Below are 138,802 nucleotides of genomic sequence, written 5' to 3'. Positions count from 1 at the left end.
GGGGGGGGCGGTGGGGACGTGGCACCGCCCCCGAGGTGGCGGCCCGACGGCGCGGCTGGTCGCGGACGCCCGGGCAGCGCTGGAAGCGAGCCCGGCTCTCTGCCAGCCTCACGGAGCTCTCCGTTGCTTCCCCCTGGGCCTGGGCGGCAGGGCCCGGGTGCGATGTGCGGCCGCCGGTGCTGCGGGCAGCGGTCCCGTGTCCTCTCGGGCCCGCGTCGGCGCTGCCTCAGCAGAGCCCGGCTCGCTTGCGGAGGTCGGCGATTACGGGCTCTGCCGCTGTCCTACCGCCGTCTAACCCGAGAGCTGCTCGGGGCTGGTCGGGAACACGCGGCGCGGGTCCGCCCGCGACGGCGTAGCCGGGCCAGGGCAGGGTGTGGGGGCGCTCGGGGGCACTTGGGCTAATCGGGAACGGGGCTAGTCCGGGCTGGGCTGAGCCCTGCCCTGCCTCGGGTGGAGGGCGTCAGACCATGGAATCTTCATTGGAAATCAGAGAGCAACACAGTAACTGTCTTCCTGCCTGCCGAGCATGTGTCTAACACTCAGACAAACACCAGGGAAATAATCTTCAAGTGCGGTTGTGTTACACACTGCCCGCATTTTGCCGGGCCAGTGCGGCAGCTGGAAGCATTGCAGAGCAGGGGGCCTCACTCGGTGCAGAGGCTTGGGTATCGAGAAGATACTCTTTAGCATAAAGCAGCATATCATTACTCCTGTAGCAGAAGTGACATGCGGGCTGATCCAAGGAGGATCTCTGCAGAAGGCTGTATGAAATAACCGCATCTCTCAGCCGAGCGCTTCCTGAGTAAATGTGGATTTTGGGCAACTTCATTTGCTTGCATACCTGGGCTTCCAGAGCTGAAAGGGAGATGATTTATCTGTCAGTTGCTGTATCTTGCTCTGTTGCAAGAAAACATTCTAGATGGTCAGAAAGACTTTAAGATGGATCCCTGCATGGAGTGGCACACAGATCCGATTGTGCTTACACAGAAGTGGAATCTTAGAGCATATTTAAAATAACAGTACTCCGAGACATCCATATTGTCGTTGTTACCGTTACTTGTTATTCATTTACTGCATCCACTGTAAAACTGCAGACATGCACCACTGACAGTCGGGACAAAGATCTTGACTTGGGACTCTAAATAAGCTATTATCCTAAATGCTTCAAAAGCTAATTCAGGGTGTAGAAGGAAAGTGTCTGAAGGAATAGAAGAGTCTTACTGGAAGGGTACTGAGCTGAAAGCCAAGGCTGCTGCACTTGGCTGCACGGTGTCAAGATACTTGTCACCTGTGAGACTGATTTAGTTGGGAAAAAATCAAACCAAACACTACCAACTCCATCCTCTTCTGATTCCTCAAACAGACCCTGGGGTAGCTGCCTGGGAACGTCTCTGCACAGGACTGTGAGCGTGGGAGGAGCAGCTACCCAGATGATGAGGAAATGGCTGAAGGATGCACCTCCTGTTTGGGATGGATATCACGTTTGCAGTAGGCGGTAATGGGTTGGGGGCAGATATGACTTTGGATCATTGCTGTGCTGCAGTCAGGAGTATTGGAATCTTGGCTCTCGCTTGATGAGGCACTTTATTTGATTAAAGTTTCCCTTTTAATCAGAGATATGGTCATTTCCCGTCTCTAAAATGGAATCTGGCTCTGGGGGTCATGTCTGGATAATAAAAGCACTGGTTCTCTTGTCTCATGGGAGTTGATATTGAATTTATTACCATCAAGAGAAAGCAGAATTATACTTGTAAAATGTTGCATAATAAATTTAGCTTCCTTAGTAAATCAAATCAGCAGATACCCTTATCTGCAAGAGATGCGTCATCGCTACGTGAGCTTCTTTGACTAGACAGAACTAATGGGGAGAAAATGTACCTTCAAGTGTGGTCAAAGTTGATGGACCCACAGTAAATTAAAGTTAAAAAAAAGTCTCCCTGGTGTTTGGCTTAGAAATTTATAATTATATTTGGGAAGGGACTTTAAGGTGAGATGAGATGACTTTTAAAATTTTGTGCTTTTATCCCAAAGCCCAGAGATGTGACAATTATTTAGTCTGAGAGGAAGAATGCGGAGGAGGTGATGTACTTCATTTGTCCTCCAGTGCAGAGCATGTGGATTTGGAAAACCACTGTTAATGTCAAGGAGATAGAGAAGATTTTGGATCTGTGTAAAGAACAGAGTTTACTGCACCAGGGCTTTTACCACTTTCTTTGTTGTAGAGGCTGTAGATGAAGGAAAAGTAGCTCAGGATGACTGCTTGGCAATAAAAATGCAATTTATTATTGAATCCAAAAAAGCCCATGGCCCAGGAAGAGAAATTATACTTAGGATCTTCAAGACTTCAGAAAAATATTCTAGAGAATATATAACACATATGAGTATACAAACCTTCATGTATGATGATGATATCAGTTTAGGTTGAATGTGAGGATAAAGTGAGGTTTAGTATGACCAGTTGATCACATTTCTAACACTCAGTTTAAAAAGGAAGACCTACCTACACTGGGAATTTTGGAAAAGTGAGAGAGGTTTCTCTCCAAACATCAAAATAAACATATGAGTAGTTAAAAAGATAAAATTACTTGTGTACAGTCTGCTCTTTCTTGTCCTGGTACCTACTGAATTGATAGTCCTTGTGCTTTGAAATGACAGTTGTTTTTGATGCTCTATCAGGGTGATTTTACAAAGAGAGAGAGAGAGAGAGGGAGAGAAGCTGGGATGCAGTCTGCTGTCAGGAATGGAACTGAGTTAATTGAGCATCCTTAGGAGCCTTTCTTTCACAAGAGAAAAAGTTTTTGCTATGAGGTATCCAAACACAGTGAATCAGAGAGTTAGAGTTCCACAGGTCTGCAACATATTAATACTCTTAATAGCCTAAGTACTTAATGTCTGCAATAGAGAGTCTTGCCCCCTTAAGGATATGGCAATACTTTTTAGCACTTAGGACTAAACTAACTATGTGTTTCTTTTTTGATTAAAAACCTGCTAATCTGATTCTCCAAATAGGAGAGGCTCACCTAGTTTGACAGGTATGTTACAATCTTTAGAAGTGTGGTAGAGGAAGAGGGAAGAGATAGAAGGTAAGGTCAATTTTCAGCAACTTAATTTCAAATACATTTTTGTGCAGAAAATGGTCAGGCTGTTAAATGGCAGCCAGTAAGTTATTGTCATGAATGTAATTATTGAGAAAACAACTCATTATTTTGGTATTTTGCATTATCCATTAACATACTCCTGTATGTCAGTAGTAGCTGAGGTTTCTGCTCTTCCTGTTGGGCTCTAAAACCTTTGTTGCCAAGGCAGATGGAGACACAGCACAGTCAGAAGCACATGAAGGCACGCAGAGGAGCTTTGGAGAGCAGAGGAAAGGGGGAGTCCTGCCAGTGGCGGGCAGACCCCGTGGCTGCTGGTGCCATGAGGTGGCACTGGGCAGGGGCATGCCAGGCAAGGCTTGGTGCCCTCTGCTGCTCCTGCTTTGGGTTCCAGCTGGGCTGGTTGGCAGTCCTGGCTGGACAAGCCTTAGCCCCTCCAGCCAGTGGTAGTTTTGGCATTAGCAGGATTAGCCACCAGGCGCAGCCTTCTGCGGGGACTGTGTGTCTTGTAACTCTCTGTCAAAACTTCATGTGTGCAACAGGTGTAATGTGGGATGGGGACTGGACATGAAAATGTGCCCTTCCATTTCTGTAAAATCTTTGTTCAATAAGCAAATCTGGTTTTTATAAATGGTTGTCATACTTTGAGGAATGATAAAATGACCAGGGTGGGTTTTTTAAACTAATTTTACACCCATACTTCATGCTGCTTCACTCTATGGAAATAATGCTTAGAGAGAGAGGAAAAATAGATGTGAAAAATAAGGGAAAAAGCTGTTCAAGGATTTGTGTCTAAGCTTATGTCAGCTCTAGCAATAGTTGGTGTTCTTGATAGTTGTAATATACAATTTTTCAGTTAAAGAGAGCTAGTAAATGATGGTGTGTCTTCCAACTCTAAAAGTACAGGACATTCTCTATGATGAAGTCGTGTTTGAACACATAAATAGCTCAGTGAATGGAATTTCCACTTTCCCTCTTGGAGAATACTTATCTGTCCAATAAAATTCAGGGCTTGAGTAGTCTCCTGACATTAAGTTTGAAATTTCTTTTCCTGTTTTGTTCACACTAAGCCTATGTCTACTGTGTGCATCACCTCAAACCACATTTTTCTCTTCTTTATATCCTTCAAACATTTGCTATGTTCGTTCCAGACTACATGAGCATGACAACTGGTGTCCATCTTTGAGATGCAAGAAGCAGCTATAAAATCTGGGAAGATGCTGTTCCTCCCAAGGACTGCTTCTCTTCCTAGTCCTTGAACACCATTTTTGTCCATCATGTCTTTTTCTGCTCTTTTGCAGAAGCCTGTCAAAATGTTCTCCAACCAACCACAAAAGTATGTTTTTTTCCCCAAAGTTATCCTGGTTTTCATCTTTTCAGTTGTAAAAATACAGAATTTATCCTTGCTCCAAGACTCCTCAAGTTCATATATGCACTCATTTCTGATCCAATTTTGCGGGGAACAGGAGCTGAAAGAATGTTTGATGCTCCTGATTCTTAATGTGCTTCTCCACTAGCTACTCATCTCTGCTCACCGTTTGGGGCTTTGCTGCAGTCCAAATCAAATTCCTCATTGCTTAATAGCCTCTCAGAACTGTGACAGCAGGAAACACATCTTCCACATGCTCACAAATAGTTTCTGTGGCTTTAAGAGTGGTGTCAGATTGGCAATCTAGTTTGCTGACAGTTCAAATGTGCGTTTCCATCATGCTGGACATTCTCCTCATGCTGACTACAGAAGAAAGATATTTCAAAAAACCTGTCAGATATTTTGGGTTGATAATCTGCAAAGACATTCATTTGTCCAAAGCAGAATGAATTGAATATGAATGTTTTACTTAAATGGGGAGGCAAATATCTTGGCAAATAATTAAATATATGTTGGCAAGATATATTGTAAGTGGCATATCCCTGTGACAGGATACGTCAGTCAGCGTGTATCTTCTAACTATTTAAGTAAAATTTCTTTGTCAAGAAAAGCTCAGGCATCTGGCAATTTTGTAATGCCTTTCTACAAAATTATTGCCAAGGAGAAAATTGTAAGTATGAGCTAGGCATTGGTGTCTGGAGACAGACAACATAAAGTTGTAGTGGATCCTACTTTTCCATGTGACCTAAGGAAATCAGAAAAGGTAAACGTAGATAATTACTCATGTACATCTATATCTAATGCATCTAAATATCTAAACCTTAGATATTTACTCATATGCATATATTATATGTTAGGTTTGTGGCAGTGTTTGCCACCAGCCTTGCCCATCTCTTCCCAGTGCACTGTTTAGTTCATGAGAAGTTATGTTTCTATGGCTTTCATTCTCTGCATTAACATTTTGAATAGCTGTGGCATTTCAAAGCATTGAAAACTGCTTGTAAACAAGGGGAGAAAATGCTCCTTTCTACAGCAGAGATAAAACCAGTGGAGACTGAAGCCACCTTGTAGGTCCTTAAGGGTGTGTGGGATTAGTATTCACACAAATTTAGGAAGGGAAATCAGATGTGCATCATGCCTCCTACCTCATTACAAGACTGATTCTTAGCCTGCTAACCTGAGGCTGGTCTTGGGATGGCGTGACCTGGTGTCATTGCGAAGCTGCAGTTGGAGTGAATGCTTGAAATTGGTTGTCACTAGAGGCACAAGAGTGAAGGTGCTGATTTTGTGGTGCTTTTTGTCGTTTGGAGTGTCTGCTGAAGTCTCTGTTGCCACTGCAGCTTCAGAGCAGTATATGGTCCACATGGCCCTTGTCAGCTGGGGGCTCTTCTTTACAAGATATAAAGGGCAGTGGCTCCCGCTGGTGCTTTTAGATCTATCAAAGCAGCCTTTGGTATTTTTGAATAAAGTTGAATAATAATCTGTCCTAAATAATACATTAGACTTTTTTTTTTCTCTTTGTTCACAAACCATCTGAAGGTACTTGTACAGTTGTCTCTTATTTTGTTTGAAAATACTGTAAGTTGCTCTCAGCGTGAAGGTTGTTCTCAGAGAACTTGCTGCAAGTATGAGGTGCCCAACATTAGAAATCTGGACTGCACTGAATGGCTCTCAGGAGCGGAGCACCTCCTGTTGCTTCCCTGCTTGGACTGGAAGCACATGGAATTAGTGTTAGTTTCCCCTCTCTTTCCTGGTGTCTCATCCTGAGCATGTCTATGCCCCCCAAACTGAGAAGAATAGACCATAAGTGGAATAAACTTCAGGAGAAGTCAGCCCATGTAGTAAATTTGTGTTTAGAAATTGTACTGAAAGCTCTCTGGAGGATTTGAAAATCCAAGGAGATGAAGTCCATTTGCTGCTAACCAAGGCAGGACCAGCTGGGTAGCAGGAGGAGTACCTGGGAGAAACTGAGAGCGGAGAGAGCTCCTGCTCTGAGCCTTCTTGCTGGTGGGAAAATGCATGGGATTTGCTGTTAAGATGTGATGGGACTGGTGATCCTAAAGAATGCTTGGTTATGTAGGTTAGATTCAGAATCAGAATTTCAGTTTCCTTAAGCAGTTTGGCACAGTGGATGTGTGGGAGGTTTTGTTTTGTTGTTGTTGTTTTTTTTTGTTTATTTCTTTGGGTTTTTTTGTCCCAGAAACACAAAATTACAGGGCAAGTTTTCTTTGACATTCAGTTAGATGGTGGCACCTGCAGATGAACTTAATTCTTTTTTAATGTACCCAATTGTTTTAATTGTGATCACGGCAACAGAATGAAATGTACTTTGGTTCTGTGGGATATCCTATTTTTTTCCCCAAAGTTTTGCAAATTTTTATTGGTACTGTTGAGAACTCTGTTTTTCAACTCACAGTATATGAGCATTATGTATTCTGTGCTTTTCATGACCTAAACTGTATGTATGGAACAGAAGGCTGTTCTGTGCAGGTTTCTGTACTATGTGCACATCCCTGGAGTAAAAGGGAAATGCAGGGAACATGCAGCAATGAGCTAAAGGATGTTGAACATACACTGTGAAGGAAACTGATTCTAATTGAAGACAAATGAGGTTGCATTTGAAGGGAACCCTTTACCTCCTGACAAAATTTTAGGAATTCAATAGGCTCCAGTAATTTCCGAACAGTGAACTTTTAAAGAGATTTTGCACTTCCTTGATTGCTGCTATATTTAAAGAAGATGGCACTTGAGAATTGAGAGCAGGATGCGGTGACCTTGCCTTACCTATAACGCCAGTGGAAGCCACTATTCTTGGAGCACTGTAATTCTGCTCTCACTGGGAGGCTGCCTTTGATTTCAAGGCAAAAGGCTGGAGCTCCCATATGGGAGACTGCTGTCCTGCATCTCTCACTGAGCATGCATTAACTGGAGAGCAGGCATCTGATTAACATCCCTAGTGCTGTCATAAATCAATCTGTGTATGCTTAAACAAGTTACATCAGCCTAATGGGAAAAGATGTGGTGAGACAATTAAAAGAATTAACCCAGAGCAGGGGGGTCGATAGCGTGGAATAATCTGTTGCTGGAGTGTGATGACCAGGCGCTGTGGTAGTTCTGGCAGCCAGTCCCTGCAGGAATTGAGCCCCAGTCTCTCTCATGGGAAGGCTGATGCATTTGCAGAGGATCTGGCAATGGGGCTCTGGGGTTTCCAAATGCTTGAAGGCTGATGAGGTTTAATTCTTTTTATTATTAACTTTTATTGCTCTGAGGTGGAAAGCAGCTGTGTGTGAACGAGTTCACTAGTGTGTGTGTAAATAAGCCAGCTCAGAGCCTTCCTGCCAGTGGAATCAGAGCATAAGCAATAGGGTACAGTCAATTTTAGTGATTTAATACTGTCTAGGTAAGCTTTTCTTCTTACTGACTCAAGAAGGTTGTCTAGGAATACTGTTCTTATGCTTTAGTGAGTTGCCTAAATTGAGCTGTGCAAATGGCTGCCAATGGAAACCAGAAACTCAGATTTCTTATTAGATTTAGTACAGCGGTCATTATGGTGAATTTGATTACAAAAAAGGCAGGGGAGGGTTGCTAAAAAAAGAAATGGTTTTTTTTCCTTTACTTCTCCCCACCTTGTGAAAAGTCAAATTGACAATGCATATCTATCAGTCTTACAGCCTTAGAGCATGCATTGCAAGCTCCTATTCAAGTTCAAGGCAGTTGCACAGAGGTCGTTGAAAAATGAGCCTCTGTCTTGCCCAGCTAGTGTTCAGTACCCGAATCCAGTTCAGCCACGCGCCTGTGTGAGTTAATGGAAGCCTCTGGTTCTCCATTTCCTTTGAATCTGTTTGTGGTTTCCCCAGAAGATTTCTGTGGGGCTACTTGTGCCTGGAAAACACAGTCAGTATAATGCACCCAGGACCAACATAAATCTCCTCCTTTCCTGCCAGTTCAATGCAAAGAAAGTCAAACTGTGCTGAAACTCACAAAGTTGTGAGAGTCTCTTTCACACAGGTGTGTTTCAGAGAAAGGCAAGAGAGTCAAGAAGAAATTGAGAGCTGGTGGAAAGGGGCACTCACAACATTGTGTTTGTGTACTTGACCCTCTTTTTTTTTTGCTGCAGCTTTGTTACTGTCTTCAGGCAGAGAAAGCTCTGCTTGCAAAGAGTTTTCTTTTCAGCTTATCCCCAAGCAGCAACAGTGAAGTGTTACTGGGACCATAAGGACATCATGGAGTTCAAGGAGTTCTTTGGAGGTGGGGGAAAACTCCACCATGTATCTCAGAGCACGTGATGTTGACACTGTGAGTCCACCAGACCACCAAAGCTTGAAGAGTGAAGCTAAAATGCTGGTTGTGTCTCCAAGAAATTAAGTTATTGGCTGTCCAACCCTTTGCTTGCTAAGTGTGTCCCTTGGCTCAAGGTGCATCGGGTAGTGCTGGGACTGCATTACTGCTGCTGCTGCATTACAGCAAAGCTAGCAGTGAGCAGCTGATGGTGCAGTGTCCTCCATTTCCAGAGGGCCGTGGCAATGGTTGGTTGAGGGAGCTGCTCCCCCTGCTCATGTATGCATGACTCAATTTTTGTGTGTGTTGTGCTTAGATATGTTTTTGGTGGACATGCTGAAGAGGGTCAGGAGCAAAGAAAGGCTCTTGCTGACTCAGGAGACCAGCAGCATGGAAAGGCTATTGAGAGATGCAAAAGAAATGCTGACCCTAGTTGCTCTGCTTTCTGCTTCCAGTTTTGAAGCATCCTGGCAGTGAGGTAACATGCAAGATAAACTTTGTGACCATTTTTCAGGGTACCAGTTGCATATATGATGGATCTCAGCTGGGAAACCCTACCAGGACAGGGCAGGGGTAAGGGTTAGTGCAAACCTGGCTTTGACCCTCCCCTAGCAGCTATCCAGATGCGTCTTCTAGCACAATGCCTTTAGCAATCATCGAACTTTTGACCCCAGTCTCTGAAGTAATGCCAAGTATGTTTAGCACACACACAAATGAAGTGGAAATCATTATTGGCTTGCTCATGACCTGCTGAAAAATGGTTCCCCTCCAGGGGCTCTGCTTGCATTTCCCTCAGTCTCTTGTAGCACTCAATCTTTCAGCAGTTTCATGTGCTACAAACTGAGCATCGCTGTGCTTTTGCTTGGATCGACCTGCCCTTGTCTGTTCACTCCAAACCCTTTCCCACCTTAGGTTTTCTGAGGCAGCAGTAACAGGGCTCGCACCTAAGCACTCCCAAGAACACACACCACGTTTATATTGTTATGTCCAGGTGTGACTCAGGACCACATCTAGCTCATGTCATGCTGGGAGCTGGTCTCAGCCTGTCCTCTCTGTCCTTCAACTACCAAGCCCCAGGAAGAGGAAATGCAGATCTACAGGCTGTCAAGAGGCTCTGCTGATCCAGATGACTGGCAGTCCAAATGGCAAGGTTTCTTCCAACCCTGAGTTTTATTTCTCTGCTTTCCCTCTGCATGCATATATTCATTTTGTCTGGGCTGCCATAAGTGTTGACAAAGCTGATCTCTTCTTTAAATGTCCATAATTGGAGCCCCTTCTCTTCAAAACAAATAGATCTCCAAATACTCAGAAACCTCTGTATTATTTATCTGAAATACAGGAATAAAAATACATTATTTTTATCTTTATTTCTTTTCTAAACAAAGCTGCACATAAAGTTTGAGATAAGGTCAAAGCTCATTGAGAGAATTGCTACTTATTCTGTGTAGATACAGAGTGATTCCAACAACTGGATTGTTCCTTGTAAGAGTCTCCTTTTGCGTTTGCATGCAAATGATCACAGAAGGAAGGAAATCCCAGTATTCACCTTGTCACCTTATCCTGCACTACAGTTGTAATATCCTGAATAGTTGATCCTTCCATTCTGCAATTTTGGATGGCTGTTGGGTTTTTTTGGTTTTTGTTTTTTTTGTTGGTTTTTTTTTCCCTTTTTGTACTATTTTAGTAAATGTCATTTTCTTCTGCCAAATGTGTTCTTTTTGGTGGGCTGGGGGTAAACTAGAATAAATAAGACAAGGCTTCACTGAAAGGAGTAATGACCAACTAGTTAAAAATAGTAAATGAAACAGCCATGTTGAGCTGTCTTAGTAAAAAAAAAAAAAAAAAAAAAAAAAAAAAGTAAATTTTTATTTGTTTCTAGTTTCTTTTCTGTCAGTATACCAGAGCTGTGTTGAGACAGCTACTGTTCCTGGCAGAGTACTATGTGTTTGCATGGTGTTAGTATGACTGATTGACAGCTAGCCCTGTGACAGCAAAGCCCTCTCCTTCAAAGAGATGACAGGACTGCAACATGATGAGGGGATATGGCAGACCAAGGGGAGCAGGGCCCTGGCTCTTCTGTTCCTTCTCTGCTGTTTCCTGCAGTCCACTTGGAAATCCGCTGTGCCGAGGGGCAGCTTGGAGCCAGGCAACCTGTGCGTGTCCCCAGTGCTGCTCCCTGGCCCCGCTGCTCACTGTGCGTGCAGCGCAGGGTGGGGGCTGCTCTGGCACGGCTGCACATTTACCGGCTGCTCCCAGCATCCCTTGAACCTCGACTTTTTCGTGTCACGGGGCAGCTCTTCTGCAGCCGTGACAGACAGGTGGTGGTGCAGCCAGAGCAGTGGTGGCCCCAGGGTGTGCCACCGTTCCGCAGTGCGTGTCACCCGCGGACTGAGGGGAGCGGTGCGGATCTAGAGCAGTGCGGGAGGGAATCGAGCTCCTGCTCCACTGAACCACGTGCAGGAAACTCGGGGCTCTGAGGCTCTCTTTGGTGTCAATGTGCAGGTGTGCGTGTGTGGATTTTTCTTCCCGAGACTACAACCACGTGAGGGATGCTTTCGATGGGCACCCAGCTGCACTGGGCAGCTTTCCCTTGCACTCCGGCAGGGCTCCGCTCTCTGCACCAGGTCCTGACAGGACTTTGTCTACAGTAAAACCTGGCAAGCTGCTGCCTGGGCCATCCATAGAGGCGCGTCCCTGAAGCTATACAGAAACATTGTAGGAGAGGCAAGGTGGCAGCGCGGCCTTCAGAATTGCTGGAAACCAACCCGGGATTCAGCCACACCCCCAGTTTCTATAGTGGGACCTTTTTCATTAGAGATGATGTGAGTAAGGGATAAGGATCATGGGTACCCGTTCCTTTGAAATTCTCTTGAACTTTTGAGATTCTGCTCCACTGGTCCACATGAGAGTATTGCACATATTGTACACACGAAGGGGTGTGGAGTCCTTCTGAGTTCTGTGGTCTTCAAAAAGGCCAGGGCAGTTGTGCCAAGGGTTGGTTGCACGAGCGGGAAGAGACATGAGGGAAGAAATAAAGTATTTTTGCTGCTAGTGTAACACGAATTAATTATTGGCTACGTTGCTCTAACTCCAGGGAGTTTATGCGAGTGGTAGCCTAAATTTCAGATTTACGCTGCGTGAAGTGCCCAGGACCCTTCCCTGCTCGGCTCTGGCAGGCAGCAGTTCAGGACACTGGGAGCAAATTTGTGGCCATTCAATGCCACCTTCTGGTTGTAAATGTAACAGCAGAGCTGCTCCTAATGGGTTTATTGCTGCCTTTGATAAACTGGGATAACAAATACCTAACTTCTTTGGTGGCTTTCCTGGATATTTTTATTTTAACGCCTTTTTCTACTGAATAACATGAAAATTTTCCCTTGGATTACTGTTTGTATTAATAAAAAATATAATAAAGATAAGAACAAAAATATTAAATTGTGATCTGCTGCTGACTTTAGAGAGTCAAGGTTCTGGAAAAGGGCTCGCCAGCCTCGCTACAGAAAAACCTGCCACAGCCATTTCTGTGTGTCAGTAGCAAAAGCCCGATTTTCAGTAGCTGGCAAATGTTTGTCCTCTGGACAAATCATTTAATGATATATTGCTACTAGAGGGCTTTTTCTTTTTTTTTTTTTCTTTTTTTTTTTTTATTTAAATGGCCTTTCTACTCAGCATACAAGAACTCTTTCCTTACAAAAAGAAAAGAATTTGGTTACTGTGAAAGCATGTGATAAATAAAGGATTTTCATGAGCTTCTCTTACTATGCATTAGTCCTATGTGTAAACTTTTCACTGGCTGCAGTTAAAGTCAGTAAATATTATGAGTAGACTCGAATTGATATGACGGGGTTAGAAGAAATGACCTGTTTAGGATGAAAACTGCTCCTCTGTGGTTACATTTGGGTGATGGGGGACAGATCTCCGTGGTGAGACTCTGCAGGCTGTTTGCTCGTGGCTGTTTCCCCAGTAGGGGGTGCAAAGGTAGCGTGTGTTTTGGGGGGAAAAAAGCCCTTTTCTTCTTCAGCTCAGCCCTGCATCCCTTTATCTAGTGCCTAGCCTTTAGGGAAGTTTTTAACCGCAAAGGAGAAAGAGAGCACAGAAGAAGCGAGTGTAAGCAGCCCGAGAAGCATTGTTTGATAGAATCTAATTTCACTTTGCACATATCCCAGTTGCTACAGGAGATGCAGCCTGGCAGGGAATGGGGTTCCCTCTATTTACTGTAATTCATTTCTATTTTCTAGACAGTATTTTTATTGTTACTGACAACAGAGAATTTCTGCATGTCTCCTTTTTTTTGTGGGAAAAAATATTTTATTTTCATGTTTGAGCTGTGGAACAACTTCTGATTTTTCATTCCTTTCACAAAGATCTGATGCCACCTTTTGCATGTAAAAAACAGGTTTTTGTGAAGTGAGAAGGAACTTAGTTATTGGGGCATACCGAGAAATGAATTCCACCTTCAGGATGACAGAGTGCACTTATTTAATATTTACTCTTGTTTCTTAGATGGTTTGATATAAAAACTTAATTCTCTGTTGCTTACCACTATAAACCCTGATTTGCTGCTTTAGCATGTGTTGTTCTTGGCTGATGTACGCTGACACTGAATTCTGCACAGAAACATCAACTGTCTGATTTGATAGCTCTGAGACTCTGATGGCAGTTGTATATGTTTAGAAAGTTTGGTAATAAATGTTATATATTTTCACTAGATTATGGGTAGGCTAATGGCATGTATTTAGTGGTAGAACTATTTGAAAGGAATTAAGAAGTACAAGGCAGTGTTTTTGACCTAAAAAGTAAAACATTACTTGACAAATGTTGGTATCTTCATACTTGACAGAACATTTAGCAATTTCTTCCTCACTTAGGAACCACCTTAAAGTTATTGGCTTCAACAGGAATTTTGTAGGAGGAAGTCCTAGGTTTGTACTCTCTAAACACTTCATGAGGATCCTGATAAAAGCTTCCTCTCTTCAAGGATGTGTACACTGTGGTTTATGATCAGTGGGTCAAATATTAATTCACTTGTGACATTGTCTTTTGGGCTTTTTTTATTTCTTTCTATTGTAACTCCAGTAATACATGAAGATTATGTCAGTGAAGATGGGTCACAATGTAAGAGATTAACATTGTTCAAATTATCTGTTTGGGGAACAGCGAACAAAAATAAAAATCTTAAAAATATAGGAAACAAATTTTTTCCTGGCATAGGTATTTTCTGTTAAGGTTAGCCTGCTCAGATGCTTGGGTATCACCATCAGCTATCTTTATTTGTTCTCAGTTTGTCAAATCCAGATTTCAGAGCAAAATCCACAGCATTTATGCAAGAGCACAAAGCAAATGGAAGCTGCTGTCTGGGCTGCTTAGAGTCGATTAAGCTGCAGTGAGGTGTGTGCTGCCAGTGGCCATCGGCCTGGAGAGACCAGATAATGAATGTCCCTCTGACTTGTCACAGTCAGCTCTGTCTGGATGTCTAAAATAAATCACAAGCTGACCCATGGCCGGGCTCCTTAGACAAGGTGCTCAATACAGGAGCCAGCCAGGCCAGTAGAGGTTTCCATTATTTTGTAACTACAGCCTGAATGCACCTCTGTGTCTTTGCCTTCTTCCAAGGAATATCTTCTGTGTTTTTAGGCACCCCTTTGGTTCTGGTCTTACTTATCCAACCTTCCTTTTCATGATGGGTGCTGAGAGAGGACACCCTGGTTTCTGCAGGAAATCATATAGTCCACTTCCAATTAAACATCCAACAGAAACAGCCCATGTTTCTACTAAAGCTTCAGCAAAGACTGAAGGAAATGGAATCTGTCCCCTGTTGGGAGAACATCAAAGCAATTTCTGAAACTGAAGATACAGTTATCACAGAGTGCTCTGGCTTTCCCTTCTCATTGCTCGGCTTTCTGCCACTTTGTACTGTCAGTGTGGGACTGATGAGCTACATTCAGCAGCTCTCTTCCAAGTAATATTACTTTTTGAGAGGAGGCACAGCACTGAATGACCTTCAATTTCCCAGCTGAGAATCCAAGTATCTAGTCAGCAAATACTCGGTATGGTGTGTTTGGAGATGACCTTGTGACATGCCTTTGAGCTGGCAGTGGTGAAAGAAGAGAGGCGATTTCTGCACTTGACCCAGCAGAGGGCATGAATTGGCTCCCGGGATTCATGCCCGATCCAAGCACGCGTGGAAAGGACAACTCATTGTTCATGCATCGCTGTAATTTCTGCCACTGATAAGACACACCGGGGCGTGTATTTTGGGGGTTGTCACACTTCTTGGGTGATTAAAGTCCGCGGGTAACCAGAGGTATGTGATAATCACTCAGAAATCCACTGCCGGGTGGATCTTTAAGGAGATCGTGCCATTTCCTTCCGTAGTTTTGGATGCTGCAGCAGAAGTCAGATGCTGCCATTGCTGTGAGGAGGTGGGATGCCCAGAAAAGTGGACAGCCCTGCCCAGAGCATGGCTTCAACTACCCAGGAGTGAAGGTGGCTTTTGTGAAGAGCTGGGCTGGCCACGTCATGCTGCATTTGCTCCTCCTGCCTCTCAGATCTGCAGTGGCTGTCAGGCTGAGCTAACGTGATTATCCCCAAAATGAGATTACCCAAAGGTGATTTTTTTTCTTTTCTTGCTGTGACAGGTGATGGGAACTGACTCTTCACCTTCGAAGTCACACTGACAGAATAGGGTTTTCTTCAGGAAACTAAAGATGGGAACCATAATTGTGATTATGTATCCCTTCCCATCTCATTTTCTTATCTCTGTATCTTGGATCACAAACACTCTGCTCTGAGCAGAGTTTTGAGTGCAGTGGGACAGTCACCAGGGATCTGTGATTGTGAGACCAGCCCTGGCTCCTAGCTCTGTGGGGGCACGTGCCGGTAGAGATGTTTGATGGGACAGGGAGCACCAGTCCCCTTGAAGGAGTTTTTTTGGGGTTTTTGTCTCTAATTTTGAAGCAATGTTTGTACCAGTGTTGGTAAGGATATATCAGTGTCAGAATAGCAGCCTGAGACAATGCTCATTTTTAAAATGAACATGATGTGAATTTATTGATCATTTAAAACAGCAGTGGCAATGCCTACAAGAGGGCCTGTGAAGAAGTTATGGAAGAATACCTAGACTTGGTCCTGTGTTGTCTGCAGGGCTGCCGTGTGGTGGGTAGATGAGCCTGCAGTGCACATCAGAAGGTCATGTGCAAGGAATTAGGCAAAGTAAATCTAATTATTACTCTTGCAAAGACTGCTTACTGTCCCTTGATTAACTTTTTCCATCATATGCTGAAACAACATGAGTTGTCTGACTCGTTGGGGGGGTCAGTTTGATTTTGCACTGATTTGATTTTTGATGTGGCATGCTTAATTACTATAAAAAGGTATGGAAGACTTTGAAAAGGAAAATAGTATGATACAGATATATTTGGTGACAGATCAACATATCTTAGTGTTTTGTAAGAGATCAACATTATTTTTTTCTACAGGAAAATGGCACAAAGACTTCTACCATACAGTGACACAGAATATTACACCTGCTCAATAAATCAGGTAATCTGTGATCAGAGCCAGTCTCTGTACATTGCAGAATGCCCTTAAAACTGTCTTTCAGTAGCCAGTTGTCCTTTTGCCTCAGTGCTTAATGATAGCCACACAGAACTACCTGTGGCAACTTTTGAGGTTCCCTGTAATTCACATAGAATCTTTTAAACAGCTGTGTGAATCACAGAATCAGCTAGGTTGAAAAAGATCTTTGAGATCATCAAGTCAAAACCCTTGAGAGCATAGGGGAAGGAGCTACCCAGCTGGGCCTCTCTTTTTAACTAGTCACATTCCCCACCAGCCCCTTTCCTCAGGGAGAAAGAGGAATTTGTATTTTCTGCTTCAGAGGATGAAATTAATTTTGTAAAGTGCAGGATGTTCAGGGCTTGCCTGAGGTCTCCTCACAGGCTGTGCCTCTGGTAAGGTGGCCTGTGGAAAAGCTCAGCTGTGGGAAACAGTCTGATGGTAATGAATGAGCCACAAATCTGCCTGTGTGACTGCTGGGGACACATCATCCCATTTTCAGTGTCTGTCAGCGTAAGTTTTGCCCCAATTTCTTGTCTGTTTCCCTTTCAAACAGTCATTCCACAAATGACTCTATGGAAAAGCTAGATTAAAAAGTCACATAAGCTGCTTTAGCAGCCATTAGTTTAAATACACTCAGCAGTGTAAACATTCATATGCCAAATCAATTCAGTAAATGGGAACAGGTCACTGTATTAAATGGACTGGAGTGTACTCAGCAGATCCCCTCAGCAAGAGATGCAGGGACTGTTCTCTCTCTCCAACACTTTATTCTTACTAGAAACAGTTTATTGAAGAAATTATTTTATCATTACTTGGAAGTAATGACAGGAGAGGTCCCTAAGAGGTTTAATATATCTCCAGGACGGGGAGGATGGTGCATGCTAGGGAATGCAGGTAGTCTTGAGTTAGAAACAGCCAAGGGGGTACAATTCCCTGTCTTTGGCTCCCATCCCTAAATGCATGTGCTTCTGGAGTGAGAGACAGCCTGGAAAACTAACAGCAATACAAACTGCCAATGCTTTTCTCTTCCAGGGATGCCATGGTAGGAGAAAAGGGCTTTTCTCTTGGCATACTTGGCCAGTGCTGCTTGGACAGTTGCACTAAAGAAACATTGAGGGTCTCAAACAGTGGCATGGGCATCAGATGCCCTGCAGTCATTGAGATAAATATCTGCCTCTGCTGTGCCTTGTGGGTACTTGTCCCAAATCCTTTCACCAAGTGTGGTAAACCTGTCCTGGTAGGCTGTGGGAAGGGGCTTTCTAACACCTTGGGCAGGTTACATCTGAGTATGTACCCTGGCATGCTCTGTGCACATGCTGGGTGAACAGAGGCTTTGTGATTCTCCTTGTGTAACAAGAGAGAAATAATATGGTAGGAATGTTGACTTTTCAGAAACAGCAGAACCAAGAAATGCCTGGTGATTTTTTTTTCCCTGGCTGTGAGATTGTCACAGGCTGAGCAGATCAAATGGCCACACATCCTTTAGCCTCTGCCATATATCTCCTGCCTGAAGAGGCTGTGAGCCCCTGGCAGAACCTGGCAGGTCCTTGCAGAAGTTAAACAAGTTACTCACATACTTGTACATGATTATATACTTATATATGAGGAGTACTCAGTAGTCCTCAACACACAGACCTGTTGTTTCATTACAAATAAAATCAATGTGATATGAGTTTGATTTCAATGCTGTCTTGAGGGGAAGGTGATGAAAAATCTAATGTGAAATTGATTCATCCCTATCCATGCCATGATAAAAAAAAAGGAGAAGAAAATCCAGTGCTCTTGTCAAGGGACTGCAGAACTGGGGACATTAGGAAGTGCCTGGGCATTGGCTAAGCCTAAAATCTTAGTTTAGTATTGAAGAAATATTTTTCTCATTACACTTCCAGTTTTGAAGTTTTTTATGACAGGAAAAAAATTAACTAAGAAAAACAGGATTGACTGAGGTTTCCTTGGGTCCCACTAAAACTGCTGCAGTGATGGGAAATGTCATTAGGCAATCTCAGGTGTGCACCAGTTGTGCATCTTTGCTGGCTGTGGGCATAGGAAGGGGTGACTTGGCATAGGGCCACTTATTTTGCCCCTCTGGTGGGACTTTGCCATTTCAGTGTACTCTGGTCATGGTAACACGGGTATGAATGAAGAGAATTTGATGAGTGAGGAAGAAGAGTTTTAATTTGCACACTAGTTGTGATCAGTGTTGTTATTCCTATGTCCCCCACCAATGCTAGTGCAGGCAGTGAACTGGGATAAACTACTACTGAGTTTTCCTCAGAGGCTGCAGTACCAGGGAAGCACAGTACAGAGCCAGCCCTGAGCAGTGTTACACTGCACAGCCTGAGGGCATCACTGGTGTCACCGCTGTGCTTTGGTCACCACAGCACCCCTCTGGCTCAGCTGCTGCAGCAAGTGATTGCTGTGACTGTCACTGTCACACACGGAGTGCATGTATTGTTGTCCTAACCTGGGATATGTGTCTAAGATATGCCAACTCTTCACTGTTGCAGGCCATGGCCCCACTTGCATAATAACATTAATCTCTTCCAATTTCAAAGATTGGGCTTTCTTATGTTATGATGAGGTCTTGGTTTTTATTTGTTTTTAAGAATAAAGAGGAGAGTAAAACCTTTACAGCCTCCTCATCTGGATTGATTGTTATTTCAGGCTATAACTATGTCCCATAGTACCATTGCAGAGCCTAAGAAGATTTAACTAACCTGTTTCATCCACCTCATTTCATGAGGAAATGAGAGCTTAGGTAATTGCTGAACTTGCTAATCACTTCAAAAGTACCGGTGAGCAAGTTTTAAGAATTCTGCAGAATGAAAGTAATCAGAAAGATTTTATTCCAAAGGGCCAAGTGTATGAAAGCCAGGTAACTTCTTGTGTAACCTGCTTGGGCTGTTTGTCCATCACCTACTGTAGGGAGTTTGGTCCCGAGTGAAAGAAATTGCTGAAGTCAAGAGCTGAATAGGTTTGCAAATGTGATATAGCGAAACTGAATAAATTTCTGCTCTACATATGTGATTCTACCACTGTGTCGTTGTTTTTCACCTCTGTATCCCCCCTGCTCTCTGTGGTGCTGCTTCTCCCCTCATGTCTCAGTGACACCAAGTGCTCCTCAGGCAGTGATACTCCTGCTGTGGTCCATGAGGTGCTCAGTCTAGCCTCAGGAGGCTCAAAATAAATACCTGGAATTTATATTTCCTCCAGATATGTTCTATATTGGGTGCTATGGTATTGCTCCTTGGTTCTGTAGCCAGGGGTAGTTGAAAGAGTTTTGTTTACTCTTTAACTATACAACTTTTCCAGAAAACAAAAGAAATTTGATGCTTCTTAAGGAAAAACACTCTGCGCAGCATGAGGGTACCATGGGCTCTGGAGTTCCTGCCTGCAGCCAGTTTGATTCTTTTGATGTAGAACCCCAGTTCCATTTTATCAATGTGTTTGTTTATTTTGCTGGGATTTCATAGCTTTTTAAACAGAAGCTCACCACATGTTTTGGTAGTGGCTGTGACAGTACACACGAACATTTCCTGATTCATTATTTCTCCTTTAACCAGCTCTGTCTATCCTCTCATTCTAGTCTGTATTTAACAGATGAGTGTGTCTCAATAATGAACATTTGAGAATGTCACAATCTGTGTATGTGGCAGTCCTCCAAGTGAAGGAGGAAAACTCTGGGAAGAGTTCCTGGGTACTCATTTTACAGCTCAGCATTAGGCATCTGTTTAATTGTTCCTAACAAGCTGAAGCAAAATGGACAGGCAGACACAATCAGAATATTTTTAAATTTACATCTCTTTGATGTTTCCCATGCCAGGGTAGGGTTTGGCAGTCATTCTGTCTCTGGAGTATGAAAAAAATGCCAGGCTTGCTGAGGGTGGGCTTCCCTTGTGCCTATGTGGTGTTTGAAAAGGGCAAAAGTGAGAAGTGGAGAAACTTGCAGCCTTATGAAATCAGTATTAAGTTTTGAGAGGAACCTGTAAATTTAATGGTGTTGCACCTCAAGGTTGTTTACTTCAGGATGATTTGGTTATTGGGATTCATTGGCTCTTATGCTCCTCAGGCAAACTAGCTGGTGAAAAAACAGAGCTGGTCAGAATAAGTGCTGTTGCAGAGGCAGAAATAGAACATACAGGCTAACGAGTAAGTATGTAACCTACAAATGTCCACGGTAAAATGCATGGAGTGATCTGTCCCTGGCAGCTGTAAAGCTGGCTGTGGTCAGCAGGAGCTGGGACCCACTCCCTGGGACCCCTCAGGGATATCCCTCTCTGAGTGTGGGAGACCTCCTGAAGCCCCTGCTTTGGTTCTGAGGACTTATTTCTTCCTGCAGCAATTGCCAAGCAAGAGGCAGGGTTCTCTGCAGTTGTTTTACTGAAGTCATTCTTGTTGTAGATTTTGAGCCTGTTTGAGCTCTTCTCGCTACTGACTTACAATGGTGGTCCTCCCCTCATCAGGGGATGTATCACTTCTCCTTGTGAAGGTCTCATGATGCCTACAAAGGGTAGTCTTGGAAAAACTAGTGTGATTTGATTCACAGAAATGCCTCCATATTCAGTGTTAATGATTTGTAACTATAGCCGGGATAAAGGAGCTGCAGGAGCAGCCCCAATTTCTTGTTGTGCTTTTAGGGATGGCTGTTTGTAGGGGTGAGTACTGTGACCAACATACTCGTGTGGCAGACTAATGGCTCACAAGTGCCACGTTTTCAAAAAGCTGTTGACAATTCACCCCTCTTGTGGTCATCTGCTAATATGCACTGAACAGCTTACTTTTTTTTTTAAAGTGTGGGTATATTTCTACCTCTTTCAAGCTTTCTTTGGGGCACGGTTTGTTTCTGCTTTTTTTAAACTGACTGTTCCTGCATGGTTAACTGGAGTCAACTTGAGGTTAAAGTTAATTTAAACTGGATGCTATATTTAGCATTTATGGTGCTAAAAGGATTATAGGAAAATAGATACTACATAAGTGGCCATAATCTTCTCACTGCTTGTGTTACTTGAGTGGCAGAGAACGGGGTGCCAATCTGAGATTAAAATCTAATTTTAGGGAGTTAACAAGAGTCACATTGAAGCAAAAAAGTACAGAGGGATTAAATTTTGTGGACTTAATTTTTTAAATTGGGCCTCTGACCTGCTTAAAACCTTGCAATCACAGCTTTAACCAAAGCCTATGATTCTAAATGATGTACTATTTCCATACACCAATTTAATAAAATCAAACCAGACATTTCAGTTATACCCTTGATGGAACAGTCAGAATACATTTTCAGAGGTCAGTTTTTTCCACTGCCTGAAGTTTGGCAAGCCAGCTCTTTGCCATTATTTTTGATTGCTGGAGGCGGTAGTTAGCCAGCTCCCCATCTGTATTTTTTTCCTCCATGAGAGTGACAAGAAAGCCCAGCCTGGGATGTGAGGAACCAGTGCAGATTGCAGCTCTGCAGCTCCAGTACTGCCCCTTGGTCACAGTATAGCCATCTTGCCGGAAAAGATCTCCCAGTTAATTTTTTTTTCCTTCACCTGGAATAAACAAAAAAGAAGAAGTAGACTAGTGCCAAGTAATGTTGTTTGCAGGCATGGCCTTATGGCTCTGGCAGGAGGGTGGGCTACTTCTGAAAAGAGACACAAAAAATTGTAAACCATAGAATTCCCATCACTGTGTTATAGATGAACCAGCTTCTCTGAGTTAAATTACCATGCAACTGAGAAAGGACTGGCTGCTAGCACCCAGGCACTGCAGGAGCCTGGTGACTTGGTGAGATATCATGCACAGCACTGGCTTACTGGGGGTTATTCTGCATTCTTCCAGTCATATTTAATGGCTACCAGCAGGAGGAGGAACGGATCTTGCATTCTGACTGCAACCGAAACCTAAGCAAAATTGGCATCCAGAGAATATCTGAACTGGGCTCCCTTTTATTCCTGCTTGTCTGCAGGCTTTTAAATAACAATTAAACCCTCTTAATGGGATTTGTGTACCATATGGCACCTTTCTCACAGGATGACACTTTCTTGTTGTTATCCTGTCATTTGTCCATATTTACAAATAGTTTTCAGCCAGAAAAACAACAGGCACCATTTGAAGACACCCAAGGAGAGAACACCATCCCTTTGCATAATTATTTGTAAATCTTTGTCTGAGACATTGTGTTCTCTTGTGGTGGTAAATCAGTGGAGTAGATTTCAATGGTGTCCTGGTTTAACCCCAGCTGGCAACTAAGCCCCACACAGCTGCTCACTCACTCCCGCTGCAGTGGGATGGGGAGGAACTGGAAAAGTGAGAGAATCGTGGGTGGAGATAAAGACAGTTTAATAGGTAAAACAAAAGCCATGTCTGTAAGCAGAGCAAAACAAGGAATTCATTCCCCACATCCCATGGGCAGGCAGGTGTTCAGCCATCCCCAGGAGAGCTGAGCTTCCTCACATGTAACAGTTACTTGGGAAGAAAAATGCCATTGCTCTGAATGTCCCCCTCTTCCTTCTTCTCCCAGCTTCATATATTGAGCATGATGTTATACGGTCTGGAATATCCCTTAGGTCAGCTGGTGCCAGCTGTCCTGGTTGTGTCCTCTCCCAACTCCTTGTTCATCCCCAGCCTCCTCACTGGTGGGGTGGGGTGAGGAGCAGAAAAGGTCTTGGCTCTTTAATCAGTGTAAGCAGTGTAAATGCTGATCAGCCATAAGGAAAACATCCCTGTGTTATAAACACTGAATCCAAAACATTGCTGTATACCAGCTGCTATGAAGAAAATTAATTCTAACCCAGCCAAAAACAGAACAAGTGGCAAGCTCAGGCCTTGGAAATGTCATAGTGAAAAGAAGTTAATAAATGCTCAATGTAAGCATAGACTGTTGGGTGATAGGATTCTGACATGCCTCTAGTCTAGAATTCCTTAGTTTTGTTTGTAAAACTCTCATTTTTTCTGGTAATGAATTCTGAGCAAAAGTAATTGCAAAAGGACACCAATTTTATCATTTGGTCCATGTAATAAAAGACACACGAAGGTATTTCTTGTCTTACTGAGGCTTGCAATGCTTGCTTCTCTTTTAATTTCCTCCTAATCCTATTTCAAAGCACTGAGGTTCAGCCAGCAGTAGTTACACAGCTGTTTGGTGGTAGATGGAGCCTTTAATTATGGGCAGTGCCATGGGATTAATGTTTCTAATTTCAGCTGCTGAATGGGTTTCCACTGGAGTCAAGATCCATTTTTTTTCACTGATGCTTCAGGTTGAAACTCATTGCTGCTTCATGTGTTGTATTTATAAGTATGGCTGCTATATACATTTGATTCCAAATGCCATCTTTATGTAATTGTGTCAGAGGTGCTGATACTCTGCTCTCCCCACCTGTCTATCCCACAGCAGGTGTATCTGTCTCCTGCAATGCCCTCCAGTGTGCAGTTTCCCCTGAAGAATCCTGCCTCTGAATAAGCACCTGGTGCCTTCTAAATTTTTAGACCACTGAGGTTGGCTAGCATGACTCCCTTCAGCAAGCACACTGGGATGAGATCTGACCATATCTCTGATGTGCTCCACTTTCCAAGTGCTCTGTGGATGAGTTTGGAGAAAGCAGTGGAACGTTTCAAAATAGTTTTGGCCTTAATGGGAAAGCATTCATAGCTTCACAAGGGTTGATCACTCTTTGCTGCTACCCAAGAAGATTTTACACTTGGTTTGCATCCTTAGGAATGGATTATGATCTCTCAAACATCTGCTATCAAAACCTTACCTGATTGTCTATGTCACAACAGGACATAAGGTTACCCCTTCTCCCTGACCATGAGGTCAGTGTGTCTCCACGATGCTAACCCTGCATCCTTGCCTGTCATAACCCCTGTAGCATCATTTGATCCTTCATGGAAGCATTGCAAGGACGTTGATTACAGTGTAGGCAGTCCTGTTTCACCAAGGACTGAGGAAATAAACTTAGGGGAACTAAGGAGTCAGAGCTTACTGAGCCAGGAATGACAACCTGGGCTGAAACTAGGCCAAATGTGTATCTTCAGAGGTATCTGTCTTTGTCTAAAAGGTTGCAAGTGATGGTGGTTTCACTAGTTCCCCTGATAAGCTGTTTCTGTCTTTTGTTGTCTTACTTAATTGCTGGGAAATTTCCTCTTATTTCAAGGTTGAATTTTTCTGACTTTGACTTTTATTCATTGAGTCTTTGTCAGTCAGATTGGAAAGCTCCTCACGTATGTCTTCCTCAAGAGCAATTACCTACACAGTGTGATGAAGGTATGTCTGTGCTTTCTCTCAGTGAGCTGAATATGCTGAGCTTCTTACCCATCCCGTCAGAAGGCACAGGGTTTTTTTTAAAGCCAGAGAATTCATTTGTGACACTCACTTGAACTCTGTCCAATGACTTCAAATCCTCTTAAAATGCAGACACTAGGACAGGATTCTGTAACGTACTAAGGGTCTTGGCAATGCTGCCAAATGATGCTGAAATCCTTCATTATTTCTGCTTCATATTATTCTCCCCCACCCATATTCACGAATCTCATTAGTCCTTTTTGCAACAGCATTGCCCAGACAGCTTACATTGAGGCGATTATCTATAATGACCCCTAAATCCTTTTCTGAGCTCTGTTTTTCAAAGCAAAGTCTTCTATCATGTAAATATAAGCAACTGCCATTCTTGGATCTCAAACACTTGATCTTACCAAAATACATTTTTGCAGGTTACAACCACTTACCCTGAAGGCTCATGTACCCATCTATCTCTTAGTTACTACCCCACGTGGTTTTATGTCACCTAAACAGGAGACTATAACATAGAGAAGCAAAACCAAAAAGTCAATCAAGAAAAAGTCTCTGGTTTAAAAATGTCCCCATTCAGTGGTATCTGTCTATGATCTGCATTTCAAGATCTGCCAGTAGCCTAGTATTCAGTTCATAGAACATGTTATGTGGTAATTCCATAAAAGGTATAATTAGCTGTATTTTACTTTACAAGTATGCTGGAGAAACTCAAGTTTTCACTAGGAACACATGAGTCTTTGCATTTTGTCCTGGAAACAAATATCATGATCTAAATTTCTTTACATCTAGTCAAGTCAAGTAATTTCCAAATTGTTCTCATTCAGTTGGCAAAACCAGGTCCAGCCATTAATTAAAAATTATTATTCCTAATTGGTAGTACAAGCATGTGATTCTAGGAAGGTCTTTTCTGGCTTAAATGATTCAATGATGCTGAGTTGCCTAGTCCCAGATTTTGAATCCTTGCTGAAAACAGGCTGCAGTGAAGTGACTCAATGTGCTGACAAAGGATATGAAACAAAAATCCCCCCCTCTTTTCAGATTTATAGTCTGTTTAAGGTGTTTTTCCTTACTTTCTGTGTGGATTCCACTTCTGGGGAGAGCTTATGTACCAAACTCAGGCTTGGAGACCATCCTCCTGGAGCTGATATATCACACACTGATGCCAAGTATCTCAGTATGTAGATTCTTTGTAGATAAAGGGCTAACAGTAAATCAGCCCACTGTCCTGTGTCCATTAAGATTTTTTGTTTGTTATCTATTTCAAGAAAGTTGAAACTTTCCCAGTAAAGGAAAGGCTTGAAAGTCCTCTGGGAAATGCAGCATTTAATCCATATATCAGAGGCACCATTCCGTGTGATATCTAGGACATGCTGCCACTCAATGACCTGCTGAGACAGAAGCATAACTGCAGAGTGCTGATCAGCTTCAAAGTTTGAACTGACTCAGGTTCAGTAGTGAAAGAGCTGACAAACATTGCCACCACTGCACTGGGTTTGCTTTCCTTCTATTTGTTTGATGGCATTTTCCCTGCCCCATCTGTACTTAATAGCATCCTTAAGCTGTTGTTTCTACAATTGATTTCAGCACAATGGTCTCTCATACAATGTGATATAATTTGCTTGGAAAACTGCTTATCTTTGAATGGTGGGTCAGCTTATTGATAGAGAAATCAAGAATGTTGCTGTAGCACCTCATGGTGTAGTTAAGTGGAAGAAATCTTGGGGAAGTGGACACGAATCAATGAACACCAAGAAAAAAAATCTGTTTTCTCATTGTTCACCAGGAAAATTAAAAGAGTGGCTTCTCCAGCAATTATAGCCTTCAACTGTTGCCTGTCAAAATATGCTTTGTTTTCACTGTCAAGAACTAAAGCACATTGAAAATTTAGCACTCTTGCTGTAGCACTTGCAAGTTTTTTCTCTGCTTCCACTTACATAATAATCTTTGCTGTTTTTATATCACAGAACCATAGAATGGCCTGATTTGGTTTGGAAGAAATCTTAAAGATCATCTAGTTCCAAGCCCTCTGCCTTAAGCAATGACACCTTTAACTAGACCAGGTTATTCAGAACCCCATCCAACCTGGCCTATATGTAAGTTAACTATTGCTGTCACCATTTCAGTCCTTTCTTTAAAAATAAGATATATATGCTTGTAGGATGCAGATGTTTGTCTTCCTAGAGTCACATTCTTGTACTACAATAATTAGAAACAATTATTTTTAAAACTTGACTTTTGATAGCACTGTGAAAAATATTAGCTCTTGCTTTGTAGTGGCACAATTATTTTTCCAATTCCCAAGAACAAATTGTTAGTAAAGAAAGCACATTTTCTACCATTAGAAACCTACTGAACTAGGTATTGTCTTCTGAAACATATTTCTAAACAGTGTTTAATTAATTTGCATTAATTTGAGACCTGGGTTAATTAAAATTAGATTCCTTTAAAACAGGTAATTGAATTTGCACCCGAAATACTTCTCAATACTAAATTGACATTTAGGTGCAAAATATTAATTGTCTTGACCACTTCTATGGGTCAGAGTCTCAAGGGAGGTAGCAGCTCTCTGCAGCTCCCTTTGTGTCACCTCTCTGGCACTGTTAAGGGGTGCTATCCCTAAACAAGGAGCCCTGTGCTTGTCTCCTGCTTCTTCTGAAACAAGGAAAACTGGTACCCAGCACAGCCCATTTCCACAGCACTACCTCTCCTCTTCTGACAGTTTTGTGGCCTGATGCTCTGTTCCAAACAAAACCTTCTTTGGAAAATTTCATACATGGCTAACACTGGAAGAAATTACAGTCTGTGTAAATCCAAGGGTCTCAGAGTGCTAAAAACCCAATTTTTAAATCTTACATGTACAATTTCAATTGTATTAATAATCATTCAGACTTGCATCTCATTGAGAAGCATTTTTGTGCTTCGCAGTGCTGTTATTGGATCCTTTTGTCTTTTAATGATATACACAAAAGATTAAATTAGTAAACTTCCAAACAACACCTAATATAGATGTGTAGGCATGTGTGTTCACCATTTGAAAATTCTTATTATTTTACATAGTATTAATGCACCAGGTCCATCCTCCCTTTTTCTCTGAGGCAAGTGGAATGCCTCTTTTCATAACAAAAAGGCTTCTGAGTGTTTACTGTGCTAGCCTGGCCAGGGTAGCTCATATAGACCATTGACTGTAATCCTCTGATGAACAATCTTGAGTGTGGACATGTATGAAAAGGCAGATGGTACCAAATAGTTTTGCAGTTTAGCTCCAATGGGCAAACTCTCACTGTCATAGGCTGAGGTGTGAGCCTCTACTCTGTGATCCTCACAGGTGAAACATGAACAGAAATTTAAGTGAGACATAACAGGAAGGATGAGTACTTGTGACTAACACTTGCCATTCATCATATTATAAGGATCTTACGTTACACTTTTTGTATTTGTATCCCACCTTGTTGAACCAAACCAATCATTAGCACTTGGGCTCATCTTTAAGAAATTGGCAGTCCATTTTTTCCTCTGTGATGACAAAACCAGCTCACTGCACTGTTTTACAGTAATGCAATTCAAAGAGGCGTGATGATAGACTGGGAAAGTGCAGATTCCTCCTCTGACCCTGTTGCTGAATTGTTGTGTAATGCTCCCATCAGCTGTACTGGAGTTCTGGGAAAAACACATCAGAGTGTGTGTGAAGCACGTGAAGAACGTGCACTGCAGAAAAACCTGACTCCCTTTTACTGAACTGTGGGGTGTTTCTAAGTGTGGGCAGTGTGGGAAAGCTGAGTCAGCAAGATCTGGATTTTCCAGTGTTCTTGAGGACACAGTAACTTCGTTTGGAGTTGTGGGTGTTTAATAACCTTGAAAATAGAACTGCAAGAGATGCTATGTAAGGTGTGAGGCATTTATGTCTGCTGAAAGAAAACCTGAAGAAATTATGCTTTGTATCTAGAGATAAGGAGGAAAAATTGCCTTCTGATTTTTCTTTGAAAGTCTGTTTTTCATCAGTGTGTCAAAACACAAATGAGCAGAATTGGTTTGCCTGTAAGAAGGATAGTAGGGTGGTTAAGTGATATCGGATATAATACTGCAGATCACTGGGTGTTAAGAGTGGTTGGATGCTGAATCAAGTAATTGAACCCTGAGGAGAGCCACACCTTCCTCTTCTGTTTTGGTTGTCTTCAAAACCTTCCCAACAAAGAGCTGCAGTGGCTAATGTGATGTAACCTGAGGTGTCATTTAATTATTTTTAACAGTGGGCATGCTGTTGTTGTAGTCACTCTCATCTTTAGTGACAGGACAGGTACTAATCACTGGTGTTCCTATTGGCTGTAGTGGCATAAGCTGAGTCTCCATTTTTTTGTTCTTACAGTTTGCTTTAGAGAACAGGTGGAATACTACGTGTATAGGAGTGTCTTACACCCCTGGATAACCCCCTGGCCTGTACTTTGGTTAGGGTAATGTAAATCCTGTTTCTAGCCACCTGGGATTCTCTAGAGTGCAAAAACATTATGGGATTTTGTATGCTTCAGTGTAAACTACTCAAGATAACACCTTGTTGTGACAGGTGTTATCAGGATGGTAACAGATACCCATTGGCAAGACCCGGACAACCAACAGCACCACAGGGAACTGGGCCAGCACATTGTGGTGAAGGCTGACTATGCTAAGGATAAGCTGTATAATTAACTGGATGTGTTGGGCTTCTTGATGCACTTCAGTTTGCTTTCAGACATTTTCCTGAAGCACAGCACACTTGTTTAGGGTACTGCTAGATCTTGGTGACCAGTCCCTGAAAACTCTCATGTTTAATTGCATGTCTTTCTTTCTTTTTTTTTTTTTTTTTTTTTTTTTGTGGCGAGAGTGAGAGAATCCACGATCCAATTAATGAGCCACGAGCAGCCTCAGTTCCTCCACTCTTTGGCAGAAAGTCAGCAACCAAAGCTATGAACTAAAATTTGAACAGTTTGTTCAAATGCTTTGTTTCTCTCTCTCCACTCAGTAAGGAGCTTTTGTAACTTGTATGAAGGAGCCCTCAGGCTGGGACAGCTACGGGCCTGACTGGATGAGAAGCATTTGTTGAAAATATTTAGGGTGGAGATAAATGACAGGAGAAAGGATTCAGGTTTTATGTACATCTTTAGGTTTGGAGGTGCACAGTGAAACCAGGTGGGATTTCTGACCAGATGGGAGCAACAGTGCACAGGAAACCATCTGTGGTGAGGTGTCTCTCTCTTGGGTGGGACAGGCTGTTCTCATCTCACTGTAGTGCACTGTACTGCATCTGCTTATTCCCAAGCTTAAAGTACTATGCTGGGCTATATGAACATGTCCTGTGTTCTTCACAGTCCATCTGTAAGTTTTGCACCATCCCTAGGTCTGAAAGTTTTCAGTGACCTTGTTACCTTGCATTTCTTCAGTGGGGCTGTAGAGGACAGCTTTGGTTGCTGCTCGGGACAGAGGCCCCATTCGTCTCAAGGCTTGAATACAATTTACCAACATTATGCTAAGTCATGATATTCAGCTTTACCCATCACTAGTTTTCAGTAATCAATATGAAAAAGAATGCATAAACCTAAGCAGAGGCACATTTAGATTTGTAGCTGTTCAACAGAATGAAGAAACAGCTCTGCTGCTTTCTACTCCCATATTAGAAAGTTTGTAGTAAGAGCAAGTCAAACATCTCTGCAAATGGTCTAAGAGCCAAAGCCTGAGGCTTCTGCTGCATGTTTTCTTTAAGCCAAGGGGACTCAGTCCCTAACCAGATGTCTTTAGCTGTTATTTATTACATTATTACAGTCTTTTTGTGTAAGTCATAATGTGTTTCAGTAGGCAGATGTGATGAACATTCCTCAAACTATGAACTTCAGACAATTCACATCTCAAATTAATTTTGCTGTATGTCCCATTGTTCTTGTGCTACTGGGAGCAGCAAACAATCATTCTGTCTCTCATCCCCTGAATCCCTGGTTCAATAATCCCTGGTTCTCTGTTCTCCTCACCAGCCACCTCTTCTGAGCCAACACTCTCCTTCATTTCCTCCCTACTGCATTCAAGCTTCTGCCTGTGTTTGATCATCTCTGTGGCGCTTTTCTAGTTTATCCTCTCTGAGTTGGAATGACCCAAACTATGCACCCTATTCACTAAGTCTGAATTACTGGTTTTCAAATGGTGTGACTGTGTGTCCTCTTTTGTTACCAATTCCTTTTTTAGTGTTTTTTAGCATTCTGCTGGGATTTGTCAGTGTGACCCCGCTGACAAGTCAGCTGGTGATTGCAAGACCTACTCAGGCCTCTTCCCTGAGAAACAGATAATTGCACGTTCAGAGCCTGTCACTGTAGATACATAGTTAAAGGTAATTTTGTGCCCAGACACATTCTTTTGCACTTATCAGTGCAAACATTTTGTCATCTGCTCACTTTATATTATGTGTACCTAAGATGTAAGTCTTAGCTGCCAGCTTTAGATGTCATTATTCTGCATAATTTTGTCATGGCATTATTCAGTGCTCTGTCAGGTAGTTTGTGACCAGATTGAGCCTCACAAAGTCCCAAAGCACATCTCTGAATGGGATCCTGCTGGTTGACTGCTGACAAAATGACATTTATTCCCTATCTCTAGACATGAGAGTAATGTCCCTTCTACCCACCGACTGTTTAGCTTTCAGGATTGTACCATCTACCCTTTTGTAACCCATAAACAACTGGTTTCCCTTTAAGTATGTTGGAAGGCATCAAAAGGATGGATCAATTTTTTCCTTGGTTAGTTTCAAAAACCCTTTCACTGTCAATGCTTGGAAATGAACCATATGACCCCTGTAAGTATCAATTAGGTTTGCTTTTTTTGTACACACTATCTCTCCTAATCTGTGTTGTGCACGTATTTTTTTACAAATGGGCAATTCTGAGACGCATCTTGTAATACCAGACAACATCAACTGACAGTTTTTCATTCCATGAGCAATATGAGCAACATGAGCAAATACAAGTGTTTAAAACGGACATTTCTGGTAGTTTAAAATACATATGAATTCTGATAATTATGAAAGTGACTTTTTAATTGCTCAGACTCTTTAATCACAACTGATTCAGTGATTGCTTTCCCTTACGTAGACCATAGGGGAATTTAATGGAAGATGTGAAGTTAATTTTTATTCTTATGACATTTTTTGAACAGAATCTGACTCATACCTCCCTTTAGTTCTCGCTCAATGTTCAACAAAAAGATGAATGTTTATGATGGACTATAAGCTTTTGATTGTCCTGCTAGGCAGCAGCTGCAAAATCTGATGTAGTTTAGTGTGTGACAAAGCTGAATGTCACCCAGTGATTCATTTGAATGGGAGCCAAGCTAATATTCCTTACTGGGGAAATATGCTCACTAAAATGTTTTTATGGAACTAGGATGTCAGATTCATGATAGAAATTTGGAAACTCCTGTTCTGGGTGCATTGAAAATGAGTTGTTCAGATGAACAAGCTATTTATACAGACGTGGTTAATACTGGCTACTGGTTTAATCTTTTAGTAATCCAGACATTACCATATGGACAACCTGCACAGATTGATCTGATGAGGCCTCACTGGATAAATGAATATCCTACTTCAGTTAATTTGCTGAGCTTTATGATAGCTTTTATGAGGAGAAAATAAATGCTTTCCAGCATATATTTTATTCGCAGTGACATATAAAATGAGACTGATGACAATCAACATGGATTTAAGGCAGCTTGTTTGACAAGCAGCTCATGATGGTTTGGACAGTTATCTGGAGGGCTTTCTTTCCATCCTTCATTGTGTGTAGCCAATGCACAGCCTTTCCAATGTGGAACCACCTTTGCACATACATATCAGAGAATGCACTCAGTTTTCTCTTGAATTTTGCTTTCAGCGATGTACTCACAGTAATTTTGTTTAATGCCATAATGGATTATTTAGTTTTGTTATCAACCTCTGCTTTCTCAATCTTCTGTCCTGTGAGGAACTGCCATATTCCTCCTCTGTAGTTCTCATTTCCCAGGGCATATACAAAGGCATCCACTGTTGGCACAGTCTTGGCAATAAGGGCAGGAATCTGTCATGAGACACAATATTTATTACTAGGAAAACACACCGAGAAGCCAATGGGCTGATTTCAGCCTATGTTCAGTTTCCCTTTACCAAAAAAAAGCCTGTTTCCAATGGCATTAGCTTGCTACTCCCAGAGAGAGGAGAAGTTAAAGCAGTTTGGCTGGTTGCAAGTCCTACTCAGGAAATTACAGTCTCCAGGAGGAAGAATTTTGGTTGGCATTGCCTGAAACAGGGATAGTTCAGTTGAGAGTGAATACAAACACTTAGGAGGAGTGGAAGGTGTGCCATGGACACCTTTGGACCGATGGATGAAGAGGCTGATGTTGCTAACACATTTAATGTGGGATACTGATTACAGTAATGCATTTGGTGACCTGAAACTGGGCTGATTTTGGGGCACTGAATGAAAGCTGAAAGGTTTGATGGGATATTACTGAGTCCCAATAGTGGTTTTGGAGCCAAGACTCATAAAAGAAAGGGGAAAAATGAGGCAGGATAACCTTAGGAGTGATTAATTACAGCTTCCTTGAGGAGAGAGAAGTATTAGAAATATGAATGAGACAAACAGTTTCTTTATAACTGTAAATTCTGAGCTGGTGCCACAAAATGCTCCTACATGGCATAGAACAGTACAGGCTACAGACCCCTGACTAAGTGCTGAAGAAAAATATCCCGACTTCCTACATTTTTGCTTGATCAAAGCAGTAATGCAATGCCTGTTATATCACTGTGCTTACCTGTTTTCACTAAAAAATGGTAGATGAACAGAATGCTTTGAGGAAAAGGACTACTTCTTACATATGTTTTTACAGGTAAACCCAGTTATCAGTAAACTGGCATTGTTCATAGAGACAGAGAGAGGAGAGTAAGGAGAATGCCATCGTTTGGGTTCTGAGGTGGCACTGACGTACCATGCGGTATTTTGGTGGAATGAACATCACATTTTCCACTGCTGCATAGGAGCACAGGAGGCAATAGGGACCCCAGCAAATGACCAGCGTCTTCAATGGTAAACCAGTATTAAACTGAAAAACAAGAGCAATAGGTTTCTTTTTGTTTCACAATCACATGCTACAACAAATGGGTGGGAGAGGTCCTGTGAGACCGTGGTTTGTGTTCAGCAGCAGGAGAGGATCAGCCAACAGGATATGGGATAGCACAGTGCAGCAGCACCAAGGCCTTGATCCTGGGCATGGGTGGGGAGTGGCAGAGGTGGCAAAACACCTTAGGGTATATCAGACAAATCAGTGTGTGCTAGATATAGAAGCCGTGGCCAGTAATTGCTGCTGAGAGGAGAGAGCAATGTGAAAATCGAAAAGCAGATTAAAAGGAATGATATTTTGCTGACTTCTTAGATGGTCTCGCAGACAAACTGTGTGAAGCCACTGCTATGGTGGTGCAACAGATGCATGCAGTAGCTGTGTTGTGGTAGTAAGATTCCTCTGTCCTTCATGCTAGGGCCCTATCCATGGTGTTCATGGCCAGCTGTTCCCAAGTATCTTACAAATATTAATGACTAAGGAAGTGATAATTTTATCCTTAAATTTTCTGTATTGTAACTTGTCTGCACAGCTACAGAATATCGTGAGGAAGAAATCACATTCTAGTGCATTTAAACTCTCTGGAAAAAAGTAATAAACATAATAATGAACACTAAGATTTGTTCAATAAATATATAGAGGGCACATGTATTTATTCCAGTCAGCTACAAACAAGTCTGCCTGGCTGTCTCTGTCGATATAACATTTCTCTTGAGAACTGACTGTCTTTACTGAGTGCATGGGTCAGGCTGTGACCACCAGCCATGTGTAGTGCCCCAGACTGTATGGCCTGCACCTCAGCAAACAACTCATATAATCACCACATTACATTCCCATAAACCTGCCACACCAGAACCATTCCTTTGTTTCCAGCTCATAAAGATTTCTGAATTTCCTCAGCCAAGTGTAAACACAGTGTGTACGGGAAGGCCCTTCTCCCCCATGGGGTGCCTGCGTGTTTCCTTGCAGAGCTGCAGTTCTGTCTGACTTCCTCAACCATAAACCAAAGACCTGTAGCAAAGCAGGAACTAGCAATCCTTCCAGAGATAAATTTCTCTGGATAAATATTGATATGCTATTGGCAAATATTCTGTAAGCTCTGTGTTTGTTTTTTGAGGAGAGTTGGACCAGTGTTGATGGAAGGGAATCTTCAGGATGACTGGTCCAACTCCCTCTTTGATGGGGAATCAGCACTAGGTCAGGGCACATGTGGCCATCTGGTAAAATGCTGACATTTCCAAGGATGGTGTTTCCATGAACTTTCTGAATGGCCTCATCCTGTGTTGCTCTACCCTCCTACTTAAGTAGCACTGGGGGGTTAGCACAGAAGGAGCTGAGTCAAAGTCTTTGTGAAAGAAATTGGGTTTTTTTAAGGACTTTGTCTCTACTGGATGCAGGCGATTGCAGGGGCTGAGGGAGCTTTCTTACCTTAAAGTGCCCAGTTTTCCTGAACTTTTGGTGTATGGACTGATAAGCCGTCATCATGATGAAGCCTGGGATCATGAAATTGAAAGTGGACAGAGCAAAAAGGAATGTGACATAGTTTCTGGAAAAGGTGAGGAGGGAAAGAAAAAAGAGGGTGTTAATTTCTCTTGAGTGCATCCCTGTAAACTTGCTGTAAGTATATACCAAACTGTATTTTTAAATTGGTAAAACCAGTTTTGTCAATGTGCAGCATTTGCTGATGGCCAGTTAAGCCATGCTGTTGTGTGCGGGATGGATTGTGTCGAAAATCACAACAGCTGTTTGTATTCTAAACTCAAACACCCCTACGTGGACATCTGTGCTGGACTGCATAAAGCCAAAAGCATTCTGAAAGAGTTTCAAGCCCTAAACCCAGAAGAGATGCAGTGTATAGATGAGTGAGGGAGTTTCAGAAAGCTGAGCACCCTCCTTTCCCACAGAGGAAGCTGACTTTAGCTGTTCCACATGCCACCATGCAAGTCCAGGCAGCCTTGGGTGATGCCTGGCTTGTCCCAGCTGCTGGGCAGGGACATCTCCCCCAGCAACAGTGGTGGGCACAGCTGGGGGTTTTGTGTGCCACCAAGACCATCCTAGGGGATGACAGCCTCCACTCTGCTCCTGTGGGAGCTGGCCCTGGCCCTCACCTGTCCCCTTTGCTGTAGTCCAGGGTGCAGCAGGTTCGGAGGGGTTCGTAGTTGTATTCTCCCCACCCCAGTAAGGGCATTATGGACCAGAAGGCAGCAAACAGCCATGCAAACACCATCATGGAGGCAGCCGTGCTCCACTGCAGCCTGCTCCCTGTGGAAGAGAAAAGACGCTCTCCATGCCCCGAACAAAACCACTGGAAACAGCTGTCAGGCCCTTGGGCCTCAGGCAGAAACAAGCAGGTGTCTGTGTTTTGTATCCTGAAGCTGACCCAAGTCTGGAGGAATCAGTCTTGCATAAAATATGAAGGAAGCTTTTAGGAAACAGCGAACTGTACTTCCCTTTTGTGTGTTTTACTGGGACAAACGCTGTATTGCTGCTCGGTTTTGCACCACGTTGGAGATACAGCTGCTGTTATGAACATTATATTCTTGTGTTTTGGGAATGTGTTTAAGGACACAGATGAGGCAGAGAGTAGAATGAACAGGGTGATGCAATAAATAGCGTTTGAAGAAACAGAGTCCCATTGCAGAGTGTGGGTCAGATCAGAAACGTGACTCTGCACACACTCCCCAGCCCCTGCCTACTTCCTTCCTGCCTGGCCAGGAGTGCAGGGCATGTGGGGATATCTAATACACCCTTTTCTAAAATTACTGGTCATCAATATACATGTGTGTATATATATATACAACCTGACAACAGAGCTTGTTCTAAAACTACTGCTGGACAAGTAATTTTTCCCCTAAGATCATCACTTATCCTCGGAAATGTGAAGCTCAGCATTAGTAATTTTTTTTCTAATTTTATAATAAAGTGTTCCCTTGTGCCCATCTCATCCAGTTCCATCAAATACCATAGGAATGAAATGAAATGAAAGATTGGAAACTTCAGAAGACACAGGAAGTATTTATTCATGGAGAAGGCAGTCAGGATTCCTTGCTGCTGCAGGATGTTGTGCTAGTCTCGCTGCTTGCATGTAAAAAGATCTGGATAATTTTGTTACAGACCCACGTCTGTCATCCTGGCTGTGCTGAGCAGCCCATGACGCCAGCAGCACCAGCAAGGAGAACAGTGACTTTCCTCAGCACTCCTTTCTAATCAAATCTCCCATTACGGACAAGTAGTGATGCAATTTTCACTGAGGCTGGGAAGCAATCTTTTTGTCTGCCCTTAGACAGCAGCATCATGACAGGAGGCAGGAAGATTCAGGCCAATTCTGAACTTTCCCTCAGAGGTGAAGGACGGGGGATGAGGTGCATGAGGTGAGTCCCTGCCATGGGGTCAGACGTGGCTGACTCGTGGGTGAAGGACATGTGGGGGCCTCGTAGGCTGGAGATCCCCATAAGGGAGCAGCTCCAGGAGGAACCACAAACTCTACAGTAGCTATTTTGTGTTGTACTGTTCTTGTATATTTTAAGAAAGGAAAATAAAGGATGTTAGTGAAACTGCCCTTTTACAGGAGTTCTGATTCCATCCCTCTCCTTTTTCTTATCTTCCAGAGGTTCTTCAGGGGAAAAAAATTGAAGTTTGAATTGCATTAAAAATCAACTTGGAAAATTCGTTTGGTGCAGGTGTTCAAAATTAATAATGGGAAAAGACAGTTGTACACATTGCAATTTAAATACAAAGGAGAATTAAAATCCTTTGTATGAAATAGTCTAGGTTTTATATTTGGTAGTTGCAAAAAACATTTTACTTTTTTAGTAATTTAAAACATTATTTTGGAATAAGTACTAATGAAGAATTATTAATACGGACTAATATCTGTCTTTTGTATGATTACTACATAGAAGATATACTTTGGCTGCAAAGGCTTAAATATTGCTTTGTAGTACTGGCATAAAATGACTCTAGAATTACATAGATGAAAATAAAATAATAGTTTTTGATTTAGGAGACTAGAAATACAAGTGCAACTTTTTAGTAATTTGTAATTATTATTAAACTCCCAGTCCAAAGAAGCAATGTAGCCTAAGCACCTTCTTACTTTAGTGTTTGTGCCTTTTCTGTGAAAAACTGTGAGGAAAAGTTTATTTTAGTTACTTTTCCATGGGAGTTAGGGATCATAATTTTCTTATAGATGCAGAATAAAAGAACTATGCTGTAATGGAGGCTGGCACCAGGCATGTCTCAACAGCCTGCCTTTGGAAAGCTCGTTTCTGGGGCTGAGCTCATCTTTTCTCTCCTCTCACACTTAAGGGGCCTACTTTCGATGCTCAAAGAGGAGAGAATCAGAACTAACAAAATTAAATTTTTCCTTTTGGCTTTGACCTTTTGCAAAATGAGATTAATGGTGAAGTAGACCTGGTGAAATCAGCTGCTGGTTGACCCTCCAGAAAATATTTACACACACATCAGAAGTAGCTAAAAATGTGTGAATGTAAAATTACACAAGCTTGAGATTATTTTGGTTTTACTCAGAAAAAACGCTTTCAGTACAAGAACAGTGAAAGAATCCTGCTGTGTTCACGTGGCAAAAATGTTTTCTCCCCTGAGAAAGCCAAGAGCAAGAGCTCAAGTTGAGAGCAGTTCAGTGGTTTTTGTGCACAGTAGGCCATTGCTTTACCTTAAATACCTTCTCTTGGCCTGATAAAATTTAATGTAATAGGCGTGTAGGTCCTAATTCAATTAAATCATATGTAGGGAGTTCAGCATATGCTTACAGATATAATTCCTAATTAGGGCCCAGTGCTGGCAGTTTGGTCCTTTTAAGTCTAATCGCTCTTGTGCTCTGGTTTTCTCTCTTTGAAAAGCAAAAAGGAAGCCTCTCTTTTCCACACAGTGAAATATTAATACAGGGAATTTAAAATGATTTCTCTAATTGCTTTGGAACAGAAAGAGTGCTCCCCCATCATTCAAAGATTACTAAAATTGTAATGCCAGAAGCTGAACTTTTAGGAAGTGCTATATAGAGCAGGGAACCTTAATCCTTTTGATCATGATGGCCAGTTTTTAGTGATATAATCATAAACTATATCTCCATGTTTAGTTTGTGGAAACATTCTTTTTTTTTTTTTTTTTTTTTTTTGTAAGATTTATGATTTATTCAAACATTTAGCTGATTTTTGCAAAGTGAAAAATACATCTCTGACACTGTGGCTAACTTTCAGCTAGATTTCAGTCTGCTGTTCAAAAGCAGTGTCTCAAGTAAAAGGTCAACAGGATTTTCTATGATGGAGGGGGAAAAAGTCCCTTTTCCTCATTCTTGCAAATGGTTATTATAACTGTATAATATTAAGTTACAATATGTTCCAGGACAGTATGGTTTATACCAAACTTTATGACATGCATCATTTAAAATTAGCTAAGTTTGTCAAAGACAGAAATATCTGAAAATCTGCTAATCAAGAATATATATCAGTCATAAGTAAAATAGGTGTTAGTACCTACTTCATCTGCAGTGCAAAAAGCACCAGTCACTGGTGCTCACAAGTATTCATTTTTTGTAGGAATAAGAAAGCTGTAATGTGTAACAGCTACTTTTGTGCATATAATTATAAAAAGCTCTTTAAAATAACTTAATTAAGGGATTTTTTTTCCCTGTGGTTCTCCATGATCTTAGAACTGTCTTGGTGATTGCCTCCTGCTTCAGAGAAAAATTCAAGATCTGTACAAACATTGACATCTTGTCAGGGAAAACTGATACAGGTGCAAAGCTAGATGAAGGGAATGTGGCAGGGTGGCTGCAGTGTGACAGGAGTCTAGGATTTACTCCTAATTTGACAGAGCTGACAGCTTCAATTGGAGCAACCCAGGTTACCTTGGTTGTTAAGGATTAGATAAAAGTCACTATAACTCTACTTTTTGAAATTGAGTGCTGCTGTGAAATCCCTGCTAGTTTTGTTGTCTTCTCTTTTAAAATATTGAGAGAAGTACTGATATAAATCACTTCAGATTTACTGTTTCCTCATAATTCTTAAATGCAAGTTAAAAATCTTTGGTATTTTTTTCTTTCCTTTTAATTTTGTAACTGTATGCTGCACTTATGAACTGACCAGGATCCTTCTCCTCTTCACAAGCTTCTGATGGCACCACGAATGGTCAGAGAGGGAGAACTGACAATGTCTACCTTGATTTGAACTGTCACCTTCTCTCCTGAATACTTGGCTGCTGAGAGGCAGCTTCCTCAGAATTTGTGCTTTTCTTCTTCACCATCAGGCACTTACATAAAACTACTTCTGTTTTCTCCTTTGCCCCCAATGATCAAATTTTAAGAGCTTTTTTTCCCATCTTGCTAGAGATTGACATTGATACCCTTCGGAATCGCCTGCTTTTTCTACTCTCATTGCATAGTTTTAGGTTATTTCTGTAGTTCTCTCCTCTTTGCTGTGAAAGTAGCATCTCATAAACCCCAGAACCACACTTAGGGGATGAAAAGAGAGTTGCCCAGTATGGTTGCCTGGAAGTTAAAAAAAAACAAGGGAGGGGAGAATAAAATATCTTGACCTTCTCCGTCATATGGGGTGATAATACTATTTTCTTCCATATGCCAAGCAATGTCAACCTGATTTCTGGTGGGTGACTTGTCTAGTTACCAATACACTTTAAAGGTAGTGCTTTGTCACTTAGGGTTGTGCTGACTTCCAAATCTAAAAACCTGGTCAATTTTCAGAATGTTGGTGAGCAAATTTGTGTTATTAGCATACAGAATGGTTGTAAAGTTCCAAGTTATCCTATCATCATAGTAATCTCTCACATTCTCATCAGCTCTTTCTTCCCAGAAATACGGATAGTGGATAATCAAGTGCAAAGCTGAGGAATGCCACAACAAAGTTGTTTTTGGGAAACAGTGTGGACATAACAAAAAAGCCTGGGGATGATGTAATTGAGTCTGGAAGGAGTACCAGATCTTGGGGAATGAAGATAAAAGGCTGATAGCTTTGATTTTTAGGTAAAGCTATTTTGTACCTTCTGTACAGGCATGCAACTCTCACCAGTGTCAACAGGAGTTTAATGTATGGATTGAGAACACAGTATAGCCTGTAGGCTTGGTATGGCATATCTATGAAATATGACTTAATCTTTTTTGCAATCAGCATGTGAAGAATTGAACTAGCAGGGGCTGGTTTTACTGGAATAACCACAGGGCATGAGCATCTTCTGGGTTTCTGGTTTTGTTTTGTTGTTCAAAATGTTCACTATAGGAGCCATGTTTGGCTATCAGTTTGTAACAATTGGAGCAAAGTAAAGAAGCTCGTGCCCTTAGGGTTCTTCTGCCTGTGCTCTTAATGTACTGTATGCTCTTGACTGGAGGAGTGCATGACACAAAAGCATTAAAGCCAATGTGGCAGAGTAAAATGTCTTTCCCAGACATGCTTATTTTCAGGCTCTCTCGTAAAATACAGATGCTCCTCTCCCAGCTCCAAATGCATTTCAGTGTCCAAGGGGTGTTAGTATGGATTTCGCTCACAGCCTGCATTATTTGGGGCCTTTGTCTAGACATGAAAAAATACATATCTTTTCCTGAGCTGAATTCCTGTAAAAATTGCAGAACAAAAATGTTGGCAGCCTTTCCACCCTCAGCAGGATCATCAGACTGACTATATTCCCTGTGTGGTTTGGGTGTGTTTTGCCATTTGCTGCTAAAATCACATGTAGGCTGTGCCTGAAAGGCTGTGTGGGTACAGATGTCTCTTGCACCCCAAAATACCTGTGTGTTGCACAAAGGGGCTGCTGAGCTCTGTCTGCCCGATCATGCCTCTGCATGGGCTCTGTTCCAGTCACCATCTCTGCAGAGGCAGCTCTCTGCTTACACCAAATTTCTCTATAATTAGTAAACTCTGCATGGACATGATGATCTGTTTGGTGCACAGCAGGGTGTTGGATGAAAGCCCAAGATGAATAGATTTTTCTTCAATATGAGGAGTTGGATTTTTTGAGGGGATTTTATTTTAAAGATTACCAATGGGTTAAGAGAAAGCATGGCAAGAGGGTCACAAACTGGATGCGATGATGATGAGAAAGTGTCTCCTGCAGGTGGTTGATGATTGCCTCCTGTATGGGAAGAGGTCCTTTGGAGAAACTTTTTATATTTGCTCTATCTAGTGTGTAAGATAAACAAACTTATATATAAGATACACAAATAATAACTGTGTGCTTGCTTTGATTCTCAGAAATCTAAGCCAGCTTTTTGCAGGATGTGGGTAAGGTTGTGAGGTAAATTGAAGCCCTTACTTGTACAGTAGTGATGGTATCGGTCCCAGGCGACGGCAGCGCTGGAGCTAATGCTGGCCAGTGCTGTCAGGAAGCCATGGAATCCATGGATTTGACAGCCATCGGAGCCATAGGGCCAGTATCTGTCAACAAACAAGGAATATATTAAGAAAACGACAGAGAAAGGTGAAGACATGTTTGGAAATTGCATTAACAGAGAGGGTAAAACGATAGCCTGTGCTTATGCTATCTGTCTGAGAAACACTGTGAAAGATGTTACTGTGCTTGCTTTTAGGCATTTGCCAGCATTTTTCTTGCTGTGGTGTCTCTTACAGTACAACAGCTATTTGTATTCTTAATACTGAGAAGAAAATATAACCCTGCATCTGTGTATTGAAAAGTTGGGGTTTTTAAATTTGAAATGTACGTTTCATCCAATTATCTAGGTCTTCAAGATTTGCCCTCTTTGTGAGGAGCCAAATTGTCAATTTGTGCAAGTCAGCGCAACACAACAAATAGATACAGACTTGCAGACAAATTTGGGGTCAATCTAGAGGTTTAGTGAAGTGATATTTTGATACTCAAGTAGCTTCTATAACTGGTAAAGCTGTCTGGTTAAATGTCTTCTCTAGTCGGTCTCATAATCTGTCAATAATTATATGCAGTAAAATCTGCTTTTCTACTTGCCTGGTAGAACCACATAGAGTTTTGTTTTGCTGTTTCAGATTGAGGGAATGAGAAGGTTGGCTACGTGTTACGGTAGGAAGAGCGATATTTAATTAGTTAGACCTCTTAGAACTTAAGCTGTTAATTTTCATGTGGTTCTCCTGAGCATGCTTCAGGAAAACCCTTCTGCCATACCTGAGGAAGCTGGAAAAGGCAGCGATGAAGGCATTGATGCAGATGCCGCAGTCGGCCAGGGCAATGCTGAGAACCAGAAGATTGCTGGGAGTTCGGAGCTCTTTGATTTTTCGGAAAGAAATAATTGTCAAGCCATTGAGACAGAAACCAAGCAGGGCTGAAAGACAGAATTGTTTGGTGTGATTCAACTGGACATGGAAAATATCTACAATGACGCTGCTGTTTTCTTTGATGAGAGAACAGTAATTAAAGTGGAATCTTATGCTCAGGGAATAGATCTGTAGTGGTCAGTCTGCACGCAAATTACAAAAGCTTTCAGAAGAGAAGTTGTAGGTGACAGCTCAAGCCAGCGCTTCAGACTTCATCAGTCATGTGGGGCAGAACTGGTTTGATCGTATTTGTAATTCTGCCTTTTGTTATAACAAGAGAAACTGGATTGTCAGGCTCCATGCAGGGACACATGGTTCAGGGTTCAGAGCAAGGGAGATGTGGAGGAGGCAGTTTCAGGAGAGCTGAGAGCCTGCACGTGCTGCTGGTGTACACATATCCAGGCCTGACTTTGATAGAGAAATGGTTTGTATTTAATATAAATTAAAACATTCTTTTTTGTTTAAGAACAGAAATCCCTCAGCTATGTTTCAGTCAGCCTGCCTCCCTTTGGGCTTCTGTCTCAGGGAAGTCTACGCAGTGCTTGAATCACACCAGCTCAATCTCATTACTGCCCCATGTCAATAGACTATACATGAAAAGGAATAATCTAATTATGAAAAGCAGTCACTGATAGATTTAAAAAAAATAAGTTTATGTTGGTACTCAGAGAGGGATCCAAGCAACCCAAACTATTCAGCCAGCACAGAGCTGTGCCACCCTGAAATCCATCCTTCACTGGTTTAAACTCAGGCTTTGTCCTTTAATGCCCTTTTCAAAGTGACCTGAATTATTTTAGCTCTGATGAGGCTCTGACTCAACATCCAGTCTCTAAGTTTCAGTTAGATGAGAGGCACTATGTCTTTTTCTTTGTGTTCTTCTTGGAAAAAGAAATGATGTAGCACAGAAAAAATCCATATCCCCTAATTCTGTAAAGTAGTGTAGTTACTTATGCTTCTTGTCTTAATTCTGCAGTTACATAAGATGGATGATTTTTTTCTAGTCAAAAATCCTGCTTCTACCTTAATTGCATTAATGGCTGATGGCATAACCATAGTAACAGCTGATGTGTGTCTATCATTACACAACATATAACAAAATATTTCCAGGAGAAAAGTTTGGAGCCATTTGAGATCGGCTGTTTTTATTTCCTCCCTGTCAGATTACCTCCCACCCACAGGGTAAAACTGCTGTCAGCTTTCCCAAATGCAGAGAAGCCTTTAGGAGAGATATGTTCTGAGCATATTTAGAGTAGAGCTGAGAGTTATTACTATATCAGCTTTTTTTTTTTTCTATCTTTTCCCTGTTTTTGGAAGCCTCAGGCTTTATCAGATTCTGCTATCTTGAAGGTCAGCATGAGTGTACAAATAGAGAACTTACTAAATTAAAAAAAAAGCTTTGAATTTTTGTTTTTAGATCAGCAAATGTGTCCACTTAATAAAGTGAATGTAGCTCTTCACCGCAACCTTTTTTTGCAAACTGCACTTAGACGCTGCCATAAAAAAAGGAGAGGTCCTATTGCCTTTGTCTCAGAATGTTTCAGAAAGTGAATTAATCCTTGATTATTTAGCTTGGTCTTCTAACCCAAATGACAATAATAAAGTTTTATTGCCAATCTACTGGGCACATACTGCCTAAAACCCAATGGAAAATACTTGTGTTTAGTAAAACATAAATGTATCAGACTATAGCTAGTTTAAACTGAAGGTTACCAGGGAGTGCTTTGCTTGAACTTCCACAGCTGCAGGTCCCCAGCAGGCTGCAGACCCCGGCGCAGGTCAGGGCTGGCAGGGCTGTGGTGCCACGAGCAGGTCCTGCCAGCGCCCAGTGCTGTCCCTGTCCTCCTGCTGCTTCCCACCCCTCAGGATTGGAGTGCAGAACCTGCCAGGCCCTGCCAGGCTGTGCACATGGCTCAGGGACTGTCAGCCAGGCTTAGCCCTGGACTCTCTTTAGGCAGCAGCCTGCCCCTGGGCAAGAAATAGAAGCTTTTTCCTTTCTCTTCCAAGGAAGAGTGTCTGACAGCATTTCCAGCTTTCCTTTGCGGCCAGATATGAGCCTGGCTGCAAGGGGAAGGTGAGCACCCTTGGTCCATGTTCATGGGGTGATCTAATGAGCTCATTCTGATGGTGCTTACAGCTTCTCCTCCTCTGCTGTTGGGCCCCATGATTCCCACATCCCCCTCTGAGCAGCACTATGCAGGACGGGATCCCAGGCCCTGGGACTGACACCAGCATAATCCCAGCTATAAGCCTTTCCTAGCTGCCAGGTAGATAAAAATTCACAGTTTTGTTGCAGTCTCACAACAAGTGGCATATCACAAGAAAAGATCACAGTGGCTAAATTAAATTGATATGATTTGTTACCTTTTACCCAGCAGCCATTAATTGAAGTGCTACTAATGTAGTCTGGATGTATGCTAACAGTTTATAGGTTTTTTTGGAGCTATCATGTTTGATTATAAGACAGCCATCACAACCCACAAAACAAGCAGTACAATTTTATTGAGAGATTATCAGTCATTTCAACTTCTTTCCCCAGAGGAAGATAAAATTGCCTTTAAAAGTGAAAAAATCCCCCAAAAACTTACATCCCAAATTCTTGAAAAGAGAGCTGAGTAGCAAGTACTTCACTGCCACAGCTATGCATAGAGCTTGCAGCTCACTGATTTACTCACCAGAAGTACAGGTGATGTAGCCACAGTAACCAGGGTCAGCATACCACAAATGCTGCTGTCTACTTCAATTTTCCTTTCCCCCTCTCACCAAAAATAATAGGAGGAAAAAATCTTATTGCTGCCAAGGTCCCACACCGAACTTACCTTCTACCAGCAGGGCAGTGCCAATGGCAAACACTTCTATTTCAGTGAAGCCTTCAGGGAGAGAGTGTGCAGTGACCATTTTTATGATAAATATGCCAAAAGATTTAACCTCTGCCCTCTGTTATAGCTGTAGGGCTGCCTTTTCTCTGGATCCCTCTACTTTCAGTAGCCCAAGGCTTCTTAAAGGAGCAGCTCACGTGCAAACACATGCTGTTATTATATAAAAGCTTTGGGGTTTTTTCTCCTGCCACTACAATCCCTGCAGGAATGTTATTAATGATGGGAATAGCATCAACCCACACTCCCCCTTCCCCTGCAAATCGTATTTCAGACACCAGCAAAATGAAAGCATTCATTGCAATTACAACAAGTTCTTTGTAGACACAAGATTAAGAAACCTGTCCAGTTAATTTTGCAACACTGGAAAAGAATTAAAGGTTGTGGGACAAAGGAAACATGTAATTGGGGAGTGACCTGAAAAACAAAGGGGCACTCATTGAGTTGATAATTAGAGGAAAAGTATGAACCAATAATTTCTGCAGCTTGTGGATCTTCCCCTCACACATGTTTTTAGAAACTGGCCAGTGTATTTTTCTGGCAATGACTGTTCTCTATATTAACATATTTCTTCTTTGTAACTGAGGCTTAAATTAATGTGCACACTGGCACAGCCTGTTTAAAGGCAAACACAAATTACTGATTTGGGGCCCTAAACGTACAGGGATATGAGTGAGTTGCTCAGTGGTGAGCACTCACAGGAATCACCTTACTGTCCTTTTGGAGATGTTTGGGGACTGGAGTCTGGGTGTACAGTGGCTCTGGAGTATGTGCAGTGTGCAGCCTGTCCAGCCTCCAGCTCATTGACTTAACAAGGTGCCACTAGCATGATCGTTGCCTCCTTGATCCATAACTTTCTTCATCCTGATAATCCTACTGCAAAATGGGAGCAAAAAGGGAGCTGAAGCACAGGGGATATTAGCTTCCCCCATCTCAGGCCCCACACTGTGCTGACCTGGCTCCCAGTTGATTGAGGTTTCAGGCAGTGTGAATTTGCTCCAGATGCCATCAGAGCTTGTTCAGGTCTCCTCACTACATGGTGAAGGTGCATTTGTGGTCAGTGCTGTTGGTTGAAATAGTGGTGGGTTTTTGCAGTTTTCCTGAAATCTGTACTTTACAGGTTGTGATGCCCAGGAGAACTGATTAGAGCTTCAAGGCTGTTGTGAAACCATCTTGCTGTGTTTTTTGATCTCTGGTATTCAATTTACAGCTCTTTTTGATGTAGGTAATTGTCTTGATGGATATGCTCTTGGATTTTGAAGTAGAATTCAGGAGGGCATGATATATGTTAGGCTATACAGATGTGTGGTTTAAGCAGAGTACAATTACATTGCACCACATAAATCCATTGTTATGTTTGCCTCTCACTCACCTACATGTCTTGATGACAAAGAAGGTGACAGTCCTGCCTCCTAGCAGGGCAAATGAGTGATCCAAACCTGTGTTTTAATAGTGATCCATTGTATGTTCTTGCAAAAAATTAGTGCTAGATTTTTTAAATGTGCTGTAAATCTTTCTAGTGTGATAGTTCTGAAAATGGATGGATCATTGTAATGCTTGTCAACATAAAGCTGCACAGCTCTTCTAGACTGGGGATAAAGGACACAGATGTTTGAACTGCCCTCCTGAGGGCTGTCAGGTACTCTTGGTTTCCTGCCACTGTACTTCACTCCCAAGCAAATCTCCCAAATGTGTTACACTGCTGGTAGTTTTTGTGGCATGTATTAAAGTCTGTGGGGCAGACTTTGCTCATTCCAAAACTATTTCTTCCATGAAAGTAGGCTACTACCCTCCAGCCCCCTTGAATTTAACAGACCTTTATTAGAATGATTATTATTAACTTTTTGACTGCTTTTCTTCAAGTATCTTAACAATTTTCATGTCTAAATCTCATTTAATGTATCAGTGCAGAGTCTAATTACACAAGTCAGTCATAGGCAAACTTTCCAGGGGTGGTTCAGCATCTGACTGAAGTGAAATCCATGTCACCAGAAACTATATGCATCGGTCTCTTAATGCCTTTGCTGATGCTGTGTTAAGCTGACTTTCTAATGGTACGTTGAGATAGTATGGAATGATACAAGGTATAACTTCAGTTGTAAGTTCAGGTTATAAATGGTTTTCTTCAAGCAAAGAGGAGGTGCAAATAAGGAATAAATTATTGACTTTGATAGAATCTTCTGATGATAGTTCTTTTTCCAGTTGGTAAAACAAAGCTGCATTCATTTCCTTTCTGTCCTTTTTATGTAAGACATAACCTCACATCGTGTATTCCTGTGAAGTCAGGGAAAACATGCAAATGATAACAGGTTTGCCAAAGACATTCAATAACTCCTTAGCAATGAAGTTTTTAGTGATCCCTTTCTACTTTATGCACTCTTTCAACAGCTACTTGCTCTTTCCAAATTCAGGGGGAAAGGTCTTTTGCTCAACCTGATGTTATGTTGTAACTTCATAATTTGAATTCCACTGATTTCCTTTCTGCATCAATAACACATCCATTTTCTTTTACCCTCTCACTTAAGAATATTTCACTGGTTACTAATCTGTTTGCAAGGAATATGCAGAAAAAAGATGTGATCAGTTCTTGCCAGATGTCCCTATGGGTTTCATAGAACTGTATGGATTTGGTGAGAGCATATTAATCTTTGTAAAATATGCATTGGTACAAGCACAACAAGAAAAGGTGCAGTGCAAAGATAACAGAGTGCTCATGCACTCTGAATTTTCTTCAAGCAATCAATGCTGATTACTGATGCAGTATTTATATTCACAGCAAGAACTTTGCTAAATTGATGTATTATTATTCCTCTGCCATCCGAATCCTTTCTTCTGATTCAGGTTTAGCCAAATTTGACTTTTAATGTTGAAATATGCCTTTAGATGGAAAAACTGCAACATTTCAGCAGAAGCAGGCTGGGAATGCAGCCACCCAGAACTGCAGTTTGGTAGCACAGAAATGAGTGGTAATCTTGGTCCTCATGGGAAAGGCTTCTTGCCAAGGAAAGGTAACAGAAAGCGTATTGTCTGGAGACCTTCCAGTTGCAGTTGTGTGAATTTGTTTCAGTTTTGTAGGAGTGATAGGGACTGTGACCCAGATTGTAAATAGGTGCCTCATGTTGGCCATAGGAGGGATGATGCATGGAAAAAATCATCACACCAGTGTGTGGATAGGCATCAGCCCTTAGGAAATGCCCGCAGCCCACATAAAAACCCTTCTTCTCAACACTCTGGCAGTGTAACATTCTTCTCAATCTGATTTTCTCGGCAGCTGCCTCAGAGCTGTTGGAGAAGATGTAGTGGTGAAGGCCTGGGCAGGGCCAAGGAAGCTGGGGGCAGGCAGGAGCCAGTGCCTCTGCTTTTCTGGAGCAAGGGTGGCAGCCCCAGGTGTGGTGGGGAGGGTACAAGGAACCCAGAGCAGGATGGGGACCAGGGGTGGGAGGTGCTGTCTGTGCAGAGGAAGGTAGAGGAAAAGGCTTACTTGCAAGTACAGAGCTTCAAGGTCAGGGATAATAGCAAGGAAAGCTCCTTGGCCATGCTGAGCGAAAATGAAGGAGCTGTAAACTCAGTGGGAAGTGAGAAAGCCAGAAGGGGCAACGGCAGAGGCAGAGAAATGCTGTGTGAAAGGCTCTTCAAAAAAAGGACACAGCTCCATCACGTGCTCCCCAAATGTCACATATTAGCCCTGTGATTGGCTCTGTGAGGATGCAGGGCCTGGGACCCAGCAGCACTGGGAGTGGCTTTCCTGCCCACTGCTGCACCTCAGTCTTTAGAGAGTGAGAGCTTGCTGTAGAGCTGAGGAGCATTGCCTCTACTGTTTGAGTTACCTCTCTAGAGACAGGTAGCTTAATTCACTGTAAATTGAATACAGATTTGATAAATACATGTATATCCACCCAGGCTAGAAAATTAATGAAGTTACTAGAACATTTATTGCATCCTAGACTTCTTAGTCTTTGCTGGATGTACCAATCATGATTGTTATCAAATATATATAATTGTTGCCCATATCTGTTACCCATCCCTCAAAATGCATTTTAGACACCTATAAATGTGTTTTGCTTTCAGTCAGCCTACTAGTTTTAGGGTCCTATACATATTCACAGTATAATGAAATATTCTATCTCTCTCTGCTGAATAGTGACATATTTCAGGACTTTGGAGGAGAAGGCAGTCCTATAGAATGCAGGGTATACCTAACAATGTTAGTGTATTTCCCCCTTGGGGCTGAGACCTTTCTACTACAGAAGAATCACTCCTCCAGGGATTGCAGTTCAAAGACCGGTACCCAGTTATCAAGAAACCCTCTGCTTTCAAGCAGGGTTTATGCTTCTTTGTATTAAGAAAGGATTTGCACACCAGCTCTCCTGTTTATTAGTGCTTTTGTAAAAATCAACTTGATTTTCAAGCAATGTGATTCTGTCTGAACCATTCCTCAATGAGTCTATGCTACTGACCATGTATGTAAATGAACTTCTAGAGCACATATGACATAAGCATGTCTTTTTTCCTGTCACTGTGGTATTGTATATCTTGTTCATCTTAGCAGTCTTCTACCAGTGTCTGGGTGCCAGGGTTTCCCCAGATGTCCTGCTGATATTTCCCTCACAAACATAACCTAAGCCAGAATTCTGCATAGCTTTCCTCAACTTCAGTGTAAGATCTGTGTTCACTTTTAGAGGGATTAATCACATCTAAATTTTTTCTCATATAAAACCCAAATGTGTTAATTATCTAGTCTAAGCTATGCTTTCTTTACTGCAACAGGATGGAATGGGCAGAGAAGAATAACCTTAAGAGAATAAAAATACACAAGGTAAAAGCTTTCATTTTCTCGTGGTCCCTGTAAGACTTGCAGCTTCCAGGAAATTTACTAGAACTGCCACAAGGGTATGTACTCAGCCTGCAAAATCTCGGGGCTGTATTCAGGTAAGTCAGAGTAGGAAAGCTGGTGATTGTCAGACTGGCAAGGGGGCAGAGGGTTGCTGTGTAAAACACTGTGCTCCATCTGCACTCAGGAGCCAGATAAACAATGCTGGAAGTTCTTCTTGCATGCCTGAAGAAGCAAAATAAAACAGCCACTGTTTCCTAAGCAGAGGTGATTCCACAGGGCTTAGACTAGTACTATTAAGGTCCAAATCAGAAAAGGTGGTTGCAGTCAGCAATATTGCTGCGTGACTCCTTCTGTCATGCTAAGGATGCTAAGCCCAAAGTTAGCTGATTTCGTTGAACTGAAGGAACTGTTGTACTGAATTTTAGGCAATGAAAGTACAATAGAGATATGTGGCCAGGAATATAAACCTAAGAAAGCTTCACTCATTTAAAATATGTCAGATATGACCATGGTACGTCCAGTCAGTAAACTGGACTATAGTAGACTTGTATTTGGCCGAGGCATCTCAGAGAAGAATAGTACTTTTTTTCAGTGAGAATGATGCTGCTGGACAGAATGTATGCTATTCTAGGTGTACGTTTGGTAACTCCTTGATAATCAGTTAGTGTCCAGCTTACCTTACTGTTTGCTGAGGGGCTCCTTGTGCCATGGGACCTGTAGGTTCTGCAGCAGTGTCATGGATGCCCAGCACTTCACATTTGTGAAGACAAGGCCTCTCTCAGTGCCTGAGCCCAGAGGGAGCAGACAGGGAGACACCAGGTGGGTTGGTTTACACCCTTCCATCCTCTGCCAGGCTTTGCCTCACTGGGCACTGCTGACCACAGTGGGGCCTTGTGGGGCGGCTGCTGCTGCGTGGACAGAAATGGGTCAAGTGTGGCATTCATGAGGGAGGTGTGTGAGTTTATCTCCCCCGTGGGCCAGAGGTCTGCCCTCACGTCTGCTCTTCTGCACCGGCTGTGACAACCAAGGTAAATATGCACAAAAGAATTACCACTTGTAATGTTGCATGCCAAAAGCTGTGTGGGTTTGTTTTATCTCTTCAGCATGTCCAGAGGCCTGTTAATGACTTCGATCCTACAGGTCTGGAGGAGCTGCCTTCATCAGCATTAAGTGCAAGATCCAATTTAGAATGACGTAACGCATTAACATGCTCTCGACTTGCATCAGTGGGAAGGTTTTTCCACTTTACAACATGTGCCCTGCCAGAAGCTTCTTGGAGATGCGTTTACCTAATGAAAACGATTTAGTGTCTGGTCTGTGTTGCCTGCTAATAAAATCTTTCATACAAAATCATGATAATAAGGTATTTTATGGCTTTCATTTATGCTAATATATGCTGTTTGATTTGCTTTATGCCATATTTTTCTAAGTATATGGAGAAAAGAAGTAAAAATAAATTCTGTCCAATTGCCATATTAAAAATGAGTGACTTAGTGGAGCATGCTGCGTTTGTCACTCAGGTTTCGCTCTAGAGCTCATGAGGAGAATCTTCTGATTCTGTGTGATTTCTGGCTTCAAAATATCTATATAGGGAAAAAAATGGAAACTAATGTCAAATAATTAACTTAATCTTATTAAATACAAAGCAAAATTTTTTCTCTGAATTATAACCCCACCTAAGAAAGATAAGAACGATTGCCATGTGCTGAACTTTGCTGACAGTAGACTTTGACCCCATTTGCTTTGCATTTACTTACACCAAAAATATAAACAGGAGATCTGGTTCTTCTCAGGGAATGCAAAACAAATTCTTACACTTCAGATGAATGACACTTGCTGAATGCTTCTTTGTATGTTTTTTCCTACAACTGATATTTTTAGTTTGGTGCAGAGAAGAAACTGTTTACTTCCCTTCCTAAGTAAACAGCACAGAGCACGATTTTTATGATTTGGAGTGCAGAATGTAAGTGAAGAGCCTAACTCCCACTAGTTTCATTATGGAATGGAATTGTCTGTCATGAAAAAAAAATGTTTTTACTCTGCACTGCAAAAGGTAGTATTAATTTTAAAGTCTCAAATAAATATCACCTGCACTTACAAGGAAATTATCTAATGAGCGCTCATTTTACATTAAATAGCATAATGAGTGAGTAACTGTTCAGTAGTTGGGAGGAGGTAATACACTTAAGCCTTAAAAATACCATGAAAATCTAGAAAGCTGTGGTACTGCAAACAGTGCTTCAGGACAAACCAGAATTTTGTGTAGAAGTGAATTCATAGTCTGTTGAACACAGTAACCAGATTTTGCTTCCAGTTTTATTTCTTCTATCTCCCTGAATTAAGGAGGAAGCATGGATATAAGCAAAAGAAGCATTTTCTTGCAGCCCACTCATCAATGCTGCCTCATGCACTCCTTGAAGTGCAGGTACTGGCACAAACATCTACCCTTACAGTTTTAAGGATCTCATTTCATTTCCTTTTTTTTTCCACTAATTCTCTCTGTTCTCTTCTGCTTGCTCCATTCTGAGACTTCACCTTGAGTACTGCATCCAGTTCAGGGAATCCCAACAAAAGAAGCACCTGGACCTGCTGAAACAAGTCCAGAGCAGGGTCATAAAGATGATCAGAGGCTGGAGCACCTCTCCTATGAAGACAAGATGAGAAAATTGGTGTTGTTCAGCCTGGAGAACAGAAGGTTCTGGGAGGCCTTGGAGCAGCCTTCCAGTACCTAAAGGGAGCCGACAAAAAGCCTGGAGAGACTTTTTGCACAAGGGCATGTAGTGACAGGACAAGAGGGAACCACTTTAAACTGGCAGAGGACAGGTTTAGATTATATACTAGGAAGAAATTCTTTACTGTTTCTGAAGCAGTGAAGTGCTGGAACAGAACGGCCACAGAAGGTGTGGATGCCCCATCCCTGGAAGTGTTCAAGGCCAGGTTGGATGGGGCTTGGAGCAACTGGTTCTAGTGGAAGTTGTCCTTGCCCACTACAGCAAGTTTGGAACCTCATTATCTTTAAGGTCCCTTCCAAACCAAATCAAACCATTGTGTGATTCTATGGTCTATGAAGCCTGTGAACCAGGGGAATACACCTGCTCCCTGTGCACCAAGGCCTTCCTCCTCCACTTCTTTCTCCTCCAGTTCCTTATGGCCAAAGCCTACCTGAGCTGGTTTCCACGCCTCCTGATGAACCTTTTGTCGAGTTTCCTCAGGATGAGGGCAGTCCCACTCTCTTGACTGCTCAGATCAAGCTTAACATGGCTGTATCTGTGGCTTGACACTTAACCCATCATTTGCATCATTTGGTGGTGATGTATCGATGACAGATTGTAAGATAATACAGTCAACAGGGAGGGAAAACTCCAACATGTAAGTGCTGATAAAACATAACTGAGTTATTAGTTGACTGGTCCTTTTCCCTCCCTTCTCCTCCTTTTAAAGACATACTTGTGAATACACTCCAAGTTGTGAAACCTGTTAATGTTACCTCTTTTATTTATCTGGCTTTTTAATCTCTCAGCCTAACTCTGGTCTTTCTCTTTCTCGTTCAGAAGTGACTCTGTCATGTTAAGTAAATAGCAGCTTTCTTGACAAAGTGCAGAGCATTAGCTGCTGCTGCTAAGGCATGCTTTATTGATTGCTGTTGATTTTTACAAATTAAGTTTACTTCTACTGCTCCTGGCATTTAGTTGTAACTTAGATGTTTCATTAGTGAGGCAAAATTGAGGTTCACAAAAGCAAACCTTACAATACAGTTCTGCTTTCTACAAGTTTATTATCCAAGAGCTCCAATGGAGGAAAACTACTTTAATCAGATGCATTGAAAAAAATATAGATGCAAGAGGTTAATTATGTTGCATTGCCTTCTCAAGTAGAATTTAACTTCAGATGTTTCAGTCAATGTTGTGAGTATTGAACTGAGGCAGACTCTGGGCAGCAAGGCAAGTTGACCAATGAGTACACTAAAAAAACCAATAAGCTTGGTCTTAGCTTGGAGATCATTAAGGGAACTGAGAAATCGTTAAAGGTAGAAATGGGACCTAATGGAAGTCAATGAGAGAACAACTATGGATATTTAATGAGCAGCACTGCATCATGTTCTCATCTCTTCAGAAATAAATAATGAGATACTTGTATTTCTCTTTGAACAACAGTAAATGTAGAATGTGAAACTAGCAGGGGAAAAAGTAATCCTTTGGGTCATCCTCTCAATAAATGATTTCTGCAAGCCTTAATTAATTATCAGAGTAACTTGTGAAACAAGCTCATGTGAAACCATGGCACCATAAAATGTCTGTTTAATAGTTAGCCCCAAAACCACATCTAGATTACTGTGAAACTTTGAAAGTTCCTTACCCAGAATTATTGAAAAATTGCCAGCGTAATCTCATTCTGAACACAGGATGAATTGTGCATGAGAAGAGCTCAGAAATCCTGGCGAGCAATCTTTGTTAGAACAACACTGATGTAGCATAGTCATTAACCTTCAGGTAGTTTGTTTGTAGATAGGTGTGTTACTGCTGCACTTCTGAGTGGTAACTCCTGATTATATATTTCAAAAGGAAAAGCAGAACCAACAGGTCTGCAACAGGGAGGAATGCTGGAAAAGTGAGATGAGTCATCGGCTGACCTTAAGACAGAGCTGAGCTTTTCTTAGCATTCTTGAAGCTGCCACACAGTCCTGCATCAGGTGGCACTCCCCAAAAGGGTCCCTTATCTGAGCTTTGCTGTGCCAGCGAGTCAGAGCACAGTGGTCAGTCCTGCAGGTGTGTGCTAGCCCTGGCATAAGGTGAAATATGTACATATTTACTGGGTTATTTAACTGTTTATCAATATCAGGCTTGTTGCCAGCAGTTCAATAATTGCTTTATCAAACTAGGAGTTTTTAAAAGAAAATACAGCCTTTTAATAGTATCACTATATATATTTTAGTATTCTTAGACAGAAGGCTTACATTCCATTAGCACAAATAACTGTTTTAAATCTTCCCAATACCTCTGTGAGGAAGTAAATTATTGCTAATTCCTGGTCAGATAACAGTTATCTTGCCTTTGATGTAGGTCCCCCCAAAATACATTTGTTTTTTTCTTGCATGAGAGCCACAGACTGCCTGAGGAGGGTGTTTTGAAGGGGCTGCTGAAGGAAGAAATGCTGTTAGTATGGTTCCAGGAAGCAATAAGCACCTTCATGAAAATAACTCAAGTCCCCATCCTTAATCCCTGTCTATCCCGTTTTATCTGATGGACTCAGCGCGGGCTGGAAGATCACAGTGTGGCTGAAAACAAAGGGAGTTAACAAGATGTGACCGGCCGATGGATAAAACAATAGGCGAAGCCCTCCACGCTGCCTAGAGCCAGGTGTGCTCCATGCCCAGGTCGCCATGTGGGTGGCGGTGGCTCTGCTGTGCTGCTCGGCGCTGGCGGGGCTGCCCCGGGCGGGCGGCTCCTGCCCCTCGCAGTGCAGCTGCTCCTTCCACAGCCTCGGCGAGGGCACCAAAGCCAGGTACGCCGGGCGCTCCGCGGGGCCGCCGCTCTCGCAGCGGGGTCGGGGGGTGTTTCTGCTCCTCTGGAAGGATGCTCGCAGAGAAAACATTGTGTCTGGACTTTGTGGCCATTATTTTTCCAGTTGCTCTGCGCTCTAGCTATATTTGCAGAGGATTAGCTTCTGAAAACACAGTAAGCTGATTTCAGAGAAAGTGTTCGGCCATCTCCTCTGTGAGAACAGAAGTGACATAATTATTAGTGATGTAACGGCAAAAAAAGAATAAAATTTAAACAACTTTTTTTTTTTTTTTTTACCCTTTATGCTGAAAGTTCTGGTTCTAAAAGGTTTTATTTATTCTGCTCTGCTGGTTTGTTGCTAAAGTGTGATTAGATTTAATTAACATTGTGGTACCAAACCCAGCAATTTACTTAAAAACCCCTTCAGCTGGAGATTTTAGGCATAGCAATAGACTTTAGACAAGAATGAACTAAAAAAACAGTAACAAAAAAAAAAAAAAAAAAAAAGAAGTTCATTCTCAGATTGGAAACTTTCCATTACAAGAGAAGACCAGAAGGACATCCATCTTTGAATGCAAAACCATTGTACATACATGCCTCTGGAGGACTGTTATAAAAGAGTCCTTCTGAAGGGGTAATCACAAAGTATCTGACTTAAAAGAAAATAGAGGCCGTATTTTCATAAGGTGTGGTTCACAGCAGAGGAGGTTTTGTGATAGATACAGTATTTGCAAAATCCTTTGTAATAAACTTTCCTAGACTGAAATATTTTTTCATTACTGAAATGAAGTATTTTGGAACCCCATGAAATATCTCTACTTTCTTATCTCTTTTATGGTGCTATAGATTTAATACTAGAAACTTTCCCAGTAAGAAGAAGCATGCTAGAGACACAAGTAGCCTGCAATTCTTAAAAGGGAGTGCAATGAGAGGGAGGCATGAGAGCCAATTATTGCTCCATAAATGTCACGGTTCCCAGGGGAATTTCCTCTCAGTGACTGGAAAAAGCTGTTGTGCATTTCAGTAAGATACATAATAAAGCAAATATCCATTAGTCCCTTAAGGAGCATAATGCCACCTTTTTTCTGCATTATGATTCATATTTCTCACTAGAAGGAGATTATCCCATAGATTGTTTAGTGCTCACTGACAGAGCTTAGGGACGCTATGAGAAGCATTCTGCTTTACTGCCATGATGTTTCTGTTAGTAAACATTTTGTGACATGACTACACAAAAAAAAAAATAGTTTTATTGAAAGAGGATTTCTGGATTTTCCTTATTTGAGAGATTTTTATCTTCCTCAAAATCTCAACTTTCAGCAGAGGGTGGGCAAGATTTAATGCCACAATGAAAGTGTTCGGTGAGAGTAATGTACTGTTTTTTGATTATAAATTAACAATTTAACTGTAGGCTCAAATAGCATTTAAATCTGGGAAGTCTGCCTGAGCAGTTCAGCAATGTTGTATGTTTTGGTTGATAGTGGAGGAATAATTGCTTTCTGCCAAAACCAATCTGGTTTTGACAGCTTTTTAATATTCCGTTTATAGAGGCAGTGTGATAAGAAAATGTTACTTGACTGATCACATTACATTTCTTGTGGTGTCTTGTTCAGCATGTGGAGCAGAACACGCCTATCTAACCTGACACCTTTTGCAGGTGGCTTGGTCTTTTGTTAAGAACTTGCCTTCCCCTACTTGCTGATAGGCAAATTAAAATTCAGTCAGAGAGATCTGTTTTGTCTCCTTTCATTTCTCATGGCTCTCTACGATCCCAAGTCACAATTTCTTGTATGGAGGCTGCAAAAACACAGCAAAGGCTTTTCATGTTTTGACCTCTAGAGATTAGAAATAGGGAGAAATGATTAAAACACATAAATCTGCCTTGCTTTCAGTATAGCATTTTCCAAAGAGTTAATTTTCCGTGCTTTCACTCTCATGACTATGTGTGCCTGTGGTGCAGTGACTGCTACCATCTCTACACACCTTCCATAGTAAAGCAAAGCTTACTCCAGAGTATTTCCAACGAGTTGTTAGCTGGCTTTCTTATCCTCATTTCTCAAACCAGAGTTCCCATGTCATATTTAATCTGTGTAACTTCTTGCTCTCCCTCATGTCAGTAAGGCTTCTTTTTGTATGGCTTTTATAGTTCAATTTATGGATCCCTTTGTTTAACTTGCACTAGAATCCTCTGTGGTGCGTGAATGTTGTCACTGCTGCCTATCATAAGTACTCTAAAAAACTGAAAGCAAAAACCAACAGGAACACCAGATTCAGACACACCACTCCAGGAGAGGCAAAACACTGTGATCTCTGCAGTCAGAAGGTACAGAATTACTGCAAGTTTATGTATTTATGGTGATGATGTTCAGCAGCAAGTAAGAAATGACAGTAAGTCTTGGGAAAAAAGAAAGGCAGATCAAAATCTTGCATTAAAGTAAGGTTTCAAAACCTTTTCAAAATAAAAGAAAGTCACATCTTTGCTTATCTGTGTCCTCCCCCACCAGGACAGTGCTGTGTAATGATCCAGAGATGACCCTCCCTCCTGTGAACATCCCTGTCGATACAACCAAGCTTCGGATAGAAAAGACAGCCATCCGCAGGGTGCCAGGAGAGGCTTTCCACCTGCTTCACAACCTCGAGTACCTCTGGATGCCCTATAACTCCTTGGCCAGCCTCAGTGGCATCCCCTTCAAGGGCCTTCGTCGTCTGCAGGAGCTGAGGCTGGATGGGAACAACTTAGTATCATTCCCCTGGGAAAGCCTGGCTGGCATGCCACAGCTGAGGCTTCTGGATTTACACAATAACGAACTCACCTCAATCCCTCCAGATGCTGCTCGTTATGTCAAGAATATCACATACCTGGATCTGTCTAGCAACAAGCTGATGACTCTTCCTCAGGCTCTCATTGCCACCTGGGCCAACCTCCAGGCTGTTCCCTACTTTCCCAATGATAACTCCAAGATCATCCTAGGTAAGAGAAGTGCCTGCCAATTTTCAGGGGGCACAAATGTCAAGAGTTCCTCATCTTATTGCAGCATTTTCACCCACTGTGGTTACCATAGCAAGTACACTGCTATTATATGTATACAATTTAATACCCCAAATAATGTGTGTAAATTTATTTGCATATTAACAATCTCACCTCAGGCTCATCACACCCAGCTTATTATGCCATAAATTTGATCATTTCTTGAATCTTTGTAGCACAAAATGGGTGACTCTTGGTCAAGGCTTTTTTAGTTATTGCCACCACCATTTTGGATAGAAATACAAATATGTTTACAGCTCTTCATCATTTGTGTGCTCTTTTCTAATAACAGTGTATGGAATTGACCCATTTTAAGCAGAACTAAATAAAAGGATGGATAATTTATTATGCCCGAATTAAAGAGGAATAATGCCATGGCTGAGCATAAAATCTGGGTCAGAGCTGCCAGTTTCTCTCTTCCCAGAGCCTTGTTTAACTGTTCACACAGAATTAAACCCTAGTCTACCCAAACCCACCAAGATAGTGCTGCCTTGAAGGGCAGCTATGAAGCTCCAAGAATACCCTTTTTTGTGGCAGTTGTAGGCTCCTCAGAGGTATGGCTTTGGGGCAATTATCCATTTTTGTGTCAGGGTATTTCACAGCTGACTCTCAGCTGTAGGATGCCCAGGTGAGGTTTTGAGCACATTTCCTAGTTCAGGGGGTTACTACACGGTCTTTTAGCCATTGTTCACTGTTCAAATCCATGGCAGGCTGATGATGGCTCAGAGTTGTTGCTATCTGCCATCTTCATTTGCCATGTGCTGACCCAGCCCCACTGACTGTGTTTGGTCACTGAGGTGTGGGCATCTCCATGTACGGCCTCTGCAGCCAAGGGTGCGAGTTCAGCCACCTGCTGATAATCTCAGCAGAGGCACTGCAAGTTTCCTCTCACTCTGGCAAGTACCTGCTGCTCTTTGTTCCCTTGAAAAATTTAGGGAGGTAATGTTTTTAAAACCAGATTGCAGTGGAAGGAGAAAGAAGACTTAAAAAAGATACAAAATGCCACCTACAAAGCTTTTAGTGTCCTTAGCAGATGTTGCTGAAGGTTTCACTAGCATCAGGAGAGAAAGGAGCAGGTGTTTCATTATCCCATTTTGCCAGACATAGTAACAAGTTCTTTAAGCCAAAACTGGCAGTTTGGGATTGCCCATTTCATTCGTGGCAAGACTGCCTAGATCTTACTTTTCTCTTTTTATTTTTAGAGTCAAGTTACGTGTAAAAACGTTATTCCATCCAATATAGATTAGGAGACCATTTTATCAAGAAGAACAGATCATGCCTTGATGCACGTGGCCAAACTGAGTAGTATCCAGCTGTGCACAGGTTGATTGTGTCAGGATCCTAAAAAATTCATGTAGGCATACGAGTATAATGCTAAAATTAACTCAGTAATGTATAGACACAACAGCTTCTAGGTCCTATCCTGTGGACACCCATAGGAACCAGGTAGATAAAATGCATGTCTCTCAAAGGAGCAAGTTGGGAAACACAGCTGCGTGTTTCTGCTTCACTCTGCTCATGACTGTTTCTCATGGAGGCATAAAAAATCATGAATAATAAAAAGAGTCAGCCCAATCCATTCCTTTGTCTGCAATGCATCACTGTGACTCCTCTTCAGAGCCCCTGCTTGCAAACTCCTTCAAGAAGAAGTAATTCTCTGCTGAGTTGCTGGCTAATAGTCTGTGCCGAGGGTGCAAGCTTTTCCATGTGAGAACTGCCCATGTGAGCCCACAGAACTGTGCTGTGCAGGGCAGCAAAGGCCTCACTGGGGCTTTGTGGGTGCTGCAGCTTCAGCTGGAGCTGGGGCACCTGCCAGGAATCTGGGATCACTGGTTATCTAGTGCATGAACTAGAAGTGAGCTGCTAGCAAAAATGCCATAAAACAACAAAGCCAAGCTGAACGTTCATTATTTACTTAGTCCCCTTCACTTTAACGTATTAATTGATAAGAATTGACCTCCTGCCAAGACTCATCATTTTCAGATCCTCTTCTAAGCCCAGAGAAGAAGATATGGAATGCACTCAGAAGAAGTTTTTCAGCAGCATCTTTAAAACAGTTTGAGGGAATATTAGTACTCTTCACTTTCAGGCAGGTGCCAGCCCCAAGGCACGTCCTTGGGCTGTGCATGGAACAGAGCAGGCAAAGCCCCCTTGGAGGGAGCAGAGCTCACTCCTGTGGCAGGCAGGAGGCCTGGGAGCCATGCTCCTGGCTTAGGCTTCAAATGTGTGCCTGGGGTTAGATGGCATTAATATCCCTAGTGCCAGTTCTGCTAGCTAAAATCATTAGAGACCACAACCTGTCCACAGCACAGCTGGATGCGAACACTTGTAAGCAGGATGATACAGATTTAATCAGAATACAGCAACTTCTGTTCATGGGTATGCATTACTCTAGTTCCAAGTTTGCTTTTTCAGTACTATCTTCACAGATCTATTTTTAATAATGTCTAATTTTTTCAGAATTGGAATTCAATAGGTGCAAACTGGGAGAGCAGAATAAAGAAGAAGAGAAACATTCCAAGACTCTTAAACAGGAGTGTGTTTTTCAATATACCTTGTTCTGTGTGTATAGTCTTAATATAGTTATGGTCTATGTCTTTTTATATACCGTAACAGGCATACTCTTCAGTTTAATTCTTAAAACAGTTCTTTCATTTTATCCAGCATAAATTAGCATTTCAGGAAAAACAATTGATTACCAAAACAATGAAAATAACTTAGAATAACAGGGCTGGAAGAGAACTATGGCAGGCAAGTAAAATCAGCTACAGCTATTGCAGGTGTGAAAGTGGCATGACAATCTGGCTAATATTTTAAGAATGTCCAGTGAGAATAATTTTCTGGCATGTCTAAGAAAGGGAGTTTATAGTCTCCTCATGCCAAAAGAATCCACACCCCTTCTCCCATGAGTACTTGTTTTTTTCATCCTGGAACTAAATGTGTTTATAATAACAACTTGTTTTGGTTCTTTATATGCACGAATCACAATGTTTTCATGACATTAATAATCCTGCTTTGAACTTGAAAGAATATTATTTCAGATCCAGATTTTGAGATACTTTAGCAAGCTGTATTTATTCCATTTTGGCAACTGTGGGATCCATCAGGCTCAGCCAACAGCAGTGGGGGGGGGGAAACCCCCACCCCACATATTCCTGTACAGACAGCTCTTGCAGAGCAGACTGGGAGCCTATCACACTTTGTCTTGCTGAAAAACAGAAACAAAAGGTGCTGTTGGAGTGACTTAGTGCCCTGATTTCTTTTTGACAGGCTTGCAAGACAATCCTTGGGTGTGTGACTGCAGTCTGTATGAAATGGTCCATTTCCTAAATTTCCAGTCTCCTAACATAGCCTTCATTGAGCCCAGGCTGAAATGCTTCACCCCCCGGAGCCTCGCAGGAGTCTTCTTCAGCCAGGTGGAGCTGAGGAAGTGTCAGAGCCCCGTTGTGCACACGTCTGTAGCCAAGGTGAAGACCATCCTGGGCAGCACGGTGCTGCTGCGGTGCGGGACCACGGGCGTGCCCATCCCCGAGCTCAGCTGGAGGAGAGCTGATGGGGCTCAGCTGAACGGCACAGGTGGGTTTGGTTCTGCACACGTGGAATGAGTGAGGCAGACCTGTAGCAGGTGTAATCCACTCTTGCATTGTGATTTTTTATAGACTATAAAACTACTTACATGCTGATCTAAATATTATCAGATAAATGTATATTATCGTGTAAGAAGTTGGTTTTGCTTTGTTTCATAGCAGTTGTGGTGGTGAGATAAGTCAAGGGATTTTCTGCAAATTTGTTGGAACTAAAGAAATGAAATATTTCCAACTGTAGCAATAAGCTGTTTCCAGTTAGTTATTCAGTCACTGAGAAGGCTTCCCACTAAATTATTCTATATTCTATTAATCTATTCTATTGCTAATCAATTAGCAAACATCTCTGGCAGAGAGATGTCTGATGTGAATTCAACTGGGAGTTGATCTGCTGTAGAAGCAAGAAAAGGTTGCAAACATACAACACGACTGATATTAAGACCAAAAAGCCACTAAACTGCTGAAGGATACAACACTTCAGTGGGAATGTCCCCAAGGAATCATCCCCTTCTGACAGACTGACAAGGTCTCCTGGGGAAAATGCTCTGTGGAAGAAACCCTGACCACCTGGTCTCAGCACCTCTTCTGAGCTAAACCCTCCTGTGGGGGAAGCTTTCAAACAGACACTGGTTTTGTGACTGATCATGTTTTCATTTCCATTCACAAGAATGTTTGGAGCTATAATTGCAATGTTGGTCCTTTAATGTGTGGGGAATTTAGGGAAGAAACCTTTGCTCTACTGAAGACAGTTGTCCTTAGCTTTTTGTCCTACAAGTTTTCAGTCAGGATCTGAACCTTCTTACTTCCAACCTGCCCTGAATACTCCTGCATCCTAGTCCTGCCCTGACTTTCATAGAGGATCTAAACTCAGCAGATAAATTGCTAAGTATGGAGTCTGATCTTCAAAGGGTTACAGGGCTCCTCAGTGCACAGAACAGGGAAGAGAGCAATTTTCTTTCACAGCAGTAGAACCATTTGGAATAAATGTAATTTTTTGAGATCTGGACAAGTTACTGCTCTGTTGTACACGATGTGCAGGATGTAGCAGAGCTGCTCCTCATAATGATAACGTGCACCCACCATGCTGCAAACATCCCTCATACACTTGAAAGAGCCACCACAAAACATACAACAGGGGATGATTTCCTGAAAGCCTATGTTGAGTTTACTTTGAGCTACAACTGAGAATGATGTATTTTGTGCCCCATTAAATCAGATGCTAGCACCTTTCAGAAAAAAGTTGGCTGAAAAGATAGGTTATTTCTCAACAATGGCAGCTTCTGTGCCAATGCTATAATGTGACTATTTGAAATGCTGGTGTTCTGAACAGAAAGGAATGAGAAATAGCCCACAATCTGTACGTGCAGGTAATTGCCATAGGTATTGGCATGGCTTCATGTTTTTTAATATACACATTCAGTAAATACTTAAACTGCAAAAGTAACTTTTGCTACCTTGATTTCGCTGCCACTGGAAGGGGTCCTGGTAGCCAAGGCTGGATCCTGACCCCAGGAGGGCTTGGGAGAAGTCTGCATCCTCTTACCTTTGCCTTTCAGATATCTCTCTGGTTTACCTTTCAGTGGGAAAGGGCTGGGACAGTGTATGCCCATCCTAAGGAGGCTGGTTAAATAATGAAGAGGGTGCTTTACCCTTCCACAAGATCCCAACTCTTCTGTTTTTTTTCTCTGCACCAATAGAAAAAGACAAAAAGCCCCCTAGTTTTAGCCTCCAAGTGAATCAAGTGAGCAAATCAACACTCAGCTGTGTACATATCATTTGGTGGTAAGTGATCACACCTGTGTAAAGATAAACACCTGCAATAATTAAGCAGCAGACAAGGATATTATCTTCCAACTGTTTTTCCATATACTCTAGGTCAGTCCATGTGTGTTTATTACAATAAAATCTCCACTGTTTGTATTTTCTTTGCCTCCAAGGTCTGCATCTAATGCTCCAATAGATCATGTTACTGCCTGCTCCTTCCACTCTTTTAAGTATTGTACCTACGTAAGAATTTTCAAGCTTTTATTTTTAATGGAAGATCCTTTCCTGTTTTATTTTCAAGCTGTATATCCATTTGGAGGAAATAGTATCAAATATTTCACGTTCATTTGGAAGCAGTTTAAATCCTGACATAATCTAATTATAGTGTTACTGTCCTTTTCTTAGATTCACTTTGATTTTGTAATGTTCTTGGTGGCAAGCAGAAATGATGACTCTTTATCATATACTTTATTGAGCAGATATTTGGTGATGGAGTCTTAATATTTTACAAACATGGTATTAATTCCATTTATTATTGCCTATTTATTTAACATTTCTCCTGCCTTGCAGTTCACCAAGAGATTTCCAGTGATGGGATGAGCTGGTCTATCCTGGGCCTGCCTGTAGTCTCTTACCTTGACTCTGGAGAGTACATCTGTAAAGCAAAGAATTTCCTGGGGGCAACAGAGGCGTTCATCTCACTCATCATCACAGACTCAGAAAGCACGGATGACCCTACCTCTAATGGCAAAGGCACGTGGAATGGGAAGGCGAGTGGGATGCAGGCAGCTGCCTACAATGACGAACTGGTGGCAAGGTACATCATCACCACCTCCACTGTGCCCACCCTGGGGGCTGGAGCGGGCACTGGAGACGGGCTTCTCCTCCCAGACATGGCACAAGACAGCAATCCCCAGAATCTGCTGGTGAGCCCCACCATGGGCCAGCAGGAGCCAGAGAGGATGGTGAGGTCTGTCAGGGTGATAGGGGACACCGACCAGGGCATCACCCTGGCCTGGAAGGCACCTATGGCAAAGAACACCACGGTGTTCAGTGTCCTTTATGCTGTCTTTGGAGAGAGGGACATGCGGCGGATCAACGTGGAGCCAGGGAAGACCAAGGTCACTGTCTATGGGCTGCTTCCAAAGACCAAATACATCGTGTGTGTCTGTGTGAAAGGGCTGATCCCCAGGAAGGAGCAGTGCATCATATTTTCCACAGATGAAGTTTTCAGTGCGGGAGGGACGCAGAAGCTCATCAATGTGGTTGTCATCAGCGTGGCCTGTGTCATTGCTGTTCCTCTGACACTGGTGGTCTGCTGTGGAGCACTGAAACGGCGCTGCAAAAAATGCTTTGTGCGAAAACCCAAGGAAATTCAGGAATCCTACGTCACCTTTGAAAGCCTGTCTCCTGGGGCCAAGGCAAAAGGCGTGGAAGGAGAATACTTGACCAGGCACACCCCCGACGAGTCGAACAGGCTGCTGTCTGCCCGCTCCAGCGTGGACTCGGAAGCCATACCAAAGATTGAGGGACAGCCTAATGAATACTTCTGCTGACAGTACCGAGGCTGACTGCCAGCTCACCCAGTGGAAAACACGTGGCTGTATCTGTGGCTCTGTGACTCTGCTCCAGCACTGCAGGCCACCCCGTCCATGCTTCTGTCTCTGACTTGTTCTGGAACAGGATGCAAGAGGGTAGATGGTGCCCAAGCTTTACAGAAACATGTTGCTCACACCACCTGGGGTTTGCTGCTTTGTACCCAGTCAAAGCTTCTGTGATAATGGCCTCATTCTCCTGGACCACTTCTTTTTTGGTTTTTTTTCCTGTAAAATGAAGTGTGCACACTGTGTGTGAGGACATTAAGCAGCATTTCTGAGTGTGCTCTGCTTGGTGTTGTTTAGGACCTGCTCTGAAATATGCAAAGTACATTATTCTCAGCTCTTTTTATGGTTTTTTTGGTTGACAAATGGGAGAGTTTAGTAATTTTGATACAAATATCTGAGAAGGTGAATATTGAGAGTCTCACCTTTTACATCCCCCAGGTTTGCATGAAATGTGCAGCTTGATGCTTAATAAATCACTAAATACAGATGTGCAGAAACCCTTTCTAATATGTCCAACATAATCACAACTCTATGCTCTGAATTCAGAGAAATGTGCAAAGGAGATAGAAATCAAGAACCAAAACCCAATCCGCTCCTAAGAATGCATAATAGAGAACATTTTCTGATTGCATTTTGGTCCTAAACTCTATTCTTAAAATAGTATTGAACAAGAGCAAAGGTCTTTAAATATCAGTCCTAGCTGGCATTTTGTACTGTAGTTCGTAGAGTATGTTTTATACTAGCTGTGCTAGATAAAAAACATACAATAGCCTACTTTGCACATGGTGTGTGGTGGTGTAATGCTTTGTAACCATACTGGACAACCTCCATTACAGTTTTGTAAAAATCTCCCAAACCAGCCCTGTCATTGCTGCCTGTGCTCCTGGCAAAACTGATGGTGAAGACCCACACCATCAGCCAGGCACTTGTGACTTGGTCACAGAAAGGAGCTGCTCTGTGCAGAGCAGCAGAAAGTGGTGTCTGACCACTGGCCATGCATACATCAGCCATTCCTGATTATGGTCTCAGTGGTGGCAGTGGCTCAGTACAGACTTTTGGGTTTCAAACATTTTACAAGTTCAAGCACCCTGGAAAAAACCTGTCTAATATTAATCTAAATGTCATTTAAGTTCTGCAGCTTCACTGGAATTTGGATCTGAGTGCTTATCACAAAGTAATTCCCAGACGTGTAATTTTCCACTCAAGTCCTCATGTAGTAGTAAATAACATTTTTCTCTTTGTAATAAACATTATTAATGAAGAAAATTATATATATTCTGCCAAATGTTGAATGGGAAAGATCCAGCCAAGTTGAAATGGTAACAGATAAAGCTTGCTGAATTGTTCTGAAATGTGTGTTTGTAAATCTATTGGAAAGACTTCCACTCACATTCTGGATGTGTATGTACAGTATAGGTTAAGAAAATTCACTGGTTGGAATGGAGCTCTGTATGGGTTCTGCAAGTCTTCCTTGTACAGCAGGGTTTCAGTTATGTCAGATTACTTGGCCTGATGGAAAAAGCAAATCATCTGATCTCAACATAAATACCAGCAACAGGGGGTACATCACAATAGCTTCTGAAAGCACTCCCTGTATTCCTTACATTAATGATAAGGAAATTCTCTTGTATTGGGAGAATTTGTCAATCCCTGAATTATCCCCATAATTCATGCTACTGCTATCACTGGACTGTGTAGATTTTTAGGTTTACAAATAAAGTTTTGTAAAATTATGTATTTTAATGTAACAAATTAACTCATGAAACATGTGGTACATAATACATCTGTTCCTTATTTATAAAGTTCATTTGTCCCAGCCTGATTACTAGAGTCAGGAAAAAACTGTCCTTCCCGTAGCAGTTTTTGTGCTGAGTTGCAAGGATTGCTGTATGTAAGCCTGGGTCCTGCCTACATGTGCAGCAGGAACACTGGGCTGTGCAGAACTCAGCCTGCCATGGCCCTGGATGGATAAGCTCCTAAGAACCAAGGCTGTCCTGACGTTTTCCTGTGGTGAACGGAGGGCACCTACTGCTCGAGGACTTTCCTGTAAGTCATGTCTGCAGGAGCTGACTGGGAACCAGAAATAGTCGCTTTTCAGCTGACTGGAGACATGAGCTGGGTGATTTGCTGCACCCAGCGCTGGTGAGGAGCAGCTCTCACCCGCTGAGACCCTCGGTCTGTGAGTTGGCTGTGGAAAAGGCACCAGCTGGGCCAGCACTGGCACTCTTTGCTTGTGAGGAGGGAAGGATGGAGGGATCATCCTGGGACATCCACTGTGAATGGGTTCAATTTTACAGACTCTACTGGGTATTTTTTGTACTTTGAATGGTAATCCCAAACAGAATAAACGTGATTCTTCTTTTCTTATTCCTGTGTCTGCTCTCACTGTCTCATAGATGAGGCATCGCAGTTTATCAGCTGCTGCTGTTCAAGAAAAGTCTTTCTCTGTGAACTGGTGGTTCATACAGGGTAGGCAATAGGTACAAACCTGTACAAGCTCTGTCTCATCTGGTGTACTTGCTAAACTGTGAGTGAAATTTCAAACCATTAAGGAAGCTGATGTGACTTCAAAGCTCTGGGTCAGATTTTCAGTGGTATCAGACATGTAAAGATAAATATCTCACTGGATTTTCTGTTTTCTTGTCATGGCAGGGCTGTTAGGCACCTAGTTTCAGCAGGGTAAGGAGAATATTTATCTCTGCCAACAATTCCTTTCTTGGTTAAAGTCAATTCTCAAGATGTGCTGTAAGAACCAAAGCCAACATCTGCTATTGCACTCCCTTTTAACAAGCTTGGACTGATATCACCACACCCACTAAACCATCAACTCATTTTTAAACACTTTGATACATGCACTTTCTGAAACACCCAACTGCAGCCTTCAACACTTACGTCCTGCCCAGCAGTGATTCCTAACACTGAAAGCCATGGCCAAGGGACTAATTTAAAAGCATCAGCCCAGACTTGATTTCTTACAAGAAGAAATGTCATTTTGAGATGGAGTTTGACTCTGGCCGTAGCTGGGAGCACACAGTGGGTGATCTCTTGGCATGTGCTTTGGCAATCAGTGCAGTCTCTGAAACTGCACTTCCCATAGACTAGCAGACACTGTCTCTGTGGAGATTTATTTCGACAGCTTGAGTTTCAGAGAGCTTGTTCTGCATTTTGGCTTCAGCCAGGATGCCACATGATGTTAAAGAGCAGCTGAACTGAGGGGACATCTGCTGTCACAATAGTGACCATTAAATTTACAAGTAGGCAGAAACTAGGCTGAATTAAAAAGGCAGCAAAATCCCACTCCAGTAGAGAACATAAGCATAATGCCTGTGGCAAACACTGGGGGATTTATTTCCCTTACCTCCGCCTCCTCCCTTCTCCTCCCCCTTCTCTCTACCCTAATTCTTCTGACTTTGATAAGTAATTCACCACTGAACTCTCAGGTTAATACTGAACCTTCTGAGTACACTTGGAGTTTGGATATATTTAGATAAATGCCCTCTCAAGCAGCAAGTAAGTATCAGCTGTAAAACAGCCAAAGCATTGGCTCATGGTACTGACTAACATCACTCTTTGAAGGCTGTTTTCCAGCTCTATAGAAGATAGGTGGGATTGGCAGGAATTCTCATGTGAGAATACAACTGCAATTCTTTTTTATTATTTTTTATGCTAAGCAAATCAATTATTTAAAGGACATGAGGCATTGTGCACCTATTCTGTGCCTGAAGATGTATATGGAGGGAAACTCCAGTAGTTTTTACTCTGCACATAAACCTGTAAATAAATAACACTTCACTTTTCATGAAAGATTTTTTGAACATGTGACTCAGCTGCCATGTACTTTAAGACCCTTCCTGTGGGCCATGGAGGAGGGGTGTGAAGGTGGCAAAGAAGGCCCCCTTCCTTTCAAGCAAAGGAGGTTTTGGACCTTAAAGGTGGTGAATCCCTTCTGCTGCACCTTCTGGTGCCATTGGGACAGCCAAAGCATCCCAACCCAGGGCCTCCCTGGTGCCATGGGTGCAGTTTGCGATCCCATCTGCCTCAAATCCCAGGCATTGATGGGTGTCTCCATCCCTTGTGGATCCCACCGGTCCAGCATGACTGAACAAGCCAACGATCTGGGGGGACTTCAGCCCCCATCATGAGGAGGTGTCCCATCACCTCTAAAGCCAAACACACCAAGGCACTGATTTTCTTCTGCCTCTGCTGAAAACTTTCTTCTCCCAGGCCCTGCAGCTCAAGCATGGGCAAACTCCAGCATTTGCTCCTGTCACCCAGGAATTTTCTAACTAACTACACCATAAATGGTTTGTTACTGTTATTGCCTATCGTAATGGGTAAAATTACATACCTTTATTATAGCAAAATTATTTTGTATTATTTACTTCATTGTATTATTATTAACTTATACTAGTATATATTATACTGAACTATGTTACTTACTATTTTGTTTTATATTATTTTATTTTATATTATCTTGCCATTGTAAAATTATATTATATTATTATTGTAAACTGTAAAAATATTAAATTATTATAATAAAATAATAAAAAAATTATTAGGGAATATTTTCATGGCAAACCACAGAAGAAGGCACTGGTGACTGTGGCATTTGCTGGGTGGGAGTGGTGGGGGGCCCTGAGTGCTTCAGTGGCTGATGGATGACAGGGAAGGACTCACCCTCCCATGGCAGCTGCCACTGTTGCTCCTGCAACACCCTCAGTTTAGCCAGCCAGCCCTGCTAATGGGTGTCCCCTCTACTGCTTTGGTTACGTGGAAAGTGCAGGAGTGAGTGTCCCAGGTGACAGGAGCTGTAGTGCAAGAGCAGCAGCTTCACCAAGAAACTCCTCAGCAGCCGCCACCCTCCTATTGGGGGATTTACAGCCGCTGCATCTGCTGTGCTACAGACCAGCAGCAGCCTTTCCTTCACTCCCGGCTCACTGACACGTTTAAATGTAGGGCAGTTGTTGAAAAATCAAATATTGCACCATGGACAAATAAGGAATATTTCAGTTAAAAAACCCAAACCATAAAAATCCCGTATGCCTCTGGTTAGATGTGAGGCACTGCCAGCAACAGCATCCCCACAGGCCCAGTCCTTGTGGTCTGCTCCCTGTACATGGGGGACAGAAACAGAGCACTGTACCAGTCCCCAGAAGCTTCCCTACCAGTTCATTTCGCTGATCTGCCATGAAATAAAAGCTCCTGTCAATTTAAACACTGCAGAATCTAGCCTATGTCTTCTGCAGGCTGACAGCAGCACAACCCTGAGAGCCACATACAGCTCTAAGCCCCCACACTATAAATATTTTTCTATCCTGGTCCCATAGGTTGGAGGTTAAGTAGGTTCAGGCTAATCTTGCTTTGTGACCCAGTGTCACACACACGGGCAGTGAGGTGCAGCCCTTTTCCCAGGCATGCTCCCGTGCAGGCTGTAGTGAAGCCCATCCACACTAGATGGCCCCAGGAGAACACAAAACTCCTTGGAAAGCATAGCTGAAACCTGCTATTTTGGATTAAAAGAGATCAGTAAATTTGGTTACCCAAAACCCCTTCTCAAAACAGCTTAAATTTTCAAGAGGACTGAAAGGCAGCTGGCACGTGTCTTATGAGGGAAGCCAGCGGATAGCACTGAAATTTTATATTTATACGGAAGAGGTTGGCTTCCGAGATACTCTTCTCAGAGAAACCCATGGACTGGCCACAGCTATGTTGCCATTTTCACTACCAATGTGTAAGAACTGAGCTCATTTCAGAGGAAAAAGGCATCATAATTATGCTTCCATGCCGTAACATCCTAGACTGGAGAGCAGGTTTTGTGCTCACCACGAGCAGAACACACCCTGCACAGTGCTGTGGGCAGGATTTGGGAGGAGGATGGATTGTGCCATTAGGCACGATGGCAAATTACAGCTGTGAAATCTGGCCCTTACTGTGGCTTTCTGCCTTGATAAATGCCATTAAAATACAGGAGATAGAGACAGATCCCTTGTAATTAAAAAGAAAAAAAAACCAACTTGGCCTGGTTAATTACTTGCAAGGACTTGGCAAAAGAAGTGGTTTCGGCTCCATCTTCATATTCCCAACCAAATAAATATGTCTGTCACAATCCCCTCAGCTGGAGGATAAACGCCAAGAGTGGTCCTGGGGGTGATTTTTAGCACTTGGACACAGACTGAGAGCCCCAGTACATGTCTTCCTTAGGGCTGGATCCCCAGCAGGATTTATTTCTGCGTCAAGGAAGATTACAGCTAATAGGATTTGCTTCTTGGAGGCTGTTGGTGTGTTTGGTGCAAACCCCCGCACAGTGCTTTCTTAAAGGAGAATATGGACCCTATCTGTCATATTTTTCTTCTTCTTCTGGCCTTCCACAAGATAAACCCATCTGTTTCATCTTGCATCACAGGATGTTCTTGTTCTCAGGACAGCTTTGGAAGGTAAGAACACTGTTACCCCTGTTGTAGCACCAGTGAAGAGGCTCAGACAGCCCCAACAGGAGCTTGCGGATGCTGTGAGCACCAAAACCAAGCAGACTGATGCATGGAGTGCCACCTCTAATACTTGAATTGTACTATCTTGACCATAGAATGAGATTTCTCTTATTTCCCTGAGATATGTAGTTACACACATAGCCATTTTTATGACTTAATTGCATTCTTTATGGAAAAATTGGTGTAAACCCCAGGGAAGGATGGACGGACGGCTTATGCATGCCCTATATACAATACCTTATTCAAGTGCCTGTAGACCTGCATGGGGAACTGGTTTATTGGCCTCAAACGTGGTGTGTGACCTGGAAAATTTTCTGGTTTCCTCCCTAGGAGTTTGCTCTGCATGTCTGCACTGCTCAGGCAGATCCCTGCAAACATCCCTCAGGACATCCGGAGAATTAGAATAGAGAATTCTCACCTAACAGAATTGCCTCGGGGGTCTTTTGAGAACGTTAGTGCCTTGGAGTATCTCTGGCTCAATTTTAACAACATCACAATGATGCACATCAAGAGCCTGGAATATCTGCCAGCTCTGAAGGAGCTGCGCTTGCAAGGGAACAAATTAAGTTCGGTGCCATGGACAGCATTTCAAGACACCCCGACTCTGAAAATCCTGGATCTGAAGCACAACCGGCTGGACGTCCTTCCCGAACACGCACTCCGCTATCTGCCCAACCTGACCTACTTAGATCTATCTTCAAATCAGCTTACCATCATATCCAGGGATGTCTTCTACAACTGGCCCGTCTATCAGAGAAGCCAGAGGACAGAGGGGCCGCTAGAAGCTATTTCCAATGCCGTCCTGGCCCTCCATGACAACCCCTGGATTTGTGACTGTCGCCTGCGGGGATTTGTCCAGTTTATCAAGTCTGTGGGCCCACCTATTATTCTGATGAATTCCTATTTAACTTGCTCAGGCCCGAAATTCAGGTCAGGGAAGTTTTTTCATGAAGTGGAGCTTAACAGCTGCACAAAGCCCCTGACCTCAGCCCTTGATACCAACCTGACAGTCCCAGCAGGGTTAAACATCACCCTGACCTGCTTTGTGCGAGCCAGCCCTTCCCCAGCTGTCTGGTGGACCTATGCACTCAAACTTTTAAGGGCATTTAATGGTAAGCAAAGCTTTTTTTCTTCTTTTTTTTAAAATTAAAAATTTATGCTGTGCTATTCTACTTATGTAGGTCTGCAGGCCATCACAGTCACCACAGCAACCCAGCCCCTTTAGAGTACCAGTTATTGTGGCTGCAATAATCCAAGTGATCTTAATCATCCTGTGCATCTAAGCACATCTGACCAGCATAAGAAGAGCTGCTTCATGTAGGATATCAGTCAAAGATGAAAGGAGCGTGGCCTCATTTTTACCCAATTATGTTACTTGTGGATTTTAAGTAGCAGCTCTTTCCTCATGACACATGATGTAGGAGCTACGAATCCTGTATCAGTTGTACATATTTAATAAATACATAGTTATCTAAATATGCATGTATATGTAGTATATATTCTACATATATATATGAAACACTCTGTATAATTATATTTGCATTAAAGTGGGTTTGTATGAGCCCACACACATAAACACAGACTTGTATGTTCCTATACTATTCCCATGTATTCCCTTAAGAAATACCACCCAAAACACGAAACTGTGCAGACCTGTTTCCTGTGTCTCCACTCATGTTCTACCAACTGAAACTGAGGTGGTTGTTTTCCTGAAGTCTCGCTTATTTATATACTTTAGCAAAGGCGTTGTAATATGACACCTTTTCCTCTTCCTCCCAATCTGTTCTCCCTCACATTTATTTTTACTAAGAGCCTTCAATAGGACAAGTTGCTATTTTCATCAGGTAAGGTAATAAGGCATACAGGCAGCCAGCACACAGGTTCTGTGTGTTCCTAATAAGCTAACTAGGATAGCATTAGCCCTTAATCCTGGGCTGATATTTGCTTCAGTTGCAGCGCTGTAGCAGCACTTGTGTGTCTTTCTACAAGCACATGCTGATTAATTACATACAAGTTTTTCTCAACCACAGCCACACACCTCTGTTTGGGTAGATGACCGGGTTTCATACTGTTCTTAAAACTGTGTTTCACTTCCAGCCCAACACTTCCTGTCTTCATACACCTATGTTGGGCAGAGCCTCTTGAGACTGACATTTTTAATCCTAACAGAGGATGGAACGTGTGCCCAAAATGTAGCTGTATCTCCTCAATGCCTCTCCTGGTTTGCCCTGACCTAAGAATGCTGATGGGCAGATGGGCAGCTCGGCCTCTGCCCACAGCAGCTTCCCCAGCTGCTTGTACTGGGACACAGGTCAGACACACTCCATGTCTCCCATGCTTGGGTGTCCCAATGCGTTTCTTGCCTTTCAGACAGCCAACAAGCCAACACTTCGCTGCCATCTCAGTGGGGTCTGGCACATTCCTGTGCCCCTCTTCCTTTCTCCCTGGGCAGGGCGGGTCCTGAGGGGGCCCCATCCCACACCGGCCTTGGGGCTGCCCCAGGGCACGGTGGCCCCCTGCTGACCCCCTCACCTCTGCCCGCAGTGACCATGGAGCCCATCAGCGAGGACACCGTGCGCTCGGAGCTGCTGATCCCGGCCGCACGGCCAGCAGACGCCGGCAACTACACCTGCACCGCCGCAAACTTCCTGGGCAACGCCTCGGTGGCCATCAACCTCCGCGTGGTGGCCCCGTGGGCGTCCACCACCCCCCGCGGCTGGGCGCCCATGGCCCCCGCGGAGCCGGGTGCTCACGTGGAAGTGCGCATCGCCAAGCAGACGGTCTACGGCATCACCCTGGAGTGGTTCGCGGCGGCGGCGGCGGCGGAGCCGGGGGAGACCTGGTACACCCTCCTGGTGGGCCGCTACGACGCCGCCCAGAAGGACACCATCTACATCGGGCCCGGGGTCAACACCTACTCGGTGACCGACCTGCTGCCCGCCACCAAGTACGAGGTGTGCGTGGCCGTGCGCAACCAGGCTCCCCGCAAGGGCCAGTGCGTCGTCTTCGTCACGGGCAGCGACGTCAGCCAGATGGAGCAGCGAGAGAAGCTCATCCACATCGTGGTCATCGTGTGCGCCATGGTGCTGGCCGTGCCGGCCGGCATGTACGCCTGCACGGCCGAGGCGCTGCCCGGCTGCCTAGCCCGCTGCCCCAGCGCCTGCCCGCGCCGCCGCCGCGGGGGCTCGGCGCAGGCCGCGGGCAGCAAGGAGAGCACGCTGGACAGCCTGCCCGCCGGCAGCGAGGACGGGCTCTGCCGCCCCGACGGCGGCCGCGGCGCACGACGGCCTCCGGCCCGCGAGGAGCCCGACAAGGCGCGGCCGCCCCACAGGAACAGCGCCGACCTCTACTAGCCCGGCCCTGCCCGCCCTGAGGGCGCGGCCGCCGCGGCACCTTCCACACGCCCGCTCGGGTCGCAGCGGGTGCTGCTGTTCTCGAAGGGCCGCGCCTGGGCGGCTCTGGGCTGCGAGGGCTCGGGGCACGGCGGGCGCACCGCCAGTATTTGCGGCAGGCTTGGGGAGCCCTGGGAATGGAGGTGCCCGGGCTGTCCGGCCACAGGTGTGGAGCCGCGCCTCCGTAGCCCCGGGCTTCCCCCGCAGGACTGTCGTGGAGCAACGCACACTGACACACCGAGCAAACCAGCACTGACAAAAAAACAACCCCCGAACCAATACTGATGCTTGTGGCCAAAGGCCAGAGGTGTCCCCTCACTCACCCACACAGGTGTGTCTTTAGCTGTTTATGTGTGTCTGCAGCTCTGCCAGGTGCCAGCTTCTCTGTGTGCCAGCTCCAGGGAACGGACAGGGGAGCTGGGCACGGCTGTGGTCACAGCCCAGCAACAACAAGTGGTGGGGAGGATTGGGTCAACATGATGGAGAGATTTTATTTTACTTGGAGAAAAAATTATTTTGACCAGAGGTGTTGGTTTTGGGGGTGGGTTTTTTTGTTTGTTTTGCATTTTCTTTCTTACTCCTCCTTAAGGTTTACGCAGCCCTAAGAGATTGACAGCTTTGGTTGTACCACAAACAGGAAAAGGGCAAGTGCTTGAAGCAGGCTGGTGGGACAAGTGGGCAGAGGCAGAGAACACAGTGGAGCAGGGGGTTGGGAGCTGAAGATGCAAGCCAGGCACATTCCCTAAATGCAGACAAGTGCCTGCCCATCCTGCTGCTTTGAAACCAAAGCTCTCCTCTTTGCCAGAGGCAAAAAAGCCCAAAGACACATGTGACTGCCTCCTGCTTGTGGAGCAGCTGAGTGCTGTGATTCTCAGGGGTCTGAGGACATGTGACTTACTATTTTTCTTTTTTTGACCTCATGCTTTCCAGCACAACCAAAGCATGTGGCCCATAGATCCACAGCTCTTGTTATATGTGTTACAGATTTAAAAGAAAAATCTAGAGTAGACACCCCAGCTGTAAGCAGAGATAGAGCCTATTGTGAGCTTCATGCTGTAGTAGCTTGGCTTTCTAATTGTATTTTGGGTTTTGGTGTGTGTTTTCCATGCTGTCTCTCCTCAGGGGCTATGATTCCTCCCCCAGCGCCTCCTTCTGCTGTACCGTACTGCCCAGCTTTTGAACAGAACTTTGTTTTGTCACTGCTGACTCTTGCTGTTAATACTTTACAGGACTTCCTAGTCTTGTCAGTCTTTTAGTGTCAAAGCAATAAACATGACAGATTTTCAGAATACACAGAGGTCCTCTGCTTCATCTCTGGCCTTTTACACTTACAAATTGCAAAGAAACCTGGTGTCTCGGTTTTTGAGACAAAACTTCAGGAGGAAACACTCCGGATTGAGTGTTCCTCCCCTTTTTCTCCATCAATGAGACAAATGGGTCACAAGGAGTGAAAGTGGGAAAAAGAAACCAAACTGTTTATTAACACACGAACAAAACAGAGTAGAACAGGATAAAAAACCCCCTCAAAATACAACAAATTCCCAGAGAGGGAACAGACACGCGGGCTCGGACCAGCCGGGGCCATCCCGCGGGCCCGCTGGGGCCGCCCCTGCAGGCTCCCCGGACCGGCGAGGAGGGAAGGGAGGCAGTGAGGCAAGGGGAAGGAAAGGGAAAAAAGAACAAGAAGAAAACCAACAGAACCTTTTCCCAGCTGGCTGGAACACAAAGGAATCCCAGAAAAGCAGCACAGCGCTCCCGGGCACTCCGTGCCGAGCCCCGGAGCCCCCGAGCCGCTGGGCTGAGCCGTTCAAAGGCCCCGCGCCCGGCCCTGGCTCCGCCCGGCCCCGGGCCCAGCTTAAAGGCACAGCGGCCTTGGGCACGGAGCGGACGGGTGAGGAATAAAGCGGCTTCATAATGTCACCCCAGGACACCTGGATTCCAAGGAGCTCCGGGGTTTGGCTGCAGGGATGGAGGGGGCCGGGTAGCTACAGCACAGGTCACGGCGGTCTAGAGTGGTGAGGAAGGGGCAGAAGCAGCTGGCCAAGCAGGAAAACCTTGTCCTGGGAAAGCCACCCACAGACACAGTTAAGCAGTGCGAACAGTGAAGCAAGAGCTGATGCTGCTTGAAGACCAGTGTGGGGCCGTGGGTGAGGGGGCGGAAAAAACAAAGCACCATCAGTAATGACCGACCTTCTTCCACCCTAGTCAATAGGGAGGGACAACAGCACACTGTAGAGACCAGAGAGAGCTGCTGAATCACTGTGAGGAAACAGCCAGGGAAAGACAAAACATCCGCTGGAGGACCACGTGGAGGTAGTTCATAACAAATCGCGGACTCTGGACACTGGCATCAGACTGAACCTGCTCCTTCCTGCCCCCGGGGCTGTGCTGCAATGGGCTGCATGACGGGAGCTTGGCCAGAGGCTCTCTGTGACCCTGCCCATGGCCTGTGCCAATGGCATCCCGCTTCTCACCTCCTCTCCTTCCAGCCTGGTGGTGTCCAAAATCCACACAGCCCCTCTGCTGACCTGCAGCCTGCAGAAGGGTCCATTTGGTCGTCCTATAAAGCCGCCAGGCTGCCTGTGCCTGTCTGGTCACGTAACAGGCAATGACAAGGCATCGTTGCCAGCAGAAGCACACCATGCACAGAAGCACCTTTTGCAGATTTTTAAAAAAATTATTTATTAAAAAAACTCCTTGAAGTTGAAATACAGAGTAACTGGGAAAGAGTCTCACAACATAGTAATAAAACATCTTTATTGCCTTTTAAATATAATCTCTAAAACTATAAGCTTGTAATTCCTGTTAAATCTCACTTAATTGAATGGTCTTTATAGGCTTTCCTCATTAGAGAATGAAAACTGAATACCAGCAATAACACAACACTGGGAAGACAGTGGTACAGGGAATGAATCTTTGGGGAACATTGCAGAACCTGCGGACACTCTGCCAGCAGAAGGTGGGTCCTTGCACAGGGCAGCAGGAGTGGGATCAGGGGCTGCATGTCCCCTCCCTCCGGCCAACTTATGGCCACGGGACAAAGATGAGGTGATTGGACAGGTGAGAACCTGGGCCTCCCACCACAGTGCCCCAGGGGGAAGGATAAGCAAGAAAACAGTGGAGAAAAAGAGAGGTGTGACAGGAGAGGCTCTGGGAGCAGTGCTGCTACCACGGCCCCCAGCTGGGACTCTGCTGCACCTCTTGGCTACAGCTGCTGGCTCAGCTCACGGGTGACATGAGCCATGAGCCCTCTGGCTTCTAGGCAGATTGAACTGAAGTTAAAAAAGACAAGATTTTCCTTGTAAGTGGGTAATTTCTTGTTCAACCAGCTATCCCCTAAACTGATGAAGTCCTGGTGCAAAAAAGGGAATTATTTTAGCTACTGGAGAGGAGATCCTGAGGGCCAGGTCTGCTGTTCAACTGAAATGACAGCTGGAGAGGTCTCATGAACCCCTTGAATCAACACGGTGTGTCCTGTCAGGTTTGCTCCTCATCTTGATGTTCCTGGTACCACGACAGCACAGCTTCTCTGCAGCCCGGGGCTCAGAGAGAGGGTGCTGCTCCCCAGCCAGCGTGTTCGGTGCTGCCTTCTCCCCAGGGGATGGCAAACAGCCAGGCCCAGCTGAAAAACATCCCCTCAGAAACAAACATGAGGGGGAATCTGTGGGATAGATCCAGTGAAAAAAGTGCTCTGCTCTCGGTGCCTTTTTACTGTCACGTAACAGGAAAAAAACCTGTCAGCTGCCCTCCCAATCCCCTCCCATTAACTGTTGTGTAATTCACTCAAAAATACTGATAAGGAAAAACAGAATATTTTATGGAAACCTCCTTTTGCACACACCAGTTCCTGAAACAAGCCAGGAGAGGTGATGGAATATATTCCTTGACACCTTCTGCTAGCAGTGTACAACACCACATGATCTTTCCAGACACTTCCCTGACCAACATATGCAACTTTCTAGCACTTGTCTCTACGTTCCAGTTATCATTTGCCTCTCAGTTTTACCTTGTCTTCCCTGTGTTTTTATTCATGTCCTTCTCCTGCTGGGCTCCCGCTTTTTTGGGGCGCCGTGTCAGAAGGAGGCAGTGCTGAGTGAGCGCTGCTATTGAACTTCTGTGCTCAAATCTTGCCCCCGCTGGTCCAGGGAAGGCTGAAGTGTCCCTCCTGTCCCTCCTCAGCAGGCCAGTCCAGGGCAGAAGCAAAGCACAGCATCATGTCGATGTGCTCTGGCAAAACCCAGCATGAGCTGCAGGAAAATGAAGAACTTCTCCAAGCCTGCCCGCTTACCTTTTGGGAATGAAGGTACTCAGGCCACGAGCACATCGCTCCACCAGCTGCTGCAAAGCACACTGTGCTCTGGGGACAGGAGAGTGTCACTGCTGTAGGAGACCTGCACCTCGAGTCAGTGCTACTGCCACAGCCAGGCCAATGTCTTCAAAAGTGGGCCTGGGGTTTAAAGTGATGGATTTTCGGACACCTCAAACCCACCTGCCAGACCAGGTCAGAAGCAGCATCCCCCAGGGCCTTGGCTGCAGAGCATCTTGTTTGAAAACCCAAACTCTGGGTAGACACCTCCAAACCAGGGGCAATTTGGAGCCCTGTTCACTTGGGGAGACTGTGGCTGGCGCACTCAGCACTGTGGTCAGGCACAGCTGCACGGCTGAAGGAAATGCAGTCGCGACTGGACCCGGACTGCAGCGCTTCTGCAGGTGGGGTAGCACGTGGTACTTGCAGAGGGTGAGGGGTGGCTATCACAGCGAGAAGCTGCTCTGGTTCACGGGGTGCTGACACACACGGGAAAGAGACAGCACATAAAAACATCCATGCCTAGCCACAGTCTGCAGTCTCTGGGGGCTGTAGAGAGCACCTAGATGTGGGGCTCCCCAAAAGCTGCATTTCTCTTCTCAAATCTCATTTTGAGCTCTGACACGAGGGCATTGTGGGTGCTGCCGTGACATTTGTTCTTCTGTGGCTTGATTACATGCTTGGGAGTGAGGGAGCCAGACACAGTTGGCACCCGCCACCCTGGGGCATCGCTCCTGGGAGCCAGGGCGGGGGGTGGCGGGGGCAGGGGGGATGCCGGTGGCACGGGGACAACCTGGACGTTGTTGTTGCTGTTCTCATTGTGTAGGCTCTTGACCTCCTCTTCAATGACAAACTTCTCTGCAGCATTGCTGGGCCTCTTGAACTTCAGCCACTCCATCCTGACTGTCCGGGATGGCGGCATCTGCCTCTTTTTTATGATCCTTCTCACTGGCATGACTTTGTTGGACCGCTTGTTGCGCCAGAACATGGCAGTAGAGATCATGATAGTTATCAGCACCATTATGCCCATGACACCAGCTAGCACTCCTAAGGCTTTCATGGGGTTATCTTTAGTTTGCATCAAAAAGGCGGCCATAGGCCCTTTGTGAAGAGTCTGTAAAGGAGTACAAAGAAAACACATGACTTACTCTAAGGGACAGACAGTGACCCAGAAATTTCATTTGTCCAAAATATGTTACAAGCAGAACTGATGGATGGAAATTGTCTCTAAAAAAATATGAGAGTCACAGAGCCAGTGCAGGGGTGGAGAATTTAGATGGGGCTGGAGACTGGGCAAATATTATAGTACTGTGAGGTAGATGACTTGAACACAAAAGCTTACAGAAGTATTGCCACCAAATTAGGACAGATTCCTGCATGTCACCATAGTGTTTAACTTGCAAGAATGGAGCAAGAAAATAATTGGCTCAATTACTGAGCATGGCATTGAAAAGGATTAGGGGAAAACTTCTGTTTATAAAATGTCAGTGTACAAATGAGTAGTTAGCAGATACGTGCTGCATTCTGTTTTCCAGTACTCTTTTACAGACATAACAAAACTCTTTGAGGTAGGGGAGATAAGTGGAGCTAAAGAGCTTTGTTTGTAGAAAGAAAAGAAATCAGCAATGACATAAGCTACATATGGCATATTAAGGACAAATGAATGGCCAGTTCACTTCCCAGCTTAGCACACTGTGCGTCTTGGAGGTCCCCGTATAATTTTGCGGATTTTGCCCTGCGGATGGAGCTTGGATCTTTTCACACTTTTCCAGTACATGATGGTGGAGATCACCATTGTAACAGAAATGGTGGAAAGGACGCCACTCATGCATATTCCATATATTGTCCATGGACGCTTCTTGAGGCCTAAAATATAGGATTTTACCCTGGACTTGATCTGGAAATATCAAAAATAAGAGAAATGGTCAACCCTCACGTGGTTATATTTGAAAGAGGCCAGTATCTATTATACGTACAGCTGGGGAACTAGGCTGAAATGTGTACAGGATAGAGAGCCTATAAAATAAAGGGAGCTACGTGTTGAACTAGGCACAGGAGAGGAGGCAGCTGCAATGATGTTGAACTGAATCCAGAAACAGTAAAAGGAAGTTAGGAAGCACATATAAGCACCTGGCTGATTGGGGAATAAAGGGTAGAGGCATGGCACATAGATCACCCTTATTCAGGGCGTGGTAGTCCATCCTTGGACTACATTTCCAAGAGAAGTTCATTGTGAATACAGGTGGTATCTGAAGAGACAATAGTGCTATGCAAGGCCAGGAGATCCTTCAGAAATGGCACATTCACATGCAGGTTTGTTTACTGAGGGTTGGTCATAAAGTGACGTGTGGCTGCAGAAAGACAGGGCTACCCACTGTGCTCCATGGGGGAATCCTCACCCAAACTTTGCATGTCTAGTAACAGGTGATCTGTGTTTTAGTGAGAGGTCTAAGCTCCAAGCTTTTGGTCAATGTGGAGAAAAGGACACCTCTGGAGCAGTAGTCACCATATGTTAAAATATATATCAAAGACAGTGTGTATAAGGAGAGCCTTGTGACTAGCTTGAACTTGAACCTCTGACTTGTAGATCAGATGGATTTCCCTGTATGACTCTAAACTAGGACACCCATCTCTTTGCCCTCCCCAGTCTCTGGAGGAAGATGACTGAAAGTATCCCTGAGTGTGCTTTAGAGTACCTCTTGTCATTAATGTCACATCCATAAACTTGGGGCATGTAAATTAACTAATAAACACCTCCTTGTCTTCATTTCTGTGTTTTCACAACCTATCTCAAACACATTATCAAGCCCACTCTTCTCCTACCCTGAATGTGTCCCATTGCTAACAAGAAAGGGGCAAAGAAATGTTAGTGAAACTCACAGACCTTGTCATCGGGCAGGTAGGGATGAATTTTCATAATTTTGCTGTGCAGAGAGTTCTTCCAGTATTTAATTAGGAGTGGACCTGAACTAGAAACCAAAAGCAAAGCAGCCCATAATGCTGGTGGAGCTTAGATCCACATCAGCTTTGCTGTTCTGCATTACATGGATTTTTTTGTACTTAAATCCCATCAGATGATAGAAATTCTAACCTGGCTTACTTAACTTCATGTGAAAGTCAGATGAATTAAGTGTCAGATAAACCCTGCTAAGTAGTACATGACCTGAGTCCACCTGCTACGAGTTTTGTCAAAATCTATTTTATAGGAAGGCACTGATGGCTGAAGAGTATTTGACTAGGTATTTGAAAACCTTGAAGAAATGAGATTAGACAGAAGTACATGTTATCCGTGTGCTATGGCTGCAGAGGTAAGAACAGATGAAAATTGTATGGAGAGTTTTGGCATTTGGCTTTGTTCAATCCCATGGTCTCAGCAAGTCTGGCATCTGTTCAGAGATTTCAATGCTGAAGAGATGATTAATACCAAAACTAAACCCATTAACAGCTGGTTCAGCCTCTATTCTAGTTACTTGACCTCTACTATACAAAGCTTTACCTGGAACTAGCCTTGGACAACAACTGTTCTGCATAAAAACACCAGGCATTTGGTAAGCACACAGCGGGAGTTTCTGTTTGTCATGGCCATGACACTGACAGGATAAATAGGAGGAATAACTTGCAATACAAGCCAGGAATGTCATCATCTTAGCCAGGCTGCAGAGGGACTTAAGGGAAGTGCACATTTAAAACATCTTCAAGTCCTTGTGTTGATTACCAGCAGTGCCACAGAGGCGCCTCAACAAATAGTGCCACTTTGCAATTGCTGAAGCTGTTGTTTTTTCCTAAAAGGCATGCTGCATTTTGAAGAGTACTGGTTTTTCTGGTAAACATAAAATAAAAGCAGATACATGATGAGAGCTGTTCTATCTCTGTAGGCCAGGACCTGGAAGAAACATTCTCTTTCTTAACAGCCATCAAAGGAGTTAAAATACCACTGCTCACAGAAGATAATGCTCTGCTGGCTTTTTTTTTTTTTTTTTTTTTTGCTCTGGCAGCTTCTCAAGAGCCGTTCCTAATGCATGGGCTGCAGTGAGCAGAGCACGTGGGCCAAATACCCAGAAGCTGGACCCAACAGGAATGTGGTTGAGCAGCTAAGGCTCACCAGCTATATTTAGGAGTCTAAGTAAACCTGTTAAGGTTTACCTAGGCAAACCTGTTAAGAGCCCAAGCTATTGCAGATTATTTGTAGATGTGGCACTTAAGGGACATGGTTTTGTAATGGACTTGGCAGTGCTGGGTTAACAGTTGGACTCGATCTTAAATGATTCAATGGTTGTGTCACAGACAACTTGGGCTACGTGGACTTGAGGAAGTGCATCTGTAAAATAAACCAGCTGGTTCTGAGGAGCCCACTTCCCCACATTCAGTGTTCCTGGGGTTTTGTTCTAGCCTGGTTGCAGGGAGGGACTGCCTGTTAGTGCACAGGCACACCAGGTGTGCTCCCCAAACACATTTTCCTCTGAAAGAAGTCCACCTTGTGTGCTTGGAGCTATGTGAGGCACAGGCCATCCCACATGTGTATGTGGGGGTGATGAGGAGATTTGCTGCAGAAGTGACTCCTGATCCGAGGTAGAACACAAGCTGCCCCTGGAGTGCTTATTCCAAAGCTCAGTGCTATCACTGTACATGAAGGCTGTGTTTGCATCACTTTGCTATACAGGCACCAGCATGAGGCAAGAGTTCTCAAATCAAACCCATCTTTTTTTTAAGTCCATGGAACTGTGGAAAGAAGAGGCTTACTGCTCTGCAAATGTGGCAAGGGCTGTTCAGTACCATCAACAACAGTTCCCATGGTTGCAGTTAGTACGAGAGAGGAGAAGATCTCCATGTTACTTCAAAGATTTTTGTCGAACCTTTCAGTTAGGAGAATCTAAAACTGAGACTCACCAGCTATATTTAGAAGTCTAAATGAGTGGCCAAAGCTATCAAGAACTACAGATTATGCTGTCTAAATATGGACCTAAGCCTCAGTCCATGAAGAGGTGTAAATAACCCCCCCCTCTACATTTGCAGAACCTCAATGGAGTCATCAAGAGGCCGAGGGATGCCCCCATCAGGCCAACCTTCAGGGTCAGGAGTGGGAATCAGCCTTCTCTGAAAATCTCAGGCAGCAGGAATAGATTTCTGAGTGAGACATATGGATGGAAAAGACTAGCTTTTCCAGCATATGTTTTTTATTCTGTGAAAAGATATGTTTTATTTATTGTGAAAGGATAGGATATTAACAGATGCCCCTCAATACCAATTTCCATAAAATCAGACTCGGTTAAATTAAAATGCCTTTGGATTTTTTTAGCACTGTATTATTCCAAGAGAAGAAGGCCCTTTTGATGTGCAATACTGCTGAACTTAGCCACAAGCCATCCATCTTGAAGAGCACAGACTTGTGCTAATTGCAATGGTAAACCTTAATCAGAAAATATGCCTGTTTAATTACTTACTGTGATTAACACTGCAGGAAACCTCTAGAGGATGCATTCAAAAATATCCTCCTTATCAAAATCAGTAATACATGAATGTCCACCAAACAGCGAAATAAGAGCCTTTGTACAGCTGGAGCACAGAGGGATGAAATGCACATTTGTAGCAGCCTCAGAGAAAGAGAGAAGGTGTGTGTATGCAATATCCCTACATGAAGAGATTGTTTGCTTCACAAAGTGTTAGCAGTGACTGTGCTGTCCTGGGACACAGGGAGTGACCAAGGGTTTTGGACACTGGCACTGCATCTCACATACATGCAAACTAAAATCTGTTTCTGCAAAAAAGATGTGGTGCTATGGGATAAAAAACCCCAACCCAACCAACCCAAATTGTTGCAAGCAATGGAAGAAGTAATGGAGATGTACAAAAGGTTACAGAGGATGTGACACCAGATTAGTAGCCCAGATCTTGCTGAAGAGACCTACTCTTCTGCTATCTGAGACTCTCTGTTGGGACTTGGCATCAAGAAGAGGAAGAAGGAAAAATCTGTGTGCGAGGAAATAAATCCGTGTCATCACAGCCCTCTCTGCTTCCCCTTTACACTTTATGAGGAGGGCTCTCCCTCACTTTGTGCCAAATAGGTACCCCTGGAGGGGGAGAAAAGGAGGCAGACAGGTGACTTCCTACAAGACACCATCTTTCACCAGGTACTGCTATTGCTTCAAGAACTAGAAGGAAATTCAGGAAACTCCTTATCCCAAAGTATCAGCTACTTTTGTTTTCCTTCCAGTTGTCCTTCATCAGCTGGTTCAGGGACATGTTGTCCCCCAGCAGAGGAGGTGTGGGGCACCCTCTGCCACTCACACCCATCAGCCCCACACGCTGACAGAGAGGTTTCCAGCTCACCTGGGAGGGAAGGAAAGGCTGGCAGCCACCAGCAGGGACAGTGCCTGAGGACAGTGCCTGCGTCCACCCAGTGCCACACACTCCTGAAACATGCAGCCTCTGAGAAGCATGGAAGCAAGGCAGGAAGGGCAAGTACTCCCACTGTTGGCTGCAGGCAGCAATTCTTGTTTTTTGTGTAAAACCCACCAAAACTTTGTTTCCATGAGAAATCCAAGTGTTAAGCAGTTCATTTCCTTTGTATCTGTAAGACCGGCTAAATCTCTACACTTACCACAGACACCCAGCATGCAGAGTCCCCCAACTCCACATGTCAGAGCCTTGCAGCAGCAAGCCCAGCCCATGCCCACATGGCTGGCTGGCCCCCACAGGCAGCCCCATGCCAGGCACTGCCCTGCTAGGGCAGACCCAAGTGCCCTGGCAGTCCAGCAGGCTCTGAACTGTGTACAAAAACTATCATACGAATGTGCCTCATAAGGAGTATCAGTGGAATAAGAGGGAACAGAGAAAACAGAGAAAGATTATAACAAACAAAAGAGCAGTGGGAGCATTGTGACCAAACAAAGAGAAGGCCAGCTGCTGTCTGTAGGATGAGATTTACATCTTTGCCCAGTATGTGTGTGGTCCAGAGACTGTCAGGCTAATGATGTGTTTCTCATCTACTTTAAAGTCCATTTCCTCCCTGCTGGTACCTACTTAAAGGCATGGCAAGGCAGTTACAATAAATAAGAATCATGCAAGCATGCGCTGCGCACCATAAATCGCTGCTTGTTCTTCAGCTGATGTAAAAGCTGGACTAAGGAAAATCTCAACCTTTTATGTGTTGTGCAAGACTCTTTTACAGTCTTCTTGTTTCATCTGCTAATAATACTGCAATTATTAAACTCACATCCAAAGTTCTATGTACTTTAAAGCATTTCTGTAAAGTTTTTTCTCACTTTTCTTATGTCACTTAGGTTGATTTATCTGATTTATTTCACTCTGACTCCAGCTACTTTCCACCATTTTTAGTAAGGGAAAAATATTTTTTTCCTTCTCCTGGATGAAAATAAAAAAGCAGAAATTTAGCAGTTGGGATTTACCTTTACTCTCAGAAGTCTATAGACCTTAATTCATGTCTAACAATCTCTAACAAAAAACTCATCTCCCAATTACATTATGCGCCTACCTTTCTATCTTTGCAATATTTCTGATCAAACTATCTTTCACATTTGTGGCTGTAGAATCCAACTTCACCACAAGGCTCTAGAAACACTCTACAAAACAGAGCTGGCGAGAAAGTCTCGGAAATGGAGCAAGCAATGTCTACTCCTTTGTGCCTCTCAGGGATTGTCTCCCATAAGGATTTTTCTAAAACACTTGCTTACCTCTTCTGTGATATCAATCTTCAGAACTGCCGTGGTACTGAAGGACGGGGAGCCTCGGTCTTTGGCCTGGACCACCAATGACCATATGCAGTCTTTGTTTTTTGTGATGTTGTGGATGATGTCCAGAGAACGGATATAGGATTTCAGCTTGATTTCCCCAGTGCTTTGGTCTATGTCAAACACGTTGGCTGGATCTGCTTGCATGATGGAATAATCCACAATGTTGTTGGGTTCTTCTGCATCTTGGTCTATAGCCTGGCAGAGGAAGTGTAAAAAACAAAGGTGTTACTGTTTGTATCTTTGCCTGAGGACAGAAACCTTCTGAGTGTTCACTTGTGATAGTATCTGTGCCATGACTGGGCTGCTTTCATTTGATCTTGGAAGCGATGCTACATTTTCTAGTGAAAAACAGGACTAGGCTTCTTTCTTTATAAGTGATTTCTATTTGAAATGAAATAAAGTCAGAGGAAAAACTGAACTGTAACCTATCTGTAGAATGCAAATGGTCCTCAGCTGGGGAGCTTCTCACACAGAGTGGGGGACAAATGTGAAGTGATAAAGAACAATGGGATTAGCTCCATGCCATAAACTATTGCTGCTTCAATTTTCGTGCTGTGGTATTAATTCTACTAACATTAGGTGCTGTGTGATCAGACTTCATGATATGCATTCAAATGTGTGTAACATAGGATGTTCTGCTCGTTTGCCTGGGAATTGTTACGGCATTTTTTCACCTCCTGTTCCACACTGGCTCAATGAATACAGTTCTACAAAATGAAGGGAACTAAGTTGTGTGGTTGAACACAAAGGGGTGTCAAGAAGGTTAAGTGTTCAAAACCCTGTACTTTCATTCACTTATTTGGGCTTCTTGTGATCACTGCATAATCCAGGATCGTCCATCAGCTGATCATTCAAATACTGTAACAGGGCATTATATTCTGTCTATAGACTTTATTTCTCCTTCTCAGCAGTCAGTAAATACTATAATTCACACTTTAATCCATTTGGTACATCCAAATGGACGTGCAAAATAACGCTGCAGGAAAAGGCATCTTTCAGACATTCATCATGACCCCTGAGAGTAAACAGCAGAGCCAGGGCTTTTCCAAAGCACTCTGCTTTGTGACCCACAGTGCCCCTGCTTTGTGACACACGGTGCCATCTCTCACCTCTATCTTCACTGGTGACCCAATGATCATCGTCTTTTCCTGGATGTTTTCATTGAACTCTGGAGAGTGGTCATTGACATCCAGCACGGTGATAAACACTTCAGCCAAGCTGTATTTCCCGTCTGTGTCCTCTGCTTTCACATAGAAATTATACTTTGAGTTCACTTCAGCATCTAGTACCGCCCAGGGCTGGGTGTAAATTATACCTGTTGATGGGTGGATTAGGAACCTGGAAAAGAAGCATGATAAGACTTTTGGGTTTTTCGGTCACTTAATGTGTGTTTAGAGCCCACCTTTGCTCCAGGCTGTGAACACTGAAATCCTGTGCCCAGACACTGGTACTCTCCACCTAATTCCTCTCTGGCTGTTTCCAAATCCTTCACTCTACCTAGTTTTTGTCTAGTTCCTTTAGGCTTGAAAACCAGAGAACTATTAGTGTCTCATAGTTTTCTCTCTCTTGTGCCTTAGCCATTTTAGCTGCATTTTCCATTAAAAGTCTTTGTCCTCAGTAAATGCTCAGTGGGATGGCCTTCGCCCAGAGTGATTTCCTTGCATGAAAAGGAAAAACATTGAACCTATTTTTACTTTTTTTTCAGTTTAAAAGTACAGTGTAATAGATTATGTCCTGCATAAATTAAGATTGATTAATATCACCTAAATAGCTAAAAGAAGTGTGATATGTATCATATTTAGGCTCTTCACTTCTCAGAATGGGTAGGAAAAAATCTGCTCTCAAACCTCCCAAACTACAGGGCAAATTATCTTCTCCAAAAATGATCATTTTTTCATAGACTGACACTGGGATAGAGTGGGTGTTCAGATTTATCTGTTGCAAGTTCAATTTTACACATTTGTAATTACAGAGACACTGTCAAAAGTGTCAGCCCAAAGTCTGGATTTATAGAGAAGATACCAACACAGCGTCTTTAAAATGGACTGCCGGTGTAGGCTCCAAGCAGTGGAGCGTTTAACAGATGAAAGTTTTTATATACCCTTTGATCAATGTACAGGGTAGCAAAATATTGTCTGTGTTCCAACTGTGAATGCAATTGAGAGTGATTATAAAAGAGGCATTTAGCAATCCAGAATCTTCAATTGTTCTCATAAGCCTGTTAAATACAAAGTTTTGATGAAATCCAAGATGTGGAGGTGGAAATAGCTGTGTAGGAGACAGTGCCCGTGCTAAGTGTCCCCTCAGCACACAACCCAGCCTAACCATGCAAACAGCACTCTCATCATTCCCATTTTCATGGAAAAATAGAAGCGCTCCCACTGGCAGCTTGGATTACCAAAGGAGGATTACCATCGTATTGGTTTCATCTTCAACTGTTAACACTATTTCTCTTACTCCAGTATAACTCATCTTTCTGCCCATGCAACTGCACACCCACTGATGTAATATGCAAGACAGAATCATTGTGCCTCTAATTGAAGTTCTCCTATCTGCATTGAACTGTGTGTTCAGCAGATCTGGAGGTGCCAGGGCTAGAAAATCAATCCAGCCTTGCAGAGCTATGCCATTCTGGCACGAGGAAAACAAACAAAAATACTTAAGAAGGAAAAGGTCCACATCATAATTTTTTCATTCAACAGTGTAAGAACAGTGAGTCTGAGCATCCCCATAATGCCAATCAGAATAAAGTTGTGCTTACATTTTTTTTCCCCTAAATCCTTTGTCAACAACCTTCTCAAGTTTCTTTCCACCAGCTGCTACATTCTAAACCTAAGAGGTCTGCCTGCATGACATGACCTTTGCTTGCTTCTCTCTGTGCAGTTAGCAGCTAGCTTAAAGACTTAGTGAAGAGCTCAAAATAATCCATAGTGGAAATATGTGTGTCCTTCTGGCTACAGAAGAGGTTCACCCTTAACATCTTGGATTTTGGACTTTGATTGTGCCTCCTAAACGGCTTTCACCTTAACAAGAAGAGTTCAGCTTTAGCTCCAGGTGGATAATGTACAGAGAAAAACAGATTCTGGGGATGAGTGCCCGAAAAACTCATTCATTTCCAGCGTTCTGCCCTGCAGCCCTGCCACATCCAGCAGCTGCAGGTTTCAGCAGGAATATCTGTGGCAGCCGTGTCACTGATCCCAGCCATGTTTGGGAGCTGGGATGCACATGGTGTGAAGGAACCAGTGTTTCAAGATGTTCTACCCCCAGCACTGTCCCCAAAGAGAGGGAAAGGGAGGGAGGCATTATTACCAAATCAAGTAAGCATCAGATTCCCTTCTTTCCTGATGCAGGACTATGATGTTTAAATATATGAAAGGCTTTTAACACCCAACGCAGCTGACCTCCAAAGCTGAAGTTTATATCCTTGAATATCTTGTCTTCCTTGATTTATTTTGACAAGAGCTATTTGTACAGCCATGTGGAAAGGGAAGGGGAAAGAACAAGAGATTCTTTTTCTATAGAACTGGCTTTTCACAACTAGACCAAAGCCTCTCTTTCTCTAACAAGTGCTTTTCAAATGTTGATTGAACAAATCCTGTGTATTGATACTTCAGCTGCCTTATATCTCTTTGGGGGTTTGTGGGTAGAATTCCTTGGGTTCATGAAGCAGATGTTTAATGATGACACTAGCTTTACTGTTCACAGAACTCACAAAGAACATGGCATGAATGCTCTTGGAAATGAGCAGATCAAGAGTGACCCTGCCAGCTTTCTTTTGAAATTCTTGTAGAACTCTGCTTAGAGGTAATGTAGTTTTATTTATTTACTTGTTACTTACAGATCTGCTCCTGTTCCATAGATAGAGTACTTGATTTCTCCCCAAAGCCCTGAATCTGGATCTGTAGCCTTAAGAAAAGAAAAAAAGAGTTTTACTTTCCTAAAATGCAAAAAGAAAGGTTTCATTTTTCTTTTGACAACAGGCCCAAATGCTTTTCACTCCCTTTGCTGTCACATTTTTAGTGGGAAACTGCATGAGCAAATATGAACCTACAAAGTGCACAGCCTATCAACAGGAAGTGTCACTTCCAGCCCCAGGCACGCTGTCCCTGCCCGGAGGCTCTGGCAGGGAGAGTGACGCTAGATGGCCCCATCCATCCACAGTTACCTCATGCTCCTTTGATAGAGATGGAGATAATCTCAATGACATGAAAACACTGCCAGCTCTCAAACCTTCCTAATTATCAGTTAAACATTAATGAATATTCCCTAGACAAAATTATTTACTTTATATAGAGTATTTTTAAGCTTCTGCTTGTTTAATTGATTCAATTTAAAGTAATAAATAACAAATGTTTCAATCTATACGTTGTATTTCAGCTTTGTTTATATTTTAATCACTCTTGTGCCTGTGTGACTTTTAATAATGCAAATACTACACCAGATGATATCTTTGTTTCATACTCTTGTTGGCTTCCTTTCTTAGCTACGGATTAGGAAAGCTATTGATTTGGTAGCAGTTATTTCCATAAGCTCCTGCTTCTCTGATAGCTCTGAGGAGTGTTATACTGTTACATCTGGCTATCAAAATTCATGGTGGCACTGGTTGATTCATTCATCTTCCTGTTTAAATATTTGAGAACTGGAACAATGTTTTTGATTACTGCATGATTAACATAACACACCTGCAGCCCTACTGATAGGTGTTGTTTTGTTCTTTGGCATGAGCTTGTCAGATTCTCTCACCCCATGGTTTTGACCACAGCCTACTTTAGTACTGTCTAACTTTACTTAAAACATTTGCATACCTGGGACTTCCTCCAGAATTGCCATTCTGAGTACTTGAAACATCTTAGTTTCTCACATATAGTTGTGAATCTGGGTCAAGTACTGAGTTGACAGCACATGACTAAATTTTACATGGGCTCCTCAGATACATGGTCCTGTGCACTTTGGCTCAGAAGTCTTGTTGCTTCTGCAAACATTTTTTGAATCTCTTTTTTTTATGCTGTTCACCTCCTAGAATTTTTAAATTTCTATTACCTCAAATATACTAATGTTTAAGAGCCTCTAATAGCTTTCCTAGTAGTTTCATGTAATAACCTTTCCTCTATTTTTTATGCTTCACTTCTTTGATTCTTCCATCGCTAAAATTTGCCTTCAGCACTTTATTATTCTGATTATTTAATTTTCTTTCTTACTTGTTGCCAGCTTGTGCTGGAGATCTCTGGCAACCTGCCTCCATCATCCTTACCTGTGGGGCCTCTGCAAGGTGACTTGCATCACCCACTGAGCCCCAGGTAGCCAGGAGCTTTCTTGGCTTTGTGACATGAGGGCTGTTTCCAGTCCCAGCAGTTGCATTAGAGGGAGACAGCTGGAAATGCCCCTCCAGCACTCAGGGCCCATCTAATACCTTGAGTGTCTTTCTATGAAAATGCGAGATACTGGAAAATCTATAGGGATACTTGTCCCACTGTGAGAAGATATATACATAGGGATTTCTTTTTCCCAGCCCTAAGCATTTTAATTTTATATCCTGGCCTTCACTGACTCTTTAATTATGCCTTTAGCAGCCAGGTTCCTCCCAAGAGGAGGAGACTAAGCAGCCGTCTTGTTTTCTTTTCACTCCTACTTAAGCAAGCAAATCCAGTAAATCCAATTCCACTTAGCTATAACTGAATCCTCCCGCTGGACACTGATTTGGCTGGGGCTTTCTTAATACTCAAAGGCCATGTGATTTGTCTTAAAAGCAGATGGCCCTTGTTGTTCTAAATAATATTTAAATTATATTTTTAACAAGTCTAAAACTTTTTTTTTTCCCCCAAGTGATTTTTTTTTGCTGTTGATTCTGGAAAGGAATTGGAGTTTGGTCCAGAAGTCAAATGGCAGAGGAAGATTTGCTACTTGCCCCCGTCCACTATTTTTAAGGTACTTGAACTGTTTCCACAGACACCCAGCAAAAAGAACATTTCTTAAGAGGTGAATGAAACTTACTGTAACAGCAACTACATTTGAGCCCCCTGGGGAGTTCTCTGGGATCCTGGCAATGTAGTAGTCTGAGGAGAACTTCGGGACATTGTCATTGGTATCCAGCAAGTGAATCACTACGTCAGCCGTTGAGCTGAATTTCTCTGGTGTGTTCACCTCTATTGCAAGAAGCTAAGAACAGAAAAACAGGAGATCACTACAAAGCAGCTATTAGTTTTCTTAAAGGAGCTTCCTCCACCACCCATGGCACATTGGTGCATTTTAGCCTGGTTGGACCAGGCAGCTCAGAACCAGGGAGATGAAGAGCCAGGTCAGCATGCGGCCTTGGCTTGTTTGTGCGTGCTTGCTTGTGATGGGCAGTCAAGCTGTGGGAAGAGGCCTTCAGACCTGTGTATTCATATTAGACTTCATGTGACAGATGTGACTAGTCATAATTAACCAACACACATCCAAAAGCCATAATAGAAGCCTACAAACAATCATCCCTGGGCAGCTCCCAGAACTTTGGGAAACATAAGCACTGAATTATTTGGAATAACCACACAAATTTAATCGTAATCTTTTGTAGAGGAGGTTCTTTACCAGGAAAGAAGCCAGGAGCAATAATGTGCACCAAACTTTTACACCATCAGTAAAAAGATGAGAGAACCAGTTGTTTTTAAGCAGCATTACCCCACCCCAAATGCTGGATGGTCAGGTATCAGGAATGTACAGCAGAATCCCATTTCCCAAAGATTGTGAGGACTCCTACCACTGACTTCGTGGGACTTCTATCCTCATTGCCTCATGCTGATTAGGACTTTATCAGATACTCATGGGTGCTTTTGAATTGCCTCACTGTCTCTGATGAGAACAGAGCTCTCTGACACCACACATTCTTGTAACTTCTCATCTGAAAGGACAGGCAATCCCATAGAGCAAACTGAGTATGGTATCTACTTGCTCCTTACGAGCAAAATCCATTGGATTTGGGGAGCATCAGTAGGATGCCTCAGCTGGTAGAGCAGCAAGCTCAGGTGGTGTGTGGCTGAGCAAGAGAGACCAATTTCAGCGATGGGTGCTGAGAGACAGTGGCACCTTCACAGTGTCTGTCCTGGGTGTCTGTTCCACGGGTGGCTGCATCACACAGGATCAGCACTAAGACATCATTCTTGGGCTCTGTAGGGGCTGAGCCCAAATGGCTAACAGTGGTATAATGTTTGGTTTTCATGCTTGGGCAGAAACCTAGTTAACACAAAGCAGGAGGGCTCTAGGAAGACAGCACACCACTAACAGACTAGCGAGCAGGACGTGAACTGAGATATAAGAGGCTCAGCTGAAAAATCAGACTGTGGGTTTTAATTCGCAGGAGACGTGTTCCAGGAGCTCCCCCAAAGAGGGGGAGTGCCTAAGTGAACTTCGGAAGGAGAAGCAGGGCTGCCACAGCACGCCCTGCTGCCCTGGTGCCGCGGCTGTGGGAGCTCCTCGTTCCGTGCCGCAGGTCCCGCGGGGCAGCCGGGTGATGCTCATCAGCAGTGGCACTGCCCTCTGGCTGGGGGACACAGGCTGTGCTCGAGCCTCTGCTCTGCCAGATTTGGACACATTTGTAGCACCTCGAGGTGAAAGGGGAGGGTGGGGAGCTGTTCAAGTAGACAGGGAAAAGGCTATCTCAGTGCTGTCTCCTGGAGCTGCTCCGGCTGTGTGAACATTTATAATGGTTGCAAATAAAGAGAAGAAATGAACCTCGAAGGATTGCTTGCAATTACTGCAGGACACGTCTGCTCTAAAAGGGGAGCCTGGTCACCACATCGCTGTGCTAACTTTTGTGTTTGGGAGTCTGAGGTGGTGTTACAGCAAAAGAAATTTTTGAAGGGACAGCCATACAGACATCAGCAAAAACCTCCTCATGAGAAATCTCAGCTCCTAAGGTAGTACAGAGGTAAAAATCTTAGTGCTGATTGTACACATGGAGCTATAATTAAATTATAACATTTGCAGTTAAATTGCCTTTGCTGCTGCAATCAGCCCATCTTAGTATATCTTATGAAAGCTTAGTATTTTTACTTTGTTTTCTACACTCATTTTTTATTCCCTCTCCTTTTAGCAGCCATAGTCCTGCTATGTCAACAACATCTACTGACAATGTCTTCCTTCAGGGAGGAAATTTCGTCAGCTTACTTGCCTGCAGTGTCTTATGCAGACCTGTATTTTTGTTTTATGCAGAGAGAAAAAAAATATCATAAAACTATTACTTCACAGGACTACATATCAACAACTAATACTTAAGTGCCAGAAGAGCAAACTGACATGTAATCTTAAAAGTGGTAGGTAAATTTTTAAAGTAGAGTTAGATTTTGACAACTGAAGATAGTTGCAGCCTCACCTGGTCCCAGTCTGTGAGCGTCTGCAGCATGTCCAGGCTCCTGTCAGGGCACGATGTGCTCTGAGCCGAAGGAGATGGAGGCAGGAGGTTTGCCCCCAAAGCATGGCAGCCCATAACAAGGTGGGACAGTAATATCTGGCCAATCTCTCAATTGGCCACTGGAGATGTGTGAATTACCATAGCTGCCATACTTTGGGAAACCCATTTGAGCTCGTGGACAGCTGAAAATGAAGGAAGTCCTGACTACCAACTACATTTAAGAGTCAGCACTAAATGGAAGATAGGTTTCTCTAGTAGCCTTTGCTTCAGAAAGTTTTTCAGTGCATCAGCCAGTCAAATTAGCTTTAATTGCTCTTTGGCATTTTACTCTTTAAACACAAACTAGAGGAGAGGGATCATTGCTTACAGAAAAAACCCCCAAAACCTGAAAATAACCTCTCAAAACTGCTGTGAGATACACATTAAATAGAAATATATTTCGTCCAAAATTCTAACCAGAATGACTATACTGACAACTAAAACTGGATAGGAAGTAATTTGAACTTTGCAGGGAAATGCAGCCAGCAATGAGGTCTTTATAAAGTATTTTCTGCCATATATTGCTACCATATCATGCAGCTGCACCTTCTCCATTTGGAATCCAGACAAAGGCTGCACTTTTAAAGCAAAGTCTTATGGTCTCCAGTAGAAATAATTTTGGAAAGTCTTTCTTCAGTAGAAATAATTTCAAAAAGAAAAAAAAAAGGCGAATAACTCCTTAAGCTATAAAAATATATACCCTTTTTCCTGGTAATTAATTCTTTTGGTATTCATGGCAATCACATTAACTACTTTGATTTCTATTGGTATTCATGAGAAGCCCATGTGTAACTCCTTTACTGGTCTTTCGGTAGTTTAACCTGAATAAATGTGCGCTTATTAGAATTAGTTTCAGTAGCACTTTATGGCCCTTTCAGAATCTTCCACTTTAATACAGTAATGATGCCTCATATTTTTGTAGCATCTATAACCTATAAAGCTCAAAATGTGTTAGGAACATTACAAGAAGAGACCTGAAACATACTGAAGTGAAACTTGCTAAAGACACAAAGCAAACCATATGGCAAGGGGGAGAACAAAACTCTGGAATTGTGGCTTTTGGACTGTGCAAAAATTGCCACTCTCTGTACATTACAAAACTAGCATATGTTAATACTTAGCTTGACAGTTTTGGCAAATTTTTTTAAAATGATTACAGAGATTGTCTATGCAATTCTTTGCAGAACTGAAACATCTACACTCATGTTCAGAGGCAGCTGACAGAAAACCAGACTACTTAATTATCTTGTTGATGAGCCAAAGAATCCATCAGGGAAGGTGATAATGCAAAATTCCAGCTTTTGGATGAAACTGGTTCTTGCATGGCTGGCTTAGAGCATGGGTGAGCCTCAGGTCAGCCTGCAAATGGCCATATAGATAGATAGACTCTGACAAAGGCAGTGAGCAATTTTGGGGAATTATCTTCCAGTCAGCTGGGGTCTTCAGGCTGCCAACATTCAAAAGCATGATCATGAATGAAATTAGTTAGCACTAAGCAGGTAAAGTTCTAGCTGCAGAGAAATTAGGATTTAGTCCTGTGTATTTATCATTGTGAGTGCAGAAATAACCCTCAGGGTTCAGTCTAGGATGATTCAGAGCCACCAACATGTACAGTTTCCAGAGGGAGATAAAAATCAACATTTTGCACTGACTGGACTAAATCAGTCCACTGATGCATCCATTAAACCTTTTTTGAAGGTGGTGAACCAGAGGCAGAAATGAGTTTTCCTTACATGGAATATCATGTCATTGATATTGCATCAGGCAGCTCCAGGTGGATTAAGAAGCTAAATCAGATCAGATACAAAAGCCATCGTACACATAGTGTATACACTGAAAAAGAGAACCTGGAAAGCAGAAGTACCTTGAAGGTTAACACCTTGGAGCTTTCGTAGTCAATAGCAGCAGAATTTTCCACTATTATTGTAACCTGAGCCTCATTCAGGACAGTTTGAGGAACCACTCGGAAGATGCCACCAGGTCCAACAAGACGGAGGTTGAATTTAGCATTGGCTCCCTGTGAATAAAAGCAGATATGGCACTGATTGTTTTCAGTGAATGGTTTTCATGAATTGTTTTCAGCCATCTTACAGCCTAGATTGCTCTGTTTTTTCAAACTATATAAAATGAGAATGAGTCTTACTGAGAGCCCTCTGCTCTCCATCCCCTGGACAGGAGACTGCTAAGAAGCTTAGCTGTATAATCCCTCCAGCCCTAGTCACAAGACAGACACAGCTTTTCTTGAAATAGATTGACAAGCTTGGTTATTCTTTCAGTCATAATGGAAAAACCCTGCAGCAGGCCTGGCTAAGAGAGGAATCTTGTGGCAAGCAGCCTTGGGCTTCGTGCCACACACTGGGAACTAGACAGAGATGACACCATGTGCATATTGACAGCGAAGTCCTGCCTCTTCCTGCTTCCTACCAAAGAAAGACAACTTAACTGCTCGAGTAAGGACAACGCAACACTCACAAACCCCGTCTCACAGAATGGTTTGCTTGGAAGGGACCTTTAAGATCACCACATTTCAATCCCCCTGCCACAGGCAGGGACCCCTTCCGCTAGACCAGGTTGCTCAGAGCCCCATCCAGCCTGGCCTCGAACACTTCTAGTGTCCAGCTTGTGTTCTAAGAACTCAAATGCTGTGTAAGTTGTTCTTCGTGCATTCTGCATGATGAAGATGCAGAATCGCAAAGATATGCAATTTCCAAACAGAGGTGGTACTCCACATTTTGCACTGACTGGATTAAACCAGCCCAGAGATGCAAATACTAAATCTTTTGGAAGTTGATGCACTTGTGGAAAGAGAGGAGCTCCACTTGTGGAGAATAAAATCCGACACACACTTGACAGCTCCAGGTGAAGTGAGAAGGCAAATCCCAATTACACAGATAAACCTTCTAGCCAGAGAGTACATGGGAAGCAGCAGTATCTAGAAGGTTACCACCACTTGTGTGCAGGTTGGGAAGAGTGAGCCAGAGCCAACTGGCCAAGGCTAATTATTTTAAACCAAACTAGAGCATGTGAGAGAAAAGATGAAAGGGGGATTCTCATATTTCTGCCTTACAGGGAAGATGTGAAAATGAGCTGAGCCTACCTCACCAAACTCTCTGGGTTCACTAATTTCTCAGTGTCATGTTTACACTGTGACAAAAAGCCAGATTCACTGCCTGCCTGGTGCCACGTTCTCCCTGTAGCATGAATCTTGAGATGATGAATTTCTAATAATAACTTTCAAACAGGACAACTTTACTTTCAGCTGTATCCCTGGAGAGCTTGTTATGAGCAGTTCTTGAGCAGCCCTAGCTCGTGTCAAGAGAAAAAGTTTACAGCAGTAGTCCCTTAAGGAAAACAGAATGACCTTGGATCCAAACTCAGTGGTCTGTGTTGTCTGGTCACATGAACCCACCCCCCAGCCACAGAGATGATAACAGGCTCTCTTTTGCTGGATAGTAAAGCCAAACACACAAAGCCAGAGCTGCTGGACTGTGGAAAATAGTGCTGATGGGAAGAGTGGACAATCTGACAATATAAAGTCCTCTGCACATGGGACTGTACATGACTAGAAGGGTGGCACGGGATAGAGAGAGAACTGCCTCCCTCCAACAGCTGAGTGATTGCTGCCAGTGATGCCCATTGAACCTGTCTCCAAGCAGACAGCCATGGGACACAGGAATGGCTGGAGGAACAGCAGCACTGAGCCCTAAGCCCTGTCAAAAAGGTCTGGGGAAGAAGTTTCTGTATAATTTTCTTGCAAGTAAGCATGGCATTTCCGTCAAACTGTAGGCCTAAACCAGACCTTCACCACAGCTTCCTCCTCCTCACTTGTATCATCTACTCCCCCAGAAGAAAGAGTCTCTAGTAGCTGTGACAGAGACATGTTTAATTTTCTTCTCTACATAGTCATCTTGCATGGAAGGGAAAACATTGCATTCTTTGCCTTAAAAGAAAAGCAACCCATCCCCCCTAGAGTGATGCCTTACACTGTACTAGGAAGCTTCTTGAGAAATCTATACAGTGTATTTATCAGTGTTTTCTGCTTATTTTATAGCCTAACTTGCAGCCTGAATATTTTGTCAGCCTAGATATATATTTTGTCTCTAAAGGGAAGAGATGGGTTTTGTTTCTCCCCTTCTGCAGCACCATCCCCTGTGACAATAGCAGGATAGACGTAGCACTGCTTTGAAAGCAGTCATTTATCTGCTTGCTGCAGAGCAGCAGGAGGGAGGGGGAAGAAGCCAGTGGGTTTGATAAAGTACAATACCATGAAACCAGCACAATACTGAGCACAGTTACTGAAGAGAGCTCTTTCCAATAGTAATACAATTCTCAGATGCATTAAGTTTTTTTCTTGTCACTACCTAACCTGAGGCTAACTCAGATGGATGTCATTCATACAGTATTTAGCTTAGGGGTCCCTATAGCAACCATTGCCATAGTACCTACAGGCATCACAGGTCAGTTAGACAGCAGGCTGAGATGGATGGAGTCTTCTTTCCTTTTCCTTTATCTGGTGAGACTTAGTTTGGCTCTGGCATAATTTTTAAGGCTTCCTAAAAATATCACTCCAGTGGGAATGACTTACCAAAACATGCACTGCAGACCCTGACTGTAACATAAGGGCCAAAAGAAGATACAGACAGCAATTGCACCTGAAATTACTACAGGGCTTGGAGTCTCCAAGAAAATCTTCAAAGGGAGTATGTACTTGGACAATACACTGGTAACAACTGAACACAACCATTAGTTAGGGAATTTCATAAGGACTGTTCAACTTCAGTTGCCAAAAGAACTGGGCTGCAGGTTTAGGACCACCCTTCCCATTGACATAACAGTATATGACAGACTAACTGTACTCCTGGGTCCAGGCTCTCTGTGGTATTGGACCCTGCAACTACTTTGTCTGCCCTAGGTTTTAGGGAATGCAGGTGAAACAGGTGAGTTTCTAAAAGGACATTTCCCCATTGGACAGCTCTTTCTAGTCTTTGGGAAAATAGGACAGGAATACTGAAAGTCCTCATAGTTTCCATTTACCTGATCTGAATCATTGACTGTAATCTTCAATCCTCTTAAGATTTCACCCTCCGGGGGATGCTCGTACATGGTCAGTTCAAACCTGTTCTGGGGACCATTTTCTCCATAGAATGTTGGTGGATGGTTGTTGAGGTCCACCACCCGTATGACCACCATGGCAAATACATGGTCGGAGGTGTCACCTTCCTGGCTGATTTCTGATGCCTGCAGCAGGCAGGAGGAAGAAAAGAATGAGGGTGTTTTCTCTTTCTTCGAATTTGTGTTCAGGTATTATTCCACACTTAAAAAGCACTCTAACCCACTAACTTGTAGGAAGATTCACAGACTTATATTTCCCTAAAACCTCAGTCCATTTCACACTGAAGTTTATGATGATTAGAAAATTATGGTAATAAACCAGTCCCAACAAAACCCCAGTTGATTCTCCTTCTAATTTTGTGATCCTAGTTACTCACTCTAGGTGAAAACAGTTCTCTAAAAACAAATAATCCAATAGAGGCAAGGTAATTGCTTGCCTAAAGTGTTGATAGAACAGAAAAGGAAGACAATGTTTAAATTTGCTGTGGTACCACAAGCAGTTCATTGTCTCATTGCTGCAAGGACTGCAGCCTTGAATACTGTGAGAAAAAATGTACTTGTGGCATTTAGGTAAATATTCAAAAAGGTACATTTTTTTTTTGAGATTTAGTCTCTGATTCACAGTTCTGCTGTGATGTTTAGATAAGCTTAATTTAAAGTGGATAGAGTTTAGACAGACAGGCAAACCTAGCTGGTATTTTTCTGAACCGAAAGAACAGATCTGTCTGGATTTCAACAACTGCAACATGCAGCCTGATTCACTGGATTGAACCTAAGACATTTCCTCTGCCAGGACAGAAACTGGCTGGTAACAACAGCTATATCTAACATGCCTTTTTGCTCAAAGGGCTCAAAACCAAAGGCACTTTCTCTGAAGATGGTAGTCTGGCAATTGAGGTGCCTGTCACTACGTACGCTGGGTAATATAACACCCTTTTGGTGCCTCTAGCACATTTTTCAGCCTGCATGAGCTCTGGGTCACCACATACGTAGTGAGGAGATCAGGAAAACTTGCAAGGCTTTAACCCATTCTGCATCTGGGGAGCGGTAGCAGACTGCAGTGAAGCAGAGCTGATAGAGGGAGAAATGGTGCCTGAGTTTAACTCAGCCCATGAGAGCTCCATGTTCTCCCAGGTACAGCACACTGCTTGAGCCCAGGAGGAGCAAGTGCCCTTGGGGATGCTACACACTGGTTCTGGCAGTGTGCAATTCCTCAAAGCTGCCTTTAGCTGGTATTGTCCTTACCACAACAATAATATGCATTTCCAATATGCTGAAGAAAACTGATACCGTCTTCAGAATTTAATTCTACATTTTAAAAAACTTTTTCTTTATAAACTGCTTGAAATAATGCAGCCTGTCATATGAGTACTGGCTCATCGAGGTGTTAGCTCATCAAGGTGTAAGCATGTATTTGTACATGGCTGATCAGTGCCTCAGGAGTGGATGCTGATATGCCACTGCATGATCTGTCCCAGTCCTATTACTAATCATAGATTGACTGTTACCTATCTCATAACATGGAGGTTTCAAGACATTCATTCCCAGCCTAGCAATAAAATCTGGAAACATAGAGAACAGGTATCTATTGATTCTCTAGTCTCAGAGATGAAATTAGGACAAGATGATCTCATTTGAAAGAAGTAATTTGAGATACTAAATATCCCAACAACAATACCCCAACATCCCAACAAAAGCAATTAGTTCTGATTTATACTATCTGATACTCTGCTCAAATATAGGAGGTAGCTTCTGAAACAGGTAAAATCAGCTATAAATCGAACAATTTTAGACAATCATTCCTATTCATGGCATTTTAGACCAATAATCTTAAAGTGGCCACAGTACCTACCTTAACTTTTAGTTCATACACTTCTTTCTTGAGCTGATTTGGGCTCTTTATCACAGAAATGGCTCCAGTTGTGTTGCTGATTTCAAAGGAACCTTCACTTCCTGCAATAAAACCAAGATGCTCTGGTTACATGCCACACTTTCTTTCTCTGAACAAGCATGAGCAAATCAACTATACGCTTCATTAAGCACGTCCTTGCCCATATGTGTATCCATATCTATCAGTAGATCTGAAGCCACTCTTCAAAAATGAAGCATTTCTGTGGCTGGTCACAGTGAGATGAAAACACAGATGAGGGCCAAAAAGGGTTTCCTCCCCTAGGAACATCTCAGTGGAGTTCTGCCCTTATGGGCAACTATCACCATTTTCCTCTTCCGATCCTGGTCAGGCTCCCCTAAAGCCTCAGCATCCAGGCATGTAAATTTGGTATTAATTTTTATTATGCTGTCTTCTTTATATGCTGGTTTAGACAAAAACAGACATTTGTCATTGTAATTAGCAAATGCATGATTAGGTCTTTGAGAAACAAGAACATTTCTCTCACTAGTATCAGCTAAGGTGAGAAGTCTGACAATCTGCCTCAAAGAAACATAGTCACTTCTCTAGAGAAGCGTCTTCTGGTCTTAAACAGCTTTTAAAAAAAAAGCTTTTTGCCTGTTGTAAGGTTGTCCTGAACAAAAAGGGTTTTTTGGAGTATCTGGGGTAAACCCCAAGGTTTCTGCACTGAGGCGGAGTCTGACACAGGCAGGACAGGGCTGCAGGCTGACTTTGCTACCACCACCCAACTTCCACTGGTCTGGAAAGAATACCAGTTCCAGGCAGCAGTTGCTTGAGATTGGCAAATTTGTGCTGAAGCAAATGGCAGCTTGCAGAGAGGCAGCAGCATCTCACCAGGATGTCAGGAACCATCTCACATCACACCAAAGGGCAGGCTGGTACCCAGGAAGGGCAGCCCTGCACGCTGCCTCATGTACAGTATTGGCTACAACCTGTGCTTCGTGGCAGAGTCTACCATTGAAAGGAAAAGAGAGGAAATCCTTTTAAATGTAGGAGATCAAGCCTTCAGAAATAAAGGATGATGACCTGAAAGCCCAGTTGTTTTTCTTTTCCTCAAACTCATTTCCAATACTGATTTTTAAATATCCTCTTTTGCTAATACCCACAATAACTGCAACTTCATTAAAGCGCTCTAGACACAACATTGAACAGATATTGACTCACAATACCCAATTATTAAGATACATTGGCCTGCAAGGTATGTTCTGCCTGAGAAGAAGTTTAAGTCAATAGTGTTTGCAAACCACTATACTTCATGTTATTGTCTAGTTATCCCAGGTAAATTGGTAACCTGGAGTATGTGTAGCAGTACATGTGTTCCTCCATACAGCACACTCAGAGGATTGGAGCATTTCCTATTATTATCCTACACTCCCTGGATAAGAAATGCTTATTAAGAACAATTTCCTATTTGCTGTTAAGTGTTTTCTTGTCCTTTGAAATCCCAGCCTGCAGTTATTGGAATAATGGCTTGTCAAAATTAATGCCAGTGTCTGAGGTGCAGGGGCAGAAACCTGTTGCAATCTTTTGTTCTCTGTTTTTCAACTTTCTGTGCATTAGAAGCATATTCCTTTCCTGTCTTTTCCATTTCACACAAACAAAACCCTTTGTTAATGTGCATGAGAAAGGCCTACTCCCCATTAAGCCATATTTTGTTCTACTTACCTGTCATCCCCTTCCATCTTCCTTTCCCAGTCTTTCCTAAAACATACCCTTTTTTTATCCCAGAGAGCCCTTTTGGTCCTTCTCTATTTTCTTTGGAAATCCAATATCTTACCTCATTAATCTTACTTCCCTTTGACATTTTCCGTGGTTCTTTTGTCTTCACTTATTCTCCTTACTTAATTTCTCCCTTGTTTAGCATATTTTTATCCCACTTACTTGTTTTTGCTGCTCATTTTACACCTTTCTTTTTACCTCTTCTCATTTTCTATCTCTTGTCTTCTGCAACCCTTTTTTCCTCAATATTTCTACCTTTCTTTTACCTGTCTGTTCCCTCACATTAAGAAGGAAGCTCAGCATGGGTCTCATCCTACACCAACACAAAAACTCAGCTGTGAGTATCTCTCTGTTCTGGCTGTTTAGATCATGTAACACAATGAAGCACTTACTCCATAGCTCTGCAGCTACACCTCAGATTTCTCTTAGGAAGTTTTGGGAGCTTTCACACCTGTGAGCTGGGGTGCCCAGTTAGGAAGCCTTGTTTTGGAGGAAGAGAGTATAAAAACCATAAAACCTAAGTTGTAGCCTGGAGTTTAGTTGCTCTAAGTTGTTGTCTTCACCACCTAATGAATCATCAATTCAGCTAAGTTTCACATTTATGCTATTAAAAGACGTGCAACAGACACTCTCAGAATAGCTGATGGAAAGCATTAATCTTCTGATAACATCTGTTTTCTTCCACTTCAGTGTACAGCCAGTGTCTCTTCACTGGTAAATATAATTTCTTCCAAGAAATCAGAGGTTTGACTGTTTAGCCACTTTAACCACTGTACTAATAAAAATATCCCTCCAAATGCCATGTCTGGGTCTCCCAATGAATTATCTCACCTCCCAGATTAAGTGATAGAGATGCTCAGAAGAGTGAATGCGTCTCCCTTCATGTTTTCTGAAATGACAAGCAGGCTACTGATGCCTAACAAATCAGCAGCACTAACAGCTCCAAGCGCAGTTCTGTGAAGAAGATACTAAAACTCACTGCATTGAATCTTGGCTATTCTCTGGTAGACAGGGCCCTGAAGTTGTTTGAGGTACCTGGCATTATTTCCTGAGATTCCTGAGGTTTTGCCTCAGGTTTATTAAACTCTAGCATATTCTATTCTAATTTAATGCCAGATCTAGTTTTGAGTGCCCTTCAAATTTCATATAAGACAAGCCTACTCACCATTCACGATGCCGTAATGAATACTGTTAGGCTTTCCTCTGTCTCCATCAAGAGCAACAACAGTAAGGACCTCAGAGCCCTGGGGAGAAATGGGAAATCACAGTGTGTGTGCTGAGATCAGAGCAGTGAAATTGCACATTAATAAACTGAACTCCTGTAAGTCTTTCTGCAGTGAAGTGCTGGGGGCAGAGTGGGTACTTGTGCTTGTGCTGTATGGGGAACACAAAAAGGGCTGGTGCCCACTGCTCTGGGTGTGAAATAGCTGCAGACCTGCATGGCCAAGGGTGCCTCAGCCCTGGGGGCTGACTGGTTGCAGGAATAGTTGGAAGTTGTAGCAAAGGACACCTGCCTGGAGCCACAGATATGGACAGAGGATTTGGAGCAGCCAATCTGAAACCCAAGGTTTAGTTTGGGGCAGTACCAAGATTCCCTCTGGTTGCTTCTGTGTAGGCTTCTGTGCCCCATGGCCACACAGTGTGCTGAGACACAGGCAGCTGCCAAGGAGTCATTGGGTCACTCTGGTCCTTCCTAATGAAATTCAGACAGGCAGTAGAAGCAAACAGAGATCACAAAGCAACTTGGCCCACAGAACATTTAGGGCATAAAATTGTGATGAAAATGGTGGTGATTTAGCTGCCCTTAAACCTTCGCTGTTTGTCTTTCTGCACAAGTTACGTGGCTGTGGGCCATACGTACAGAATTCGTGTACTGGGGACCATTTGCTCATGTGACTGCTCCTATCAGCTCAGAGGGATGATGAGTGTCACATTAAAATGCTCACTCAAGTGGCAGTGAGCTGTGCAATTCAGGCCTCTGAACTAAAATGTTACTGTTTGGGGCTGCAAAACCAGGGAACACTGAAGTAACTGTCAGTGAATCACAAATGGCAACAAGGAACATTTTCATGACAGCCCTTGAGTGAATTTTTCAAACAAGAGCAAGGGTCTGTTAGAGCAACAGGAAATACAGAACTGTATTTATTATCGTTTATGCTGGAAGCAGCAATAAAATCTGCCTACTGGGCAAAACGCAGTGCAGCCCCTTTGAAGGTGACAGAGTACTTGTAAATCCTGACAACTCCACCAAAGAGAAAAGAAGCAAGTTTACAAAATTAACACCAAATTCTCAAACACCACTAAAATCAGCTATTGCCTCTTTCTCTGTGGAGTTCATTCTAATGGCACAACCCACACTGGGAAGGACTGATTCGTGCTTCCATCATTATATCATAATGGTGTAAGTTATGAGCTCAAGCTGGATGTAATTAACATTTATTGATTCTCATTTCCATAGTAAACACTAACTCCTGTGTGCACCTGATAGTTATTTCAAGATCTATATGTAACATGCAGAATAAATCAATATACGTAATATCATTCATTCGAAACACCTGCAAAGTACATGAGCATTATTTCTCTGCCCTGCTGAAATGTAACAGCCTCTGCAGTGAACTGCAGTACATACTCATGCACAGACTGCAGTGTACATTTCTGGACAGAAAGGTAAGACGCAATCTTTCCTGAAACTCAAGGGAAGGTCAGATGAACAGAGTGCAATCACACTGCTAAACTGATCAATAGCCTAATGTTGGGTAATTTCATGGGTAGACACCATTTCTTGTCCAATATATGAAGAAAATTTTAATTAAATCTTATATATCAGGGCGAAAGCTGATCCATACACAATCATGTCACTGCCTAGATACAGAGAAAACTTACTAGTTTGCAGCTTCAAAAATATGTGGCTGAAAATAACCAGTTCTCCTAACCATGTCCCTGCTTGACTGATAATGTGGTTGGTGTTTAGGCCTAGGAGGTCTTCCTGGCCCATTCTGCCTAACCGGCCATCACTTAGCAGAAAGCGTCCTGCATTTTGGGGATGTCAGGGTTGTTTGTCCCCAGGTGATGTCCATGGGACAACACAGAGAGTCTGAAGTATTTGGGCATAAATTCTATCCACACCTTGTACAACCAACTGTTGGTACCAGACTGACCAGAGCTAGAAAATAGAAGCACTGTGAGACCACTCAGCAGACAAACACATGAAGGCTTCTACCATAACGTGTTCAGGTGAGGTGACTGGCAGCCTGCTTAAGCCTTCAGCCAAGTGCCTCTGGAAGTCTGAGCTACAGAAGAGCTCTTAGGCACTGTCTGGGCTTAGACCAATGTAAATGGGCAGAATCCTTTTTGATTTTAATGAAAACAACAGGAGGCCTTCTATGGCAAATTCACAGTAGACATAAGTAAGAACAAGTCTGAGATTTGGTCAGCTCATTTCATCTAGGAGTCAAATCAGAGTTTAGGTCCCATTTCCAGTAAAGCCTGTGCTAGAAACCTTCGGACCACCCTGACTGAGATGGGAAAGGCTGCACTTGTTCTCCCATAGATGAAAACCAGAACTTACTGCGAGCGTGTCCTCATAGACATATCCATAGTAGGGAGTCCCGATGAACATAGGAGGAGTGTCCTGAACATCCTCCACATTGATAGTAACTGTTGTTGTGGCTGAAAACACTTTGTTGTCTCCCCTGAGCTTCCCACCACCATCCTAAAAAAGAAGTCATCGTCAGATGCCTCTGCTGAAGCATGCCTGCCAATCAGCTTAGGCATTGCATGGACCTCATGAGCCTTCAGAAGCACAATTCCAGGAATTCTTTCTCTCTCTCAACACACCGATTAATCTGTGCTGCCCTATTCCCTTCTCTTTTCCATTTTTCCTGCTCTCTCTCTGATTAGGAAGACAGCTTGCAGTGCCTCGTAAGTAATTTCTTATATTAAAAGTGATTGAGCCAATATATGCAGTCATAAATGATCTTTAGAGAGGGGACAGGGAATTCAAGGGTTTTTTTTGGGAAAAAAGAACACTAGAAACTGATGCAAAATGTTAGCGACCTTTTCATGCCACATATAGTCTTGTCATGAACACAAGACAGTGCCCAGCAGCATGGTAGTGCATCTCTAGGGGGAAATAAACAGTGTACATGCTCATAGTCTCCTGGGAACTCCTATGTGATAAAGTGCAAGCACAGAGGAGCTGTGCAGCCAAAACCTGCGAGACAGTCACACTGTGTGTGTAAACAGTCTGGGGACTTGGCTACAACCAGCTCTGCATGACTGATACAGCAGAGCCAAGTAGGAAGATGACTCGCTATTTCAGACACGCTCAGTCTCAGAGCACCAGCTGTAGGTCAGCAGTCATGCTGGTGTGTAAGAGTGTGAATTGTTCAACATGCCTGCAGTACCAATTCTAAAAATGCCAATTTTTTTGAAAAGATACACTGATTTTTTTTCTTCCTTACTGCCCCAAAGACAGAATTTAAGCCAAATTTTGTTACTTCTCCTCAAATGAACCTTGGCTAAAAAATACATGAAAAGGTCAGTACATTTTGCAAAAAATATGAGAAACTCGAAGTCCCCATAAGTTACAGCAAAATTGCCCTCTTTCCACCCACGTGAGTCCGTCTGAGTGACAGGTCCCCACAGGATTGTGAGAGACTTCAGAATCTCTAAACTTTTAATGCCTGTTATGAATCCTCAGCCAAGTCACAGGCACAGCACTGCTGGGAACGTCAGGCAAGAAGGGATGTGCAGCAATATTTGCAGGATTTACATAAGCTACTGCCATGAGGCAGCAGAGAAGTGAAAGAAAGAAACACCCACAGATATTTCCAGAAAAGAAATCCATCACTTGTGCTGTGCTGGGTCTAGCTGTGCCCTGTGCCTTACTGTGGGTAATGACTGTGGCCCGTCTGCCTGCCAGGGGTTTTTCCTTGTGGGGGTAGGGCTGTGCCCTGGGCACCATGAGGAGCCCTGAGCTCACAGGCTGATGCTTCTTGAAGCCTGGATACACCAACCCTTCACTTCTAGGTGAGTCTCATGACACAGCTGACATGAACAAAATGTAGGAAACCCCATTCCAAATCCTCCAAATCTGCTGAGCAGATGTTGCTCAGCAGCAGACACCAGCTACCTTTCCTCCCTCACTTTTCCATGTTGCCCCCCATGCCTCCAGATGTTACAGCAGGAGTTACTCTGCTGCCTTCATGTTTCAGCAGCACTTGTATTTGAACTAATTGGTCCCACTCAAACACAACACCCCACCTCCTCTAGTCTCACATAAAAGGCTTTTACCTTGGCTACGACGACAACAAAATGTGTTCTTGATTTCTCATAGTCCAGGGTGACCCCTGTTTTGATGCGCAGGACACCACTGTGACGGTCTATTGTAAACTTATTAGCATGGATGTTCTAGAAGAAAAGAAAAGAAGAAACAGCCAGAGATTACAGGTATGGAAATAAGATTGCCATAGGGATTCATCTTTTATTTCATCTGCTAAGGGAGAAGACTAGAATAATGATACGGTTTGGGTGAATAATGTATTTGATGAATTTCACCTCTGTGTGTTTATGAACAATTCATGAACCAACCACAAGTCTCTCATTATGCAGAATGTAATGAACTTGTAATGTAGTTATTTTTAATCTTTTATATTTCATTGTGAAAACTTAAACTTTGGTTAACTCAGTTAATTGCATGGAAAGAGATAGGGAGACTTAACAGAAAAAAAGATGAAGTGAAAAGGAAGAAAAAAAGAAAAGGTGTTACCCCTTAGTGTTTCAAAGTTTTACTGGTTTAAAAAAAAGCAGGAAATTTGCATGTATAGCTTATTGTCAAACACAGTAGTGGTCTGGTGATTTTTGTAACGTACAAACAAAATCTAAAAGACATCTGATTTTAAAAGAGGCCTAAAAAATGCCTCCCTCCATTCTTCTGAACTGGAGAGATCTGTACAAACACCTATGTTCCTGTATCCAGAAACAATGGCCACTGTCAGATAATCTTGGCCATTCCAGAAGACATCACCACCTGCCTACATCAGACTTGTGGAGAGGTTTTTTTCTGTGCAACTTGAGAATTCTCAGAGACTGTGTCCAAAGACATGGCAAGATTTTTTCAACCAGTACACATACTTTATATCCTTTTTGCCACACAGATATATTACAAACTAGACATAGAATTTTGAAATTTCTGTCCCTTGGTTCATAGACTATCAGCCCTCTGGAAAAAGCCCTGTGCAAAATTGAATCCTGCACATGGATCACAATTTGTGAAAACAAAGCTAAACAGGGCACTCAAGTGTTCTTTCATGGTATGCCCAAGCTCTTAACAGGATTAGCTTTAGTGCTATGTAAATATCTTCTAACTTGTCTCCATATTTGTATCCAAAATTAAATATTGCAACAAATTTGCTTGCTTTTTTTCATGCTTCCTCTTGAATAAGGGGAACTGCAGATAATCTGGATGAAACTGCCCGCAGGAAGAAGGAATTTGAAGGACATAATGCAAAAAATTGCCCTTGTGGCATACAGAAGATCTGTAATACAGAAGTTCAGCTTTAAATCTGGAGCCCTTTCAGTTCTTCACCAGTGGGCAGCAACTGAAAGGCTGGTTCCAGGCAGTCACTGCTTTGTCTGGGAGAAGATTTAGTACCTCTCATTTCATACTGTGATCCAGGTATCAATTATGCACCAGCCTGCTACACTAAAGACCACATATGGATTTCCAGTGTGTTTTGCTTCCTAAAGAAAGCTATTTCATGCGTTAGAAATCCCATAAGCATACAAGATTATGAGCTAACCTTGCTCTCCCCATCATTCCAAAGGAAGGGCCAGTAAGAGCCCTGCCATGAGGGGTCCTGCTGGCAATCACAGGAGCGTCAGTGGCAACTCCAGTTCCCGTTCCTGCCTGCTGGACCACTCCTGGCTGCTTGCAATCAGACAACATCCCTTCAGCCAATACTTAGTTTCTTGTGCATGGTAAAAAATTGGTCCTATAGGCACTAGCAGCAGTCTCAACCCCCCAAATCTTTTTAAAATCTGCTTTGTGAAGTCTCATTTAGTGAGAGACAATTTGTGAAGGTACAGACAATACCTTACCTGCAAGAAGTAGGTGATGCTTCCTCCAGAACCCGTGTCTTTATCTATTGCCTCAATCTTAAAGATACTGCTGCTGGAGGGAGTGTTCTGTGACCAGAAAGAGTTACCAGAGTCACAAAGAAGCAGAAAACCAGGTGAGTTAAAAGAAGTGAAAAATGAGCATGCAGGGAGGCAGAAAAAGAGAGTGATGGTAGAAAGAGGGAACTGAAGAACAGAAAGGAAAGAGGGAAGAGGTTAAAACTGGAAAACAGGAAGAAAGAAACACTTTGTGAAATAAAAGTAACAGAAAATTTTAGCTGAGACAGGGTGTATCCTATTCCCACTGTAGTCAATTCTAAAAACTCACGACGACTCACATCTTGGAACTTACCCCAAAAATAGCACGCCTTAAGTACCTACAGACTTATTCCCCAAGTTTGCAGTGAATATTATATATCTACCCAAACCCTAAACCAAAAAAATGCAAGTTTATCCTGCCTAACTTTTTATTTATTTATTTTTTATTTTATTGAAAACATATTAGCCCCTCCTTACATCCCACAGAAGTGTATTTCTAGTATGCAAAGGAACTTCACCAACCTCTGGGACTTCGACTATGTAAGGTGTATTGATGAACTCTGGGCTCTCATCATTGGCATCCATGACAAGGATCCTGACTTTTTCAGAAACCTGGAGTAGAATATGAAGAACATATTATGAGTCCCATTATTTATGAATCCCATTATTTCCTGTTTACAGAGGTTTCTAGGGCAGTTGTGCCGGTAGGATGCGGGAACCTCCCAAACATTTCTTGTAATAATCTCAATTAATTTGTTTGAGATGAGGAAGAGCTCTAGATTTATCCAGTCTTGTGGATAAGAAGAGGGTCCCACTTTTGTGGTATCTCTAGTGAGGAAGCCCATATCCTCCTACTGGAAGACTGCTATCCTGGCTGTGACAGCATCAGTCTGTAAATTGAAAATGCCAAGAAAATCTGTGGAAGTAGGACTGGATGCTCAGTGCCTCAGATAAGTCCTTAATGATTAGATGTGAACAAAGCTTTATCTAGAAGCAGACAAGAAAACCCCCACCACATTAGCCTAAGAAGATCTTCTTAACGTCATGCTAGAGAAACAGTGGGGGTGGGGGACAGGCAGCTCTTGGGTGCCCAGCACTAGTTCCTATAATGTCACACATTTCTCCAAAAAGCCTCCAGATCTTAGGCACGAATCCTACTGTGCTGGCAGTGAAACTTCATAGGAAGCTGCTGTAATTCTGCAGGCTGCTAAGTCACTATTTCAGCTCACACTACATTGTAATTATCCTCAAATAGCTGAGCAAGGAGATGAAGTGAGACTTGAGTAACTGTGAGTTCAGTGGCTCTTGGGACAGGAAGTAATGAGATTATGTTTTCTGATCAAATGAGATGGTCCCTTTAAGGTAATTTAATAGGAGTAGGTATGTGAGGACAGACAGTTTGACAAGCTACACCATAATTAAATACTTACTGTACTCAGGCCATCTGAAATACTGACAATAACTTCAATCTCATCTTCCTTCTGTAAATGAAGAAAATTCTTTTGTTAGAGAGATGGTGTTTGTCCTGACTGGAAAAGGGGCTGCAGATTTAAACATGTCTAGGCAGGCAGATGAAAGCAACAACTAATACCACAAAGCAATCCCAGCAGAGGCCAGGAAGACTCCTCAGAAGCTCCAGCCACAGGCTCCTTGAACCTTCTGTGGCTACTGTCAGGAGATGGTTGCTCTGGTAATCCCTGTTGCTTCTAAAAGTGCTAATAAAAATCAGTCACCTTTTTCAAGACATGTTCCCTAAAGTGGCACTTTGATACAAAATTCTTCTGTCTCAGTATACAGAATTTTAAAGAGTTTACCAAATATTGTGTAAGCTTCTCTGTGAGGAGATATGAAGGGTTCAATGCCTGTGTTGCCAGAATAAGGCTGCCTTTAGGCATCTTTAACCAACATGGTTACATTGGCTAAAGGGCTGTGACGCACTAGAGGAGTGTCCTGGAACACTGCTTACACATATCTCTGCTTCTTCCTAATGATAGGAGAGTCCCCTGTCTGAGGATTTGATGACTGTAGCTGCCCCTAAGCTCTTGATGGGGTGTGGGTGGGAAAGATAGAAATAAAGAATAAACTTATCTTTTGCAAAAAGCTGGATAGACAGCAGCTGAAAAATTTGATAGCAATGTTAGTGGCACGAGTCAACTGGAATTCAACATGACAAGTGAAGTATAATGTCTTAGAGTTCTAAAGTATATTACATGCTTCAGGAGCAAATAAACTGGCATTGTCCCTCAAAGCCTCAGATCAAATTAAACTGGAATAAATTCCACAAACACCTGGCGTGGTGCCATTTGATTGTACCTCTCTGTCAAGCTCCTCGATCAGAGTAACATTTCCAAGATTCTTGTCAACAGAAAAGTAGCGTCTTGATCCAGCTTCATAGGTCAGGTCATATGTCACGGGATCTCCTTCTGGATCAGTTCCATTCAGAGTGTACACATGGGTACCTGAAAAATTGATATTCAACACCATTTCCCTGTGGTTACTTCAATCAGTGAGTATTTCACTGGTCTGTTCCTTAGGAACTTGGCTACCCTGCAGCAGGAAAAGGTTTTGTCAATCAAACCCACTTACTGGGGAATAAGGATAAGCAGATAGTTCAACAGTCCTGATGGCAAATTTTTAGCCAGCTGGTTAAATTGAGTTTATCAGTGCTGGTTTCTGTCACTTCAGGCCCTTTGCAGTGGAGCTGCACCCAGGTCAGTACTGTTCATATCCAAGGGTTTACATAGGTGACTAGCTCCTGGCCAGCTCTCAGCCAAGAAGTGATGCTGTTGTACAACTGCATGACAATCTCAGCAGTACCAAAAGGCCCTCACAGACCTCTTCTTTGTGGGAACAACAGAATTGCAAACTAGCAGGCAGAGAATCTGGCAATCTCCCTTCAGGGAGAGCTCCCACAGGATGGGACCCAAGCTCTGGAACTCAGGATGTGCAAGGACATTTTCATACTTTCTCACTTTCAGAATTAATCGATGCAAAATCTTCTTTCCTACTTCACTCCCACTCATTAGCTCGCTCTCATTAAATTCCTTACTTGACACACCCACTCATGCTCATACCAATTAATAAATTTTTCAAATTCATCAATGTATTTCCTTCAGAAGCTGGAGAAAGACTGTTATTTCTATTTTTAAACATTGAGAAGTTGGTGTCAGTTTTTCCAGTAAACTGACTTCGTGTATTATAAATGATAATTCCTGGGGGAGTTATAACACCCATATTTTCAAAGCATGGTGAGAGTGTTTATTAGTATTATTTTTTAAACTTACATGTCATTCTGCTTCAATACCTTAATCCAAAAAACTTCAAGCAGTTCACAAACACCAGTTAACTGAGCCTGAAATATAAACCACTGTGGTTGTTTCTTTCCAATCCGCTGTGCCTTGGGTAAGTTACCTGAGATATTCAAGCTGCAGAGGTTAAGGACAGAAACTGTGCTTTACATCTAAAGCCTTCTGCACTGAAAATACTGTAGCTAAGTGACTCACTAGTTACTAGTGAGTTTTGCTTGTGCACGCAACCCAAATACAGGATGGAAGGATCCCTGCTAAGAAAGTTAGCATATAGTTAAGAAAGAACACTAAGACGCTCAGTTTTGAACTACTCTGGCCCCGAGTTTGAGAGATTTTTAATTCAGTACTCAAAAGTGATAATGTTTTTCTCATCTCCTCTCTTCAGTAGCAGAGATCACTGACCAGATCTATAAGTTTGTGTTTAATTCTAGAGCTTTGCCCACACCGTTGACAGGTCAGCTTATAGAAGGTTTCCTCAGTTTTGCAGGGCAACCTTTTGGACCTCATTTACTTCTTCCGTGTCATGCCAACTGTGAAGCTGCTCAGGGGCCTTAATGGACATGGGACATCCAGCCATCAGTGGTGATACTTGCAAAGCATGGCTGTCTTCTTGTCATAGCAAGAGATTATACCAAACCATGTGGAATCTGTGCTCACTTATGAGTAAACTCTCTTATGATAATTACCAGGGCAATATTTGGGCAACTTTGTTCAGAAAAATGTTCACGTTGCAAAAACCAATGCACCCACAAGAGCACAAACAAGAGACCTTGTTACGAGCTGGTTCAGCCAGCCAACAGATAATCAAGACTTGCAAAACAGTTCACAAAACTACAAAACATTTTCCACATTTTTATTGCACTTTTCCCACAAAACAGAGTGGAAAATAACAACATATCTATAACTGTGACCCCAAAAATTATTAGGGAAAGACAATGAGGGTATGATGAGACACTGTAACAACTCTCTAAGTACAAGGAAATGAAAGGAGAGGGATTAACTAGGACTGATATAAAATAGTATCCTGAGAGGACACCTGCTTCCTGATACAACTATCCATATAAGAGACAGAAATCTGAAAACTGTGGAGGGTTCTGCAGCACCAGCACTGACTCATTTATTCTTGTTTTTCAAAAGCTTTGTCTTAATATCACAGCTGGGTCCAATTGGAGACTTAAGGTGTAAATTGTCAGCATTTCACTGACATCGTTATAAATATACTGCTTTTTTTGGTCATTAGTTGTTTCTACTTCTCAGTTGCTTTTCTGCCCTTCTTACTAACTTTTCCTGTCCCTTGCACTTGCCATACTGCTGGCTGTCCTGCCTGTTTCTAGCTTGTGTGGATGTCTGCAGCAGCTGCTGAGCGGTGCTCTCTGTGCCATGGAGAAACAGGATGGACACCACATCTGGGCTCTCTTGGAGCCTGAGAGCAACCACCAGGCACAAGGTCTCTGCTGTGGCTGTGGCTGTGGCTGCCCTGAAATACCAATACCAGCAGTACACAAGTGCAAACCACTCCTCAGGGGCACAGGGCTGGAGAAGAACAGACTGGCAAAGTTTATGTGAACCCATTTGAACCTGGGCTTGTTTTTTCAAGCTCACAGTTTTCTTTCCTACATTTTCTTAGAATTTTCTTATAAGGAAGACCGGAACTTTCTCGCTGCTAAATGTGAGAAGAAACATTGATATTGGTACAGGCTGAGATTACTGAGCTTTCTGAGCAAGTAATGACAGACTTCATTGATCTTTACACTGGACTGTTTGCTTTTTAGCTAAAGCTGATACTTAATTTTTCATAATACAGAACATTTGCATGCCTTTTAAATTAGATTGTGGATCAAAATTTATTTTCTAAATCATTATAATTCCTTATTTTTTCCAAACTGTAATTTCACTGCACAGTACTCTCCATATCATTAACACCCCCAGGAACACTTCTCAGCACAGTGTTAATGCCAATTAAAAATCTGTTCTCAGTGTGCTGCCTCTACTTGCTGAAAAGGAAATAAATGAAAAAGACAGCTAAAATCTTATCAGAGGATACCAAGTAAACAGCCTCTCCCTGTCATAAAAATATGGGAATAGAAGAGTCTTTACTTGAGGATATGGCAAATGCCATAGTTAGAAGACCTGGATACTCTGAGTACCCAGGGGATGACGAAGCAGGCTGGGACGGGGGAGCCCTAGGGAGCTTCTTGCTGCTTCCTGCTATGGCTTCCTCCCAGGAGCCATGCCAGGCTTTTTCACTCTGTTTTCCTATTCCATCTTAAAAATCATTTGCTCTTGGCTCCTGACACTTGGGCTGATGGCTGCCTCATGATGCCATTGCTCCATTTTACTTCATTTTTGACTCAAATTTAATCCCAGCCAGTCTCTGCCCTGGGCTCTGGGGCTGGTTTTGCTTTCTCATTGAAGACACGCTCTCCCTCTCTGCTGTGCAACACTCAGCAATCAGATCCCTTCCCTGTCAGTTAAACAAGCCAAGCACATTTTGGATTCATGCTCAGTCCCGCCGTTGCCCTTTGCCACCAACAGCTGGCATCTGTTAACAAGATGCTGAGAGAGCCATGCATGGCCACGCTCCCAGGATGAGACACCTCTGTTCCTAATGTCACAGCAAATGGTATCTTGCCCAGGGTCACGTGCCTGCTCTCCACCTGTCTCAGCCAAGGGCCCATTTCCCGAGCAGAAAAGGAGATGGACAGTTAACACAAAGCCTACAGATGCCTGTTTTCACTCCAAGCTCACCCCGAGCACAGGGGAGCTCAGGCTCCTGGGGGACATGGATCACACACCATGACTACCCCAAAGCCGGCTCCTTTCCCATTCACTGTTGGCTACTGCTCCTTCCAGACCATGCCCAGGCGACTCCTGCTCCCTCCCTGCTCCCTGGTGCACCAGCTGGCTGGAAAAACACAGGCATGGCAGGATCAGCAGCCCAAAAGCCATGGCTGCTACAGCAGCAGCCGAAACAAGCCCTGCAGCTGCCAGTGCCTGTTGTGGAGAGGCGGGATACGGCAGCAAGTGCTCAGCACGGGGCCTGGACCATCACCCCATGGACAGCAGTACCCACAGCAACCAACTCCAAGGAGAAGCCATCTGAGTGCAATTTTCTGATGTATCTGCAGTTTCTGTCAGAAGAATTAAAGAATTAAATTAAAAATTAATTGAAGGCTGTGACACCTGTGAGTCCTCAAAGCATCTCTGTGCAGTGCTTGGCTTTGCAGGGAGCTTTGTTCTGTGCACTGCTGGCACTGCTGCAGGGGTGCAGAAGGCAAGCTGTGTTTAACACAGCTTCTGATAGCTCCCAGCTTTCCTAGAGGTGGACCAGGGTGACAGAATCAAGGCAAGAATGATGGGTACCACAGGAGACAAGAAGGTTCTCCACAGTCACCTGTGAATGATGGGAAGAAATGAGACCCGGAGTGTGTAGGAACAGGGGAAGCTTGAAGGATGGAGGGATCTGAATGGGGTTAGTCACCAGGTGGGTAGCTGGCAGCTGTAGCTTTGATCAAAGAATTGCCACTGCAAACTGACTTTTAATGGGAAGAGTGCCTATTTGGGGGCAAGTGAAAAACCAGAAAGAAAAATGCAAGATGCAGAGATCTCCAGAGCATTGATGATATTTGGGCTTTGAGAGAGTAATGAACTTAGGCCTTCTAAGTATGCTTCAATCCCCTGCTCTGCAGCTGTTCCCAGCCCCACTGTGTCCCCACTATGAGGCTTATAGGGATTATGAGGTAAGATGAAACAAACAACCTGAAATAGCACCCCACTCCAGCCTTAAGGCCTTGATTAGGAGCACATGCACATTTTGTAGGTACACATGCAAAGAGCTAATTACCCACCTGCCCTGCAAAACCACAAACCCCAACTGCTATTTCAGTTTATAACTTCACCCATTCTTCTTAACTCTGGCACTGAAAGGGGCTGCTGTTCTGGCCCCTCTTACCTTGAGGGGTCTCATGCCCTGCAGCAATAAATAGCATCTGGGAATCTGCAGATACTTTGAAGCATTCACACAGAAAAAGTATTTGCTGGTTTTGTGGTAACTTATGGTACAATGTATGCAACTTGGTAGACAAGTTACAACTATCCATAAATAAGCAAAACTGGTCAAGGGAAAAGAAGATCAAGTTAAGGATGATAGGAGAATGGCAATGAATTTGATGTGTTCTCACAGCTGCAGCACTGCAATTTCTCTTTCTACAGCCACACAGAGAATCCATCATCTCCTTTCAGCGTTCCCAAATGTTGCATGTCCCTTGCCTACAGATGCCTGGGAATATAACTAACACATACTACTCTGCCAACCACTTGCAATCTCAGCAGGGCCAAAAACTGTAAAATTTCTGGAGGTTTATTAAAGCTGCTGTCCGTGGCATTGCACAGATCAAACACCAGCTGCTGCCAAGAAAAGCATCCTGCCTATGACTCCAAATTTTATGTAAGGACAGGGAAGACCTAATAGCAACCTGCCCATTTTTGCAGCACGTAAGCCTGAGTGAAGCCATCCAGAATCAAACATATGGAAGTTTTGGTTCCCCTGTTTTGTCACTGATCATCCTGCTCAACCTGAGAGACGACTGCTGGAGTGTGGATGCTTGGGACTGCACATGGACATAGGAGACCAGATTCCTGCTCCTGCTTCTGGAGGAGATCAGAGCAAGTGATGAAGAACAACAGCCTCCTCTGCAGTGCAGCACCCATCACTGGGGCCACAGAAAAGGGCCAGCCTGGCAGCCATTTAGCACTGAGCTCTGGCACAAAGTTCTTGATGTGGTCTGATGGGAACTCTGGTCCTCTTGCCCTGTACAAAGCTGAAAGCACACCCAGCACTGAAGTGTCAGTGCTGCTTGTGCCCTTCTCTGTGAGTCTGTGCCAAAGCCTCCCCGAGGAGTGGCTGTGCTGACATGGGCAGCAGCAGTTTGCATTAAGCAAATCCCAAGCAACCATGTTCCAATGGAACTTAAAAAAGTGCTTTCAGAAGACAGGACCTTGCAGTACTTACAGCTGTTTGTCAAGGTGTTCTGGGAATTAGCACAAAGGAGCACTGGAAGCTGTGTGACAAAGCAACCACATTTGGACTTCTCAAAAGTAAGGTCTTCTCTCTCTTTCCCAAGGGTTTCTACAGGTCTTTTGGAGCTTTCAGAGAGAGGCTGCTTCTCTCTTGTCTTTTAAACCACACTTACACATCAAATTAGAAATACAAGCCAGCCAATTTCAACACATGTAAGCACATTCTGGATGAAGCTAGTAGGCAGGAGGCACAGCAGCACTCAAGACAGAGCAGCCTGAGCTTTATCACTGCTGCAAGCAAAGCACAAACTCTCCAGAGACCTCTGTGTACCTAGTCTGGTTGCTAATGTTACAAAAGCACATATGTAAGCCCATCACATATGTCTCATTATTCTTACTCAGGCTAATTAGGAGAGCACTAACACAGGTTCTGATCCCTCACACTGCTATTTTGCTGTTGAGGCACACTGTCCTTTTTTTGGCTGCTGGAGCACCAGATCAGATGCAGTGGAAATTGCTGCTGTACTTCACTGCTGCAGGGTGTGCTGTCATATGAGGAGAGACCATGTGGTGCTGCAGCCCTGACAGGAAGGATGTTTTTGCCCATGTTGTGGCTCTGTGCCATCTTTAGCTCCTCATCCCCATGCAGGTGCCTGGAGGCTCCCAGTGGTGGCAAGGAGAGGCTGGTTCTCTGGAAATGTCTGCGGGCTGGCACCACACCAGGGAGTGGGAGTTGGACGGCAAGTGAGTTGTACTGCCTGCGGTGTCACTGGTGGAGTTGGCAAGCACCACCCCAAACAAACGGAGTTGGGGTCACATTTTGTGGCTGTCTGGCATTACAAGCCTTATCTACACTTGGACAAGTGATTCCACTGGCTAATCTAACTCCAGCAATCAGCAGAACGGTAGGGATTGCCAAGACTGAACTAAATGTAGTTTCCATGAGAATCCAGGGAGAAGTACAGCAAAAATTACAGCTCCTAGGTCTGCCACTGGCTTTTGCAAGTGCCACTACATTCCTACATTACTGTTGGCCTTCAAACTGAGGTTTCCACTTGAGCATGACCAAACTTATAGCAAATTCCTGCTGCATCACAAGCAAACTCCTTTTGTTGTCGAGATGTGTCACTTCTACACTATGTGCTGCCTTCTCCCCCTCCTCTTCTCATGCTGAGCAGGTAAAGGAGAATTTTCTGCTTCCAAATACCCCTCTCCCCGCCCTCTGGCAGGCCCAGCATGGGTCTTGGATGACATTAACACCACTGGGTCAGGAATGGAGATTTTGAGCAAACCCAGGCAGCTGCTTCCCAGAGCAGAGTGACCTTGGTCAGGTTTAAGAAGTCGTGGGTGGCAATGTCAGGCTTTCAGAGCAGGCTGTGCCCTCTGCTCCCTCCCTCATCCTGGCCTTCTCCATCTGTCTAAGCTCTGGTGGGGGTGTTTGGGTGCACGCCCTGTGCAGCCATATCGCTCCTCTCTGCATGAGGCATGAGTAAAGGGGTGCTTCAGTACCCAGTTTGCATCAAATATTTTTCTGATTTAGCCTGTGAAAGCTACAGATGAACAGAAGAAAATCCTAAATAAAATCTCAGTGCCAAGTTCAAAGAAAAGGTGATGTTCATCACTTAATATATATTTTATATAATTGTTTAGGTGTTAGATTATTTCTCCCCCACAGACAATATTGATTATAAATCACCTTTTGTTCTTATTTAACTTTTCTTAGTGTCACTACAGTTAAAAGAAGCATAAATAGACCTGCCTCAGAGTGCTGAGATCTGAAAACTGTATTAATTTTTGGATTTTCAATAAAACAAAACTAAACCTTTTTAAAAAGCATCAGTTATTTAGACAAAGCAATTTTCACTGCAAGTGGAAAAACATTTTCTACTAGTTTAACGTAAACATTAAAAATGTGTTCAAAGAAAATCATGCCTCTTACTTTTCAATGTACAGCTTGCTTTTATCAAAGCCAGAATTACTGGCAACTAGGCTTTCTTCTCATAAGAATTTACAGAATTGGTAAGAAGCCTCTCACCATGAATTTATTTCTGACCCCAAAGGTCTGTGCTCTGAAGCTGTGAATAGATTGGTGGGCCAAAAATAAAGGGAGCTAGAATTGATGTTTTAAATTGCAGCTACAATTCAAACATGTCATTTTAAATTGAGGCCAATTAGAAGCTAGAGAGAAAAACGTGTAAGATCACAGTATATAGCAACAATCTACAAGCAAATATATATGTTAATCATAAGAGCAAGCAACTTCAGTTTCACAGTTTAAACATACAAATTTTAATACTGACCAACAGGCGTGTCCTCCGAAAGGCTGAGAAGTGCCATGTTCCCGTTTGTGCTTCTGGCTCCATTATCAAAGAAATAGGGGGCATAATTTGCCTGAACTGCAATTAAAACAAAACAGAAGCCAAACAAAAGCATTTTGTAGGTGGCAGTTATTTGGCTGGCTCAGTTACCTGACTCTCAGTAAGCAGGAGCTGTTTTGGGAATACTATGAGTGCATAACACACCCAGTTGCTGCAATGGACCCTCAGAACTGTATCTGTATGGATATTTTTAATAAAATTACTTGCCACTGTGCCAGTATTCACACTGCAGAAAATAGAGAGAGTATATAAAAAACCTCCAAACCAACAGAAACAAAACAAGTAGCAAGATCTCCCTAAAAAATCTCAACCAGTTCCAGACAGCTTCACTGAAAAATTAACCTTTTCAGCTCACAGTGATGGAACACCTCTCCCCTACTCTACACATACAGGTCTGAAACTTGCCCAGTGCGTCAGTACCTTACCCAGTATTCTTACCCAGTGTTCTAAGCACATCCTGCTGTAAAATTATGCCTACTATATGAGCAATTAGCCATAATTAAATAGTTACTTACTTGCTGCCAGACAACAGCAAAGTTAAAAAAAAAAAAAAACAAAAACAAAACAAGAAACAATAAATTAGTTGTCATTCTACTGACTGACTGTTAGAGGTTCAAAATAGCCCACTTGAAGCAAAACTGCAAGTACCTAAACACAGAGGATAACACTTACACAAGGACCAGTTGCCAAGGAAAATATTTCAGAACAACATTACCACATCAGTAAGGATAACTACAGGATTCAAGGTTATGCTTGTACTCTCCTGTATTTTTACTTAACAAAGTGATTATTGTACTCACCCAGGCAAACATGCACCAAACTGAGAAATAAGGAGGGGGTGAAATGCCTTACATGCTTCATCCCACTGAAGAAAGAGCCAACTTCTTCCATGTTTTAAGGGCTTGGCTTTTGTTGGTTTTATTTTTTTTTTTTTTAATCTCTCTCAAATGTGCAGGAAAGTGCCCTTCAGACTGATGTAGCAGAGAAATGTGGAAGAGGCAGTAACAGATGCTAAGATGTTAAGCGGATGACACGTCTTAATTTCTGAGGAATTTAAAGAAGCTCCTTCCTACCACCTAATTAGACCAATTACTTTGCAGGGAGCTGTGGGACTCATCTCTGAGACAAGATTTGGAGGAATCAGTGTAACTCTCATGTTTTGCTGTTGGTACTGTATTTCTGCTGTCCAAACTCACAAGTCAGGGAGAAGGTAAAGTAGAAATTTGTTTTCTTTCTGAACTCTATCTTTAATTCTCTAAGCCAGTTCTCTGTTTATGAGAGCTAAAAGAAGTTTATTTTTATTTTAGCTTTGGTAATCTCAAGAAACTACAACAGAAGAAAATCTAATATTAGCAAAAACAATAGAAATGAGTGTTACCATTTCGAAGAAAACACTTATGATAGCAAAAAAATACACAACATTGCATATTAAAAATGCACAAGTGAAAGTGTTCTTTTTATGAGTTGGCCTGATCATTTAATTCTTAAACTGCATGAATTGCTGAAAGCATCTTTTACTTTCAGCAGGCAATTTTCAACATACTAAAAAGTGTGTTTAACCATCAACACATCGAAAAAGTTAACAGAGTGGCTTTTTTTAATTGCTTGTTTTGACATTTAGAAGGTGCTTCCACTAACTTAAAATATACATCATGCAATACACTATATGGTTGAAAATCAGGCACTCTGGGAGGAAGTTCACAGATAAACCTGCTTGAAAGGAGCTCCATCAGTGACAAAATGTGACTCAATGACCCTTGTGGTCCCTTCCAGCTCACACAATTCTGTGATTCTGCAGTACTTGGCTGCCAAGCGCGGAGATGTCTACGTTGGAGCTGAGCTGTTTAAACCTGACCTGCAGCAAAGCACTTGCCCTTTAAGGATGTGTTAATGGAGTTTTCTGGGTTATTTAATTAACAGTCAGAGTGAAAGAAATGTCTAAGAAATTAATCAGTCAAAGAGTTCCCCATTGCAGTGCTTTAAGAAGTGGCAGAAGCTGCACATGCTGCCTGGCAGTGACCCTCGCTGGGTGGCTGCAGTGGCACAGGTGAGGCGGGCACATGCAGTGGAGACACTGAAAGCAGGTGCAGAGCCAGGAAGCAGCTTCACACAGGGCAACAGTGGAGGGTTTTGGCTCCCTCATTCAACCACATGTTTTATCACTATTTGCTAAAGTTTCAGAAGGGAGCAGGTCATTGCTCCCTAGCCATAATCCCGCAGACAGAGTCTCCCCTCCCAGCCCTGGCCTGCAGAGGCAGAGCTGAAGATGGGCAGCGCTCCAGGGATAGCTTTCATCACTCATGGACGGGAGGGACAGGCTGGGCAGTTTCTATATATTTTTCCTACAGAGGGAGCTGGCAGTTAGATCCTGTCCCACATTTTTAGTGTACCTTACTGTGACCTTGGCAGAGGGAACAAATGCTGGAGGGGCCATGGGAGAGGCCTTTGCTGCAGACACAGTGCTGTGCTGCTCCCATGCTGTGCACAGGGCTTGTCTGCACCTGCAGATCCCCTGGGACCTACAGTGCTGCTGGAAGGACACCTCTGCCTGCAGAACAAAGCAACTGAAAGGCTCTCAGAAGGAGAAAAGAAAAACTCGTGGGCCAATATTAACAAAACTCATCACCCATAATGGAACTTGCCAGAGAATGGGACCGAGAGCAAAAGACTAAAAAAGGCTGCAAATGGATCAGACAAATTAATGAAGACTGGGTTCACTGATGACTAACAAATGTGATGACACAGATGCAAAACCTGGTTCAGTAGAGCACTGCATTACCACCTGCCAGAAGCTTGGAAGTTAAACCAGGGGAAGGCTCTTTGTCATCTTGATCTCTTTCTAACCATCTCCTACGCGATCAGACCTTTGTTCTGACTCTGTATGACTATTCCTGTAGAGCACTATTTACAGAAGCTCCATGTTGAACCAATCTGTGACTGCAGCAGTGGCCTGTAAAGCTCAGGGAAACCTGCAGCAGGCAACTAGGAAAAACAAATGTATTTTTAGTGCATTTAAATTCATGATGTGGGGATCCAAAGCTGAAAACTGTGTGGGAGCAGATACATATATAGAAGATGGGTATAAATTTAGTCCCTGGTGCAGATTTAATCATCCCACCTCTGTCAAAAGTAGCATTAAACCACTGATAAAATTACAGAAATAGACCTGCATGGTGCCCAAAAGGAAACATAAATAGTGCCTAAATGTCCTCTCATCTGCCTCCTCAATCCAGAACTAAAAACATGCTTTTTTTTCTACAGAGTATTTTCCTAGAACAAGTGATGGAGAGCTCTTGTCAAAGTTAATAGCTGTCTGTTCCCCTGGTTGCATCCCCTGGGGATCTGAATCTCTAGGGTCTGCATCTCTAAGGAAGCAAAATGTCTCCCTCCTGAATTTCAATGAGTTTGAGCTCTTAATCCCCTTACAGTTTGAAAACCTAGCTAATATGTGTCTGTGCACAGTCAGATCCATACCTAACACAGCAACATTCGACAGAGTATGTTTTTCTGTCAGAAAATATACTTTGATCAAAACCAACACAGCTCATGGACCCAGGCTTATTTTGATGCATTTTCTCCTTTGGAAGAAAAGGGGAAGGAGGAAGTTTCAGGAAAGCAGTACCTTCTGTCCCAACATTTTTGGGAATGGAAGGATCCCTCTCTCTACGTAGAAGAAACTTTCTATTTCATACATTTTTAATATATCAAGTAGCAAGAAACATAAAAGAAGAATGAAATATACCCATCTGATCTCAAATATACCCACCTGACCTGAACCAACTGGTTTCCCAGGATGCTGTTTGTTTAGTATTCAGTACGAAAAACTTCCAGAAAAGATGGAGTATCTTCAGAACAGAATTTCTGGGTTTGGGTCACTGATTAGCAATATCTACTGGAGCTTTTGTGAAGCCCCCTGGGATGCCCTGAGCCATGGAGACTTTTCTTCCCCTAAGACAAAGCTACTTCCCAACATGAAACTAAATCATTGCTGGGCACAGGGGCGAGACACAAGATCAGCCACACACAAGGCCCTGCCAGCTCCTGCCCTGTTATCTTTCACCTCTCTGAGCCTTTGAGAATCTTGGAAGAACCTGGGTCCCACCATGTTCACTTATTTAGCCCTAAACCTTAAGCCTAAGACTAGCAGTCTTCCTTAACCTTTCTTGGCTGACAAGAAAGGGGCTTTCACCAGTACCAAGAGCTCCACTTTTTCTGTTTACACAGCCCTGAATGGGGCAATTGTGGGCCCCACAAAGACAGCTGTTCTTGAGCCCAGTCCCAAAGCACAGCCTAAAATGTTGGCCAGACTAGAACTGGCAGCAGATGCCAACATAGAATGGCACCTAAACTGCCCCAGGAGCACAGCCCCTCGCACAACACAGCAATGCCACCAGGAGCTCAGGGTGGGGGCGGGAGGAGCCCAGTTCACAGCTGAGGGACTGAGTGCCCTGTTGTGTCACTGGAATCCCAGCTGGCACCTGCTGCCACCCGTGCTGGCAGGGGGCATGGAGAGAAATCACTCTTCCCACATCGTGGGTGGCCCTTCCACCTCAGGGCGATCACATTAGAGCTGCCCACCTGGGCAACGCCTGCTCAGCATATTAATGGCAGTTTTCATGAGTTGCATTTCAATCAGTTTTTTGGATGCTTACATGCATTTGCAATTTAAAAATAGTGAGAAAAATAAAATGAGGCCACTCTCATCACTTGGGCTATGCAAATTTGTTAAAATGACATGGAATTTTTGGTAGTCATGACAGATTAAAATGCAAACCAATAAACACTTCCTTCTCCCTCTCACTGTTATTCTCTTGTTATTAATTGAATGAATTTAACATTCTAAAGGAAATGAGGTCATTGTTACAGTTCTGACACATGGAGGTCTAAGTTCAGTTTTCATATCTAGCACAGACAGTCTATAAATAGTCAGCCCAAGATCATTAAATTTACATAAAAGTAATCAAAAGATAGTGATGTGATCATTAGTGATCTTGGTTAAATTTATAAACCTCTCCTAGCTTAGTAATTCCAGGCTGAAAGTGACACTGTACTGTTTGGTTTAAGGACTTTAGCAAACAACATGAGTTGTAATTCAGCTGTTTACACATCCTTTTTTATATTGCAGCTCCACTAAGCAGCTATGCTAAACCTCAGCAGTGTGCAGGAGAATGGTGAAACCTAGGTAGTATCACAGAATGGTTTGTGTTGGAAGGGACCTTTAAAGCTCATCTGGTCCAAATCCCTGCAATGGGCAGGGACATCTTCAACTAGATCAGGTTGCTCCTGAATGTTTCCAGGGACAGGGCATCTACAGCTTCTCAGGGCAGCCAGTATTTCACCACCCTCATCAGAAAAAAGTTAGTCTGATAAAAGACATAGCATGAAAAAGACTTTGTAACTCAACTGATTCAGGAAGATACACCCACAAAGCAGAAGAAGGAAAACATTCCTCATGCTTGGAAAGGAAAACCAAGATTTAGAAAGGTGACTACAAGAATTACATCACCTTAAACCCCTTGGATTTGAACCCCCCCTTTTTAGGATAACAAGAACAGAAACACTCAGCCATGATTTCCTTATCTCCAAAGGAATTAAGAAATTACAATGTCAGGAAAACAGAGGGAGAGCAGACACCAAGTATCCAGCAATTTTAGCATTTCCACAGTGGCTTTAAAACAGACAACAAAGTGCTTTCCAAACAAAATGTGGTGGGAATTTTTTCCACACAGGTAAAGATACGGCACTTTCATCCCGGCAGAAAAAAATGCTAGTTTACACACTAAAAATCTCAGAGCATTTGCCTGCATGATTTATCATGAGTTATTGTCATTCACTGTGGGTGGCAGCAGAGGTTTGGGGAATTCCTGGGAAAAAGAAGTAACTTCATCTCAGATACAGCTTCTCCTGGTTTTAGTCTGCCAAAAAGTGTTTTATAGCATTTGCAAAACAGGTGCTGCAGGTAACTGAAGAAAGGGGAACATTTTCTGCAGCTGCTAAGTAATTAAAGTTCCTGATATCCATTTTACTAGCTTAGAGGCTTTTAAAGACCACTGCAAAATCCATTTACAATTCAGTAACTTTGCTTCTTTAGAAGCCACGAATCACTCATAGTTCACTGCAACAACTCACCTTGTCTTCTTTTGACAGGGATAGAAAATGAACAAATAGTCCTTAGAATATCCAGGTATATTTAGATAACCTACATTCACTTCAGCAGCATTATCTCTGATGGATGTGGTACCATGGAGCATGACACAGATCTGTGTGAAGGATGCCATTTAGCAGCAGACAAGCAGTCCAAGTTATTTATGGAAGAACTAGTATTGTTCATTGTTTTCCCTGTAAAAATTATACATATAACTCAGAGTTGGGGTGTGAATAATGAATAAAACAAAATTTTATAGTTTACTCAGTGTGGCTGAGAAAAATAACAAGGCTTGTTTAGGCAGAGCAAAGAAACACTTGTGTCCTCCCCATAAATCTCCTGGCTGGTGTGCAGGCCATGGACATCCCTGTGTGGATGTCCTGCTTACAAGACTGTAACACAACTTGTTGAACCAGGGGACGTATGAAAATGAAACATGCTCCTTGCACTGCCATGTCTAACCAAACTCAGCTGTTCAGTACAGGAATGGCACGAATGCAAACACTACAGGTGAATGAAAGCCCTCGCTGGAGATCAGCTCTGGACCACACCAGCACTTGGGCCACAGGGGCTGATGCAGCCCCTGGATTTTACTCAGGTAAATGTATGACACTGTGACTACAGGTGGCTCTTCCTGTGACCTCTCTTGGGAATGCAGAGGTGTGCCTTAAACCATTCTCAAAAGGGAATCCCACAACTCAGCAACTCTCACACTGGACTAAGTGACGAGGTACTTACCTTGTTAGGACATGGAGATCCAACTGGCCAGGACATACTCCAGCCTTTCCCTTGGACTGCTGTGTCCAGAGGAAACCTGAGTATCCAGGCAACCTTACACTAAAGCAGTGCTTGTCCTTAACCTATAAAACAAGATATATGTCAACAAATTTTCTATTACAGGAACATTAAATACTCAGCTTTGAAGTAATTTACCTCCAAAACATGTGAGACTATCGCTCTATTCCCACTTACATCAACTATCTACTCTTTGCCTGGAGAGATTTCTACAATCAGTGTGTGTATGATGGTTCTCAAATCAAGTAGTTTAACCTGTTTAGAGCCCAAAGATTGTCTCTTCATTCTACTAGCTCTACCTGTGAGCACTGTGCTCTCGCCGTCTCCTTCCACAATTTCCAGTACTTTATCTCAAAATGCTGTACTTACTTACCTTTTTTGTTTAAACAATCTATCAATAAGATAAATCAAGAAAACTACATAGCAAGAATCTCAGCAATAGATGTTAAGTTGAAGAATGAATAAAATACCTGAGAAGAGACTCCCACATCGGCTGACTAAGATTACATAATCCAAAGTTATTGCAGTGAATGCTGAAATACAAATTAAATGACAGAAAAATCCCTTTTCATACTGCGGCTTTAAGATGATTATATGGTGCCTTAAATGGAGATGTTCAAATCCTGTAAGTGTCCTTGGTACAAAATTAATGTCTGAAAACAAACAAGGCAATGCAGCACCATTTTATAGCATATTTGTTGAAAATGTACTCTGTCCATGACTCCAGTCAGTCTCATGGACAGAAATTAATGGAGACAAATTAATGTAGTGCAGCACTTGAGGAAATTCAGACAGCAGAATAATTTCTTTGAGATCCCACACAGACAAAGAATGGGTGGGGCACCATCATGCCAAGAGACAAAATACTAATTTCCTATTCAGTGAGAACCAACAAGGAGGAAAATTGACATGTTTAGGAACAAAAGAAAGCATGGAAACAATGTTGAGGAAGGAAATAGAAAGTTCTGTTCAAGAGACAGGAAAAAGTGCAAAGTACATTTTATAATAAAATTATGAAGAGCAGGTTGACTTTACTGCTCAGACTCAAGGATCTTTTTTAAAAACTGCTGAGCCTTGATTTAAATGGAAATTTAAGAGGAGTTCCTTTCAAAGACTATCAAGGGTGGAGCTTACGAGGTTAAGGTCAACATGCACATAGTGCTTTCTCTCTTTTCATCAACCACACACCTGAAGATGTGTACAGAATAAAGCAGCAGTACTGGTATATATTTAACTAAGTAAAAGGAAAATGCTGAATTGTTTAACCTTGGTACATTCAAAAACATTAAAGAGCTCAGTGACAATTGCCATCATTTATTGTTTCCCAAGTAATGGAAGTTAAACAACTGGGAAGCCACTGAGTCAAAAAGAATTCTTTAAAGAGGGACTTGAAGACACTGTTGCATTATCTCAGCTCACACAGAATCTTGTTTTTAACCACCTCACTGTTTCTCTGATAGCATTCATAAACAGATAGACTTCTTCACACGTTTTTTTTCCTATGAAGACATCTTCCTTTACAGGCATATTGATCTCTTGGGGAGAAATCTGTGATGCAGATAGGTTTTAGCACTGCTTGGTGAACAGGCCGCACAACTGGCACTGATCGTGACACAGGGTTCTGGGACAATGCAAACGGGAAGCTTTGCGTGGAGGACCCACCTAGCAAAGACAGAATTTTCCAGCACACTTCAGTTTTGGGAAACAATTGGAAGCACATTCTACAGAGATTTGATTTTCAGAGATGAAGCAAACACCAAAGGGTGCCTCAGGAATATGTCTTTTTGCCCCCTGAGGTTGGCATCAGCGCTGAAGACCAAACAACATGACAAAACCCAGCAGAAAAGCACTCTTCTTCACTGACTAAGCAGCATCTTGCTTGTCACATGCTTGACGGAAACCCTGCTGCTGTTTGGCTTTTGCCCCTGGAGATCCTTTAGCCAGGATGTATCCATTGCTGTGACTCCACCACGCTTATCACAAATGGAGTGCACAGCAATGGAGTTAAATGATTGTACAGGTGCCTGGTGGGCGGTTAAGGAACAGGCATTTTTGTGTGCGGTACCTTTGAATGCTCAGACTCCAGTGCCTCCTAGACCAGGTGTAAATCACCAGCCCTGAGTACCTGTGCTGTACCAGCAGCTGGGAGCAATCAGCTCTTAAAGGAACATCCCAGCTGCAGCCTGAGTGTCTGACAGAAACTGGGCCTGGTATGCGAGCTTCTTGGGAGAACTGAGGTGGTTGTGGCTCTCAGGCTGCAGAAGCCGGACCAGTCACGTTCATCTGAGGATCACTCATAGTGACCTGATTTCCCTGATAACGTGTTCAGAGCCTGACCAGATGGCATTGTGAGTGTAAGGTGCTTATCCTACAGGAAATCTGTCCTTAGCTCCCTTGTGGAGCATCAGCCTGAAAATGTGGAATTAAATCCCTAACACTTGGAAGATATTCACAGTCAGTACATCTGAAACACACAAACAAATGTTGAATGACAACTTGAACAAATCCATATCCAGACACTGAACTCTAGCAGAGATCCCACCAATGCACCATTGAAGACAGAATTCCTTCTGAGCCAATAGCCCTGCCCTAAGATCAGAAGACAAAGCATGAAAGAGCAGTTATGTTTTCAAAACCAAGGTAGATTATCCAATGGCTGCTGTAAGTCTTATAATACTGAAGGCTACTGTGAACCACAGGCATATGTGGAGCGGAACCAATGTCCTTGCTCCTGCCATTAGGGAGCTCTCTCTGCTCCCCAACAGCAATTAAAAAAATGAGTCCTGCAGAGCAATTAGCTATGGTCAAGATAACTGCTTACATCGAATAACAACTGAGGTAAAAAAAGTCAGTGTAAGTGGGTTTTCCACTCAACCTAACAAGGGACAAAAGAGACAAGCTTTGGATAAATTCTTCTCAGAAAATACTTCAGTAAAATGTGCACATACACCTGACCTGCCTCCACAATCTGTCAGTATTTTCCTAAAGCTATTCATGAGGGAGTAGTTAGCAATAACTTCCGACAAAACAGAGTCAGGCAACAGGTCATCAGACTTGATCCAATGAATGCTGAAGCCACCATGAGTCTCCTACTCAGCTTTGGCAAGAGTTAGCTGTGTATATACACAGGAAGTATTTCTCCTTCTGCTTCTATATTTCAGCTGAGTTTATGGTTTGAGATGACCTTGTTCATGGAGGACTGTAGTTTTCCTTGGCAAATGGAATCACAAGAAGTTGCGCCCCTGTAGTCCATGCTTTGGATAAAGAGAACTTCTCCAGAGCCAAAATCCTGATTTCCTTGAGGCTACCTGGGTCCCTGCATCAGTTGTGAGCCACACAGTCTAGACGGCTGAAAAGCCAACATCAAGAGCCCCCATTACAACTTTTGGGATAATATTTTGTATAAAGAATACATATTTTTATTTCTCCTACTACCCACTTAGAAAGAAAGGAATCCCAAAACTTACTTCTACACCAATACTCCCTGTCAGCAGGGATCATTTCTCCTGTGCTCCCGACAATTCACAGTCATAGTGCCAAATAAAACAGACTGATTTGGTGTTAGCTGGTGGTATTAAGCTGTAAACAAAGTGAGGAGCCACCTGGCTCACTTAATTGACAAGGTCAGACGAAGATTCAACATCTGTTCTGTCAGGCATAGAGGCACTTCAGAAACATCCTTATTGCAACTTAAGGGCTGGGCAATTTTCTTGCTTGACAGCCGAATGCACACAAAACCACAAAAAATGCATTTGTCAGCTTGGACAAGATAAATTTACTACTTTATATAAGCATACAGCTTGTGTATTTTGAAAAGCCATTGAGCAAATATGTTTCTCTTCTGGTAATGCCAGACAAATACATGTAGAAGTGAAAGGAAAACCAAAGGAAGAACAGATGCCTGTAGGTGAAGCTATGATCAGATGGTAGCTCTGTCCTACCACATGGGGAAATGGCCTGGTACGTAAGAGTCAAACTCTGTTGGGGAATTACCTTCAAGAGGACACACAACATTCTGATACCTCTATATGAAGCAACAAATCATTTTGGCAGCAGTCACAATCCATGCTGAAAAAATTTGGAGATTCCTGCTTTAGTCTACTCAGCCAAGCCTAGGACCTCACACAAGTAGCATCTTTAACTTGAATAGCCCCCAACCAGGGATTGAGGCCAGCCTGGGAAACTTGGTGAGTAAAAATAATTAAGTGCAGTAAATTATCTCCTGGGATCTCTCCAGAGATCCAGGGTATTTCTGTAATAATTGTGTTAATGGTCTCTGGGGCTTATGCTTTTGTTATCAGAGGGAACAATTTTCCTGAAGGAGGGTTGGAGAGGTTGGAGAATGCTGTTTGGAGGGTGTAAGGCAAAGAGGAAAATCATTCAGCATTTTTCAGATATAAAAGAGAAGGGCTTAAACTCCCATTAGAGAAAAGAATCTTCAAATCTGTTAGTGGTGCTTTGTACAGAGCTGTAAACACATGGCCATATTTTACAGAGTAAAACCCTGCTGCAAACAATACCAAAAATGCTTTTCACATTTACTTGTCATTTATATTATACAGATTCTTTCTGTGAGCTCCACAAAACAGTAGAAATAAAATATGTTGGCCCCCTGACCAGCAACAGAACAATGAAACACAGTTCCTTCACCAACCTCCTGATTCAGAGGTCTTGCAAGGAGGACTGGCAACTCCTTTATCTTTGATATAAAAGTGCTATGCATGGTCAGGTCTCAAAAAGAGGAAGCTGAGTGTCAGATCTACCTACTCTCAAAACCAATATGAAAATAATGTAAAAGCAAGCACACAGAAGACCCAGAATTGCTCAGTACAATAGAAACATTCTCAGTAAGAGCAGGACAGTGAATAAGTGCCCATAAACTTGACCTTTCAGAATTGCATTTGCCGGTGTGTGTTACAACAGATCTCTGAGTGTTCCCATTCAACTCCCCCAAATTGTGAAGGGCACCGAAATAATTTCTATCATACTGACAATTATGTTAAGAGAAAGAGTAGTACTATGAGTACTGAGGGAAAAATTACTATTTGTAATCTGCAATTTCCCCAGCAGCAGAAAAGGTTTCTACTCCTCCTCACATTCACTAGAAGGAAAACTGAATTTATGAACAAAAGTAATTCAGTTTTAAGGACTCTCCCCCAGGCAGAGAAATAGCAGCAATGCAGAGGACAGTTAGGAAAGGACAGAAGATACATGAGTAAAGTATCAGCAGGTGCTTCAGTTTCTCTGTTATTCAGCCCTTTGGTATTATTCTTAGCATTTATTTCATGCTCCAGTAAGCTTTGTTTATTGAGGTGATCACACAACTCCGGTGTCTTGAAAGAACAGCTGTCTTCTGGCTTCAGAGGAACAGATGAAATCTGATTAGGTTTCATATCTTTTCAGTATGTTCTTTAATAACCACCTGAAGACACTCTTAAGGAAGTTAAGAACCAGGCCACTTTGATTTTAAAGTCAGATTTAGCCCCCTTGGAAGACATATTGAAAAGCTTACTTGAATCTGACCCATCCCCACTCTTTTAGCAACCTGCTTGTCTAGTTTCTCAGCCCTTTCTAAATGATGAGAATTTTATCATTTGTAGAAATCTACTTCCAAGTGGATTGCAGGCACAAAGCACAAAGGCTGCAGGAAAAATCATCGATGCCTGGCTACAAACAAACACCTTTGTTAATATAAAATAAATCATTCAAAGAAAAGGTTAAATACGCATGTATACTGATAACTAGAAACCAAAGCATCAACCCTTTGCCACCTCTTAGGCAATCTAGAAATACAAACCAGTACAATTCAGCCACCTCTTCAACCAGCTCTCTTCATTCTCTTACTTGAGGAGCTAAATCCCTGTTTGGTGCAGAGGCATATTCAACTGACACAAAGTCTGGTGGCAGCCAGACAGCTTTGCCTGGCTCTTTCTGCCAGGTTAATACTAACAAAGGTGCCTGAGTGAAGGAATGAATAAACAGTACTGAAGCCTTTCCCCAAAGAAAACAGCAATATACACTCATGTCCTATCTGTGAAAGGAGGGTCCTCAAGCAAAGCACTGTGAGTTGTGCATGTGGGCAGATGCTTTTCACCCTCCACTCAGTCTGCTCATTTTAGCTGTGGAAGTGGTCCAGAAATCACCAGAGGGACTGGCCGAGGACAAGGCTTGCAGTATTTCCTTTTTACCAGTTGAGTCATTTTAAAACTTGTACCTGTAAAACAAACATGGAAAAGACAGAAAATGGAGAGATTTGTTTAATTGGGAGTGTGTACAGTAGCACAGAACTTTAATATCTGAAGTTCAGCCATGTTTGTATGGGCAGGCTTAGATCAGCAGTGATCTGAAAATAGAAAGGGATGGATGTGATGGCATTTTTTTTTCTTTTCATTAGGTTGCTGGAGGTCACTGACTCCCAGCAGCCTATTTTCTCTTAGTGAAGGTACACAATCACTGAAAGTTTGTGGCTGCTGGAAGTTTCCATAGGTGAAGGTCTTCATACACATAGAATGATGCTACTGTCTCTTCAGAGCTTGAATTCTGCAACTGACACATTAAACAGTATCTTCCCTGTACCATCATCACATTCTCCCTATTTCCTGGACAGAAGCCACAGACTGACATTGGCTTGAAGCATTTGCTTTCTGGGACAGCAGTTGTTTCTGATGGAATGACAACATCCTACGGAATCAGTGGTTTTGCTTCAAAAGAAGTAACCAGTGTGGTTATATTAACCCCCTCCTCAGGCTACACTGAGTTGGCCTCCAAGTGGCTTTGCAGCTTGCCCATGGCACATGCCCAGTACAAAGAACAGGGCAGAGCAATGCTGCGAAGCAGTCCCTGTGCTTTGCCTGCAGACTATAAAGCAAGTAACATCCCCCTAGAAAAGACAGCACAAGTCACCCAGAAATCTCATAGCAACAACACAAAACAAACATTGTACAATTCCAGTCCTGAACTGCACATTAAACAGAAGAGTTGAGCTTTGGGCAGTTGTTGCATTAGGCCCAACTTTCACATCTGCCTCTCAGTAAGAGCAGAAACCAATTCAGATCAAGCATTTTGACACAAGCAGCTCTGAGGAAGTCATTTGCAGCAGAAAGATGCACCCTATATGGAAGCAAATAAACAACAATCCCTGACCTAAAAAATGTTTGGCTGTCGGTAAGGACAGGAGACGATTACAGTAAGCATATTGGACTGCTCAGGGGAGCAGGGCAGAGTGTAACGGGACTAGCAAAGACTGTAAAGTATTTCTGTGCTTGCAGCAGAGGAAAGAATTTCAGATTCCCTTTGTAGGAGATCTCTGTGGTGAATTTACAGGTTTTAATGGAGTGCTTCTTTGTACTCCTTTCTCCCCTTCAGCACAGTACCTTCCATTGCTCTGTGAGACCAGCATCAGTGTACTTCATCCACAGGAAACAGCAGCCTGCTTTCAAAGGAATATTCTCTTTGCAAGCACTTTTATCAGAGAGATTTCATGCCTGTTGCATGTAAAAAACCCTGAAACACCCCCTGTTTTGTCAGATAGCAGGAGGTACTCAGATTGAAAAGTAACAGCTGTGCTTATCACACGAAGTCTCAGTAACATGGAAAAGGGACAGGATCAGGCAGGCAGCAGCACGTGTGATCCGGGTCAGGCCAGGAGTGACAGAAGCCACCTCTGTGCCTCTGGCACTGCACTACCCAGGCCTTGTGGGCCAACTGGGAACCTGCTATTGCTCAAGCCCTCAGCTGCTACTACATGTGCTGATTAAATGAGGAGCCCCAGACAGCTATAAACCCCTAACCCATAATAATGCTGCAATTTGATCACTCCTCCTGGTACCAATGGGATTCTGCCTATAAAACAGAGCCCATGATTCAGCACTCGGAGACTGGACGGGAAGGAAAGGCTCCACTTAAAGGAAAACTGTAGAGAAACACAAAGATTTCCACCTAAGTTATCTAAATATAAAAAGTAATAAAGCATTTAAGATATTTTATCAGCTAGAATGAATTTTCTTGGAACTTCAAATTAGTAATTTTATGGTTAAAAGATTAGAAATAGGAAATAGACTATTTTAGATCAAATTCTTTATCTTTAGAGTTTAACAAAAGTTATCAGCTAGGCATTTTATTGCATTTAGAAACATTAAGATTTAAGATGTTAAGATTCTAAAGAGCATACTAATCCTTTTATCCTAGACTTGCTCATGGTTTAATTTTTTTTCACTGGGGTCTTACTGAAACCAGGGATATTATGGACTTTAACTTTCGCGGTCTTTAGACACACATATTTAGGACAAATTCAATCTCAGTTAATTCTTGTTCCTGGTAGAGCTGTGGGTTCAAAAATTGGATTTTTGGGAATTTACAGAATCACACTTTGGTTCATCTCTCAATACATGAGGATGAATGCAGCCACAGATGGATGGTGATGGAATACAGCCAGGCAAAGCCAGGATAATATTTCACTTTTGCAACTGTTCTTATCAATGAGGAACATTGATACTCCTTTAATCAGACTTGATCATATTTCTCTTGATTGTTTTACACTATGGGCATTAAATGGATTCTAATTTCTTCTAATTTTATTTCTTCCTGATCCAAATACTCAGTAAGTTTCCTGAGAAAAAGACAAAAATTTCTCAGTGATACAATGAAGATAATATTTACCTGCATGGAAAATTTTGTGAAGTTTGCAGATGGAAAGAACCCAGAGTGCTGTGATTTATCTCTAATGATTACCTAATTCATGTAATGAAACCGTAAACCTGCTTACCTTTAT

At 43.0% G+C, this 138,802-nt stretch overlaps 4 protein-coding genes across 7 annotated transcripts; 2 read left to right on the top strand and 2 right to left on the bottom strand.

Moving 5' to 3' along the window:
* Positions 1-31,492: 31,492 nt before the first annotated feature.
* Positions 31,493-45,967, bottom strand: RGR (retinal G protein coupled receptor). Its single transcript, XM_042033646.1, has 7 exons — positions 45,756-45,967; positions 42,791-42,947; positions 41,951-42,072; positions 35,776-35,929; positions 35,096-35,213; positions 33,539-33,652; positions 31,493-32,631 (listed from the first exon to the last, which is right to left on the bottom strand). The coding sequence occupies exons 1-7, from the start codon at positions 45,832-45,834 to the stop codon at positions 32,488-32,490; spliced, it is 888 nt and encodes a 295-aa protein (XP_041889580.1). The 5' UTR covers positions 45,835-45,967; the 3' UTR covers positions 31,493-32,487.
* A 9,630-nt stretch (positions 45,968-55,597) lies between these two features.
* LRIT1 (leucine rich repeat, Ig-like and transmembrane domains 1) lies at positions 55,598-68,494 on the top strand. The gene is made up of 4 exons (XM_042033663.1): positions 55,598-56,148; positions 58,652-59,118; positions 62,446-62,751; positions 65,094-68,494. The coding sequence occupies exons 1-4, from the start codon at positions 56,027-56,029 to the stop codon at positions 66,077-66,079; spliced, it is 1,881 nt and encodes a 626-aa protein (XP_041889597.1). The 5' UTR covers positions 55,598-56,026; the 3' UTR covers positions 66,080-68,494.
* Positions 68,495-72,312: 3,818 nt separating this feature from the next.
* On the top strand, positions 72,313-77,298 carry LRIT2 (leucine rich repeat, Ig-like and transmembrane domains 2). Its single transcript, XM_042033222.1, has 3 exons — positions 72,313-72,561; positions 72,946-73,727; positions 75,160-77,298. The coding sequence occupies exons 1-3, from the start codon at positions 72,452-72,454 to the stop codon at positions 75,966-75,968; spliced, it is 1,701 nt and encodes a 566-aa protein (XP_041889156.1). The 5' UTR covers positions 72,313-72,451; the 3' UTR covers positions 75,969-77,298.
* A 1,365-nt stretch (positions 77,299-78,663) lies between these two features.
* CDHR1 (cadherin related family member 1) lies at positions 78,664-124,221 on the bottom strand. 4 transcript variants are annotated; one of them, XM_042033217.1, is made up of 18 exons: positions 123,893-124,212; positions 123,608-123,610; positions 123,015-123,110; positions 114,701-114,846; positions 113,818-113,868; positions 112,910-112,999; positions 112,331-112,417; positions 110,525-110,641; positions 108,798-108,941; positions 106,395-106,473; positions 103,454-103,554; positions 101,524-101,727; positions 98,354-98,506; positions 94,056-94,220; positions 91,903-91,970; positions 89,174-89,402; positions 88,005-88,259; positions 78,664-81,427 (listed from the first exon to the last, which is right to left on the bottom strand). In XM_042033217.1, the coding sequence occupies exons 1-18, from the start codon at positions 123,981-123,983 to the stop codon at positions 80,876-80,878; spliced, it is 2,631 nt and encodes an 876-aa protein (XP_041889151.1). In that variant the 5' UTR covers positions 123,984-124,212; the 3' UTR covers positions 78,664-80,875. The 4 variants fall into 4 exon arrangements, with proteins under 4 accessions (XP_041889151.1, XP_041889152.1, XP_041889153.1 ...); XM_042033221.1 differs by having other exon boundaries at positions 81,339-82,210; positions 123,893-124,221; XM_042033218.1 differs by lacking the exon at positions 123,608-123,610 and having other exon boundaries at positions 123,893-124,211.
* Positions 124,222-138,802: the final 14,581 nt, after the last annotated feature.

The sequence above is a fragment of the Corvus kubaryi genome, unplaced genomic scaffold (assembly GCF_017639235.1).
Source record: "Corvus kubaryi isolate FWS band 111438036 unplaced genomic scaffold, C.kubaryi_AGA036_p1.0 37357, whole genome shotgun sequence".
Lineage (NCBI taxonomy): Eukaryota > Metazoa > Chordata > Aves > Passeriformes > Corvidae > Corvus > Corvus kubaryi.
Note: the sequence above shows the minus strand (reverse complement) of the source record. Positions and strands in the feature narration are given on the sequence as shown.

Excerpts from the sequence above, each read along its gene's own strand:
- RGR (XM_042033646.1), bottom strand. The coding sequence starts at position 45,834 with ATGGTCACTGCACACTCTCTCCCTGAAGGCTTCACTGAAATAGAAGTG. Across the intron at positions 35,214-35,775 it reads GACTACAGCAAAGGGGACAG|AAACTATGTCACATTCCTTT; the intron begins GTGAGGGCCAGG and ends CACCTTTTCCAG. Across the intron at positions 33,653-35,095 it reads GGAAAACTGGGCACTTTAAG|TTTAATACTGGTTTACCATT; the intron begins GTAAGAAAGCTC and ends CTTGTTTTTCAG.
- LRIT1 (XM_042033663.1), top strand. The coding sequence starts at position 56,027 with ATGTGGGTGGCGGTGGCTCTGCTGTGCTGCTCGGCGCTGGCGGGGCTG. Across the intron at positions 56,149-58,651 it reads GGCGAGGGCACCAAAGCCAG|GACAGTGCTGTGTAATGATC; the intron begins GTACGCCGGGCG and ends CTCCCCCACCAG. Across the intron at positions 62,752-65,093 it reads GGCTCAGCTGAACGGCACAG|TTCACCAAGAGATTTCCAGT; the intron begins GTGGGTTTGGTT and ends CCTGCCTTGCAG.
- LRIT2 (XM_042033222.1), top strand. The coding sequence starts at position 72,452 with ATGGACCCTATCTGTCATATTTTTCTTCTTCTTCTGGCCTTCCACAAG. Across the intron at positions 72,562-72,945 it reads TCTCAGGACAGCTTTGGAAG|GAGTTTGCTCTGCATGTCTG; the intron begins GTAAGAACACTG and ends TTTCCTCCCTAG. Across the intron at positions 73,728-75,159 it reads ACTTTTAAGGGCATTTAATG|TGACCATGGAGCCCATCAGC; the intron begins GTAAGCAAAGCT and ends CTCTGCCCGCAG.
- CDHR1 (XM_042033217.1), bottom strand. The coding sequence starts at position 123,983 with ATGGAAGAAGTTGGCTCTTTCTTCAGTGGGATGAAGCATGTAAGGCAT. Across the intron at positions 113,000-113,817 it reads TTTCAGATGGCCTGAGTACA|GTTTCTGAAAAAGTCAGGAT; the intron begins GTAAGTATTTAA and ends ATTCTACTCCAG. Across the intron at positions 89,403-91,902 it reads TATGGAACAGGAGCAGATCT|GTTCCTAATCCACCCATCAA; the intron begins GTAAGTAACAAG and ends CTTCTTTTCCAG.